General features: G+C 38.9%; 4 protein-coding genes across 4 annotated transcripts in view; 2 read left to right on the top strand and 2 right to left on the bottom strand.

Annotated features, from left to right (window-relative positions):
• Positions 1–18,092, top strand: part of mrc2 (mannose receptor C type 2) — a 25,305-nt gene extending 7,213 nt beyond the window's left edge. The window contains exons 5-29 of the mRNA XM_023349265.1: positions 527–640; positions 835–978; positions 1,066–1,257; positions 1,861–2,015; positions 2,095–2,199; positions 4,019–4,134; positions 4,217–4,365; positions 7,904–8,121; positions 8,235–8,377; positions 9,189–9,285; positions 9,381–9,510; positions 10,363–10,395; positions 10,486–10,652; positions 11,229–11,391; positions 11,478–11,620; positions 11,713–11,818; positions 11,904–12,070; positions 12,149–12,266; positions 12,350–12,588; positions 12,684–12,846; positions 14,645–14,794; positions 14,997–15,110; positions 15,468–15,647; positions 16,594–16,617; positions 16,701–18,092. Coding sequence (XP_023205033.1) covers positions 527–640; positions 835–978; positions 1,066–1,257; positions 1,861–2,015; positions 2,095–2,199; positions 4,019–4,134; positions 4,217–4,365; positions 7,904–8,121; positions 8,235–8,377; positions 9,189–9,285; positions 9,381–9,510; positions 10,363–10,395; positions 10,486–10,652; positions 11,229–11,391; positions 11,478–11,620; positions 11,713–11,818; positions 11,904–12,070; positions 12,149–12,266; positions 12,350–12,588; positions 12,684–12,846; positions 14,645–14,794; positions 14,997–15,110; positions 15,468–15,647; positions 16,594–16,617; positions 16,701–16,921 — 3,551 coding nt within the window. The 3' untranslated portion in view covers positions 16,922–18,092. The remainder of the gene's footprint in view (positions 1–526; positions 641–834; positions 979–1,065; positions 1,258–1,860; positions 2,016–2,094; positions 2,200–4,018; positions 4,135–4,216; positions 4,366–7,903; positions 8,122–8,234; positions 8,378–9,188; positions 9,286–9,380; positions 9,511–10,362; positions 10,396–10,485; positions 10,653–11,228; positions 11,392–11,477; positions 11,621–11,712; positions 11,819–11,903; positions 12,071–12,148; positions 12,267–12,349; positions 12,589–12,683; positions 12,847–14,644; positions 14,795–14,996; positions 15,111–15,467; positions 15,648–16,593; positions 16,618–16,700) is intronic.
• A 42,522-nt stretch (positions 18,093–60,614) lies between these two features.
• LOC102221022 (rho-related GTP-binding protein RhoN-like) lies at positions 60,615–90,929 on the bottom strand. The gene is made up of 5 exons (XM_005796677.2): positions 90,266–90,929; positions 89,749–89,836; positions 67,746–67,855; positions 64,282–64,416; positions 60,615–61,711 (listed from the first exon to the last, which is right to left on the bottom strand). The coding sequence occupies exons 1-5, from the start codon at positions 90,668–90,670 to the stop codon at positions 61,442–61,444; spliced, it is 1,008 nt and encodes a 335-aa protein (XP_005796734.2). The 5' UTR covers positions 90,671–90,929; the 3' UTR covers positions 60,615–61,441.
• Positions 90,930–96,781: 5,852 nt separating this feature from the next.
• Positions 96,782–135,207, top strand: LOC102221286 (synaptic vesicle membrane protein VAT-1 homolog). The gene is made up of 6 exons (XM_005796678.2): positions 96,782–97,474; positions 104,111–104,318; positions 118,282–118,452; positions 119,530–119,619; positions 122,447–122,688; positions 130,701–135,207. The coding sequence occupies exons 1-6, from the start codon at positions 97,064–97,066 to the stop codon at positions 130,986–130,988; spliced, it is 1,410 nt and encodes a 469-aa protein (XP_005796735.1). The 5' UTR covers positions 96,782–97,063; the 3' UTR covers positions 130,989–135,207.
• Positions 134,007–143,974, bottom strand: LOC111611658. Its single transcript, XM_023349226.1, has 6 exons — positions 143,640–143,974; positions 142,563–142,746; positions 141,159–141,262; positions 138,455–141,070; positions 137,158–137,366; positions 134,007–137,080 (listed from the first exon to the last, which is right to left on the bottom strand). Exons 2-6 carry the CDS (start codon positions 142,744–142,746, stop codon positions 137,011–137,013), a joined length of 3,183 nt encoding a protein of 1,060 aa, XP_023204994.1. The 5' UTR covers positions 143,640–143,974; the 3' UTR covers positions 134,007–137,010.
• Between the last annotated feature and the right edge of the window lie 205 nt (positions 143,975–144,179).

The raw sequence follows: 144,179 nt of genomic DNA, 5'->3' as shown, positions 1-144,179 counted from the left end.
AAAGCTATGTACTATATGTATCCAATGCAGTTTGATTATGAACTGGAAACAATAGAGCTTGGATTTCTCATGATCAAGATCAGATTCCTTGATGAAATCCATATTTCCGTGAGATAAAAATGTTTTTAATGTCTTCGAATAATTAACTGAGTTTTCTGTAAAGATTGATGACTAAGATAAATTGTGTATGTGTGATTGAACTGAGATGCTTTTTTTAAATTTTTGTGTGTGTGTAAAGTGCCACTTATATAAATAATCTCATCTACAAATATTCTAAATGATTTTGCACATTCTTTCAAATTGTACATTTTTTAAATCTGTTTTTATTGGATTATTTGGTGATTTTTTTTTGTTTTTTTGCATCTCACCTGATTGATGAACTGGTGACCTCTCCCGTGTATATGTAGAATCTAACATAATTTTTCTTTATTTATTGTATTTTTGATTTGCTATGCAAATTACAGAGGCGTTATTTTGTTTTATAGAACCTTGTGTTATTTCAGAAACACATTTCCTTTGCTTGTAGGTATTCTGAACGCTTACAGCTCTTCTTTATGGATCGGCCTCAATGACTTGGACGTCAGTGGCGGCTGGCAGTGGTCCGACTCCTCACCAGTCAAATATCTTAACTGGGATAAAGGTCAGACTAGGAAAGCTACCCCAACCTCTTTGTTTTTGTAAATTTCCCACAAAGGGCTGCATGCAGTCTCGTTTTAGAAACAGCTGAGCTCTCTACTCAAAGATCCATTTATGAGTTTTACAGAGCGCCCACAGTGAGTTGGTAATTTTTTTTGTTTTTCTTAAAAAAAAAAAAAAAATTTTACTGAACTACAGAGCATCCGACTCACGCCGAGGACGACAACTGTGCCGTGGTCCAATCTGAGTCATCGGGACGCTGGCAGAACCGGGACTGTTCTGATGCTCTGCCGTACGCCTGCAAGAAGAGGCCCAACGCCACTCTGGACCCCTTCACCACAGGTCCATAAATTTTGCTTTCATCAGTTAAATAAACCAGATTCCATTTGGCTAAAGCCTTTACAGTAAATTGATGGTTTTATTCTACAGATTCATGGACAGATAATCATAAATATGAGTGTGATGTGGGCTGGCAGTCCTTCCAGGCCGGTTGCTACAAGCTCTTATCAGAGAAGAGTGACTGGAATGTGGCTCAGAAAGCATGCCAGAAGATGGATGCCAACTTGGTCAGCATCCACACTCTGCCAGAGATGGAGTTCATCATTCGCAACATAAAAAAAGGTGATTTGCTGTAATAGCACGGCACTCTTCTTTCTCTTCCTGCAGTATCCCAAACCTGTGTGTTGTAGCAGCTCCTGGAGTTAAGGATTGTAATGGATACTCTGACTGGTACATTCTAGGAAACTATGCCATAATGATTGAAAAAGTTTGCTTTAAAAAAGAAAATGATTTAAATACTGGGCATTCTTCACAAAGTCATCTTTTTTCATCCTGTTGGCTTTTTATTAGGGCTGGATTTAAAAGAAAATAATTAATCGATTTGAATTGATTTTCCTTTGAACAGCCCAATATAGACAAATAGAAACCATTAATTGATTCTTTTCCTCAAAATTCTACATGACTTCTTGAATATCGCAAGATCTTTTCAAACATCGCAAAAGCATTGAGCGCACCGCATTTAAATTACTGCATTTTTGTTTTGTCATGTAATTGCATTAGGTTCAATTCTTAATGTAAATGCTCATATGTTTACTAATCCATCAAGCTGACAGAATCGAAAAATTAGTCAAATTGAATCTTGAATCTAGTCCCTGTGAATCAAATCGAATCGATTTCATAAATCTGAATCGATGCTCAATATTACTTTATTTTGTCTGTCTTCAGACCTCGACCAGGTGTGGATAGGGCTCCATGACAGAGAAATGCAAATGGACTTCCAGTGGACCGACCACACACCCGTTATCTTCACCTTCTGGCATCCGTATGAACCCAACAACTTCCGCAACACCCAGGAAGACTGCGTCTCCATGTGGGGCCCTGTGAGTAGCCTCAGATAATTGCCCCCTGCTGGGTGTGAGTGTCATCCGTTCTGATACATGAAGCGGCCGTTGTGTACAGGACGCCCGTTGGGATGACGTCCCCTGTAATACGTCTCTGCCCTTCATCTGCAAGAAGCTGGGAACAAAAAGCGACGGGAAGCCCCAAAACCAAGAGTGCAAACAGGTGTTAAACGTTTACTTTCATTGCATTTGCTGCTAGAAATTACTTTTAAATCACATTATATCTTTACACTTTTGTTTGTTTATGTTTGTTTTGTTGCCCATTTTGAGGTAAAATTAATATTCTATGTCAGATAGATTAAAACCCACCTAAAGAACATGATGTTTGTTTAACATTCAGTTTAAAATCCACAAAAAACTAAAATCAATTCAAACTGGACCAGTTTTGCTAAACTCATCTCAAGACTGTAAAGTCTTTTTGTGACTTTATAGCCAATAATTATTGCCTCCTTTGAGCCTATCGAAGCTTATAGTGTTTAGAAATGTAAACACATGGTCATTGTGGTAAAAGGAAATCCATGTGTGTGTCCTCGGTGTGTTTTTAGTAGCCTGCTTTTACCTCAGATAGCTTTAAAGTATTAATGCTTTAAACAAAAGTAAGTCTAGAGATCAATGATGGTGTTTTAACTCTCTCCCTGAGGAGCAGTCTGGCAGATCAATTTCTCCTGCTTCTGGAGATAGTGTTGTTTTTCTTTCTCAGCATAACTTATGTGCTTTATGTGTAAATAAATAAAGGGAGGGTATAACACATAGTTAAAGCCTAGGGGGAAAAGTTTAGGACTACCAGATACCAAAACAATATAAAAATCTGAATTTTGTGTTTGCACCGCTTGCATATTTTGTCTAAATTATTTAATCAGTCATAGTTTAGGTCCTGATTTTGCTAAGAGATACCATCAATGAACTTTTCTACATTCTCTCATTTTACAACCATAAACTTAAATTCTTATTACTGGAATTTTATTCAACAGGCCAAAAATTAAAGTAATGTATGGTAGTAAAGTACATAGTTATCTAAATGGTTTTCAAACAAAACTTTGTGGAGTTGATTTTGATTACTTTCAAAGACGAGTTAGCTTATAAAACAATAAATATACAGTAAGAGGAAAGACTTGACTTAAAACTGAGTTGGAGGTTCACCTTTCAGCAGGAAAAATCTAACAATACAGTCAGTTATTCTAGAGATGTTTAGATTTTTTTTTTAAATTATGTGTTAGAAGAGCTTAAAGTCCAAACCTTAGTTAAATTGAGAACTGTGGTGAGACTTGAAAATTGATGTTCACAGTACTCTTCATCCAATCGAACGAGCAAAAAGCAAAGTTGGCAGAGAAATGCACCCAAGTGGCTTGCAGCTATCCTTGGAGCAAAATGTGAAATTTATAAAGCTTTCACCAAATCCAAACCCATGTTTCTCTTTCCAGACTTTTTATTTGAGAGACCAATCCTTTCATTGCACTACATTGTGTTGGTGAAGTACATAAAATCCCAATAAAATGCATTCGTGGCATTCGATAAAGTGTAAAACTGTTCAAGGGCTTTTCACTTTTGATCAAAACAACTTGCCGTAGTAAAACAGGGAGGAGAGGTTTTAGTTTCAGCAGATCTGCCCTCCGATGGAGCTGTTAGCTCAGACTTCAATACAGCTTGAGTGTTTTCCTTACTTGTTTGTGCAACAACAAAAAAAAGAGTTTATTCTCACAAAGTTGAAAGTTATAATTTTCATGCGGAATCTCCCCTCACTTTGCCTGCTGGCAGAGCTCTCAGTCTGGACGAGTCTTTGGCTTTAATGCATGACCTGGCAGGAAACATTTAAGACAGAAAATGTTATCTCTGTGTCTATCTTCTTTAACATTTCATTCTGCAGTTACTCACTTCACTATAACTAATTAGAGTCTCTGTTTTTTTTTATCAATATCTGACATATATTGCTTCCTGGATATAAAAGAAACACATTTTTTTTCTCTCTTTGGCTGTCTTCTCAGGGATGGAAGTGGCACAGTCCAGCTTGTTACTGGGTGGGAGAAGATTTGTCCACATTCGATGAGGCCAGAAAGTTCTGTGAGGCGCAGGAAGCTGCTCTTGTTACTATTGCAAACAGGTAGATATGGAGCACACACAGAGTTAGATGCACAGGAAAGCTTCTTTGCACGGATTGAAATGCTTCGTGCTTTATCGTAAAGATTCGAGCAGGCATTCGCCAGCAGCCTGGTGTTTGGTCGCTCTGGAGATTCGTTTTGGATCGGGCTCAATGACCAGGCTACTCACGGGTCATTCCGCTGGCTGAGTGGAGACGAAGTGACCTACACCCACTGGAATCGAGACCAGCCGAGTAAGTCACACAAGTCAGCTTTAATAACATCTCTATATGAGTTTTGTGTGGTTATGTAGCCTGATGTTTGAGAAAGTTCTGAAGGGCTGCAAAATTACATGTTTCACTTCCGAAATAGTTGTTCTCACACAAATTGCATAGCTGTCACTGCTCTGCCTGAAAAAAATCTCAATTTTAATGATAGATGTTGCTTCCTTCACTTAATGTGACACATGTTTACAACCTGCAGAAACAATTAGCCCTAACGCTGAGAACCAACCCCCATCAGTAAGTCCTATTCAGCTCTGCAGGCAGATGAGACTTTCTTTGGATGGACACATTATGTGGGTCAATCAGATGCAAAAATAGGCAACGATCACATCATTATGAGAAAAAAGGACGAGGATCAGATGCTTCAAAGACATAGAGTGTAGTTGTACAAGCCAGTTACACAGACAACAGGAAAAAAATGATGTAAATTCATTTTACATCATTTTACAGAAACATTTAAAATGATTTTAAATGTTTCTGTGTTTAGTTGTTAACTTAAAGGTTTAATTAAAACTGTAAGAGTACTGTTTGTATGTTGGTAACAAAACCCTCCAACACACAAACCACTCAGTAATGTTGAAACAGAAAACTGAGTGAAACTGAATGAAAAGCCACTTAGGAGCTGTAAGATTAGTCTTTTCAGGGAGATGAGCCAAAATAACCAAATCTTTAAAAAACAAAACACAAAAGTTGCTTCTTCATCAACAAGCCAATCAGGGAGGACTGGAGCACTAAGGGGGAGGGATTAATGGTGACATGGGTCAAAAATAAAAATGTAAGCCTCATGGATAATCCAAGCATGTCCTTGGATTCGCAGAAAACACCAACTTAATGTGAGCTTTTGGCTTAAAAGATTTGGCATGACACAAATGTTGTATTTTGTAAAGGTTTAAAAAGCATGCACAGAAGAATCTGATGCACAAAGTGCTGCAAATGAAATGTCATCACAATTTCACTGTGCACAATATTACAATTGCTTCATACAATAATTGTCTTATGAAAAATAACTAATTTGATCAATAGTTTATAATTTACTCATATTTGTGGCTGCAACAATACCCAAAGCAGAACGACATTTAATCTGTGTGCTTAGGCATTTGTTTTATCATTTCATCATTACAACATTCCCCAGAATTATTGTTTGTTTGTTTTCTTGTTACATCCTTTTATACCTATACACTTAAAATTTATATAAAAAGGTTTATAATCTAGTAACTATATACATTTTTCATTATTTAGCAGGAAATAATGTCCAAAAGTGAATTTACTACTTCCTGGTCTTTTTTACTTGCATTTTTGTTTATATTTTTCCCTTTTGTTTCAGTTGTTTCCATATTTTCTTTCTCTTTTCACTTTTCTAATTTCCCTGAATGTTTTTCATTGATTAGTTTTCTTTCTTGGGGGGATAATGAAAGATCAATCTAATCAACTTTCTGAGATTTTCAGTTCATCAAAACTCAAGGTTCCACTTTGACTCTTAGCCAATTTTGGATTTATTTAGCAAAATAAGAATTGTAACTCCACACAGGTCCGCCCCAAGCCTCCATGGGGCCCTAAGCGAAATGTGGTTTAGGGGCCCTCTAGTTCTGCTAACAATGTGGACTGGCTGCTCATCAGTCCGATCATTAGATCATTCACACACCTGCTATAAACTTATTGCATCTCTGGCAGTGCTGTTTACAGTATATATAGGATACATTTATTGACCAACTGATTTATCAACCAGTTGATTTCTGGGCGCCGATTTTCTTAATTTTGGGGGAACGTGATTGGTCGATACTTACATGTAAAGCTGATTTTATCCCCTGATTTTATCTTCGTCAGCAAAGGTTTAAAAATAGGCCTCTGTCCTCGGTAATGAGGGATCGGCCAGAAAACTGCAATCGGTGCAGCCCTACACATATTCATGACATTCTTTGATTAAATAAATTTCTTTTAAGCGTTACTCCAATAGCTAAAAATTTAAATTATTCCAGGTGAGTCTTTCTCCCCTGAGAATGTGGACCGGTACTGGTACTGGACTGATTCTGAGCCTTCAAATGATTTTAACAGAAGTTTCAGATAACTTAGAAGTTAATGTAAAAATAATATTTGTTTTAGCCACAAAATGATTATGCTCAGCAGCAAACAACAAATCCCCAACTAGAGCATAGAGCAGCTCATCCATGTAGCAGCTATGTAGACGTAAAAACATTTTGCTAGACAATGTCAAACATTGAGAAGTTTTAATTATCGTTATCAAACATTATCAAACACGGCGGTTTGAAGCCAAAATACCTCAGAAATATACAGAGTCAACTATGAGAATCAACTCATTTAAAGTTTAAACTCAGTTTCACACAAACACAAAGACCCTAGCATAAATGTTTGGCTGTTGAACTGGACCGTTCAAACTAATTTTCTATTAGCAGCTATACAAATCTTTTACATTACATTAGATTATCAAGGCTCATTAAAACAAACCTTTATCTTGGCTTTTTTTCTATTCTTCCTCTTTCTTTTCTCCCTCCCTGAAGGATAAGTTCTTTTTAGAGACATTGTTTTGCTAACTTAACTTCTGACCGGAGCTTTGGATATTTTGGATATCCAATTAATTTATAAATTAAATTATAAATTTAATTTAAATTTATAATTTAAATTATCATGAGCACAGCAGCTCATGATACGGGCGAAGCATGCGGTACCTACTGCAGCCACCAAGAGCAATTTAATTGTTTTCTTTTAATCAATAAAATAATAATTTCTACATACATTATCAAATATATATGTTGGATTGTAAAACAATTTTTTATTGTAAAAACAAATCAGTTCATAGTGAAATTGTGTGTTTTTGATATTATAATGATACAGAAATTATTACAAAAAATATATATATCAGCTCCACTGAGGGGCCCCTTAGTGGTCCTGGGGCCCTAAGTGGCTGCTTAGTCTGCTTATGCCTTGGACCCGCCCTGCCTCCACACATGGAGTTATGGTACATCTTAATATACCCTTAACAGAGGAGAACTAACTGTTCTGTAATGAAAGTTTGATTCATAGAAGACATAATTTCAAAACAAAACCTTGAGATGTGTTTATAAAACAGGCATGGTTGAACTGATCGATTCAAAAATATATGGACTCAGTGACTTTCTCTTAGATTAAAGCCCTGGTACTTTCGTTGATAAAAGGGGAGTTTTTGAAAACCTCTTTAAACAAATCCTAAATCTTTCCATTAAGTTTTTACAGCTTTCTTGGTAACCTATGTTTATACGGACAGCAAAGTCCTCGCATTAATTTACGTCAGCAGATATCGTTACACATGTCAGAGAGAGCAGGTTGATTGTATTAAATGCCTGCCAACCAGGAATGAACACAATTTTTTTTCTTTTCATATGAAAAATGAGATCAGCAGAGCACGCACAGACTGTGCTGATGTGCTTTGTGCATTTTGAGAAAAGATCAAACACTTCTCCACTTGTAAAAAATCTGATTTTTCACTAGTATCCCTTCCACCCATCTGATTTAGCAAATGTCCGCGGCGGCTGTGTTGTGATGGCAACCGGCTCCGCGACGGGTCTGTGGGAGGTGAAGGAGTGCGCCTCGGCGAAGGCGAAGTTCATCTGCCGCCACAACCAGGACACGTCTCTGAGCCCCGAGCCCCCCGCTCCGCAGCCCACCCCCAGCCTCAGCGGAGCCTGTCCCAAGGACTGGAAGAGCAACAGCAACCTGCGCTACTGCTACAAGGTTCATCCTGCACACTTTCACAGCCGCAGCATGAAGAATTAACACCTCACTGTTAGTTGGGGAAACAGTTTTTGTCACATATATGAGTGGACTGACATCAGGTTTGTGTGCAGGTCTTTCACTCCTCCCAGTTGGAGCAGAAGCTGAAGTGGCTGGATGCTCACCTGTTCTGCCGGAAACACGGAGCCAACCTGCTGAGCATCAGCAGCCCTGAGGAGGAGCAGTTCATCCTTCAGGTCCTCCATGAGAAATTTGGGTGTGTATCGACTGTGACATACAAATAAATGTTGGAACTGGCAAAAAACAAAACGGTTGCAGCATTATATGCCACATTAAAAGAGAAAAAACGTTTTACATTTTCAACATTTCATCAGAAATCCTGGAAATTGTTATTTTTGATCCATAACTTTTTTTTTACATTAGAATATGCTATTACTTATTGTATACTTTTGATATTTGTTCATTTAGGATTAGACATGTTAATCACATGATATAATCAGAATAAAAATCCAACCTGAAAATAAATTTAAAAGTTTCAGAAGGTGTAATAAACTTAGAAAACTTTGCTTTGAGTGTGGATTTAAAAACAATAAATAATTTTAATTTAGCATCTGTTCTATTACAGAACCCTCAGTAAACATTTGAACACATGGTAATGTTTATTAAGCCTTAAAATCATTTTATCTTTTGGCAAAACTATTGGCACTACTATTATTGACACCCAAACCAATTTCTAGAAAATACTAGATTTGTTTTATGAAAATGGGAAAGAAAAGAGAACATGTCAGAAAAGTTGATCAGATCTGTTTTGATGACCTAAATAATATCATCTACAGTCAGAATAATTAAAAAGTTAGAAACAACTGTAGCTGTGACAAAATAAGGCCCACAAAAAAAAAGAACCACAGATGGGTCTTTCAGCACATAGTGATGTAAATATATATGAATAAAATATGGATTTATTTTATGGTTTTTGTTTTTACAATTTTATCTTGTGAGGACCACTGTATGTACGGTAATCTACACACCTACTTTTAGTATAATTTTGATCATGTTAACGCCCACAGAGAGTCAGAAGAGCATGAGCAGCACTGGTTTTGGATCGGTCTGAACCGCAGGAATCCCATGGATAATGGCAGCTGGAAGTGGAGCGATGGACTTCCTGTGGGTGAAAACGTTCTCCAAAGATCCATCATTTCCAAAAGAAGTGGACACAAATGATTAAAGGACATGTTGTTTATTCTCAACTCATATCTCAGTTAACATACCGGAACTTTGGGCGCTACTACTACAACATCCGGCAGTGTGCTGCGGCAGACTTGGGCACTATGACCTGGCTGGCCATGCACTGTGACTCCGAGTTGGACTGGATCTGCAAGATTCCCAGAGGTATGAAACCATTACACCTTTTTTAATTAAAACCTTCCACTTTTTGCTCATTTATAAGTTCATCATTTTAGATTCAAGTTTCCAAAATGGGTATTTTGGTGCACAGGTACATGCTCTCATGGAGTTAAGGTAAAAATTTGGACCTGTTCATTATTAAATCCCCCAAAAGTTTGGTTTCATCTGAAGGAAAACTCTCATCACATTTCACCATAGGCATGGTGTTCTTTTGTCTAATCTATTTTTTGTTGGCCAAATTTGGCTTCTTCAGACCGTAAAACATCTGCTCTCAAGGATCTAGGAGATTTAAGCCAAGCCCTTGGATGTTTTCTTTGAAAAAAAAGCTTCTGTCATTTAGTGAAGATCTTTAGTCCAGAGCCGTAGAGAACAGAAGATTAGTACAGAATCGGTAATAAATATAAATACTTTTAGAGTTTCTATAAACCTTTCAAGTTACAAGTACAAAGCTGAAGCTGTGGATTTTTTCCTACTCTTTTTCTGACTGCTACCTTTGTACAATTAGAAGATCTTGATCTTTTTTAACGTCTTTGCAAACAGCATAGGCAGCTGGACTTCTGATCGAATGTCATTAGTGGCAGGTGTGAACGTGAATGCTGAATGCTGCTACTGGACTGAAAAGGTTTTAAAGTGTTAGTTTGATGTTGTATGCAGGTTATTGCAGGGTTTTTTTGTTTTCATGCAAGTTGTACAGAATATGTATCTTACATTAAATGTGGAACATTTTCTTAAATATTTACTTCTCTCTTTGTTGTAACTTTTTATTTCTAGTGTATAACACAAATCTGCTCTTTATTTTTGGTCTAATTTATTTTCCTTGTCCTTTCTCTTTTTCAGGAAGTGTTGAGCTGGAACCAGAAGTGACAGAAGGTCTGTTCAACTTATCCTTTTGGTTAAAATGTTTATTTTCACACACTGAAATTAGATCACATCTGCCTGCTCTTTTCTATTATCTGTTAGGAAATACTTCTCCAGAGTGGATCGCCTTCCAGGAGGCTGGGTATAGGTTTTTCGACCATCGCACTACTTGGGATCAGGCCCAGAGGATCTGCTCCTGGTTCGACTCCTCGCTCGCTTCAGTTCACTCAGCTGAGGAGCAGGCTTTCCTGGCCAACACTTTAAGCAAGGTTCTGCAGGTTTTTTAATATTTCTAATTATTTCAAAGAGGCTATTAATTAGGTGTAACAATAAGAAATTGATAAATTAATTGCATGATATATTAAAATGAGCACAATCATTTCCATTCTGATAAATATTTTTCAAAGTGCAATTTTGTTAACAGAGACATCGTAATCCATTTTATTTATGGTTTCAATTGTTAGTGGTTTTTAGTTCCTTTTTTGTTTATTGCTGTTCAGAGGTGTTTTATTTTGGAAATGTAAAGTGTGGAGTGCTCTGTTAAAAATTAAAGTTTGTTCATCTTTGAGGGGACAAACTTGCAATATTATGCCATTATCAGTGTATTACTTGAAAATAACAACAATATTATTGTTTATCGCAATAATTTCTGATACAATTTATCTTCCAATTTTATGACGTAATCATTATATTAGTTCCAAATGGTCTCAAAACGACAATATTATCATTTATCACAATAATTTCTAATTTCCAATTTGTCCACACTGCGAAAAAGATACGTGCAAATTCATAATTGCATCCCACCTTAGCTATTTTTGAGCATTTGTCTTCTACCTCACCCACAGAAAAAGTCTGAGCCGAGCTGGTGGGTTGGACTTCACACCTACGAAAATGATGGACGTTTCCGCTGGTCCGACCACTCTGTGCTCAATTACGTTTCCTGGGCGCTGGGCAAGCCGCAACCAGTCAGCCGTGACCGCAAGTGTATTTACATGTCAACCAGCAAAGGTAATATCAGCCAGAAATAGATCTGATCAGACTAAACCAGCAGATGTACAAACAGGTGAGCTTGTGTTTCTGCCACATGTAAATAGGAGACTGGGCGGATCAGAAGTGTCACTCCGACTTGCCTTACATCTGTAAGCAGGTGAATGAGACCGGCACTATTCCTCCGACGCCATCGTCCCCTCATCCACCTTCTGGCTGTCCTACTGGGTGGTCCCCCTATCAGCATAAGGTGCATCAATACTACCTCGATTTCAAGATAATTTATGTATTACATCAAATTAGACGAGCAATTTTATTGAAATGAAATCTATGGTGTCTTAGTGTTTCAAAGTTTTTGAGTCAACTCGGGTCACATGGTCAGCAGCCAAGCTCAAATGTGAAAGCCAGCGAGGTGCCCTGGCTCTAGTATCCAATCATTTAGATCAAGGTAACTACAAGTTGTGTGATTCTGGTGTAAAGGCACAATCAGCAATGCAAAGCGGACATGATACAGCTGATTCTCTCCTCACCAGCTTTTATCACCACCTTGTTAAAGAACGTCAGCACTGACCTCTGGGTGGGTCTGACCTCAGACTCCAAAGGTCACTTCCGGTGGACCAAAACTGGCCTGCTCAGCTACACCAACTGGGCGCCAGGAGAGCCAGTCGACAACAGCGGCCCCCATCACAACAAGACGCCGGTATTCCCAATTGTCTCTATTCAGGTTGTGCCTTTGTCTGCGTTTTGTTGCTGTTCTGACGTCTCACCGCTGCCTCAGGGAAACTGTGTCGTGATCATTCACGGCAACCCAGAGAGGAAAACTGGGATGTGGGCTTCCCGAGCCTGTGAGATGACGCCGTTGGAGAACAATGGATTCATCTGCCAAAAGCAGCCAGGTGCGACGATCAGCAACAACCAGAAAAGAAGTGCGCTGTGGATGAGTTAGCAAACATTTCCTAATCGTCATGTCTGACTTCAGATCGAAACTTGCCTCCGGCTCCGGCCCTCATTCCCTCCTCCCTGTCGGAGCCTGTGGAGCTGGGAGGAGTGACGTATCGGGTTGTGCAGAAGCGCCTTGACTGGACTGGCGCTCTCTACCTCTGTGAATCTTTGAACGGGACACTAGCAGTCGTGAAGGATCCATTCCAGCAGGCCTACCTGACGCTGCTCATCAACAGCCTGCACCAGTCAGCCTGGATTTCTCTCTATAACTATGGCGTAAGCCCACAAACTCACTGACCTCTCATTCTACTTCTTTGACTTTGTTTTTCTTGCAGTCTAACAAACCCGCTTGCTTTATCATGTCTGCTCAGGGACGAAGCTTTACGTGGTTAGGCAATGAAGAAGTGAAATACTCCAACTGGAAAGATGGAGAGCCAAATCAGATGGCTGGATGTGGACACATGACCACCACAGGACAGTGGACCATGACTCCCTGTGATGCTAAATTGGATGCTGCTATATGTCAAATTAATGGTTTGTATCTCAGCCAATACTAAACAAGCCAGTGACTTTTTTGTCACACTGTCAACTGTATAAAATGGTTATATATTGCTCTAATGGTAGACTGAGTTCTGATTATTAGTACACATATGCTGCAGTTAAATAGTTCTTTTTTGCACTTCAGTCAATGTGAGACATTAGACAATGCTTTCTAAATACATTTTGATAAACTTTGATTAATTTATTTGATTAATTTATATCTTAACTCATTGATTATTAACTGAAAGAGCTTAAAAGAACTCTGGTACACATATAACGTTAAAGTTTAAATTAAAAAAAAAGCAAAATGCTAAAACTGTACAAACTGTACTGCAAGAAAAATATTAAACTAAACTGTTGATTATCAGGACTTAAAAAGATTATAAAACGTTTAGTGTCCTTTTAAGCAAAGTGTGAATACATAGTTATGGGTGTAAAGCAGTTTTGTATAGTAACGAAGTAAAAATACTTCACTACTTTACTTAAGTATATTTTGGAGTACTTCATACTTTCCTGGAGTATGAAAATTTTTGCTGACTTTCACTTTTACTTCACTATATTTCCGAACTTAATTGCGTACTTTTACTCCGATACATTTTCAATGTGTGGTTTAGTTACTCGTTACAAAAAAGCGAGAGAGAGAAACGAAGTGTTTTGATCCCACCTACTGATTAGCAAGTAGCAAGCAGGCTACCGAACAAAGTCCGTAGCCTACTTGCCTGGGCTTGTTCATCACCACCAATAGGATACACCTGTTTCGCTTCTCCCATTAAACACAAAGCAAGTCTCGCAATCAGCAAGGGCCACATGGAGCTGGAGACGGAGACCACAACGACTGCAACTACGTCGGACACGGCTCCAGGGGAACCACCAGCTGGTGATAGGGTGACCAGACGTCCTCTTTTTCCCGGACATGTCCTACTTTTCAGACCTAAAAAGATGTCCGGGGGGAATTTAAAAATTGTCCGGGATTTTGGTCAATTGCCTCAAAACACATTACATAGCTTACAGTGCATTATAGGGCACGGCGCTGCGTGTCACGTAATCCCTGAGCCGCGTCAGTGGGCAGCATCCCCCCCCACCGCTCCAAAGTTTTCTGGTTTTTTTTTTTTTTCCATAATGACCAGTTGTGTGCACCACCTATTGACTGATTCACTGATTTGTGAAGTAGAGTAATCGTAACAGATCTTTTTCTTCATGTTGGCCGCATTTTCTGTACTATTTATTTTTCTCATTTTCAGCACTGACCTTACTTGAAGGGAAAACTTAAGGCTTACAAAAACTTTGTATTTTCTGTCCTGGAGGGTATACTAAGAAGCTGGTTCAGTTGTAAAGCAGGTTAAGTTAACCTTGTGCTATAGGTAAAGCACCTAATTTTCTTAACTAAACGATGCCTGCAGGTATATCTATTAGCAGGTTTAATTTTGCCTGCACTTGGTTGGGTACATTATTTTAAGTGTATTTGACAAGTTTACCAAAATATAAAAAATGTCATTCAACCTGCATTTGCTTTGTTTTACTTTTTACTTGTACTTTTCATTACATTACTTGAGTACATCCATTTTTACAGTACTTTCCATACTTAAGTACAAGAAGTTTCAGATACTTTAAGACTTTTACTCAAGTAACATTTCAGTCAGTGACTTGGACTTTTACCAAAGTCATATTTTGGAGAGGTACTTGTACTTTTACTTGACTCTGAGATTTCAGTACTTTATACAACACTGGTGTAAAGTATTTGGACACTGTGCTGTTTGTTCACTTCAGTTTGGGTTTTTTTTCATCCTTACAGATGAGCCTGTGAGCCATCAGTGGATTTACCCTGGACTTTGTCCCCACTCTGTGGGAGAGTGGGCCTGGGTTCCCTTCAGGAACCACTGCTACGCTTTCAACCTGCAGCTTCTTAAACTGCAGCAGGATGCGCTCACATCCTGCAAAAAAAGTGAGAAAACTTTACAGCAGCAGCTCTGAACCGTTCCCACTTTCCCACACAGCCCATATGCATAACCTACCACCTCGGACTCTCTCCATAGTGAACCTAATTAACATGACATCAATATCCTCATAGATTTACTGAGCATGTGGCCCAGTTGTTCGATTTAGTTTTGATCCATCTGTGTTTGTGTTATTCTCTTTTCCATCAGTGGGAGCAGAGCTTCTGTCCATCCTGGATGAGGCAGAGAACAGCTTCATATGGGAGCACATCCAGAGTTATGCAGAACAGGCAAAGGGAGCTTGGCTGGGCATCAGCATGAAAGGTCCAGCAGCACTGCCTTCACAGTTTAAAAATACAGGCTTATTCATTCCACTTTAATTATTTTTAGATCAGTTTCTTTATTGAATATGATTACATTTTAAGTTAATATTTCATTAAGAAACTCTAATGAGCAGCTCTTATCATAAAGCAAGGTGACCCATCCTGTAAAGCGTAATTTATTTGAAACGTGTTGTTAGCAATCAGCACAAATTGGGCAAAAGAGCATGAAATATACTTAGTTTGGTTAATGAGGAGATTAAATCCAATAAAACTGCACAGCTGAGGCAGAACGCAGCACGACAGGTGTTCTTTTTTTCCCCCCAAGTTTCTCTTATCACCCTTCGTGCTCTTGTCACAGAGAGACGCCTTGTGTGGAACGAAGACACCGAGATGTCGTTCACCAACTGGGAAGCGCATAAGGTGGCGTTCTCGATGCTTTCCATCAATTCCTGCTTCTTGATCCAGAGCAACAGCGGCCGGTGGATGCCCGACTCCTGCAGAAATCGCACACACGGGGTGATCTGCAAACGGCCTCGCAGTACGTACACACAACGAACACAAGACAGTCCCAGTTCATGCAATGAATTGCAAATGTACTCGTAACCTTTGAACTTTTTCACATTTCTTTCAATTTAGAACCACAAAAGTTTTATTCCATTCCAATTTCACGACTGGGTGAACTATTGTATTGTACAAGTTATGCTTAAAGTATACATACCAGCACATTTGAAAGAGACTTATTAAAAGAGTTAGCATTTATAATTTAAGAGGATCTGCGATAAAAAAAAAATCTAAAGTCAGAACTAAACAAATAGAACTTTGTGTTTCTGTTTAGGGAACAAATCTGTCTAAAGAAACCAGAGAAGACCAACTTTCACTTTTTAAAAAAATCATAAAATGTAATATTTTATCAACATAAAATGAAATCTATTGATTCAGTATAGTGCTGTATCTTTATAATATGAGTATATTTTTCTTTGCTTTTATTATTTTTTGTGTTTAATGATGTATCTATATGGATGGTTGATAATTAGTTGCTTATGGGTAGATTTGTATAATTTATATATTAATTACTTTTCATGTAAAACTTTTGTTTATGTCAGCATAGAACATGTTCATTTTAAACGCTAAATGAATGAAATAAACAGAAAACACTAAATAGCATGAAATGTTTTGAAGGCTATGTATCACTTCCTTCCATTTGATATTTATGTTCTACCTTAGAATAGAATAGAAACAGCCTTTACTGTACTTCTAAGAGGAAATTCAGATGTAGCAAGAGCAACAGATATGTAGGTTCACACAAAAGGTTGTAAAATTATTAAAAACAGTTAATAAAAAACAAGATTAACAATAATAATAACATACTGTACAAGGCTATAATAGATCCTTCTATTGGTCATTTAAAATTAAGATAAAATACATGGACTGAAACTCCTTCAGAAACAGTTTTCTTGTTAATTTTGTACTTTTTCCATTTGTAGGTGCAGACTCATCCTTCACAACATGTAAATAGTTTTTTATTTATTCATTTATTTGATTCCTTTGATTGTACTCTGCACAGTACTAAAAATTGCTTAATTTTTCCCAGTGGATGTCGACCACCTGCCGACTCTGATCGTCGTCATAGTGGCAGCTTTGGTGCTGCTTCTGCTGATAGCCACTGTGATCTACCTGTACCGGCGGCGAACCGCAGGGTCTCGGGGTTCCTTCGAGGGGGCGCGCTACAGCCGCACCAACTCAGGCCTCGACGAGCAAGCTGAGAAGAACATCCTGGTGTCCGACATGGAGCTGAACGAGCAGCCGGAGTAACTCTGGACCGACCCTGGACTGGACCCCACCCAGCACCGGAGAGACTCAGATTCTTTTCTTACCTTTTTTAAACCAAAACAAATGTTTTTAATGCCGAAAAGCTGTGTGGAGCACAGCAGATGTTTCCATTTTTAAACTGAATATCAAAAAAAAAAAAAGAAAGCTACAAATCAGATACATCCATCTGCTTTTTCTAAAATGCGTAGGCAGGTCACAATTGATCTACTGTGAACAGTTTTATTGCAGCTAAGCGCAAAACCAGTCAGATGAAATAACTTCTTGCCTCTTTCCAAAGTCAATTTTACCACACAGAGTTTTACAGTCTTGCTCGTACTTGGACGGAAAAGACTAAAATCCACTTTGTTTCCATTGTCGACCACATTCCTCTGTAAGATTTCTTTTGTGTTGTCATGTCAGTATTAACCCAGACTTGAATGCATTTTTTTTATTTGTTTCATTGGATTTGTCGTTATGTGTGCAGCTGTAGAGAAGCGTAAGCCGGGATGCGTGTGTGTGGTTTTCATGAGCCTGCCTCTCTCCCTCTTCTCTGACCTGACACGTCAGCAAAGGCTGTCAGGCGCAGGAGGAAGAAAGAAGTGCAGATGTGAACACATTAAAAGTGTTAAAAAAAAAAAGGGCTGCTGACCTCAAACCGTCTGAGGATGAACACTATAATTGTGCACATAAGTAGGACTTCGCATTGAAAGCTGGTCTTTAAATGGACTACATTGTCTTTTTTTAGCGCAGCACACAACCAGGGGGGTTGTTTTGATACATGATAAGAATTTGGAGCCACCAAGCCTGAAATTCATTTTGTGGCATGCAGTTTCTGCTCTGTGACTCTTGACTGTTGTTTGCCTTGGCTCTTTGTGCCTCCATCTGGAGCTGATTCGGCAGGGGGGAGTTTTGAGCACAGTCATTGTGTTATAAAAAGAGGTTTGTCATTTCAAAGTGGCCTAATCCTTCGTGTTTCATCACGTTTCCGTTTGTTGCATCAGTTCGGTTTTTGCTTTGAAGATGCACATTTTTTGTTACCTGGAAGCAGCTTTACTTGTCTGCAACAATTGCCAACACTTGAACTCTTTGACCGCCTGCAAAAGAAAACATCTTCAATCTTGTACATACGTATTTCAGTGCCAAAGAGTTTTTAAAAGCCAAATTCAGAAACCTACCATCTATAGTGTGTTTTTGACATCTTGTTAAGATTTCAAAAATGTAACCTCCTTCTCCTGCTCTTGTCTCTGAATGCATTTCTCTCCCTCTCTCTGCTTGCAGGAATGCTTTGGAGCCATTTCAGTCTGAGGCTTTTGGTGTTTCACTAAGCTGCTGTGAAAAAAAGGGAGAAAAAAAACCAAGATTGAGGGGGAAGGGAGGAGGTGTGAGTGTGTGTGTGTGTGTGTGTGTGTGTGTGTGTGTGTGTGTGTGTGTGTGTGTGTGTGTGTGTGTGTGTGTGTGTGTGTGTGTGTGTGTGTGTGTGTGTGTGTGTGTGTGTGTGTGTGTGTATGTGAGTGAGATGTGCGTACCCGGTCTCCAGCTGTGGAATGTTGAGTCGGCAAGAAGAGCTCAGTGGCACGTCTGGAACCAATCAGAGAAGGAGAGCTTAGGGACACGAAGGGTCAGAATGGGGAGGGAATAACAAAAATGGGGGGAAGCAGGATGGGGGAGTAAAGGGAGTAAATGGAGGAGTGCAAGGAGGAGTCAGGGATGTAGGTAGAGGAAAGGAGGAGTTTAACGGAGGCAGCATGTCCTCTGCTGGTGGATTCGTGTACAGGTCGCAGCAGCTGATCAAACCGGGAGGATTTAATAATGATACAATAGTGCGCTTGCTTTGTTCCCCATTGTTTGTGAAACAGGCCGGATCTCCCTATGGATAAACTCAAAGGACCTGTTGGAATTTTTAAGAATTTTTGTGACATTTTTATAAGAAATTAATAAAGTTTACGTCCTCTGACTCCGAGTTCACGTCGCCTTTTATTTACTCATGAATAAAATGCATTCAGAAAAGGATTTAATAGTTTAAGGCGCATTGGTAAGTCTACAATTAAGTGAATATTCAATTAACAAAATATGTGTTGTAGTGTCGATCTGTTTCCACAAGAGGGACCACCTCACCCAGTCAATTTCAACTCACTGGTTATGGTTTTCCATCACAGTCTGAAGTAGTCTTACATATCATTGCCTTCCTTAAATAATGATTATCTTTTGGCAAAAGAGAGGTGGTGATTTTTCTTTTTTTTGACAAAATTTCTTTTGGCAAAAACAAAAAAACATAGGCCATTATTTTAGGAACCTGACAATATTTTCCTTGTCAACATTTTATACATGTCTAGACTCAAGTTTTTATTGGTTTTAATCTAACTATGAGTCACTGTTGAAGTATAACCACTATGAGTTACAAATGTTTTCACAGTGACTTATCCGTAAGTATGAAATATCCAAAAGTAAATAAACAAAAGAAAAAAGGGTTAGGAGTTGGGATAGGGATAGGGGTGGTAGGGCTAGGGTTATAGGGACATATGGATGGATGTTTATTTTGCTTCACATGGGACAGGGAATAAAATCTTGAAATGCAAATAATTTTCAACCCTACTGAGCCAGGAAACTGCATAAATTCTGTACTTTTCCATATTTTTCAAACGACTTTGGGACTTTGAGACACATATCAAACTGTCTACAACTTGAACTGTTTGAATTTAAAAGGTATGAGGTATACATAGTTTATGTACAATTGGATGACATCACAGATGAATCTTATGTTACTTAGCTGTTATTGAGGAGGTTTTAAGAAATAAAGCTTAAAATTTGATGCTGCCTTTAACAGCAGCATCAAATTTTAAATTCCATCTTTTTGCACATTTGAGGTTGTATCTAATTTATCTGAGGAGCTTGTTTCCCAGCCTTTGCAGAGCTTAATAACGCTTAATAATAAGAGCTTAATAATAAAGTTCAATTATTGAAACCAGACGTGCTGGAAGAGGGAAACATCTAAAACAAGCAGAAACAAATCTAATCCACGACAAAAGAAACAGAGTACTCACAACTTTAATGACAATTAGAAACATAATGAGAAGACATATAAAATAGCAACGTAGGCTTAAAATTGTTTGGCTCATTCTGCAAAAGAATAGTGTGGAGCCCTGTTTCTTACTTGAGCAGGACTGCAAAACGCAGAATTCCATAAATACGAATGGTTCATGATTTAATAAAACAAAAGGTTTGTTCATTTAGCATGTTGTATTCATTAAAGTAAAAAAAAAATGCATTAAAAATATATTTAATCTTAAATTGAATCTTGTTTCTATTTACTTTACGCACTAAATGGGAAAACTCTAAAATATAAAAAATTAAATAATAATAAAAAAATACCCATATTAAGCTTGTGGATAAAGGGGAAAAAATTACTTAATACACTGTAAAATTTAAATTATTTTAAAATTTGAATGATATATTAGTTTGTCCCTTCTTATATAAAAAGGTCAAAAAGTTGTGAATAGTATTCTATACCAATACACCTGGAAAACATGTGGCTAAAAAACAGAAAATGGGTATGGAAATGGATGTTGTTGAAAAATAATGAATTAAATCTATCCATTTTATTAGCTGTTTCTCTTTGAAACTCACTGTTTTTTGTAGAATGATCAGTCCACCTTATTTTCTTCACTGTATTTATGTAAATAAATAAAGGGAACTAAAACATGCATCTCCTCTTAATAAAGAGGAGATGCGTCACACATATGGTTCTCCAAATGGATCATTCGAGCTAATAAAACCTTGATGACAGGCATAAAAACAACTGAATTTAGTATTTCATGCAGAAGGTGGATTCCCTTTTTGAATATATTTTAACGCCCTAGAAGAATAGAATAACCCTAAATCGTCCTCCTATGAAATGATGACCGCATCCATCTTTTCTATACAGTTTATCAGGTAACAAAGGCCATTTTAGATTAAACTCTATATGTTGACTCAATGACAATTACTGGCTCTCCCGAGCTAGATTTGACCCTGAGAGGTCACAGTCTGGTGACCTCCGAGGTTAATGGATTCTCCAGAGAGGCCATCTGCCGCTTGCTCCGATTGGTCACTGCATAGGTACGAAGACTTTGGTGCAAATCACAAGGGAGAGTCATTACTTTTCTATGATTTCTGATAAATTATTTTAGTTTTAGCTAATTTGTCCCATTTGATTGCATCTAATTCCTGCTTCCCTCGATTATTGACTTGCTTTAGAGTTTCTGGTTTTGTTCTGTTCATAATTACCTAAACCAGAAACTGATATTTGCAGCATCAGACAAAGCAGAGTGTCAAGCAGCTTCATGTTGGAACGGGTCAGCTCACTGGGAGGCAGGGGAATGGTTTCAGTGTAGCACCTGGTGTGATGGGAGCTCAGTGCCTCCTCTTGCAGGAGACTTGCACCTCTGCAGCATCACATCAGAGCCAGTAAATTGCTTGTTATTCAAATCCACTTGGCTCCGTGTAATCCATCTCACTTAGGATGGATGTCACAACTCACCCTCAACCCCCCGCCTGGGTGCACCACAGCCTCCCGTTTTAAAGAGCACAAGGCCTTCAGGGTTTTTGCTGAGGTTTCTAAGTTTCACAAGAATGGCACTCATCATTTTTAAACATGTCTGCTTATGTTTTCTTCCAGCTTAAGTATGTTTTTCTTCAGGCATGGGTTTGTTCCAGATAAAACTCAAGCTGCGTCTTCAACGGGAATTAAATCAAACGACATCTTGCATTTTTCTTTGACCGCATTGCACAATAATGTGTGAGCACTTTGTTGATCTTGGCCTGCCAGGTGCTTCATATACTGCAGATTACATGTGCAGCTCATCAGAGAAACAGAATTAGATAATGTTTCCCTGGCAACAGCTGAATTGAAGTATAAAGTTGTCGTCTCTCATTTCGAAATGACTTGACTGTTCTACCATATATGTTTAAGGTAGCTCATATCCAGTTTGTGAGCACTTTTTTCATGTTTAATTCCTTAAACAGAGAACAGTTGTTTCTTTTTTTTTTTTTTTTTTGAGCTTAAAGACGGATCATGCTGTTGGAGGTCTGGGAGCAATTTCTCTGCTTCATTTCTCCTCACCCCCTCTGAGCCACTTCATAATTAATTAACCAACAACAGAGAAAAGAAAGGAGAGTGAAACTCTTCACTCATGCTTAATCAATATCCTCTTAATTTACAAGCTTGATGTTCAGATCGTACTCTTATGTCACTCACAAGCTGCTGTTTATCCCCCCCTTCCTCTGCCTCCCTCCTGAACTTTTCTGCTTGTATTGTTGGTGCTGAAGGTTGTGGGAGGGGAAGAATGAGGAAAAGCGGCATTAACAAGTGAAATTAAAATCCCATTCACTCTCCTCGGTCGTCCTCCATTTGGAAACCAGCCAAAGGAGAAGCAGCTGTTGGTGAGGCAGTGGAAGGGAGACACACACAGACTGAGAAAATGAGAAGAGAAAGGCAGGAATGAACATAATTGTGCTCCCATCAATGTGAAATCCACCAGGAGAAAAGAAGGTGCCAGTATATAAGAAAATATGTTTGTTTTTTTCTCCAAGGTGCTGTAAGCTTTTTAAAATCAACCATGCCTTAGTTTAAAGTATGGCAGCCTATATAATATTTGATTTTACTCAGCAAGATAATGGCCAAATCAAACAGTAGCTGTTCTGTGCTCCATTGATTTTTCTAACTTTTTTTCACACTGCATTATTTGTCCTCTTTGGCCGCTTTTGGGATCATCAGAAGCACTTGAGTTCCACTGACTATTTTTGCAAAAATAATTGGAGAAAGGTCCAAAAGATGTTGAATAAGTTGAGTCTCAAACATCTTTTCACAAGCAAAAGAGGCAGAGAGAGAGAAAAAAGAGTTCAGACGATGACTCTTTTCGGAAGGTTAGTTTCACCAACAGAACTAATTTGCTGCCGTAGATGTATCCAGTCATGCAGATAATTTGGGCTTATTATGGGTCTTCAAAGGGTTTTGGAATAATTGCAGCATATAAAAATCTGTGCTGCCACTCAAAATCTGGTGATAGCTGAGAAAACACTTTTACATGTAATTATTTCTGATTAATTACATGTGCTGATGACACACAGTTGAGAGAAAATGCAGCAGAGGAACACCCTCAAGGTAAGTCCGATGGAATTGTTTGTTTTTGTCTTGATGTATTAAAAACTCAGTTGTCTCTAAGATTAAGCCAACACTGCTGCCTGCAGACATGTGTGCTTAATTTAGTTAACACCCCCATCACACCTTTGTGTATCTATCTTAGCTTCAGTGATGTTAAACGACACAAGGCCACTGGAGAGAAACCTTTTGTGACAGGCTTTTAACCCTAATATGCACAACTTAATTACCAAGAAAGCAGTAATGTCACAGCTTTTGCACACTGAAAAGTTTCTCTGTATGATCACCACAGCTCTCCCACATAATGTATACTTCACATTTACTCTACATTATTAGTATTACTTAACCACATGCTATTCTCTGCTGTCTGCATTGATAAAGTTTCACAATACCCTGCAGGCCAGATGCTTAAATCTGAAAGTGAAACTAAGCTACTTTGTAATTAATTCAGTTAAGAATTATCTTTATCAGCACTCATTTAGCAGTGAAATTGAATTTCCAGACAGTTAGTTGATATGGACTCATAAAATATAGAAATAAAACAGCATGGGGATTATAGAGTCAATGTATCATACCCATTCTGACACAGTGGGACACTGGGAATACCACACATTTGATTCTAATATAAATGCACTACTCAAAATGGGAGAACATGAAGCGCATACTTCATCAAGACGTGGCAGGATTTGTTGTTTTATGTAATTATCTTCATTTCATCAACGTATATAGATTTGCTAGATAGGAAACAGTGTGACAGCAGCTGTAAATAGAAAGTACTCAAGAATCAATGCTTCTATGTTTTTTTGTGTTTGCTTGGTCTTCCAATTTCCAACAAGTCGCAAAAGATAGAAAATTTTACTAAACCAGATTCTGGAGTTTCTGGAGTTGCTCAAGTTGACTGATTGCTGAATTATTAATTGCTAAATGTAACCGACTGGGTTTCCTTAGATTTTTACCAGTGGGTATTGTAAACTGAACTTGATTGTATATTGTGAATACGACCAAACTTGAATGCATATCTAATCATTAATTTAGAATTTGTATTCATAATTGAGTTGTTTTATATGACTTGGACCCATCATTTATTTTATTGGAAACAATTCAATTTTATTATGACGGTGTTTTTGTTCTTTAGTATTTCTCTGTATTTACAGCAGCATTCAAACTCAATGAACATTCATGCACTAAAATAGAAAAGTAGAATAGATTTACACTAAAATGCATTTATGCAAATTGTAGTAAAAGCTACCCTTACTGGAAAATGGAAGGCATACAGTAAGATTTTGTAGTTGTTTTCTGCAGAGCCCATTCTTTCAAGAATTGAGTCCAGAGCTGCAGAGCGTAGGAACAAAACGTTATTTACTCTATTTCTGATGTTTCATTTAGCCCAGCTGATGAGTCATCACTGCAGAGTAGTACTCCATAATAGGCATACAGAGTGATTAGCTCAAACCAGAAGCAAGTCAGACCATAAACTGTATATCACTCTCTGTGAATCAATTCTACGTTTATCTACGTTTATCTTAAGTCTAAAAGTTGAATAGGTTTCTCAAATGGTGCCAAACCTGTAAGCAACAACGGCACACACCAACAAAACACACCCAAAACATACTTTGAAGCAAACCAAGGAGTTCCGAAAAAGTAGAATATTCTGCAATATCAGAGTCTCCAGATAAACTGAAATCTAACAGTCGTGTTTTAAAGTACATACAAAACGAAAGTTCCTTAAAATATTCACAGCAAAGTCGGTGCAGCTTCAGAGATGTGATCCGAGCAGCTAAGAGGGAAGCAGTCAGAATGCACTTGAGCTGCACCTGCTTTATTTTGCAGATCTCTATACTGTGAAGTGCTCTAGGCTGTAACTATGTCTGTTGTGGCCTCATGCAGCATGGCATCTCTTCTTCCACTTGTCCCTGCCAGTGAGTCAATATGATAATCTCTGTAGCCAGTGTGTTGTCTGAGAAACCCTTCGTAGCTGCACCATGGAGAAGTCAGACATTGATTTTAAATTAAACTGATTTTATGGCCACAAATAAAAGCCCTGTGTGTCATTCCCCCTTAGAGAGGGGATTAAGCTCTTCAATCTTTGTCCAAATCAAAGGCTGAAGCTCACAATAAGAGCCAACAGAAGAGCAAAGGGAAAAAAAAGAATAAAACACAAAGCTTTGCTCTCACTCTGCAGCCCCTTTTCCTCCATCCTCTCATCTTCTCTGAGAGTTTGTGGCCTTGTGTTGCGGTTTTGGTTCGCATGTGTGCTCTGCTCTGATGGACAGTTGTTTCTAAAAAGCTTGCAAGGCCTTGAGGAAAGATGCTGCTGCACAGACAGGTTGGTGGGGGAGTGAGAGGGAGGCTCAGGGCTGTGAGGTGCGGTTATCTCCTCCGTCCAGATGAGAACATGTTTTTGCCTGTGGGATGCTGCTCCTTCTCAGGCCAAGGACAGCGGCCATGTGCTGGGAGGGATTATGGGGACATTGTTTCCAGTCCATGTCCTTGGGGAAGGGAAAGGATAGTTGTTTTGTTTGTTGGCCATTTTTCAGGTATGTAATCAGCATCCTTAATTGCCCTAATTAGGTCTCACATTGTTTGCTCAGAATTCATCAGCAACCCCCATTTATGTGCTCATGATATAACAATATGTGAGCTGAGATTCAGTAGAGAAACATCATTGTGAATATCACTAACTGTGGAGAAGGTTCCTCTTGCCATCATATTAGTAATGCATCAGCTGCTTACTATGTGATCAAAATTGGCCAAATTTGAGCTTAATTGGGCAAGTTCATTTGGTTATCAATCACTCAATTTCTTTCATTCAGGCAATACTGTAGAACAAATAGTCAACTTCTGCAAGTGCATTGTCTCCATTTAACTTATTTATAGTTTAGAGGGGCCGTATAAAGTGTTTTCCAGCCACTTAGTGCCATTTTATAACAGTATGTTACCTTAAGTTGACATAAACATGCTGCATATATGAAATATGACTTGAAAAAACATTTTTTATAACTTAACATCTTGAAATTTGTCCTCTACCTTACTAATTTAGCGCTATGACTTACAAGATCCACTAGGGGCACTTGCGTGCTCGTTTCCCACACTGAATACAGGCGAGTGAGTGGAAGAACAGCGATTTCCTCTCCTGTGATCATTTCTCTATTTCCCTTCATTAAGGTAATTAATGGGATAAAAATAATTTAGAGAATGCCGCGTGAACGTGTGCTAGCCCTGTATATATGTATGTGTTTGTATTTGGTTTTCATCATTTAGTGGTTCAGCTAACTAGTTTAGCACTAGTGCTAACGGCAGGAGGCCGTCATTATGGCGTCTGGTAGTTTGATCTGTTTAAATAAGAGTAATGCATCGCCTGCTTATGATTTCTGAGTATTGTGAATACAAGTTTTGTATTTTCTTCATCATTTAGATTGGACATATTTGTATTTCATGCTTAGAAATTTAGTTTTGACTGTACTGTAAAAACATTTAAATAGTTCAGATTAAAATGCTTACAACTGTTAAATGCATTTAATGTAAAACACTTGTTTTGATTTTGTATAAAAATATAGTTTAAATAATTTATTCTTAAAGAGCAATACAAAAATGGTGTGAAGAGATGCCTGTGTTCTTTTTATTTGTGACTAAGCTGCTGTAGTTAGCACTTTGCCATGAGTTTAGTTAACACTGTACTATAAATTCTGATATTTTTTGTATTGTTTTCTGAAATGCATCCAATACAAGGGAGTGAGTGGAAGAGCATTTTGTCTCCTGTGATCGTTTCTCTCACTATTTCTCTTCTTCTAAGGGGTAACAGATGTAAAATCCTTCAATTGTGATAAGTTCTGCACTGCTAACAGCTGAGACCAACATTATCACCCTTGACCAGGTAAGGGATTAGCCACACAGTCTTTCCATTTATTTCCACCCAGAACTAATAATAAGGATGCACAAATAAGGAAGAGGTAGAGACAAAAGGTGAGTAATTTATGGAAAGCTACATCAGCTTTTCTACTCATGGCTTTGGTGCCTAATCTGTTATTAACCCCTCAAAACACTGGGTGCACACACATGGATACACTCACGCACACCCACCATCAAAGGCTGAGTAAGGTGAACCAGGTACTGGAAGTAATAATACTCCAGTGGGAAATAAAGATAGGGCCAAGGGTCCTGAAGAAGTGAGATGAGGCTACCGTGAAGACAGGCAGCGGAGCAACAACTCAACCCCAGTTGTGTTTACTTTCTCTAGTTTCCAGGGTGATGGAAGGAGGCTCGGCACTCCTGTAGAGAGAAAACCACTTAGAAGAGAGATTTTTGGGCTTTGAGAATATGTTAGGAAGGATAATGGTCCACTGCTGGGAGTCTGGGAGTGTGTAGCAGATTCTCCAGTAAGGGGTTAGATATTGTTGTGGTATTGGGTGTTTTTTTAAAAAAAAAAAATTAATTTATTTATGGCAAAAATCAAGGCATTTCTGGAGAGTGAATTCTCTGATGGTACACATTATATTAAGAAAGCATGATGCCCCATTTAAAACAAAATTTTAAGAGTGCATTACTGTATAAAGAAAATTTAAAATAATGAGTGGTGCACCCATGATTGTCTTTCTGTGCAGGAGAAAGTGTGTTTTCACCCACTGGTTTGCTTGGGAGTGATTTGCAGTCAGGATATGCAGAGATGAGCTCCATTGTTGGCATAAATTGCTTGGCCCATGCATGCTGCCTCTCCGCTGGGCAACCCCCCCTCCATACCGATCGATCTAATCCGTAGCTATAATGAGTTTCTCTGTCTGAGTGTGAGGACTGGGCTGGGCTATGAAGTGGAGAGGAGAATGAGCAGGAGAAGATGAGGAAATCAGTGATGCCAGTCATGTTGCTGGTAATGGAAGGTGGACTTAGCTCACCGAGAGGTAGCCAAGGTATTTACAGAGGTACAAAGCTTTGATCTGACAATACACTCCCTTCATCAGGTGAGGCATATAAAAATCAAAAACTGCCTCACAACAACCTAAAACCAACAGTATATTGAAAACAAGGTCAGGGAATTAAAGGCAGATTTAAAAAGATCAGAGTCCACCACTCTAAGGTCCAAAAGTAAAAGAGTCCCAGTGTCTTTGGGTCTATAAAAATATAGTTCATATGGGAGCCCATGAGCAGACCCAGTTTTTTCTATAGGGATGTATGGATCCAGACGTTGTTTGCAGTTGTGCACACAAATGATTAGTTTGAGATAGTTTCACCAAAGAATGGATCGAAATTTCACAGATTAAAAGACTTGCTGCTGTAATTTCTGCAAATGTCAACTACATTCTGTTCTATATGAAGAATTAGCTACCTATACTACCCTAAGAACAATTTTTGGCCACTTTACAAAATAGTGTTTTACATGAAAAGGAATTATTACATTTTCTTAAATGGCACATCCACGCTTTATAGAAAATGACTTAAAAAAATAACAGTTTTCAATCTGAAGACCAAAAAACACCTTCACTAAAGCATTTCTTGCATTAATATTGTAAAAACAGAACAGTACTGTTATTTATTCATTTAATTGTCACATTGACATTTTAATACACTGGTTAATTCATGATCATTTTTGTCCAAAGTTATTAAAAGCCACATTAGCAGATGTAAGAGCCAAGTTGCAGATTCCTGCTGTGTCTTGTTTAATTCTTAAAATACATTAAATGACCATTGGTAATATTTAAAATAAAATGTACACTTAACATTTTTTTACACTGTTGATGATACATTATTTATACACAAATATTTATTACCTGAGGCCTAAGCAACTGATGATTTAGTCATGCCTCAGGCTGGCATTATTTTCAATGACACACTGGACCCTTCAATACTGAGCAGATTCCAAACCACGCCTTTAAAGCATGCAGAAAAAAATTACATCAGATAATTTTTTTTAACCAAAAGCCTAGTTTTGGTCACCTGCTTCGTGCGTCTGAAAGGCTAAATAAAGACATGGGTCTGCAACCTCTCAATAGGAAAAATGAATGCTTAGCCCTTTACCATATCAAGAACAGCCTTAAAAGCATCTTTTCTGCCCAGCTGGAAACAGAAATGGAGAGCGCAGAAACAATAAAAAGCAGCAGTGCTTTGCTCTTACAGAGGAAATGAATAACAAAGCAAAGAAGCTGAGACAGAACAGGGAGGACTGCCTGTAGTTCACAGACTGCCCATCATCTCCAAAAGACACAGCTCTCTGCACATCAAGGTGGAAAACATGGAGATTTCTCGCAACATAACATCTTACTGTGAATGTATTATTTATCTGAATCCTTAGTGATTAACTCATACTGCCATTCATGCTCATTGTTGAAATCTATGACTGTCCAGGAACTCACAGAAAATCAAAGCAGCGGCGAGTCATTTGGACTTAAATTGGTGATTTTTAACAATGTTAGGTCTTTTCCACCAGCTAGCGAAACAACAGAGCTGTGAACAAGAAAGGTTGTATCATTATTATTTTTTTCCCCAATTAAAAAAAAAATCTGTAGAATGACAGAAGTTGTAGTCCCACCTATGTTTGCATGTAAATATTTGCAAATATAAATAGTCTACTTTTAAAAACATATATTAGTTTTGTCCACAGTGAATGATTTTACCTTTGTTGACTGTCTCTTAGTGATTTCAGAGGAGACGTGTTATTCATCTGACCATCATGTGCCTCCAAGGCAACGGCCTGGCACAGCAGAGGAGTGCATGTGAAAGGCCTCTTTGCTGAGGCTCTATCATCATTTGTATTCAACAACGTCAGTCTGATTTAAAATTTGGGCTGTAGTAGCATTGAATGACAATGTCAAGGGATGGAGAAGAGCCGCAAATTTACATAGAAATGGCCCTTGATATGTGTAAAGAATCAAAGCAATTTGGGATCGCACGGACATGTTGCCTGGTTTGGAGTGTGTTCTGCAGCATACATTTGAGGTGTTGATTTAGGTGTAAATCTGAGGCTTATATCTGCAAGTCGCTACAAATTTCAATCCAGTTTACTTTTTTTCTGTGACTTTCTATTACCATTTGCCCTTTGACGTCATTCTTTGCTTTATTATATTTGTTCTTAAGGAGAAAATGATCAATCCTCCTCCACAAAGCTGAGGAATCAGTCAAAACTGAGAAAAGTGACATCGGAGTTATTTTTGTTAGCTAAATCATGCTGTGACATTGGACTTCACGTTCTGTGCAGTGGTGCACAGAGCGTTAAGATAAACACCCACCTTTTTTAATAAACCATATTCACCTTTATTACTTTGTAAGCCTCTTTAAGCTTCAGAACTTCTGAGGCTCTTGATCTCTTTGCTGTGTATAAATTGAACCAGTAATGTCATTTCATCTGCTATTTTGTGTTATCTGAGGCTACTTTAAAAGAAATCCCTTCCACCTCGGTCTGTCAGAATAAAACAGAGGAAAGAAGCTGCAGCCGGGATAGATTTAGATCCCTCAACTATCGTTTCTTAGGAAAAGATCATTTCTAAAGCAAAAAACTAAATTTAAAGTTCATTGTGAACATTTGAAACATTTTCCAAAACGGACTTGCGACTAAAATATATACATTTCCTATGCAGTCGTAGTGAAACTATATTCTGTGCAAAATAGGGAAGACTTATTGATAAAAATGGAGTTGTATGACAAAAACTAAAAATGTATTTCTATTTCATCATTTTATTGCTGAACAGTTACTTTGTTTGCATGATAAAAATTCAAAAGCTCAGTCTCAACCAACATTGCTGCTTTTTCGCTTTGAATTGCTCAAAGAAAGGCTGTCAGAACATCCACTCATTAAACTGTGGCTGTGTTGACATTGGCTGTCTTCATTATAATGGCAGACATGTGGCAGAAAATCTATAGAGCTGTTGTACGTAGACCTGATAAATGTTATATATGTGCTACCAAAGTACAAAGCTTATTTCTTAATTCCTAAAATTCACATTTTCTGCCTGTTTCTCAACTTCAAAGGGAATTAAAGAGGTATTAAAACCTTCAGAGAGTACAGAAGAGGTACTTTTTACCACTTGCATGAAAAGGAAATGAAGATTCTTCCAGGGGGAAAAAGTTTTAAAATATGGAGGTGAAAATGAATCAAATTGATCAAGGAGTCCTTTTCACAGATCAGCATAAAATATTCACTCCCACTGCCGTGAATCTGAAACTACAGAAGAGCCTTGCTAAAAAAAGAGCCAGCATGGCTCACATGGTGCAGTCTGACTGTGCAATTTTGGATATATGCTTCACTATAAAAAATATAGGTTGATTCCTTTTGTTTTCATTTACATGAAGACTCCGTTGTGAATATATTTTACTTCCAGTTGGTTGATAACTCTATTAGTTTCTTCTCTTTGAATAAACACAGATACAGCTCCCTTCATAATTATTGGTAAAAGGTTAAATTGATTTTGCAGCTACACAATAGAAATTATATAGTTCTGTAATAATGAGATTTTTTCAACAGTCTCTATTGCTGTATGTGGTACCAAATGGAGAATTGATCCTTTTTATTACTGCTTTGACTGAAAAGAATAAGAAGAATTTTTTTTAAATTGCACAACCTCCAACCGAATCGTGGAGTACCACTAGGTGTCATACTAGAGCAGCACAAGTTTGCTCCTGCACCACAAGAGCCGCCATCATGATGTACATATATTTAGGCCTAATAGTTCAGATTGTATCCCTTTCTCTTCTTTTCTTTAGGCTTTTTGATTAGAGAGCGTAATGTGTTTGGTGAAAGAATCAAAAATCCATTAGCTTCACTGGAGTGTTGCAAAAGTGTCTCAAAGCAAAGAGCAAAAAAGAAGGAAATATGGGGAAAGGCAAAGATAGATGCTGTGCTTTCTAATGAAAAATGAAAAGAAATGTAACTACACTGAAGTAAATAGAATATTTTCCATTTAAAGGTTCTATATCTAAATGCATCCTTTGTTGACGGGCATCAGTCAAGCTGCTTCCTACTGCATTTATTTGTCCATTAGTCCAAAACATTACATTTTATAGTTATATTTGTCTATTTATCTTAAAAAGGACTCAGTATTGTCCGTGATTAAATATTATCACCCAAGGGAGTAAGGAAATGGAAAATAATCATAAATATTCTGTTGAGAGGAATGTGGAGAGAGTATTTAAATGATTGTCGCAGGGTGGACAAGGCGCCGGATAAGACTCTGGTTAAAAAAGATTGTCTAAGCTGGTGTGTAGCTCTCGGCAAGAGATTATATTATAAATACGAAACTGTGGTGGAGCTTGTCTCGCAGCAATGCATCAGATCAAGGATTTTTTTTTCAGCTAGTACACCATTAAGATAGTTGGGGGATTAAAATTCTTTTAAAGTAGGATTTGAGTCTGTTCAAAGTTTTTGTTCCTCTCCAGTTGGACAAGCAGGTTAATCTGCTGAAGCAGAGTAGACATCAGACTGTAGATTTCCTGGAAAGCAAGTCTGTCATTGCCGAAAATGCTATGAGAAGTACTGTACTTCTGTGAAGTTTCCTGCAAGACAGTTCAGTTTGTCTGTGAAAAAATAAAGGCTGTCAGCTTCCCCAGGCAAGTAAATCAAGAAGACAGAGTCCTTGCTTTGGCCTGAGGCTTGATGTCTGGCCAAGCTGACCCAGGGCTTGTTTATCTTCCCATCTCCTCGCCTTGCTCTCTAACATCCCTTTAGATTTAAAGCCTTTATGAATTTTAATGTCCACTTCTGATCTTAAACCACTAGACCAGACTAGATAGTGGTAGAAAAATGCTGACATGCTTTCCTAGCAGCTTGATGGTGTCCCACCAACACAAAAGGCATGCTAGCAAGGAAATGTTTTCTAAAAGCAAAGAGTGTGCTGAATTATTGAATGAACATTGAAAGTGAGCAGTGAAAAATGAAGGGGTCGGATTTCAAAGAAAATTTAGATCACATGTGCTGCAGGTTTGTTGGCTACGTAAGATAGATACTTAATCTTTCTAGATATATTAGGAAGTTCTCATGTCGGAGGTATGCAATCATTTCCATATGTTGTACAAAATCTGGTTTAGGGGCAGCATGAATAAGTGCTGTATGTGATACAAGGCATTATGTCACAAGTGGATTTTGTTACCTCTACTAGACTACAGGCTTTTACTTTGAGACACCAGTGAAATGGCAGCAATGCAATCCTAAGACTTGGATTTAGGGCATTGTGCTACTTTTTTCGGTCCCAGTTTGACCTAAGAAAAGATTATTTCAGTGTCGTCGGCACAAAATAAAGATCATTCCCAGTGTGAGCTGGTCTCCAATTTCACTGCCTATTGCCTCTGCCTTCTGTTTGTTGCGGTGTATTCTGACAACATCTTATGATAGAGAAAAACCAACCTCAACAAATCTGGTGATCTTTTGCCGTCTTCAAGCTTTGTTCTTCAGTGCATTTAAGTATTATTGCCGACTTCCAAGTGGTTGGTATAAGTCAGCTTCTCAATGTCTCAGAATGAGGTTTTTGACAGTTGCATCCATTGGCAAGATTTCAAGACACAGCTTTAGAGAAGAAAGCAACTTCTTGACTATAACTGTACCATTCTACTGATGATCTGTTGGTTCTTTCAAGCATTGACCTCCATGTAACAGAAAAAATGCTCTCTGATTTGGGAGTGGGTCTCTGTCTCAAGAATATCAATACTTTACATCCTGTTGATGAGCAGTGGGGCAAGAAATCGAAAAACGTCTTATGTTGTAATGCTATGATGAGGATGTTTCATTGGTATATGGAAGAGAGCCCTAATCAATGGTCAAGAGATTTGAGTTATGGCAGAAAGAATGACATTCATTTCTTACAAGGATGTCTGGGTTCGTCCTTCAAACTTGAGAAGCTCACTTCATTCAAGGGAGCCTTCAGAAATTATTCTAGCATTTGAATAGGAGGCTTCACAGTGACCTCCCTTTTGTCTAGACATTTTACACCAAGAGGAGACCCCACAGTGATCAGAAGCAGAGTAGCTGCAAGTTCTTGCTGGCAAATGGGATGTCAAGTTACTTCTGCAAATTGAGATGACAAATGGATGGATTTCATTTGGAAGAGATCTGTCCATGTTTGCTTTTATCAGTGACGGAGTTGGACAGTCTAATAGAGGGATCTCTCTTGGATAAATTCTGCAAGCCGAGCTTGGGTGATCAAAGAAAAATGGGTGGAAAAATGTTATATATAGTTTTCTAACAAGCAGCAGATGTTGTGATAGGTCAGTAAATATCAAATAAAGGAAGTTTGCTACCTTTTTCACTTTGGAGCTTAAAGTTCCTAATAAACTCTGATGCCTCAGGTGGTATTAAGACACTGTGCAGGAATAGGCCCAGCTGCTGGTTCTGTAGTTTTTTTATTTTCCTCACTCCTTCTCCTTTTCACTTCATCTTGCACTCTCTCTAGAGTTGCAAGATGTAACATCTCCAGTCACTTGTTAGACCAACTTGTTATATGTATTCTTATTAATTGTCAGTTCTCATCTACTTACTCATCACTCTCCCCTTAGTTTAAAGCAAAGGGGCTCCCTCAGCCAGACACTGCAGAAGTTTTCTTTATGCCAAAAATGAGCTTTTTCTTTTTACTCAAGATTTCTCTTGATTGTATAATGTAAGGTGGTTGGCATCAGACAGAGAAATTAAATGGAACTGAAATCTATGCGAGCAAAGACGTAGACTTCTTTGCGTGAGTGTGTCTAGGTTTGTATCAGTATGGGATGTAAATATGCAGGCTATCCCTAAAAAAACGCATTAAGATACATATAACATGCTTCTCACGGTCATCCCTTTTTGCCTCACTTAATCCTTTTATAAGCACACAGGAATAAGTATTTACCTATATTCCCATGTCAAAGATAGTCGGAAATGGGTTGCAAATTTGTTGTCTAACATCAAGAAGCATCGAAGCTGCAGTTGGACGTCAAAGTCTGCACCTCCCTGCCTCCTGACTGCAGCCTTTTTGACTTTGAAGACTGCATTTTCTCCCCTTGCGCATCTGTTTGTAGGCACAGTTTAATCCCATATAAACAGCCACGGGCCAGACTACAAGCCCCGAATATTGAGTTGTTGTTTTTTTGGTTTTTTTTTCTTGCAGATATTCTCTGCACCATCTTCCACGTGGCTCTGTTTGTCTTTGTGTATGTATAGTTGAGCAAGTTTCCACCATAAGAAAGAAATGGCTACATTTTTTTGTCTGAAAGCATCCAATTTTAGAGCGTGTGTGTGTTTGTGCGTGTGTGTATCGTCGTGCGGCTGAGTGGTTCATGAACGATTCCCTTGACAGCTCGGGAAATAATGAGATCCCTGGGGCTGAACGCAAGCTGCCTGTAAAATAACAGATGTGACTGGACTCGCTCAGCCTCTCCCGCTGCTGGAAGGCGGATGACTGACAGGGGAGGAGGGCTCCGGCGTGGGGAGGGACAGGCATGAGCAACTGGGAGGAGGAGGGACGTAGTCACCTGGGCTGACATTTGATCCTGCAGGTTGGTGATCTCCAAACATCCGTCTGACAGCTGAGAAACCCCAAATGTCAACAGCATATCACAATGAATATGTAATAGCGATGAAGATGAGACCTTATACTTTTACCTTTCTAAAGTGAACCGCATAATCTGACATTTAAAGGACATTTTTTGGCTTTTAGATAAGAATTTGTCTATAATTAAATCAAATGACCAGTCATTAATGTGACTTAAATGCAGAACACTTGTAAAATGTGTAAATGGCAGAAACAAATCTGAAAGGAGGATCCTTTCATATCAGTTGACATTTCAAAACGCCACATCACCACTCTGAACGATAATTCAGGATGTAGTCTCTCACTTGTCTTTCTTCTTAAAGTCCTGCAGAGATCCAAGCAGAGAAATGGCAGAAGCCCTCTGTCAAATGTTACCGCAAAGAGCCAGAGAAATCACAATAGAGGTCCTGTGTGAGTGAAAAAAAACGAATGAGAGTCCAAAAAAACACACTCAGTCACACAAAAAAATCCTTCTGCTCCCTGGGCAGATAGCCACAGACCCACTGCATTCCCTCTCTTGCTCAGTAGACTTTTGTTGTGCTTCCTGCAACAGGAACCTGTCGCAGAAACCTGGCAGTGTGCAGGCTGGTGCAAAAATTGCCAAAGGTGTGACTAAGGCCAACTAAGTGCTACTCATTAGGGTCATAAGAGTAGCATTCATTTTAGAAATTTGTCGTCAGAGCAGAAACTACTCCAAATTCAATGCCTATGTGTCTGTAGATGTGCTATCAATGTAAAATGTGTCTCATTATTGAATAAAGGTGACTTAATCCAACTCTGACCCTGATTTCTGTTTACATTTACTACATATTAACCCGGCCATTAGCCTAAAGTGTCATAATTATGATCTGTTTTGCCCTTTATGCAGTAATGTACAGTAGTTAATGCCTGCTCTGTAGCTCCTCTGTTCCTTTATGAGACAACATGTCATTAGCTAGATAATCAAGCTTGTTTCCATTATCTCTGCTCATTTTAATGAGGTTTTACAACCATGGAGCAGTCTCCGGAGATGAGCCATTGCAGAATAAGGCCCAATTCTCTCCAGCATTTCCTAATGCTCATCTCATTTGCCTACATGTAGACATATTTATTTTGTAAATCTGTTTTCTTTAGAGGCAAAAAAGAGCTTTTTTTAAACAATTCATGTTTCAATAATAGCAACCCTTGGCCCGCATCATTTCCATTTCTGCTCCATTGCCACCCAATCAGCACACACAGGACGGATATTTTCCAGAGGAAATGCGCAGAATCTCCCCATCAGAAAAGGCTTTGATGCATGACCTGTCTGACTCGGCTGATAAATGATTTATCAAAGAGCGCAAACCGCCAAGCGAGGTGAGGACTATGGAGGGATGCATCAACAGGAGCACTGAATACAAGAGGACAACATCTGAGATCCAGATGGAGCCAGAACAGGTGTGATCATCGCTGGGAATTACACTACGCTTGTGATACTCTGCCTGCACAGAGCGTGTAATATTTCACCTTTAATTTCAAGCACACACATCTCGGCACAAGAAAGTGGCTCGCAACTTGAAATCAAGGTGAGCGGCAGATGAAGACAGACAAAAACATGTTTATCCTGTAGCTATAGCGTAAAAAACAAAAGGGGGTTCAAGAACAGCAAACAAACTGAGCCACATAAATATAAAATAATGTTTTTTAAGCTATTTTTAACCTAAAGAAGTAAGTTCTGACCTAGTATGCCAACCTTGGGTTCTAGGTTGTTCTTGAACATCCAAATCAGTTTCAATTCATCTGAAGGTGATGCCTGGCATCTGAGGGGTTAAAATCTGGGCGGTTTCTTGTTACAATAAGACAAAGGCACAAAACATTAATAAAAACCTGCTTTTAGAAAACCAAAACCCTTCTGTGTGGCCTTCCTAAATGCTTCAAACTCGCCATTAGTGAAAATCTGTGTAGTCTAATCAAAAGTCAAGTCTGTGCCAAAAAAAACAATGTGAATGAATTCAACCAACACTGCCAAGAAGAGAGGTCAAACATCCACCCAGAATCTTATTGCAATGAGTTGTACGTTTTGTTGCAACTTGCAAATGAGCACCAAAAACTAGTGCTTTATATCTGCAAAACTGCTAAAATATGTCAAAACTCTTAAATCAGTGTTTGACTCATTGCAACTGCATGGAAACTCCTGACTGGTATGTCGCACTGTATAGCCTTTGGTGTACATTGTGCAAAAGGTAAGTGGTAAAGCTAAGAGATGAGGGCAGGGGAACAAATATATTGCAACTTAAAGGTTGCAGTAGTGACATTTAAAGAACATAGTAGTTGCTTTGCCATTAATTTGTCTCTGTAACTGCAACTATCTCTTTTCCTTTTCACCATACAAATCCCCCTTTACTGACGTTTTTCTTTATTTCTCACCACTCCTTTCATTTCAAATTTTATTCTGCATTTGTTGTTGTTATCCACTGTTTATTGGATTAATGGTGTTCAGATGTACAAGATGAGAATAACGTCCCTGTTCTCATGATCTCCACTTCCACAAGCTGTCTTTGTTACTCTGTTTTGACATACATCACTGGGAGGAGCAAATGAGGAGAGTGAGGAAGGAATTGAAAAATGAAATCTTTAAGTGTCGTCGATGCTCTAAATGCAAATTACAGCAGCCAGACGCTGGATGTCATATTAACATTTAGCTCTGACAATATGTTCCTTTGACTTAAAATATAGCAGCTGTTTTCTCTGCCTCCTCATCTCAGATGCCTATTATAATTGGCATTAATTCAGTGTTAGAAAGCTGTGAAAACATAATTTTCAGTTCAAGAGCTCCAATCAGAGCTTAGGCAAAGTGGAGAGCTTTACACTGTCTGTCGAATTGGTTTTGCCTGACTGAAATTGCTGCAAATCGTCTGCTGAGAGGGACAGGTTAATAGGAGAAGAAGAGAGTGTCATACATGCAGATGAATAAAGAAAGAACAGCAGGCAGTTGTTGAAAAGGTAAAAGAAAAGACCAGAGAACCAGACGAGTTATTGACTGACTTTTGGAGCTTATAATGCCACTGTTTTCCAATATAAGGCAGTTAATAGGAAAACAGTGTGGTTAGATGGTCAGACATATGTCAAAATTGCCTCTTTGGAGAAAATTAAGAAACCCCAGACAGAGCAGTTTCCTGTCTGAGCCATTCTTCCTTTCTTTGTCGTGTGTTTCTTCATTCTTGAGGTATTTTATCATTTTGTAGGCAGCAGCTCCCAGAAGCATTTTGAGCCTTTGTTCCTTTTGTTCCCAGCATTGTCTAATTAATTTTAAATGTGTGTGTTTGTGTCTTGTCTGTCATCTGCTTTTTGTGCTGCCGAGGTTGGATGTTTTTGTGGGATTTTTTTTTTTTTTCTTCTTTTTGTTGTTGGGGCTCCTCCCTCAACACAAGTCTGTCTCTCAGGAATCCTTGCTGCTAACTGGGCAATGCTGGCAAGTCTTTGTGTTTATGAGACAGCGGGCATGTGTTTGGCCCCACCTGGCAGAGGCAGTGAGAAAGCGGGAGAGTTGTTGGGCTGGGGGGCCTTGAAGGAGTGTGAATGAGAGGCCTGTTGTGACACTGTGGGGAGCGGGTGGGCATATTGGAGAGCAGCAGGTGCTCAGCCAATCTGGGAGGTGGCCCATGCCCCCCAAAATGGGAACCTCAAAGGGGGGGAGGCCCTCTGATTGGCTGATGATCAAAACTGACAAGGGTAGGGACTACGCTGTCCTGCCAAGGGTCCGGTCTGAGTGCACCTGGCCTGGAGTCACATGACCGGAGGTCCCTCAGACGGTCCCTGTGTGAGGTGTTTGTGTGGGGCTGCTTTGAAGTCCTCCATTCTGGCTGGCTTGTGTTGTGACCACATGGGTTGTTTAACTCCAGCTCGCCATCTCAGGAGAGGCAGAGGGAGGGGTTTTAACAGTCTGCCCCCCATCGCGCAGGAGGCGGCCATTAGATGGAAGCTTCTTTGTTTTTGAGCCAATTTCAGTTCAATTCCAAATCCTTCTCTTGTCATTTAGTGCTTTTCCCCTTTCACCATTATGATACAAATTAAACACCCACAATAAGTAATGAACTTGGAGCGAAATAAGCTATTTTACATGTCATTTCTTTGGTTTTTCAAGCACTAAAATAGTTTGATAGTGTATATCTGATATTGCTACCAGTTCAAAGATTATGTTTAGAAACAGGCTGATATTTTTTTGTATCATTCAGTGAATGGTTCACAATTGCACAGGGAACGTACATCACTTTGTCTACAAGAGAGTAGAACAAAGCCTTGTGGTAATATATTTTATCTTTTGATGATGATGAATTTGTCATTTTTCTTTTGCAGTCAACATCTGTTTCTTACAAGACTAAAATATCAACTTGATACTAACAACTAACTAACTAATTATGCTCTAGAATTAATCTGTAATGTAATTTTACTTTAAACTTGATGTTTTCTGAGTGAAAAATGTGAGTAGCTGATCTTGATTATCATTTGGCGCAAAACGAAACAAAAACATTGAATTTTTAGGGGAAACTTTGGATGCTTTGATAAAATGCTGAGGGATTTTTCTCCATGGAGAAAGAGCAGACTTAGGTTCTCTTGTGTTTGCTGAAGATCTTGCAAAATTTTGGTGGAGAGTCCATCATCTGTTGGAATAACAGCATCAGGAACTTTATTTTAAAACATGAACAACCTGAACAGGAAGCATGACCTGTCCTGAAGACTCCTCTGGATCCGCCATACATATTGCAAAGACATACATTCCTGAAAATAGAAAATATAATAGATAATCCTAAGAACCCCCTTTCAGGTAATACAACCATCTGGAGTCTTCAGTCAGAGGCTGCTTTGGGTCTGCTGCAACACAGACTTCTTTAAGAGATTCTTTTTTTCTTGCAACTTTAACTGTAAAAAAAAAATAAAAAATCTAAAGAAACTTTGAACAGGAAAATTAAAATCAATGACTATAATTTCCCTTTAGGTTTAAAATGTAGATATTTCACTAAAGGTATAAATAGGCAAAATGAAAGAGCCATGGTCCAAGGAAGCATGGACATGTAGCCAGTCTGATATTTCACTAAGGGGCTGAATAAAAGCTGTGGTACCATTATGTGTTGGCCACAGATTGTGAGACATTATGTTATAAAACTGTTGAGCAAGGTTGTGAAAATGGGTCTTTTAAATTCTCCTTAACATGTGTGTTTATTGAAGACTTTGTAGACTTATTTTGCTAATGCAGAGTTAAGTCGTGCTGATGCAATTTGCCACTAAAAGCTAATGCCATCAAAAGGGCATGTCTCCTCCTGTACAGTTCTCCATGACCTTTCTTCCTGAACCTTAATGATCCCTGACCCTGTTGGATCCAGATCCAGGGAGATCCAATTACCAAGGGGAAACTGCAACCTCCCACCTCCGCCTGCCTCTGATTCTCATCTACACCTCGCAAAGAAAAACTGCAGCTATTACCAGTAAGTCATTACTTTCAGCCTGAATAATGAAAGTCTGTAGTGGAAAATGAAGAGAGATAAGTGCAGAGGAGGGAACAGAAGACTAAATAGCGCAGTCTATTGTTGCGAGATTGTTAATTTTTCTCTGTCAGGACAAAAAGGAAATCAATAAGAGATATTGATGTTGAGCTCAAGGCTCACTTGTATTGTTGCTGCTTGGTCATGTTTCTTGCTCTCACTGATTTGTGAAAGTGTGCTGTGTTCATGATGTGCTTTTGGCCATAAGTCTGCATTTTCTGACAGAGAAGTCACCACTTTCAAATGCATCAGATCTTCTTAAGCACTAATAGGTGCTGTAAATGGGGCAGAGGAAATATATTTTCATTTAAATTTGTCACTCAAAACTCAAATTTTAGCTTGAATTTTTAGAACCAAGTCTTCAATTTTACCCTTTAACAGCAGTTTATAGTAAATCGATATGTGTCATTACAGCCATTCTATATTACAGTGCCTTGTGTGTTACTGGTAGTGAACTGCTGCCAAAGGCATAAACTGAAATGAACATGATGGAACTGAATTTAATTGAGATTAACTGAACTGAGGCTGCACAGATACTAAGTTTGTAGTGCTATTGCCTTGCACTAAGAATGTTGCCGGGTCACATGCATTGTCTCTTGGTACAGTACAAAACTGCTGATTTTGTCTGTGTGTTTCCCTATGATTGACTGGAAATGGTTTAATCTGTCTGTATGACAACTGGATATAAGCACTAACCACCCTTACTTAATTTAATAAGAGAGTTATTTAGTATGAACTAAACTGAATCGAACTGAATTGAATTAGGCTGAACTAAGCAGAATTAACCTGAATGAAATGGAAATAAAGATGTTTGCAGAAATGCAGACTGTATATTTTCTTGAGAAAAGTTCATGGCAAAAATGATTTATTGTCACAAAGTTGAGCTTAATTCCTTTTCAAATTAAACCACAGAACCGAAAGGAGACAAAATACACAAACTCTTTCAACAAGTGATTGTTTTTAACAAAGAGAGACCATAAAAAAACTCCTTAAACAAACTTTTAACATAAAAGTAAAAACCAGTGACTATAATTTCTCTTTGGGTTTAAAGAAAACTTAATTTCAATATGTTACTTTTAGCAGAATTAATAGAAATAAAACTTATTTTAATGATCTAAACAGACAAAACTGAAAACTACTGGAGTTTCATAATCAAAGAGATTTTGTCAGTAAAGATAAAAATGTTAAGTTACCTTGAAAAAAATTCAGTTGCCACTGTCCATGGTCAAAGACCTTGTGTGAGCTTGTTGTTGTTCAATCTGTCTCAAAAACAACATAAGGAGAAACAAATTGGGAGAAAGCAGGATTTTATTTTAGAATCTAGTTGCTATTGGAAATAAAACCTAAATTAAACTAATGCACATCTATTTCTGTTCACTCACAAGCGGAACATTTCTTCATCAGAAAGCTCAGGTAAAAGCATTGCAACTGTCCTCCAGCGGATGTGTGGGAGTTGGTTTTCTTTACCTGCATATAGCACTTTGGAAATCAAATGTTTTTTCCTCTTACTTTAAAGTACCAACTATGAAAGATTCATGGATTTAAGTGTTTGTATAAGAGCATGACCTGACCTGTCTGTTCTATAGCACATTCTCTCCTGCAATGAATCTCAGCTTTTCATTTTTCTGCCATCTTTCTCTTCCATTCAAAGTGTCGCTCAGGTCGTTTTTCTTCCCAGTTTTAACTCAAAATAACAATGCTGGTGCCGCCATTGTTGTTGCTACATGCACACCCACATGCTATCATGCAGTTTTCCTTTTCATACAGGTCATTTTTTGCACAAGTGCTGGTACAGGCAGCGCTGCACACGCAAGTCTCAAAATGTTTCATGCAAACACAATTAGGCCGACAAATCTGAAATGGAATCAACAGTCTAATTTCCCCCGGCTGAGCCACTCTGGCCACATCTCCTGTGATAACTGGCTGTTTGGAGATGAGTCTTTGTCATTGCTGCATCTGAAGAACCAATCATTGTGCAAAAGATAACGACTGAATTAGAGCAAAACAGGAGATGACAAAAGAAGAAGGATGATAGACTTGACAGAGGAAAACAAAATGGAGTGTTTTAATACAAGTGCAGGATGTTTGCATCCCAAAATCTTCCTAATTCTGTTCAAATGGCCAACGCACTGTTTAAATTTCCCAATTCCTTGACAAAGAATTTCTAAGCCAGACTAAAAAGGCTCTAATTTTTATCTCTGTTCCCATTTGACTCAGACTGTGACACTAATATTATAGAAAAAGTAATAATTGATTTAAAAAAAACAAGTGAATCTGCTCTCAGAACATTAAACTCCCTGCTATCTGGTTGAATTCAGGTATAACACAAATATCCACTCAGTTTATAAGATTTCCAAGCTCACTTGGGCCATACATTTCAACTCGAGCACAAAAAGATATTACAATTGATTTCCCCTGTCTTTGCAGCTACATTCTGCCAGATGTGGCTGGAATCTATATTTCATGAAAAGAAATTAGTTCAATCTTGTTCGAAGTGATAACGGCACTAATTATTTTCCCTACTTGTGCACATAAAGCTGTAACAGTAAATATGTTTAAACATGCAAGAAAGTGATATGCAGTCAAATATCTTGTGGAAAATGGAAAGCAGCCAAGCAGCTGGGGAAATAAGCCGTAGTTAAATAAGTCATGAGTTGTTTTTTTCATTAAATCGGCTAAATATCCACATTTTTAAAAGACTGTCAGAGCTTTAGTGTTGCTGCAAGAAATCCCCTCATGTGACACATTTCCCCTGTTGATGAGGAAGACTGGTGGGCACACAACGCGATCCTCTGCCTGCTGAGGTAGTCAGAACAAACCTGGGACATGGGCCGGAACCCGAAGTTTGTAATTGTTGGGGTGTAACATCAAATGATCTGCAAACAGTCTGAAAATGTCATTATTAAAGCATGTTATAGAAAACTAGTCATCCATTAGTTATTGTTTTCTACTTTTGACCTCTATCTTTCTTCCGTAGGACACAGAGCACGATATTTAGTCATGGTGAGAAACAATGATTCAGTAGATTTCTTTTTTAAATAGACATAGGCAAAAACTTCTCTTATTGATGAAGAATCCATTAAAATGTGATCAGCTTGTGATGCTGAATGGCGTACTTGTTAAGAGCGACGTGTGGAAGCTGCAGTCCCTGGGTTTGATTCCCTGTCTCGAGTCTTTTGCTGCATTTTTTTTTTGCCTTCTCTCTCTTCCTTATGTACTAATAAAAACCACTCGAACCTAAAAAAATCTTTTTAGAATATGATTAGCTAAGCTACATTAATTTAAAACTTCTTCACTTTCACAGAAACTCATGGGTTCTTTTAATGGAATGCAGAACATCTTTATATGAACAGAAAAATTAAAAGCAGTGGGACAATCATTTGTCTTTTTAAAGCTTTAGTAATCTCTGGATGATTACTTTTTCCATTTGTTGTTGTTTTATGAGCTGCCTTTATATTACAAGCTCTAAGTGACTCGGCAGGCTGCGAAGTTTGTTTTCTTTGTATGATCCCTCTTCTTTTTACTTCAGGTTTACTGTTTCACTATTTTCCTCTGTATTTTGCTGTGGCAAAATCCTGCTGGATGCTCATTTGTCAGGCAGCAAAATCTTTTTTTTGTCCTTTTACTAATTTTTATTACATTTTTGTTCTCCCCTAATTTACAACCCGGTCAAAGTGAAACAACTTTAGGTGTGTTTTTACTGCAGGAAACCTTTTCCAGGAACAAGGGTGTTTTATATTTTTTATGGCCATTGCTTTACGCTTCTTCCAGAATCAAATCAAACAATTTGGATAGACCCTAATCTAATGGATGGTTGTTAAAAAATGTTCTCAGTTTGACCTCCTCTAAAGTTTATATTTTCATTAAACTTTAAATCCTAGAGAAATAATTGGTACTTTGGTTGACATACAACATTGAAAGCCAGTCATTCATAGTAAACTTTAGTCTTTCACAGCAATTACATTTAAATGCAACAATAAATTCAGAAAACCTTAGTTGAAATAATGGTTACAAAAATTAGAGAGAGGGTCTGCAGAGGGCAAAGAATTTATGCTTTTCTGGATCAACCCAGAGTGTTGCAAAATTCAACAGTTTATATTCCAAGATACAAATGAAAACAATTACAACTCTCAAGACTTCTGCTTTATTTAACAAGTTGAATTGTTAAATAATGGCTGCAACTGCTGCTACATACTGTATGTCTCAGTGATCCAAGATCTCTGGATCCTTAAAAAAACCTGCGCTGAAATAAAAGTGATTTCAGTTTCAGATGTGATTGCATTGATATAATCACAAATTGCAGCTGTTGAACCCAGTAAATCTGATTAGAAGAACTAATTTCCTCCTCCACTCCCTCTCAGCACATTCAGGACACAGGATTAGCACAGTATGGTTGAAATCCATTTTAGTTGCACAATTCCACAGTTTAACATGACTTTATTTAGCCTTTAAAATATTACTGCTACGGGAAAAAAATCTGAGATTAATCATGTGTTTCTCCTTCTATAATCCCGTCACACTAATAGACAAAAGTGTCTCTAAAAATGGAGCATTGCTCAGAGAGCATACCATTGTTCTTTTTCTTTGTATGATAACATGCAAAATTTCTCCTGCACAGCATTAACTGAATTACCGACAGCAAGTCAGAGCCGGCTTTTGTGCTTTTATGCTGCTGCCATTTCAACTACAGAGCATAACACCACACTCTGTAACAGCAGTCCACATAACAAGGTGCCAGTCTGTTCTGGCCTTTGAGTCTGAAAGCGGCTGCTGCCGGCTTGGTGATATGCCACGATTGCTTAGTTGGGTCAGGACAGCATCCAAAAAACACCCTTCAAGCTCACTGAGCAACACAGGTCCATGTTCACAAGCACCGCGGACGGTTTGCTATGATGCATACAGCTTGAAACTAGATGTGTACACTGTTTAAAAAGACAAATAAACAATAATATTTTAACTGCCTGACATTAAATCACACTAAATGTTTTACACTAAAGGCTTAGATCACTAGCAATACTGAAATAATTTGTAGTTGCAAAAAAATAAGAGGTTGTTTTGGGAGATGGTTTGATTACGCGCTTCAAAATCAAACGTGTACATTTAGTATTCGAAGATCGCTATTTCTTTAAATGATTTGTGCAAGTCCAGATAATTTCATGACTTTATAGGTTTTTGATAGGTTAATGCAAACTATCTGAGTTACCAACAAGCGTATTTATTTATACATTTTAAGAGAACACGTGAAGCATAATGGAAAATTCTAAAGAAATCTTATTCTTGAAAATATATTGTTGGGCACAATTTTTAGATGCCTGAATTTTTTATCAATTTAAACAATTAAATGCGATCATAAACATCATGGGAATTTCTACTGTACTATTCATGAGGAAGCTGAACTTTCTTTGGTTTAAAATGTACAAATCAACACCAGAACAAAGTTGTGCTTGTGAAGATGCTGGCTAAGTTGGTGAGAGAGGGTAATTATGGTTGGTGAAATGAGTCCTGTACAGACATGGACTGAAAAACCATTCTGCGAAGAAGAGCCTCAACATCAATAGCCAGAAAACAGTTTGCAAACGCGAGAAGAAAAACCCTGATTTTTGGACACATGTCAGCATGTTTCAGGAGAGACCAGAGAACTTCACTAAGAGATCCCATCACGAGGAAAGAAAATTATATGGAAATAACTCAAGGAAAATTTCAAGAGAAAAGAGGAAATTTACACTTTGACACATCTGAATCTTCCGGATGCAAACTGGCTGTAATCACAGAGTAGATTAGTTACAAAGTGGCTTAAGGAAAGAAAAATCGAAATAGTCAATGCAAAGCCCTGATTTCACACCCACAGGAAAAATATGAGTAGACCTAGAAACTGTGTGAGGACGGCTAAACTTTGAAGAAAGCTACAAAAAAAAAAGTCTAATTTTTGCCATTTAGCTGATAGATGTTAAGATTGAGCTTAACTTCCTGATCCCCATGCACAAATCAAACAGGAAACAATGCTTAGAAAAGCTTAAAGGTTTATTTAACATGTTCTGATCAAGCTTGGAGTTAGAGTAGAGAGAAGAGAAGAGAAGAGAAGAGAAGAGAAGAGAAGAGAAGAGAAGAGAAGAGAAGAGAAGAGAAGAGAAGAGAAGAGAAGAGAAGAGAAAGGTCAAAGAGAGGTGAATATTTGCCTTGCTGGTTTAGGAGTTGCAGTTTGCACAAACAACTTTTGGCAACTGAATGTACGTGGCAGGTTGTTTTGCTTCTCCAACTGTTTGGGTGTAGAAGAAAGAGGAAGAGCGTGAACAGCAAACAAGAAAGTAGAGACTGTGTAGGGGAGGCAGTAACGACTTAAGAGATCAGCCGCCTCAGGAGGAAAGTCTTACAACGGACTTGAGTCTAGAAGCGCTGAGAATGTCAAACAGCTTCCTATATTCCCTGCAGCCGAATGAGGAGGTTGCAGTCAGGTGTGAACGGTGCAGCCTGCCTGGCCGCACCCACAGGTGAACAGCAGCAGCTAAACACAGACAGAATTCTGATGATTGCATTTTTTTATATATAGCATGATAAAATATCTGGTTTCGACTGCAGAATCATTATGTGCAGCAACACATAAGGGAGGTCTTAGAGTTTTGATGCCAGTCTTACTGAAATAAATCAAATTCTAGAAGTTTGTGCACTTTTTCTTATAGACAGAGTCCTGAGTCACAGGTTGGAAAACATCTGTGACCTTTAATAATGCAGAGGCAGACCACACAGGATGCAAAGAGAGGAGGAGGACAGAGGGCTAAACACTCTCCGGGCTGTGTGTCATGTTGGATTGTGTGCTGAAGGCTTCACAGCCCTGATTAGAAGTAACTCAGTTGGGGTTTTTTTCCCCCGTACCAACAGACTACCTATGCTCCTATTTCCTCTTCGTGTTGTTTTTGTCCATCCAGCTCTAACAACGTGCTGCACTTTCGCTTTGTTTTGCTGCTGTGTTTGCGTATGTGGAGTGACTCACCAATGTCAGGTAACTGACAACATATCTTGGACCTGAGAGAGTTCATTATCATTCTGAGGCACGTTCATCCTCATCAAAGGTGCCGTGACGTCAGTGTCTCTGTGGAAACTCACACAGCCATTAAGGGTCAGATTCACTTCGAGGCACAGTGGTATTACTATTCATACCGTCAGGTTGTCAGAAAACACTCTTTCGACAATTGTTGCTTGCTTCCTGCTCTCATAATTCATAATCGGTGTTGTGCTGTGCACCGATGAAAACTAGTCTGAGAGTCTGGAACGTGTATGAGTTGAAAGCGTACGAGTTGAAAAACCCAACAGGAGTAAGGAGTGACAAAACAACTCGTTAGTGTGCGTTTAATTTACCTCAACTAGAGTTCCAGTCCATTGCAAAAATCTGCAGTCTCTTTAGAGCAAAACATGAACTTTATAGCTCCGGAAATGGGTTTTGATACTCTTTAATCACCCTTACTAAGCGACTGACACACTTTCTATCCTAAGAGACGACAAATGATGGCCCTGTCTCCCCGTTGACATTAAGAATCTGTGATGCAGGTCGCTCATTCTTGCAAGGTGCACTGACATTATAATTTTCTAAAGTGCCTGTTCGACTACACATTGAATGAGCCGCTACATTTTCAATGTCACGCAGAGAGACTCATTATACGAAGCTTTTTGATTACTTTATTGTTCTAAAAGGCTTAATTATCTGGTAGTTACTTATAGAAAATAATCTTTTTTGCTCAGTCTAAAAAATGAATGTTTCCTCAAATGTAAAAGGTATGGAGTCAAAATGACTCGTAAACCAAATTCGACATTCGTAAAACAAAAAATATCAATGAAAGGTAATGATTCTAACACAAGTAATGTAACCTGACTAACGCAATGATTTAATTCACTGAAAAAAAATCTATTCAGACCAACCCACACTTAAGCGTAAAACTAAATGCCACTAAACCTAATAACTAATAATAATCAGCATTTACAGAAACTGGTATATTGTTCACTTCACTCTGAATTATTGTTGGAAAACTTATTTTCTGAAAGCTTTTCATTAACACTCAGAGTGTTTCAAGAGTTAAGATCGCCTTATAACATTGCAATAAGATTTAGGTCCACACTTTGACTAGGTCACCACAAACAGCTTTATTCATTCCTTGCAGCCTAATGAGCCTTTTATAGAATAGAATAGAATTCAACTTTATTGTCATTGCACTGTCACAAGTACAAGCAACGAGATGTAGCTCAAATAATAGCATAAAATCAAATTATTGAGGTTGATCAGGATGCAAAGAGAGGAGGTTCTTCAACTGCACACCCAAGGTATGCTTCGGTCTGGATTAAAGTCAGACTTTCTGGTAAGATCTGACATATAGTTTATCAATTATCAAAAGTCATCTAGGTTTTGAAAAAGCAAAGTAGCACCAAACCATCACACTACCACCACCAAAAACACCTCGTAATGCTGCCATTATGAGGTGAGTTTTTTTTTTCCTGAAATATTTTGTTACCTTTATACCAAGAATGTAACTGTAACGTTACACTTTTGTTTTTGGTTTGGAGTTCATTAATGGTTTTTGGCAAATGTTTGCTGTTTCTGCAGTAGTTTTTCCATGTAACTCCCATGGACGCAAATTTTGATTTGTTTTTTCCTTATTAGTGAGTCAAGACTGACCTTAGCCGAGGCAGGTGATCTCTGCAGTGCTTTACATTTTGTCCTAGTTTTTTTTTTTTTTTTTTTGTGACATTCTGGATGAGTTGTTTGAGAAGGCTGGTCACTCCAGGGAAAGTTATTCACCTTTCCATGTTTTCTACATTTGTGGATAATCGCTCTCACTGTAATTCCTGGAGTTTCAAAGCCAAAGAAATAACCAGATATCAGAGGTTTTGTTCCTTAGCAGTTCTTTAATTTCTTTAGATTGGGACATGATGCGTTGTTTTAAGATATTTTAGCCAACTTTTTGTTGTCAGACAGGTTCTACTTAAGGTATTTCACAATTTTACAGCTCAGACAGAAATAGCCCCTGGGTGTGGCCAGTAAAAAATGTAGATAATTTATTGTTTGAAAAAGTGCATTAGAATTTGTTTTATGGTCTGACAAAAAAAACAAAAATCTGTATTGCATCAAAGACTTTTTCACAGCCTTGTATATTGTTAGGAAATTATTGTTCTTTATTCTGTTTTATATGTTTTTTGAGGTTCAAGGTTGAATGTGTTCATTTATTTTAATAAAGGCACCAAATTAACCTTGAGGATAAAGTACCAAAAATTGAAACGGCGCCAACGCCATCACCACTGACCAGCGTGTGATATGATCTACTTAACTTTAAGATAACTTGAATTATCTCCCTGGTGTTACTGCTGGTCATATATTAAGCACTGATGCAGTCTTTTAATTGATAAATGCAACTAATGTGTTTGCTCAGCGCTGTATGTACATGAATGCCTGATTGATTCCTCATATCACAGCCAGCCACAGCAGAAGACAGGAGCAGCATTATTCTGGGCACTCAGTGTCAGAAACAAACACAGAAAGACGTGAGGAGACTAAATTAGTGCAGCAAAAAGACAAAGCATATAGGGGTTGGGTGGCTTTACCTGCTAGCATTCGCTTTAGGGTAACACTAGAAATGAAAAAACATGATGCACCTTTACAGATGAACTTTATGGAAATAAGTCTACAGTGACACTGCTTGAGAACAAGCTGACCGCTTTTCCTCTCAAAAATAAGCTGTTATTTGTCAAAATTATTGGTGCTATATTTTCTCCCTCTATTTTTTCTTTTTCTTTTAAAGTGCACAAGGTCCACTGCTTCCTTTCCTTTTCCTTCCTTGTGTGCATTTACTGGATTAACCCACTGAAATATTGTCATTACAAAAAGCTCAATGTACACTTTATTTTTCAATCCCAGAAACGTAAGTGCAGTGTCGAGAATCACAAAATACCTGACCTTGAACGCATTTATGTCTACATAAGTGCATATGTAAACACTCCACTAATTAGAACAGTTGAAAAATTGCCTTCAGGTTGACATTAAAGATGTTTAATTCCACAGATTGTGCTCTTGATATTTTCAAAATGAATTTCTTTTTGTTTTTAAAGTTGTGAATGTGAATACATGTCGAATAATGTTCTATAAAAGTAGCATTTTCTGCAAAGGTAGAACTCAGAAAATTCAATTAACATTTTCTATTTAGTGCACAAATTAGGCCTTGAAAGAACGCACTGGTGAAGAGGGACAGAGAAGAAAAGACAACTGACCTTTGAACCAGGATGTTGAGCCCTGCCACATTGACAATAATAGTTTAATGAAATTTGGTGGAGTTTTTTGTTTATGGTTTAAGAGTAAGAGTGGTTACCCTGTTGGGTGTAGAGAAAAATATATTAGTTTAGTTGGTGGTTAGTTTCCTGGACCATTGTATATTCATTTTGTGTTTGTCACCCTGCTGTAGTTGCCTCGGTTTTTGTTCCAAATCAACTAATTTGTTGAGTCATTTTAGTAATCACGACCCCACCAGTGTTTTTTTACCCATTTGTTTTGTCAGTTTCTTTACAGATTCACGCATTATGCCTTTTTTTTTTTTTTGTCATTCTGGTTTTCTCTATCTGTACTTGTAAATTTGCTAATTTTTTCATAAATGATTTTAATCATTAAACTATTGTGCTTTCTTTTTGAATGCTGCCCAGCAGTATTTCTTTGTTTTGACGCATTTCAACACCACACCTCTAAAGGCGCCAACACGCGTGTTTGCAGCAGCCAATTAACTTTGATGGCCTAATTTTATACCAAAGATCAGCTGACTCAAAATCACAAACTTCTAAATTACAAAACTGAGGTTTTTGCTTTCTTAGGAGCTCAAAGCAAAGGGTAAGGTCACAGCTTTTCAAGGGATCTTACCCTTTTGGGGCGGATGAATAAGCAATGCTCTTCTGTCTCTTGGGGGATGACAGTGACATGTCCTCATCAATGCGCTAAACCCCCAGCCACTCACCTCAAGCTGCTCGATGGCCAAATAACAAACGGCTAAAAGGCCATCTCCCAAATATGTGAACGTGTAGATAAACAACACCATGCAAGTATTATAAAATCAAGGAAACAAATTTTTGGGCAATCATTTTTTTTATTTAAAAGTATTCTGACACAAGAGGTACAGTAAAAAATACATCTCTGCTCCTGTTTTACACTCGTTAATTGCCACGCTCAGATACAGAAGTTGCATTAGCCGACTCAGTTTCTATGGTGACGATAGACCGTATAAAGGTGACCTCTAGCTTTGAAACATTGAAATGTTAAATCCAAGAAATCTGCTGATGATCCAAAAATACCGAGCATCTGTTTCCTGGGTGAGAACAGATCTAAACAGCAACATCTCGCTGTGCTCTCTGTGTAATTATCTGCTGACAGGTGGTGTGTGAGGCAGCTTGATTAGGCAGACTTAAAATATTTCTTCTGGTCTTAAGAAATCGGCTTCATGCAGCCAAGAAGTTTTTGCCAGTAAAATGCTGCTGGTGAACAGTTGTATATTTATCAACCGCAGACATTTAAATAGTAAGCATTCTTACATTTTATTTGCTTTTAAGCTGATTTATTTAATTTCCATTTAAGTCCTAACGTTATATTATTTGACTTTAATAACATTTACTGATACGTAGCATCGAAATTTAATATTGTAATTTTACAGATACAATTTGAAAAGAGTAGAAATTGTGACATGGAGTAAATGTATATAATGTGGGACATATTTAGATTATACAGATTTAATAAGTTTAATCTTCTTTTCAATAGGATATTAACGTTTAGTTTTTTTCTGTTTCATTTTTATGAGATTTTTTTGTGAATTTTTTTTTTCTGACATTTTTCTTGCTCAAAATAAATAAAGATTTTATTTCAACTCAGTTTCCTGCTTTATATGGGGACAATGTGATTTATGTACCTGTCTCTCCATAAGGTCTCTTTGCTGTCAACTTCCTGCAAGGACAAAAAAACTTCCAATCAAGTCAAAACTATGAAGAGAGAAAGAAAACCAACAAAAACAAAACCTTTCCATTTGGACTTGAGAACTGAAACCTTTTCCAAGTCACACACGTCTTCTCACCAACCCTAATCTCAAACTTCAACCCAAACCACAGATTGTATCGTATTTTTTTGATATTGGACGTGATGGAACAACACAAAGCAATGCATAATTTTTAACAGGGAGGGAGGAATGGTACAAATAAAAATGTGAAGTGTGTACTGCTCATGTATTTGGTCCATTTTACTGTTTCATCTGTGACTAAAGTCCATTTAAATCTGAAAGCATACATTTTCTAAATAGATTCCACTTGTGCATAATTTAAACTCAACTGCTCTAACAAAATAAATCCAGCTGGTGTGTGAAGGCCTCAGAGGTTTGTTAGAGAGCATTAGTTAAGAAACAACATCATGAGGACAAAGGAACACGGTAGACAAGTCAGGGATGAAGCTGTGGAGAAAGAAGTTTAAAGAAGGATTAGTTTTTTAAACAATTCCCCAAACTGGAATTTACTGAGCTCCTGAGAGCCACCTATTCTTTCACAAATCTGTCTAGCAGCAGTCTGCATGCCTTTGGTGTTTGCTCTTACATATCTCTGGCCAGGGAAAGCGCTAGAAGGTCTGAATTATGTCTTTTAATCTACTCTTGTATTTTATTCTTGTATTTTTAGTTTGAAATTTCTCTACAGCACTACAGTCCATTCTGTGTCTTTATATAAAAAATAGTTTGACTTGGGTTTCAATGTTATGAACAGATAACAGAATGCTTTTTGCAATAGTTTGGCAATAAATATATCTATAATACTTATTCCTTCTTAAGCATATTGCCTGCGAGTCATTTCTTTAAAGTTAGTAAAGTACAATTTTACTTTTCATCACAAATGATTAACTCCACCATTCTCTATAGTGAGAAGTGCTCCTACTAGTTCAGCAGATGTTGAAATATTTCACAAGAAAGGTGTTTTTTTGGTGATACTCTTCTGCCACACCTCATGGATGTTTGGGATTTTTTTATTTTCAGACAAACACAGCGCTGGAACAATCCCCTCTCTCTTGCTCACGTAGGGCTTCGCAATTTCATACCAAAGTGGAAATCAATTACAATTTATCAAGTCAAAAGATTTTTGTTCATTTCAAGAAGGAGTTTGTTTGATTTGCCCGGCAACAGCCTTAAAAGTTTTTGTTCTGAGTCGTGGCAGGAAGTCTGCCCTTGGTCTTCAAAATCTAAACAGGTGGAAACTGATCTCAGTATTTTTTTGAGTTCAGATCTACTTTCGCACAGTTCGGTCACACACACGTAAACATTCAGACGTTTTAAACCAAGTAATTCGAAATAAAGTTAGCTCATGTTAATCAGACTCTTCCTGTTTCACAGTTCATAGTAAACAATTTGAAATTGTGCTGTAATTCTATGTAAAGACATGCTGAGAAGTTGAGCTAGTATAGACATGTGGGAAAATATAGATAAACACAGGCTTGTATATTTTAATAAGCATGACTTTAGGGCAGAAAGCATTAAAGATTAGGTTAATTAATCCCCCTGGTCCAGGTTTTTATTGCCTAAACACCTTAGAGACGAGTCCAGACCCATCTCTACCTTTTGAGATTTAACTTCAGGCAAATATGGAAATATAAAGTTGGAACATTTTAAAAGGCGTCAGAGGAGACACAGTTAGACTAATATACTCTACAAGGTTCTTGGTTATGCAGTAGTGATGGTTTATTCCAGTGAATGAGGAATGCCAAAACCCTCTGCTGACTTCCTGGTAAAATGCATTTGAGTTCTGCTGGGTCACATACTGCTGCTCATTACAAATCCTCTCATGACTGTATGCAATTTGTGGCCGTGCTCTGCAGCCTTTTTGTCAGCAGGCAGGAAGCGTCGACTCCCTCCTCCCCTTCATTGCTCTCCTTTTTTTCTTTTTTTCTTTTTAACACCATGGGGACGTGACCCTGTCTGCAAATTGTCATAATTAGCCAGGAACATCTAGAATGATGGGTTTAATGTGCGAAAGACGTCAACTCTGCTCACTCAGGCACAAGTTGACTGAACTCTTTTTGCTTGGGACATCAGAGGAGAGCAAACCAAAGAATGCAGAACCAGAGGAGAGAATCCACAAAGGTACTTCTGATTCCCGTGCGGTCCCAGCGTTAAAAGGGCAAGCGGCTGATTAGATTGCTGAAACGGAGGCGAGACATCCTGCAGTAATAATCCTGGGTGTGAGTGGGAGTAGATTGTCAAGATAATGTCTGATGCCCATCTGATTCGTCTAACAAAGCAGCTGCTGATTTGTATTTATCCCGACAGGACGCATCTAAATCAACTTCTGGATGACCTCTTTCATAGACAAAGCAGCGGAGATGACGTTTCCTCTGTGAAGAACACAGGCAGTGTTGGACTAATCTTCTCAAGTGTCAATTTAAACTGTGGGGACACAGCAGGACTCGCACCTTTCCGCAGCTTTTTTCTAGCCCTGGCCAGCACCGTCTTACAGCTCACTGATCTCTTTATCCATGTAGAATTGATGAACCTCCGCTTTTCTAACGTGATAAAGTCTTGTACCTCGGAGGCCTAAAATGTGTAACCATAGCAGCAGCAGCAGCAAGTTTTTGGGGTCTTCAAAAAACTGGAAAAAGGTTTCTAACAACAGCATTTTATTATTTGAAAACGACAGAAAAGACTTCATTTGCGGTCCTTGGTGGGTCACAAACGTAAAATAAAGGAACATATAAAAACTAGAAAAACAAAATTTCTGAAGAAATTTAGCCGGGGCCTGCCAAGGCGCACCCGTCGGGCTTGGGCCCGGCGTCGTCACGCCACAAATCGGCGTCGACGCCAAAGAACGCCGCAACGTAACCAGTGGCACGCGGAGAACCACAAGAACGTTAAGCGAGGCGGACGTGCACCATTCAGTACGATTTAAAATGTTGTCAAGGCTTTTATTTTGGAAGTTTTGTTAAACTTCATTTCAAAGGGCCAAACTAATCCCATGCGTAATAGTCCTTGGGTTAAAATAGTTATATAATGCTCAAAACACAAGTAGCTGATGTAAAAATATTCAAGGCTTTTATTTTGAAATTTTCAGTATGCTCCATTTTAAAGTTCCGAACTAATCCCATGTGTAACAGTGCTTTGGATGAAAAAGTCATATACGGCCAAAAAAAGCAATTACGTCATGTAAAATATTCAAGGCTTTTATTTTGAAATTTTCAGTATGCTTAATTTTAAAGTTCCAAACTAATCCCATGTGTAACAGTGCTTTGGATGAAAAAGTCACATAAAGCCACAAACAGCAATTACGTCATGTAAAAATATTCAAGGCTTTTATTTTAAAATTTTCAGTATGCTTCATTTCAAAGGGCCAAACTAATCCCATGTGTAACAGTGCTTTGGATGAAAAAGTCAAATAAAGCCAAAAAGAGCAATTACATAATGTAAAAATATTCAAGGCTTTTATTTTGAAATTTTCAGTATGTTTCATTTTAAAGTTCCGAACTAATCCCATGTGTAACAGTGCTTTGGATGAAAAAGTCATACAAAGCCAAAAACAGCAATTACATGATGTAAAAATATTCAAGGCTTTTATTTTGAAATTATTATTATGCTCCATTTTAAAGTTCCAAACTAATACCATGTGTAACAGTGCTTTGGATGAAAAAGTCAAATAAAGCCAAAAAGAGCAATTACATGATGTAAAAATATTCAAGGCTTTTATTTTGAAATTTTCAGTATGCTTCATTTTAAAGTTCCAAACTAATCCCATGTGTAACAGTGCTTTGGATGAAAAAGTCATATAAAGCCAAAAAGAGCAATTACATGATGTAAAAATATTCAAGGCTTTTATTTTGAAATTTTCAGTATGCTTCATTTTAAAGTTCTGAACTAATACCATGTGTAACAGTGCTTTGGATGAAAAAGTCAAATAAAGCCAAAAAGAGCAATTATGTCATGTAAAAATATTCAAGGCTTTTATTTTGAAATTTTTGTTAAGCTTCATTTTAAAGTTCCAAACTAATACCATGTGTAACAGTGCTTTGGATGAAAAAGTCAAATAAAGCCAAAAAAGAGCAATTACGTCATGTAAAAATATTCAGGGCTTTTATTGTGAAATTTTCAATATGCTTAATTTTAAAGTGTAAAACTAATCCCATGTGTAACAGTTACTGAGTTAAATCAGTTATATACAGCCCAAAGCAGCAATTAGTTGTAAAGGCCAGTTCAGTCCTGATCTGTTTCAACTGAGTATTCCACTATAGATAGAACTACAGCGATGCGTATTCGGTCCTAACCAGCAGCCAATAGCCTCTTGAGTTCCGTTGCTATGGCAAATAATGGTCTCAGCAGGTGTGAGCTCTGAGCTCTGAGCTCTCAAACACACAAGTGTGTTTGAGCAAACACACTTTACTGAAAAAAAGCATTGGAAACAAATCCTTCTTGTTCGGGAACCGTAATACATATTCGAAAAGCGTTTTAAGCGTATGACAGTTCAATGTGTCTTCTGCGATAGTCCCGAGATTCATATCTGTACCTCACTCAGAGCATTTACAGTGATGAGAGAAAGAAATGTTGTGCCCAGATATGAACCGAGATGGGCTGTCACTCTAATTTGAAGAAAAATGAGAAACTTTGGGTCGCTTAGAGGCAAATTGTGGACAAACCGTAACTGGTATCGACGAGCCGTCTTCACTTTCGAAGAGATCACAGACGTATCTACAAAATGAAATTTGAATGGCATTTCTAGGTGAATTTGTGACGACACAGAAAATCCTCAAAAATAGGGTATTTCTAGGATTTTTCCCATTGACTTATAATGGGGTTTTTTTCGTAGTTTTTTGCGAATTATGTCGCCACGTTAAGCCCAAATCCCACCAGAAGTAATAGCTGGAATGGCGTGAATTTTCTGCAGGTTTTGATACCTCATTTGTAGGTGTGCACCAAGCGGTATGAGCCGCATTAACGGTTACGGAAGAAAAATAAAGAATAAAGAAACACTTTCTCCGACAATAGCAATAGGTTCCTGCCATTGCTTTGCATGGCAGGCCCCAACTACACTAAGTCTAGGAATAATGCCAGATATAAGTAGTGAAGAACCCATACTTTAAAGATTTATTCTCTGAGATGAAATGCTTTTCCATTCTGTGGGCAGACAGTTCAAAGATGCTGTGGATATTTATAACTGTGCTGGAAAAAAAAATTCTAAAATTTGATATTTCAAAATGTTGCAGCATTATGTTAAAACACACCATCCCTGCTCCTTTAGCTTGTCTCTTCAGAAGAAACTCAGAAACGAGGATTACAGATGTTGAAGCGTTTTAATAGGAAAACCAGGAGTTTAAATTATTTCATTCAGTTCTTAAATATAAAATGTTAATTTTTTACTGGAACTTGACATCCAAATGAATGAGGAATTTGTTTTGCTATGATAAACATCTATGTGGTAACAAATGTTGTTTATTTTAATTAGCGCTAATGGTGAGATTATGTATGTGCATCATGTATTCATGCTGATAAAGAACCAGCTGGATGCTTTTATTTTAGTTGAGAGGACGACTCAGAAACATCATTTTAAATTGTGATTTTTATTTATTTTTTGCTCACCAGGCGGTTTTCTGGTTCTCTTTACCAAAGCGAGTGGAATCTTTCATTTGCGACAAACACCAGAGATATTATCAGCGATAATATCTCTGCGTGATGTTATGAGGATGCTGTAGCAGATTATGTCATCAAATTCACTGGAAATTTACTTTGAGAAAATTTGCATTTTTATTTGTCGCAGACGTATTTTTTAAAGTGGTAAACCTCTCCGTATTTTTACAACTGAAAATGGTCTTTTCTCCAACAAACAGTAGTGATGCTACTGACCTGACTGAGCAAGTAATCAAGGAGGCCTAATCAGATGAAAATGTTGAAGCAGGTGTCTGTGGGAAGTGAGCATCTGCTGCGACCTGCTGTTTCCTCTTTCTCGCGTTAGTGGAAATGTGTTTCTCTCAAAAAGCAGATATTCACCTAGCAGGAAGGAGGGGAGCGGCGCGCTGCTGCTTGATGGTTCTGCAATGCCAGTTTAATTATGTAAGCGCACATAATGATCATGTTGTGGTCACATCACTCCTGTTAAATGGCCTGGAGATTATATCAGCTCATATGTTGAAATACAGAGTGGGAATGATGTAACGGCAGAGGAGAAAGATATGATAGAGGTTTATCGAAACTGACATCTTTCCCCAATGTTTTTGCACTCAGATTCCAAATATATAACAAGATTTTTTTCTTATTTGACGCCTTACAAATGTAAGATTGACTAATTCGACATTTTAGAGAGAGAGAAACTAAGTTTCAGCTTTGGATTCAGCCGAAAGGTAAAGCTGTTGTCAGGTAAAGATAATAAATCTCTGACAAAGGATGGATTCTGTCGTTTTAATCGGAGCTGCTGTCTAGTTGTGCTGCAGATACAGAGCTGTTCAGTTTAACTCTTGCCGTGCTGAAACAAGAAAAAACAAGAAAAGAGAGATTTTCAAATCTTAATAGAGGGAATTTTCTAGATTAGATTGGGCATAATGAGACATTTGGTTATAGATGTAGCGTTTGCACCATTGCAAAATTATTTGCTTTTTTGTCACACTTGACGGCTTCAGGTCATCAAATATATTTTCCTATTACATAATGATAAGCTAATCAAATATAGGATGTAGAATTCAAATGATGATTTCATTCACTAAGAGGGAAGAAAACTGGGCAAAGGAAATGGCTCTGTGTCATTTAACTGACCTCTTTGTTAAATCATCATTTCATTGTGGTTAGCCAGATTTTTTGGGCAATTTCATTAACCCACAACTCAACAGACCACTTTAGTTGAACCTGTCTAACAAACTGAAATAGGCTAGATTACTACTGGTGGTCAAAAGGTTCACAAATATGATGCTGATATGATCAAAATGCATATTGTTGATCCCCAAAACTTTTAGAAAATATTCTTTGGATCAAAAAGACAAAAGTGGATTTTTTTTTTTTTTTTTTTTTTTGGATGTATTTCAGGAAAAGAACATCCACAGACAAACAAGGTGGTGGCAGTATTATTGTCTGGGGCTGCTTCAGGAATTTGATCATTTGGAGTATTTAATAGAAACACGATTTCCTATAAAGGTCTAGTTAAAGTCTAGAAATAAGCATGATTGAAATTCAGTGGCATAACCTTAAAATGGATAGCTTATGTTAAAAAACTCAAATAAGGCTGAAATAAAACAATTTTGAAAAGCAGACAGTGCCAAAACTCATCCGGTGTTGTCATAGTGTTAGAAGTTGTCACCAAGGATGGCACAACAAATTAGGTTTAGGAGGCAACAACGTTCTAGATAGATTTCTGTAATTATTGAAATCATAATTTCAGACCTGTTTTTTCAGTTTGCTCAGATATTCAAGATGTACTTTATTAAACTTTTAAGTTAAACGTTTAAATTTGTCAGAAGAAAAGCAAAAACAGAATAAATCAATCTGTAGCAAGTTCATTGCCATTGAAATAATTAAAGCAATAAAATACAGTCTAAACAGAAATTACACTTTCCCAGAGTGCAAGCACAACAAAATAGCCCCAGTTTTTAAGCATTTTATTTTCCCACAAATCTTTAAAATTGTGTTAACAGCATTAATTCCAGAATCAAACTGGCACAAATGGGAGAAAGAGAAAAATAGTGTTAAATTGGGGAAAAAAATTAAATAAAATACAATATTTTGTTCCTAAGATGCACTTTTGGTGGTAGTGCTCACACACACACACACACACACACACACCATTAACAACATTTCAGTCTCCTTCAACCACCTTCTCTTAATAGACCGTCATCATTCAGATACACACCAGAGTCCACTTTCAGCATAAATGATGGATTTGCTTGTTTTCCTCCCAAATTTAGCAACAGGAGAAGCAACTTCAGGCAGCCAAGCAACACCTTCCGTGAAAAACAACAAGTTTCATTCGCTGATATCTTGAATGAACACGGCTCCCCTCACATGGCCACTTCCCGCTCGCCGCCGCGCCATCCTTCTCAGGAAATTAATTTCACTTTAATTCCCTCAGACTATACCGCACTTCCACTATCGCGGCCTCTGCATTTCCAGAGGGTTAGTCCAATTTGCCATGGTTTCAAAACAACACAAAGAAGTAAACAGCTTCTAAAGTATGCACACGCACACACACTCCTACACACAGCAAAAAAAGGGAAATAAAATCCAAAACATTTGTTTTCACGGAGCGGTGTTTTTCTCTTCTCCCTCACGTAGAGTGCAACAACAAAAAAAGAAAAGAAAATGCGCAACAAAACAAAAATCCCTCTCAAATAATAAATAGACTTTCTCTTTCATATATTTCTGTTTTGTGTATTTACATATATACTGCATATCACTGAGGCTGGGGCTCTCTACATTAGTGAACAGCTCTTGGCCCGGTCCTTTTGAATGGCCGGGGCGGGGTCCGTTTGCTCAGTCCGACCCGTCAGAGGCGGCAGGGGCAGATGCGAGACCCTCTTCAGGCCTCTGCGGGAACTGCTGCGTTTTAACTGAGGCTTATGCGGCTGCCGCACCGACGCTAAGGTGGTGATGTGGAACACGTCGCGGACGCTGTTCTCCGAAACCTTGGAGGTGCACTCCACATAGGCCACCGCCCCCATCTGTCGGGCTATTGCGCTTCCCTGGAACAAAGAAAGAGAGGAGATGAAGTTAAGACAGTTTAACTTACCAGCCACAGAAACAACTTAAAAACATTTTGATGGAAGTGTAGCAGGCTCCACTCTCGTTACAGAGCTTGCCTTGACACTCATAAACATCTAAATTCTTTGGTAGGATAAAATACAGAGCAGCTTCGCTCCAAGCATTTGAAATACTACTCCTAATCTTGACAGGAAACAGGCAGAACTGACTTCCCATTGACGTCACATGCATAAACACAACAGAAATATGTCGAAGGTGCAACAAACAGATAAGTTACATTTTGCTACTTGATTCTCATGGGAACCAACACTGCAAACAAATACAATCTGACATCTTCATGTTTGTTGTAATCTTTAAAAGTTTGTTTTGATCAGACTTACACTCAGCCCAGTACTTGGTTGTTTCAGATTAGTGTTTTATGCTTTATAAGTCACTAAATCTGATCCATAAAAATTCATATAAATGCTCATGGATAAATGAGTGTTGTGTCTATAGTATAGACTCTATACATAACAGACAACTTGGCAAAGAACCAAATTTAAATCACACATTCAGGCACTTTGTTGCCAACAATCTGACGCAAAGGCATTTCTTAGTCTTGTTTCTTTATTTATATCTAAAAATACTAAAGAATAAACATTTTGACATAGAAAAAGTAGGATTAGGACCAAATAGTAATCTGCACTAAATACTAGGCAATAATTGGTACTGAAGGAGGGTGAATCTCTTGGGTCCTGTGTAACTTAAAGACTGTCATATTTCCTTGAACAGGGTTCACTCCAATATTTCAAAGCACAAATTCCTAAAACTCTAGTTTATTAGCCCAAAATTAATCTATAAAATCCCAAAGCTTTTTATAACTCTGTGGCATATTTCCAAAAATATCAGATTTTAAACATGAAACTTGTAAACATGAATAAGATGGATGGAAAAATCCACTCATCCATCTGAATTTCCATTTGATTCTTCCTTGCTGGTTGATGCTAAGATTGAAGTAAACAGGTGTAAACCCAGGCAACACTGAGTCAAGTTTACTTCAAGATTATAGAAAATAGTCTGGCGGCTCCATAGCAAAGAAATTACATTTAGTTTTAAATGTGTGGACAGTTCAGATTGCTAAATGTAACTTTTACAAAAAGAGTTACGTTGCAGAATGCAACAATTAGTGAATAAATAAAGGCCTTTTGTCACAAGATGAACACAGATGCTGGTTTCTCAGGAAGAGGAAGCACCTGATGTTGTCAGTGAAGCCGTTCAGAGAGACTAAACTCAAACAGAACTCATCTAGATCTGAAGATTACCCCTGAGTAATGTAACAATATACAGAGATAATTAAGACTGCAAATTGTTTGCTTAAGATCGAGTGAAGCAAATTTAATTTTAAAATCCCCAGGCCCCACTCAGCGATGCACTTCAGACTCGGCTGATCTCTCTTGTTTCACGAGCGGCTTTTAATTCGCATGCAGAGGTTGTAGGACGCAGGACGCAGCTTAAACCACATGCTCTCCAAACGGCGTTTACATCCTCAGCTGACGTGGTTTGATTTCTATCGCGGCGCGCTCCGAGGTTCATGTAATGAGCAGCGAAGCCTTCATCAGGCGGGAAAACGGTTTTAGACTCAGCTGTGGCAGGTTGGAGGAGGCCCAGCTGATCGAATCTCCATCAGATTAGAGTGGAAATACCTGGAGTTCACCCAGTGGTCACTCTCGCTGGCGACTCTTCAGCTCTGCTCTAAATCAATTTGAGATCAACAGCAGGATAACAGCACAAGCTATTGGATTAGAGCACCAAAATGTTTGTGTGCGCAGCTCTGGTCTCTGCTGGCAGACTCAGTTTTTTGGGGGGTATCTTCAAACACAGCTGCCCTGAAACAAAATTGAAACTAAAACAAGTGTTTTATGTGGTCTGCATACGATCTGCTCTACTGTTTATCTGGATTTTGTTTGTTTAATCTTTTTATGTGGCTGAGCTTTTGAGAAAAACCTTGACTTGTACATCGAACACAGAAGGACAGTAACAAAAGCACAATGAGAGCTGATTAAAAAATTCCCAGATTTACAGTTTATCATCAGCCTCCTGCCCTCTTTTCCCCCGCGTCCTTGGCTTAGAGGCCAAGGCTGAATGCGATAAAAGGACTTGCCCGTTTATCAATGTCCGTTTTCTATTCATTCTGCATTTCAAAAAAACCCCTACATCTGCATGGTTACTGTAAACGTAAACTCCACTCGCCACTGGTTCTTCTGCGGCCTTTAAAAAAACAAAGAAAAGCAGCCTTGAATTACATATCAGCACATTCTGGTCAGTGTGCCAACCACAGAAAGCATCCTCAGGGGATTTTACACTGCACTTTTTGTGCTCCTGTAGTATTTGATTGTTAAGAATGCAAAACCAAATGAATATCCCTGGTGGTTTCCCTTCTGCTTTAGTTGATGTTTCAAGAAGTGTTTCTTCCGAGGATTCTCTCTGGAAGCCATCTTAGAGGAAACACTATCTGTGTATTTATCCCAACCCCCCTTTTCATCTCAGATATCCATCTCCAGCTTATCTTTACCTGCTCATGAGTGACAGGGATTAGTCGCTGCTTGGAGAGTTCCCTCAGGGTGTTGACGTCTGTCCTCATGTCGAGCTTACAGCCCACCAGCACCACTTTGGCGTTGGGACAAAACTCTTGCGTCTCTCCTTGCCACTGCAGAGACAAAAGGAAAAAATAATATCTATATTCACCATCACACACAAACACAAAAAAGCTGAGGTGAGGTACATTTTAAACTTCTGGCTCCCAGATGGAGTTTAATGCTGCATTTATGCAGTTTTTTGTCATGCAGAGGAAATGGAGAGTAATGAAAATTGTTTAGTTGTGTAAAACTTTGCATATAACCCTGAAAGTTATGTTTCTATGAACAACCAAGTGAATGATTTTATGTTCTTTGGGATTTAAACAAAACTACTTTTTCATTGTTATGTTGCATAATTTTTGGCATTTCATGTTATTGCCGATTTCAATTTGATATATAAAAAGTCTTTTCAACGATGCTTCCTTTTAATTTGTTCCAACAATCCCCAAACATGCACAGATGAAAATGAAAATATATCTGAAAGGGCTTAAATGGTCTGCTAATGAAATATTCATTAGCAGTAGTAGTTTATTATTTAGAGAATAATAGTCAATGTAAAATGAGAAATTCAGAAGTGCAAGAGGTCTTGATTAAATTGAGAGAACATTTTGGACCTTTTAATGTTTGCATGAACCAGAAAGTTCTTTTTTAAAATGCTGCTACTCTAAAATATCAGAAATCTGCTTTGGAAGCAGCTCCACTGTGACTGGCAAGCAGCTCCAACCCAGAGTGAAACAAAGTGTCTGACAAATGCAGTAGACTTGAATGCTGTTTGCAACAGATAAGATTGTGAATTCTGGAAATAACCCACAGAACTCCACTTTCACAAATCTGGGCCATTAATGCAAAGAACTGATGATTCTGGAGTGGTGACATACATCTGCAGATTTTTGGAAATCTCTGAGCATCTACACCCTCTAGGGAAAACATGCAAACATAATATCTGTTACTAATTCTGACTGTGTACCAACTGGTATTACAATAATTTATTTTAAAATGGTAAACCCATGTATTACAAAGACAGCACGATGTGACTTTGCTTCTGTTCCTGAAATAAATCTACTGACAACTGACTATAAAACAAGAAGAAAACTTATTCTTAAAGGGAAATCAGTATGGAAATAGATTTTTGTTGGTCAGATCTTTATAAAAGCCAGAGACTGAATATTTTTATCAAATTGAAAATCAGGGAATGCTTAACTTACTTAAAAGCTCAGTCATATATTTAAATATTCAGGATCACACACATTTGCATTCACTTTTGACCAATACCTTAAAGAGTTTATCAGGCTATGATTAGGGCAAGTATTTATTGTTACAAAGCTTTGAAAATCATCACCCTAAAAAAAAGAAATAAATGCCACACAATGCCTGGCTCAGGGTTACTGTCAGTTCCTCTGTCTCTCAGGCATGTATTGAAGGAAAGCTGCCAAATAGCTGATGAAGGGTAGGGTTTGTTGGCTGTTTGTTCTCAGAGGCAGAACCTTCAGAACAAAGTGTTTAAAATATCAGCCAGAAAAAAAATGCAACTACAGAAAGGAAACATCTAGCAATTGTTTGTTTAGAGTTTGAATATTTTATTTCCTTTTGATGGTTGTCCAAGTAGCTTGGTGCAATGCTGCCAGCTGAATTCAAAATGCTGGAGCTGAACATTATAAAGAAATATGCTATATATAACAAAGTAATGGACATTACTTTACTATTAAAGTATTCTTAGTAAATTATTACTAAAAAATAAGTTAGCCTTTCATTGTTTATTTTATTGCTAATCTAAATGGAGACTCTTCCCTCTGAGCTGATTCACTTCTTGCTGTTGGAGAGGTCTCCGGTCTGCTTGGCATTCACATGTCGTTTGCTAAGCGGTTCCACTTTGCAGAAATGGAAACACTGAAAATTTACTCAGAAACAACAACTTCTCTGATGATGATGAGAAAAATGTTTTGCTGTTTTCCTTTTATCAGCCGCCATATTTACCAAGAGGCTGTACTGATGTTTGTCATATCCGCAAGTAAAAATGATTTGTTGAAAGTTTCCTTCTGCCTCTGAAGCAATGTTCAATGTTTCACTGCACGAGCTGAACCATGTGTTATCTTGCGTAGCTCAGATTTCCACTCTACCTAGAAAACATTACACATTCCTCGTGCATTCTCCGTCAACAGATCTATTTCAGGTTCCCCTCAGAAAAAGGTCTAGGTGTCTCTCTTCTAAACTCACTTCAAGATTAAATGTCACTCTGAGACACGGCTCAACCAACACTGTCTCTCTTCCCTGCAACCCAAATACAAGAAGGCTCAGAGTTATACCGCCTGCCGCGTGCAAAATGTCACGGTGTCCGCTCATTCTTCACGCTTAGCACCACCTTTAACCTTCCAAACGGGTCCCTATTCTGTTGATATGGCCCAGTCAAAAGCTTTGATTGTTTAACCCTCTCTCCTCCCCCAGCTGTCATCTAGCGACCTCTAAGGCCTCCTCGCTTCTGCAGGTCAAGAGTCTAATTTGGGATGCGGATTGTCCAACAGGTTTTCCATGCGCCCCCTGAGTTTCAGGGATTACTGGGGCGACAACAAGGGGCTAGGGGTCATGGCAGCCCCTCCTACGAAGTAATTCCTGGGAAAAAAGTTAAAACGAGAAGCAGGCGATGCTCCACGTTGTTGAAAGAGGCCACCGAGATATGCCATCAAGGGTGAGACCTGCAAAACCTTCAAGGGAATTTTACCAGCTCCCCACAGACCTCTAAACACGTCAACAGGGGAGCTGTGGGAAAGTCTTTAGTCTGCAAAGTGTGTAATTTAAAGGCGAACACCCTCACATGGATTCAAGATGCAAAGCTAGTAAAAAGAAAAAGCCTGGTTCACATGATAGACATGCAAGCACAGAAAACTCATCAAGTTGGTAATTTAAACACCTCAGATATTTCACTGGCTGTAAAAAGTTCACAAACCACAAGGGGGAACTTCACCCCCTCTGTCACTCGCACTGCAATGAATTTTGACATTTAGCCCTCACATCCGGACAGCTGTTTAACTAAACTTAAATTTGAAATTCTAAAAGCTCAGTTTGTCGTAGAACTCTCTGAGGCAACCCATTGGATATGGTTGACTATTTTGCATTTTAGATATATTTCTCGAAGCCACCCAGCTGCAAAGCCTCCCTTCTCATTCTTCACGCTGACCTTTTATTTCTTAAGGCGATGCAGGTCAAGTATCCATGGACATTTTGATGAAAGAAAAGAATGGGAGGCTGTAGTCTCTCATTTGATCAACCGTTGGAGCATGAAAAGCTGCTGGCACAGAAATCTGTCATTATGAGATGCTGATCGGTGGATTTTCTGGTTGCTTTTCCTCCATAAGCACATATTAAGTGCTGATGTAAAGCGTTTGAGAATAGAAATAAAACTGACCTTTTTAATGACACTGTCCAATGTTTCTGGTCGGCTGATGTCAAAGCAGATGAGAACAGCGTCAGAATCAGGGTACGCCAGCGGTCTGACGTTGTCGTAATAAGAGGAACCTGTGGACACACATCAACACATAGTATGAGGTCATGGAGTATTTGGAAAAAAATCTTGTAAGGATTTATTTTGAACCAGATTTAACCTTGCAAGGTTGTTGTTTTTTTTATTTCAGTGACGTGGCTCATCTTATCAATGAGAAATTTCCTGAGAGGTGACTGAAAGGTCATTAGTACATAAAAAACACATTAAAGCATTCACAGTACCATGCACTCGGTCATGCTGCAGCTCGAATACACTCTACAGATGCAAATGAGTCCTGATCTTCACAGTAATGCGTGCATATTTTTGTGTAGTTTCCTCTTGGGTTTTTCCAAACAGCTGTGACCTCTCCTTATCACATGAGAGGGGCAGCTCAGAGAATTATACACACAAAACTGAATTTTAGAAGGCTGACTGGAGACTTAACCCATACTCATCTCAGAATGACTTTTGAGAGGTTTAAGTAAACGCTCACCAGTCACTAAAAACCGTTGTTTATGCTTTCAAATTGCACATTTTCTAATAAATTTGTGTAATCCACTTCTGCATTTTCCTACTCTTGAGTTTTATTATTGCGCCTTGATCAAGTTTAAAGACACATGAACAGCCACAGACTTCTCGGTTATGCGACCCAGCTCTCATTAGAAGACTTGTAAAAATATCTGGGCAATCGTAGGAATGTGGCTGCGGCTATGAAGGAAACCCTCCACGCTCTTCCCCCCATTAGGACTTGACAAGGGCTTGATGTCCACGACTGCACTTCAGGGCACAAAGAAGCAGTTGTTTGTTACGAATGTTCCCATTTTACACCCCTTGGAATGCAGGGAAATTAGTAAATCAAATCAAATATTTGCCCTCGTCAGGAAGGTGAAAAGTTTGACTACTAGATTTATTCCCCTAATGTTATTTAGGCTGAAAGATTAGCACAACGCAGGAAATCACTTGTTCAACAGCTTCATGCCTTTGTCTCGTGAGGCATTGCTGGGTCCTTTTTGTCAGCGATGGAATGACACAGTGACAAAAGCTGCACACGACCTGCATCCCCTCATTATTTATGCAGCTGTCCAGCAGTGACAGCTGGACAGCACAACAGAGGATCTGTTGCAAAATCACTTAATGAATAAATAACAGTCGCAGTTTAATTCTGAATTCATTTCTCGCCTTAATGCACTTTGTCATTTTGGGCTAAATGTACTGAATACCAAAAAGCATTAGTTTACTGCACACTTCAGTAGCAATAATAACTTAGAATGTTTTTTCTTCATTTTGTGGATTAAAGTGTGTTACTCTGTGTTAAAAAGGTTGTGCTGTGAAAAAGTTGTTTTTTTGTTGTTTTTTTTAGTGTCACACTTAAATGGTCCAGATTATTAAACAATTTAAAATTCAACAACAACAAAAAAAAAAGCTGTGTGACAAAACTGTTTCCAAATGAGGATTTTATTTACTGCAGAAAAAAGTGATTAAAATGCCAACCTGGCCTAGTGAAAAGCTGAATTAAATCACAAAATAACTATGTTTAACCACATAGCTGAATTCCTGATTACAGCCGGGACTATTTTAATTGTGAGTTAGGGATGAAAACAATTAATCCACTTACGATTAATTGTCTATTAATTATTAATTAGATTTAAAAAAAAATGTCCAAATTTAATAAAGTCTGCTTAGACCTTCTTTTAGTGTTGTACTTTGGCCGCCATCCAGCAGAGGGCGCCGATGGTAATTCTTAACCACAGCCGTTGAAACAAGATGGCGGAACCATATCAGAACAGGAAAGACATGCGGTCAAAAGTGGGAGTCCGCTGTGGGACGAGATTTCTCGTTCAAAAATTACTGATGTGCTACAAAGGTGAGGATCTGACGACAGCGTTACGCAGAAAGTTATAATGTGATGAAAAAATACTTAATGCCAATAAGCACAGTTGATTTTGAGGGCTGTTGTGAGTTCATGCATTTCACGGAGTCAAGTTTTATTACTCCGAGAGCAACTACAAACGATACTTCTGTGTATATATATGTCTGCTAATTAATGTGGATTAAGTGTTATTCACATTTTATCCTTTTTATCTTTTATTTTTCTATTCAGCAATCTAATAGGTTTGTGCTTTTTGTTTTATATGTCCAACATAAAACCACATTTTTCTGGTTGTTCAGCCAGTATTTAGTACAACTGACACAAAAATGATGTTGAAATTTAATAATGTCTGTTTTTTATACAGCGTAGCCTATGAAGAAATATTTTGCTCTATAAGTTAGTTGGCACCCTTGATACGAGAGTAATTAATCGTAAATCGATCAGTTAACTTTAGATTAACTCATTAATCAGTAACTTGCATCCCTATAGTTAAATGCTTGATTTTACTTTTTAAAACTGTTTTTACAACTCATTTTGATTTGTTGTTGCTTTTTAAAAGACTGTAAAGTGAAAACCCCTACATAAAACATTTTAAAAAATGTTCATGTTCTCACAGAGATGCCTTTAAAAACTACCCAGATACTGTTTTTACAGTGAGTTAGACCAAATATTACAGGACAGAATCAGGAAATCCACTCTCGACCTCATTACCTCAAGATTGCCTCTTTTCTGTACTGCTGAGACTGCAGACTAACAGCCCAAAGAAACCAATCGCATGAAAGTCAAACAGTCAGCAAACCTCACATTGTATGACAGCAGGCCCTGATTGGTGCTGGTCACACTTGAAGTGCTGTAGCTGTGCAAGTTTGTCTTTAATACGTATCACGCACTTGCAGACCTCTATTAAGGTTAGAGTTAGGGAAGAAAAGAAAGTGAGTACCTGGGGTGGAATGAGGTAAAAAAAAAAAAGATTTGAAGACTCTGACAACGGCGAGGGAAGCAGATATCGCGGTAAAGCAGAATCCAGAGAAAGTTGAGGAAATGTCAAATGAAGCAAAGATGAGACAACTGTACTCGTTTGAAATGAGCATGTAATAAGAACCTGAATTGAGCCCATTGGGGCGAATTTGCTGAAAATGATTGGCAGGTAATTCACCCGACAAGTCTTGTCAAGCCAAAACAATGCAGAGCTCGTTTCTGTCCTGAGTGACAGCAAGGCTACGTCAGCACTTTATTAAAAAAACACAGAAGTGCACTGAGGGACAGGATGAGCAAATTGCAGTGTTTGAAGCAAGTTGAAGAGGTGCAAATAAAGTACAGCAATCACTGTAACAATCAAGGGGACAAACAGCAGAGGAAAGCAGCAAAAAGAGACCCTGACCAAGCAAAAAGGAGAACAGCACTGCAGAGGAAAGGATGAGCAGCTGCATGGACAGAAAATGAAAGCTTTGGTCTCAGTAAGACAGATTACATAAAAAAAAGTCTTGGTGAAGCTGGTTTGAGCCCATTCAATGTGAGGTGGAACAAAAGGTCAATTGAATTTAAGACAGGGGCAGGTTGAGATGGATGTGGCAGGAGCAGGGCGAGGTGGAAGGAGCAAACTCCCTGGCAGGGGCTATTAAAAACCATCATGCCTGGCAAGGAGTGAACACCCTGCCAAGTGAAAGCATAAAACATCCCTCAAAAAAAAAAAGTCTGCGTTCGCTTGATTTAACGCATGCAATCTTCTCTCCCTTTCAGAAAGAGTCAAGCTGTAGATGTATTTGCAGAGAGGAGGTGACAGAAGAGGGAGAAAACATCACCCATCAGTTGGGCTTCATCCAAACGGTGAGAATAAAGTGTAGGATGCTGAGGTAGACTGGAACTTAATATAGTACCTTAATAAGGCCTGAGGGCTTGCGGTAAGAGTTCATTTGCTCTTTTTGTCTCTTGAGAAATGGACTCCCTCCATAAGGACAGTCTGTCTTAAATTTGACATCTGTCTAACTGCTCGTTGAACAGCTCCCTAGGGATATTCTGGCTATACATGAACAGACAATAAAACAAACAAAACAGTAAAACTGAAGTGAGGCATTTGATTGGGGAGGCAGAGTGTGTGTCGCTACTTTACGAATCCTCACCCGTCTCACTGGATTACTCTGTAACCTCAAAGCATAATTTATATCCTTCCAACACTTCGTAACAAAGAAGGAAACCATTAAACCTGCGTTGAGCTCATGCTCCTGAAATTCTCATTAAGCCATCAGGAACCTCTGAAAACCCTTGCCAAATGTCTGAAAAATGCTCGTGCTAACGACAACAGTAAGCCACTTGATCTTTGTTCTACTACCGCCATAGTATCCCTCTCAAAATCCACCTTCAAAGTTAAGGGGAGGCATTTCAAGTTGTGCCGGTAGAGTGTCGTAGCAACCTGCAGGGAGGCAAATGGTTTCATTGTGAGGCAATAAAAGGAAGTTAGGAGGAGGAGAGTGGAGCAGCGGCAGGGCTCTGGTGGCACTCCGCTGCCTTGGTGATTAGAGGACGCTCTGAAAGAGGAAGTGACTTCAGTCGTTGCTCCTCTCTTTCACAAGTTCTGAACCACTGTGGCTTTTTTCTGTAAAAGTTTTCCCTCAAACTGAGGTAAACAGTTTGAGGCTAAACTTGCTGTGGCACCTTTGGGAGATGAGGTGGATTTACTTTGACCTGGTGCAAGCCCTTTCCAATACAAACCAGCATGTGTTTCATTATGTGAAAGATGGGCTGCACAAAATGTTATTTTACAATGTCACCACCTCCAGAAACCTATATTGTTTAGTTTAAAAGCCCCTGACCTTATTACCAGCACAAAAAATGGTCAGTTCACACTTCAGAATGAAGGGGAACCCGCCTGGGTAGATGTGCATAAACGTTTTCTTGCGTGCAGTTGGGAAGCAAATCTGTCCTTTAATTCATGCAAACTGTTCATCACAAAGTAGCAATTGGAGCTTAAATCAAAAATACTTCCTCTCTAAAAAAGGAAATGACTGTAGCTGCACTTTAAAATTAGAAATGAAATTTCCAAGCAGGCCTATTAGTGTAAGATTTACAGATATTGTATTATAATTGGACTGAGTTGCATTTGCATTACAATCTGTACTGTAACAGGATTCCAATCAGCCAATTGCAATAGAATTAGACTAATTTGGAACATCATTAACAATGAACTGAATTTATTTGCATTACATGTGATAAAAATGCATATTAACTTGACAGAATTTTATTTGCACTGAATTTGAATTGTTTGATAAGTCATCTGAATTGCACCTCCAACACAACTGGATCATGTTTGCAGTTTAGTTGGACTGAGCTGCAGCTGCATTGTGATGTGATTGTGTTTTAATTACTCGGAACTGGATTTAACTGTAATTACTTGAGCTGAAAACGGCTTCAGTTGCAGAAGGCTGTGAAATATGATTTCATTAAAGGAAGAGTTAAACGCTGGTTGTTTCAAAGCTGCAGAGTTCATAAAATGAACATGTCGAAAGTTTATTCAGTCTGTTAAAGAGCAAGAGACATACAGTTCTGACTAACACACACTGTTGCAGTTTTACACTAGGAGCTTGAGGCTGTCAGAAAATAAACTCAGCTCAGAGAAGTAAGTCCTTATTAGACTTGTAATGAAGCTACCTCAGCTGGCCTCGGCCGAGAACCAAAGTTTCTATGCTTTATTGCTCTTCCAGTTTCACACACACACACACTACATTTCTGCTCACACACAAGCGCAAAAAGGCTGAGCTGTTGATTATGGCTGTCTCAACATTTCAAAAGCATTAGCAGGCAGACTAGGCAGGGGAAGCGACATGAGGTTAAATGTCCATTAACCTTCCATGTCTGCAGCCTTTGCATGAAAGATATTGATCAAAGCAGCAGTTTTCCTTTGTAGACTGTGCAGCCTTTGAAGGGCATCAAGCACCTTTTATGGTTCTACGCTGATTTAATGCTCGTGACTGTTGTCCTGTTGCAGGTTTATGGAGTAGAACTCACAGCGTTGAGGTAGGAGACAGAGCATCATGGCCGTCTGCAACCCAGACGCCTCAGTGGAATAGAGATGGAAGAGTGTCTGCTCTCAGTTTCCCTCAACTCCAGCATCTCCTTCATTATCACACACACATACTCATCCCACTAGAGTAGCAGCTACGCATTTCATCCGTTGCTGTCTGATCTCTGCGTCTGTCTCAGGCTGGTTCATGCTGAGCTTTGCTTTCAAAGATCACTGAGCGTCTTTGTCACACACACGTCTTCTGATGATCTAAATGCACCCTCATTCTCTAGCTTTGCTTGACTTATTCCCCTGCGAACTGCTTGAAACTGAAAAGATGTGTGGCAGCCTGAACAGTGACAACCTTTATTCCTCAGAGATACGCGTCGTCTTTGTTACTGCACTGCAAACACTCACAGGCAATTGACTGGAAAAAGCAGGTGACTGTAAATAATTGTTTGTGTTGTGCAGGATGTGTATGAAGAAAAGAGTTTTATCTGCTTTATATTCTTGTTGTTCTGTAAGTTTTACAATTTCAGATAACAGTCGATTGAATTAAATCTTGTTTTTGGAGCGGACATGGTTCAGTCACACACTGTTTTGGTTTTGTCCGTTTGGCTCAAGCATGTAAAGTAAGAAGAGAGCTCGGAGAAACTGCGGCCGTTTCTGTGAAGAAAGGAGGGATGTTATACAATCCAGTGCAAATCAGATCAGATCAGATCAGAGGAGACAGAGCTTCAAAGGAGCACACATAAAAGTGAAGTAAAATTGAATCAAAGATAAACACGGTTAGGCAGTCACATAACTGACTGAGGAATCATTTGACTTTTGTACCCTGTACAATCTTTTGAAAACAGACGGTAATCTAATTATCACTTAACTAATTACATATAACTTTATAAAAGTTAAGTTCGAATATTTTAACTGACCCGCAGCAACGTACGTTCCACAATTCAGTGTAATGTAATAGTTGCTATAATCAAATCAGGGTGGAATTAAAAACTAGATATTAATTAAGAACTAAACCCGTAAGATGATTTGATTCCTGCTCTTCCTCCTTCTGCCTTCAGTATGACATTTACCAGCAGCCATGTGAAGATGATTGGATAAGGTTTGCTTGCAATAAGCAGTAATAAGAGAGGTGGCTTATTTAATCACCTTCCTCTTTTAGAGTGTGGCAGATCATTCATTAGCATTCATATAAAGTAAAGTCAACCCCCCTGGGAAAGCAGAGTTAAAAACCATAAAATAAATAAAGAATGCTATCGGCATTTCAGCTGGAACGAGACATATAAGCAATGTGTGTAAAAATCTTTCTTGCCTATAGTTTAGTATGGTGGAGGATCAGTGATGCTGTGGGACTGTTTCTCTTTCAAAGGCATTGGACAAATCAACACAGAAATTGTTTACAAGACATAAAATCAACCCAAAATAATGTAGAAAAGTTTATCCAAACCGACAACTGAATAGTAGAGCTAGCTAACTTTGTTACCTAAGTACCACCAAACAACGAAAGGAAATAAGAGGAAATGTAAACTAAATATTACCCTGGGTTTAAATGTTGGGTTAAAAAAGGGGCTTCACCAAATTCTAATACTTAATGGTGCTGGAGCTAGAGTTAATTTTTAATTAATCTTTATAACATTTTAATCCAATTGTTAACAGTAGAAAGTGGGTATGAACATTAAACATTCAATCTTCTTTGTACAATTTTTGCACTTCAGCATTGACCAGGAAGTGATGATGTAAATCAGCCCAAGTCAGTCAGAGTGTTGGTTTGACATTCTGTTGTTTTTAAATACTGTTTGTTTTATCTCAAGAGGTAATGGTATGCACATTTTCTAAAGAGTCCACCTCTGTCCCATCAGTCACAGTCTTGGCAGTCAGCAAGATGTTTTTTTGGCAAATGTGAAATGTATGTTTATGTTCTTTTTGGTCATCAGTGTACTTCACCACACAAATGTGTGGTGCAGAGGCATTTTCTCCCATCCTGAGCCTTACCGTAAAGGATTAGTTGGCTTTTTCTGAAATGACCGACTGTGTCGACTGTGAAGTTATGATCGACATTAGCTGAGCTTGTTGGAAAGTAAATAAACTGACATCAGCTAAACTAGATGTACACCATCTGAAATGATACTAGCAGTCTACAGCTTCATGGACTCATCATCCGTTGATGATCCAATCAAATCAATTGATAACACAAATTGATACAGCAAGCTCCTTTTTTTACCTTCCAACACTTGGAGAATGGCATGTAATCCAAAATTTGCTTCCTAACTGCAGGCTAGGATGTAAAGTTTCTACACTTAATTTTGCCAAGCAATTCCTCTCTTGCTGTTGCGTGATATGTATAAAAAAAAACAACACCGTCGAAGTGAGCACAACACACAGTTAATGTCCCATCTATGCGTTTTTTAAAGAAGCTTAGTTACTCATTTTGTTTTATGCTTTGTATTACTTTCCTGAACAAACTTTAAGAACTTTAAACTTTAAGAACCTCCTGTTCTGTCCCAAGGATATTATAAATGAAAATCCAATTTCATTCACATCCATCTTTCTATTCTCATCAAAATCAAAAGCAGGGATGCTTCACTGGCAGCTGACATATATCCAACAATCAATTCTGCTCTTCTCTTTTGCAGCTTAGCACCTGGACATTATTTTTGCAAAGGCATCCTTTTTTTTTAAGTTCATCCATAACTGAAAGACCCATAAAACAGCGAAAAGCTTTGAAGTCTCTCTTAAAAATTACTTTACACTTTAGAAAATACTTCAAATGTGTGGTGCAAAATGGCAGATAAGGGAGTACATGGCTTTCTTGAAATCGTTTCCCGTTTTTCTGCAAATCATCTACTTGCCATCCGTGACACCGACTACTAAACACTGAGACAAGCTGCAAGAAGTTTTATTTTGAAGCACGAGTTCTACTTTATTTGGGAGCTCACCAAGTCAACTGTCATCACTTCAAAGTACGCCTGGCTTTGCAGAAAGAGCACTCCACATCCGCAGAATTTTAACTTAATCTGTACATTCCTGAAAAAGGCAATCACAGCCTTTTCATCCACTCCTACTCCTCTATCAATCTCATATTCATCTTTCAAAACTTGTATCTCAACTTGAAGATTTTCATTAAACTTGTAATAACACTGTGACAGCTTCTCCTCTGTCCACAGCTGTCTGTCTGATATGAAAGAAGGAAAATGAATATCCAGTCAGCTCCTGCTCAGACATATGAGAGAATTGGGGGAAGAAAAAAAAAAACATTTTACATCAGCTCAACTTCCTCTGGTGTATAACCATCCAAACACATCCCTATCATAGTGCTATCTATACCCCAGCTCACTTTGCAATCTCCAAAGAAGGCCACCAGGGAGCCAGGGAAGCACTTTAAGTGCAAAAAACCAGGAGCAGCAGTGAGAAAGTGAGCGCTTTGGACCTTGTTTATAAATAAAGTCATTCATAAATGATAGGATCTTTGAAGTATATGAGCCAGGTGCAAGTCGGTGGCTGAAGGATGGAGGTATCCTGTATCTCCTCGCGCTTGGATGGGTGGCAGACAGACGCTAAAGGGGTACTGCTCATGTGGAAGCTGTGAGGCCAGGGGGACTCGGGGCCAAACCATTCAGAGCTGATCAAAGCTGGAGCTGAAACAGATGCTGTGGTACTGAGAGGAGGGAACGGATCGCAAGAAAAACACACAGAGCTGCGGTTTTTGTATTGGGTTTCCGTGACTGCATGAATCACTGAGGCATTATGACATCCTCTTCATCACGATATGTTGCTTCAGCTTATTTGGTTTAGTTGTCATCTCAACATTTCTCAATGTTTCAGTTAAGTTGAAGTCTGGACTTTAACTGGGTCACTGTAACACCTATGGCTGCAACTAATGATTATTTTAGTAATTGATTAACTTATTGATTATTCTGATGATTAGTCAGACAAAATAAATGGCATATTCTGCAGATTTTTCACTACAAGATGGTAAATTATTTTTTTAATTAAGAAATTAAACATTTTATTGCCTAAAATACAATAACATAGCATTAGTGAAGTTGACCTGGATGAATATAAAATGCCAATTGAGGAGTATTGATAGACAATTGTGTTTTTATCTTATATGAAATGTATATTTAGCTTGTACAGTTTTGCCTTAATTGCTGCTCTGAATATGTTTTTTTAACAAACGGCTTTTTTTTATTTGTACACTTTAGTTAATAATTAAACGATTACTAAATTAGTTGATGATTATTTCAATATTCTATTAGATTAATTGTTTCAGCCCTTCACCCTTTGTTTTTACAGTCATTCTGATGCTACTGTGTTTGGAAACATCATCTTGTCAGCTACCAAGAAAACATCCAGAGAAGTTCCTGGTGAGATACAAATCATCACTCCTCCACCACCGTGCACATTTGGTTTGTCCTGTTTTGCTGTTTGGTCTAGTGCTGTAAAAACATCTGTCCAAAGGATATTGTTTTCAAACTGGGGCTTTCTCCTAATAATCTTTCCAAATAACCGGTCCTTGTTCAGACATTTTCTAGTTGTTCTAAATTGCTCTTTAAAATTTAACGTGCAACTTGAGGCCTGAAGATTCTCAGATTGGGTTCTTACCTTGGGGTAATTTTCCACACATGAAAAAAACAGAAGTCAGTTAAATGTTTTCCACTCTTACCAGATTTATAATCTGTAGCAAATGTTTCTCTAAGTTCATTGCTGGTGTCCTTTCCCACTTGGCATCTTGTAAACACAGACACCCATGGCCTTCACAAAACGAGTGCATTAAACTCCAAGTAGGATGGTTTTATTTTGCTACGTGCCGCTGAAAGTTCACCATCTAACAACAGGCTACACATGTTTAACATGTGACACGACTTGCTGTTGGGCATCTGTTTCTCTATGAACCAGAGCAGGTTAGGTCTCCAGGGGGCAACCAACAAATTTTACTCGCAACACAAAGCCTCTGACAGTCGGCTGTTGGATGGAAGTGGGAAAACCACAGATGTACTCTTGTTCTCCACCCCGTTATCCCTTCTAGTTTTCAATCTAGTGCGCACTGACTGCATGTACATCCTGCTCTGAGGGCAACCCACTCACCCTCTGTACTTATTATATTGAAGTCATAACTCCCCCACCTTTTCTTGCCTACTGCTCAGGGCAGCAGATGTACTTTGGACCTTATTGTGCCTCCTGCTCCCCCCCCAAAGCCCTTAAACAACCCCTGTTACGCCTTGGGTCAGCTCTGCAACAATAGGAAGGGTCAAAAGCTCAGAGCTATAGGAATTTCCACACACTAACTCACTCAATCATGCATATGATTAAGTACATGTGGTCGCACACATCCGTCATCTATTGTTTGTATTCCATAGTGCAAAATGGCATTTGTTATCTGAAGGTATGTGAGAAACAACTAAACTGACTTTACATTAAACAGTTTAAGTAATTTTTTTCTCTGGTCGCTAACAAAGAAAACCCGATTTTGTCATGACTGTAACATTTTAGTTGAAGCAGCAGATAATTTTGATAATTATCAAAACTGATGTTAGTTAGCTAACATCAGTTGGGCCTAACTTTACATCTTGATATAAGAAATACAATAAAAAAAAACATTTACAGATGTGGAAAAAGTAGTTTTTTTTAATTAAAAACTTTCAAGGGGGCTAAAGCCAAATCTTTAAAGATGTGGAAAAGATATACTATTTTACACGCACATGTGTAGAAAATTTGTTCTCAGATGTGTATTGAAGTTCTAATTACATTGAATAATAATGTTAATAAATTAATCACTCAACTTGTCAAAAGGAAACTGTGGAGTGTGTACTTTCTCTCATGTATTTCCCAGTATTCACTGTTTCTTTTAAAATATGCTGATTTTACATGGCAATTAAAATGCAAAATCTTGCAACATTTGAAATCCAATAAAATTTAGACTCACATTTATTATCATTCAAACAGCTTCTACTTTAATGCATAAAATAAAATAAAAATCTTAAATCAAAACTTTCTTGATTGTAGACCTAAATGACACCCTGAAAACAAACACTGAAAGCATCAATACCTCTAAAAAATACAAGAGCTTATCCCTTAATAGCTATGATGGAAGGATATTATTAATTAATAATTAATTCTGTATTCCGGTACATGACTATGATCTAAGAAGGAACAGCTAAAAATGAAAATGGAGTCACATCTATCTCAGGAAAATCTTTGTGATCAGTCAGCTTCACCAGAAACGGTGGATAGAAAAGACTGCCTACCTTGAGTTTTCATTGCAGTTTCAATTCATGAAAGCAGTAAACAGTTGAGTCAACACAAAAGCTTACTAAATATATAAGATTAGGACTAAATCCTCCATGTTCTGGAGAAGTGTAAATAACACCAAATTCACCTAAACTTTGTACAAAATAAGCAAAAAGCACTTCATGACAAACAGAACAATCAATCAGATATCTATCAATTTCTACAACATCTCCTTTCACATCAGAGTATTTTAAATCTAACCAATGCATCAAAAATAAAAATTTGTCTCTTAACCATTAAAACTATAGAATAACTGAGATGTTCTGCATATTCACTCCTCACCCTGTTATCTTTTGCATATAATCATTTCAGTAAAACACAATTAAAAACACTAGCGCAGTAGATGATCTGACTGGAAAAGGACAGATGAGTGTACTTTTGTTTCATTCTCATATTTCCCACTTTGCACTTTTGTTTTCCTTTGCCTATAAAGTTATAAAAAGTCTTGATTTTGTCCTTCTACACTTTGTAAGTCATTGTTACAGCCAAGCTGCTCTGTGGTAATAGCACTCCACGATGAAGCTTAAGAAAGTGCTTGTAATTTGAGATAGAGCGAGCCATCAGAACTTGAAGTGTTCCTTTTCTTTTACAATGTACCAAAAGAGTTCCTTTTAATTCTGTCCAATCAATGTTCACTCCCGACCCACTTATCGCTGTGACTTCTATAAAGGAACATTAAGTCAAAGCTGAAAGCAGTCTATCAGCCATGTGCAGTGCTTTTCAGCTGTGCTTTTTAAGCAGATTATACACTTTTCCCTGGTGCTAAGCAATGAGGACGACTGCAACTAGAGGTTCTGAGGTGGTGGAAGAAAGATTCAACCTGTAGCTGTAACCATAGAGACATTTGCAGCATCTGACTTAAATAGGAGTTCAGAATGAGTGAGGAGTTGCCTCCTCTAGGGTTTACCACATGTGCTTCTTTCATTTTGTATGGGCAGGTGGGCAACTTAGTCCTTTGTGTGCATTTAAAGTTCTTGGGCTCTTGCAACTAGCTGTGCTACGTTATGAGCAGAGGTAGTGTGTGTTTTTTTGTGCCTCAATGTGTCGCTGAGAGCAGCCTATTCTTGGCTGTAATTACACATCTGCCCACCACCCGCTGCTGTACAATCGCTAACTGCGAGTGACCTAAGCCCGATGCTGTGGCCGCTATCCTCGCTAATGGGCTATCAGAGATGAAGAACACAGACAGGGGAGAAGAAAGAGCGGAGGATGAATCGAGAAAAAATATATTCTTGACAGTTCACCTTCAAATGAGTAGCTTTAACTCCTCTGGTGCCGTCTTTCATGATTTAGTTCACTTTATCACATTCATCTTAAAAAGCCTCAGAGTTATAGGAAGCAATTACTGTACTTTTTTTTTTTTTGCCTCCAAAATAGTTTGAATGGGCTTTTAACTGGTTTTCTTTTGGAAAAACTCCAGTATGCTTTACTGCAAACAATCTTACCCTGTGGTATTTTTTTAATTGGATCATAGTGAAGGGAGTCGAGCTATCCGGACAAACAATAATAGTTGTGTTACCAGTAATAAACTATAATCTCATGCAAATAAAATGCTGATTTAACTAATAAAGTACCTTTAGTCTTTTACTTTTTACACATGGTCCTCTTAATATTTTAGGATTTGGTCACCTTGGCTGAAAACTAAATTGGCTCTTTGTTCTGGCCCAGCATAGAGCTGGTATTGCTGTAGGAATGGTCTTTTTGGAAGCAGATTTTGGGCTCAAGTGGTGGAAATAAAAACAAATCCTAAAAATGGATCGGCAGCAAACTAATCATTTGGTTTCTGGAAGAAAAGTGAAAAGTTCAGTCAAAAATTCCAAGCTAAAATGTACTCCCCGTAGCCAGGACTGTTGTCCATCTCTTTTGTGTGCACAAAAATAAATGTAGCAACGTCACTGTTCAGTTATTTTGAATATGGTGACTGATCTCTGTTATGCCAAAAATGTTGCAAATTTCCAGTTTCTTAAAGAAAACATGTTTTGTTTATGCGGTTTTGGGATTACAATATAAGGCTTGGCACAACGAACAACAAGCTTATTTTAAATTTGATGACAGAAAGATTAAATCTAAGAGCCAAATAGTCATTAAACATTTTATTAGGCACACCTAATAAAATGTTAACGGTATTGATTTTGACTCCATTTTTGCCTTTTCCATGACTTGGGTTCAACAAAATGTTAGAAATGTCCCTCAAGAACTTTGAACCATACTGACATGTTAGCATCACACAACTGCTGCAGATTCACCTGAATCTGATCTGAGTTCAGCAGTAAAAATCAAAACTCATCAGACCAGTCAATGATTTTCAATCTGCTATTGTTACATTTTGAATCTTAGCCTCAGTTTGTTGTTTTTAGTTGATTGGGGTGGCATCTATTGTGATCCTCTGCTGGTGTAGCCCCCAAAGTTCAACATGTTCACAGGTAGTTTTCTGCATAATATAACAAGTGGACCATATAGTTGTGGAAATTGGAATTACAAAAATAAATTTGCGTATTCAGATGTGATTATAATTGCCTCTTTTATTTTATGGAAAGACCGTGGTTCCAAAATTGTTATTTTGACCTTTTTTTTTTTTTGCACATTTGTAATGGAAACGGAGCTACTGTTGGCTTTCCATCATCTGGAACCAGTCTCCACATTATCCTCTGACAGAATTAAGACATAGCTGGATAATTTCCATCTTCTGTAAACATAAAATCCTCATACCAACCCATCTGGCACCAACCAAATTCTTGGGCTCAGTTTAAACTCCCACAAATCATCACCAAATATCTGAGCAGCAACTATGTGATTGACTGAATTTCAAATGTGCTCACAGTTAAACAGCTGTACGTAATAAAGTGACCAGTAAATTGAAGAATGCATTTTATATATATAATTTTATTTTTGAGCTTATACATTTTAAGAGGATAGAACGGTAGTCCCTCTGTCAAAAAAAATCTTTGCAAGATTTAAAATATGTGGCTTTAAAAGTAGCCGCAATATGTAATAAATTTTACACATTCGCAAGCATCCAACAGAGGACACGCAAATCCAGCAACATTTTTCTAAATTGGCTCCGGCTGCTCTTACATTAACATTTCTGATGGGAACAGAAACATTTATCTCTTTTGTAGAGTTGTTTCTTCCCCCAGTGTGCATTTTCATTATTTATAAAATCTGCAGCCATATTTGTGTCTCAGTGAAGGAGCCTTTGTGCTGCCAGGCTCAGTCTTCAATGTCAACACTAATGTGCTGATACTTCAAGTGCTCACAATTTTTTTTGTCTGTCAGTTTTTAAATAGAAAAAAGAAGGACAGATCCTTTCTGTTCTGAGATTTATAAAATCCACAGAAGTATGGTTAAAAAAAAGAAAGAAGGAAAAAATGCATGCCCTTAGACAATTCACCCATTTCCTCAGGCTTCTTGAGACCAATTGCTCTGTCTGGGCCAGAGAAAAGAAATTATCACTACAGCAGGTCATTTCAGCCCTTGGATGAAGGGAAATATTAATTTTTTTAAAAGCTTTGTATATCTCAATGCTGATATCTAGCTAATTCTAAGTACTTTTTAACAAGCCACAGGAACTTGTTTTTATTAAATAACTCATTAATATTGTTTTTTTTAAGTATTACTTCCATTGGCAGATTATTTCACTTAAAACATGGGAAAATGTTTTGTTGTAAATGCCATTGGAAGTAGTACTGTTTTTTTAAAATCAGTATTAAGTAATTATTGACTTAAAACAAGCTGAAAAGTTGCTTCTCATTTAGTTTTGTTTTATTTCAACTGTACTAATGTATTTGCACTATAAACTAGACCAAAAGTACTTGGTTAGATATGATGTTTTTGCAGTCTTTTAAAACCAATCACCTGTGTAGCAAAACCTACACAGTTATAAAATTTGTAAGTTAATGGAGGAAAAAAAACATGGTGATGTTAGTTTCCCCTCAATCTTGTGCTTTAGTTTGCTGGTGAATGTGTCTCGCAGACACTTTTCTTCAGTAGACCGGAGTGTCTGACTTTTCTCCCTTGCATTCATCATCAAAACAGGTTTTGTTTAGGCAGTTGTTGCCCCAGGCAGGTTCGGCAAAGAGTAGCAACAACTTTTAAGGCCAACGCTTGGTGCTTACGTTTTGGCTTTTGAACCAGAGTTGAAAGGGTTTCACCATCCATCCCTCCAGGATGCTAAAGAAAGAAAACTAAAGGTGTGTTTACTGTCTCTGTTTATATGTTGCTGGTTCAAACACCCTAACCAAACTGGTTTGGAGAAGAATATGTGAAAATATTGGTCCTTGCTCATCAACCACAAATCTGTCATGACAGTAGTGATTCAAAGAGGCCGATCTGAGCGGCTGTATAAACTAAGGGAAGATAATGTAGGCTACAGTGTTCAGTATTGTGGTTACTTAGATCATATCGGATCTTGGAGCACTTCCCGAGCATCCCACTGCTCCAGCGAGCCGCATGCTTGAGGGGAGAGGAGACTGTGTTGATTTTATTTCTGCACTGTGGGTTTAGTTCACTCATTGTCCATTAAAGATTAATCAAGTGGAAAGTGTTGAGGATCGCAAAGCCCACTGACCTCAGTGTGTTTTTATAAGCCGCTGGATGCACTGATGGTCCACTGGACTGAGAATGTGGAGCTTTAGGAGCATAAAGTCACCAGGAATGTTGGAAAGTCGACACGAGACGAAGAAGACGCTTTCAGACCAGGCTGATTACAAGAGAGTGTGGGCGCTGGGAATGGCATAGCACATTGTAACTGTATTGTTATTACCTCATAACTCAAATATAATTGCAAGGAAATTTCGTAATGGGAAAATTAAAAATGACTTCAAAAGAGTAGGACCCATTACATAGAATTCACAAAGAAATACTGCGGTATTAATGGAAATATCTCAAACTAAAACAGCAGGTATGTTACACTCCAAGACATATATGGCTGAAAAATTAGGATAATTTCCCACTTTGTGAGGAAAGAAACCAACAAGAAAAGTGTGATGGACACGCGGTGTGGATGAAGACGTCTTTAAAGTTTAATATGAAAAGTACCACTAAAGATGTTTTCAAAAGAAGAAAGAGAAGCAAGATTCTTGTGGATTGCTTCTTCAGAGCACAGCCCCGCATGACTAAACAGAGCGCAAGAGTTTCAAGTGAGAATCATGTTAAGCATAAATGAGGCAGCTGGAAGTGAACAGAGAGATGCACGAGTTATACTGCATACAGCAGAAACATAAGCAGAGCCTGGCCTGCCGAGGCTTTAGAGACAACACGCCGACCTCTTTGAGGGGTTTCAAACCCACGACAGGACTACAGAGACCATTTCCCAGGATCTCTTAGCATATTGGGAACAAAATAAGTGCAATAATACCTCAGGCACAGTAAAACCCCAGACATGCCGGCTACCAGTGGGGCCCCGGAGCGTTTGACAGAAAACACTAATGGGTCTCAGACAGGTTATCACCAAGCTGCATTGACATTTTGACTGGTTGACAGCTTGAGCTACTTAAAGAGTTAATCAAAAACACAAAGATAAGTGCTTTGTGAAACAGACTTTCCTGTTCGTCTCTCTGTGACAGCTCAGCAATGTTTTGCAGCATGAGTCTGTAATACCTACTTCATCTCTTTAACTCTCCAGATGGTCAAAAGCTGCAGGACAGACAAAAAAAAAGTACCTTAAAACTTTCAATTCTTCCAAAAACCCAGATTCTTTGACATGCACAAACATCAACCTCACTCCGATGCAAAGCTCACCACTCCTGCTTTGACCTCGAGGAAGTGTTAGATTTAATGAAACCAAACTAATCAATGGCTAACTTCCATGCAGCAGCAATGAATACCAGTAATTCTACATAACCACACCAGAGCAATGTGAGCCGGGTGCAGCGCAATAGCCTGGCCTCAAGCAGTGATCAATAATGTTTTGTGGACAAAGCCAGAATGCAGAAGCCTGACTTTGGAGGCAATTAAAGAGGAGACAATTCTTCATGTGAGGGCTGAGGAGAAGAAATCAGATCTAAGTGTGGATTTGATGTAGCAGGTGGAAAATTGAAGCAAACCTCAAGTGGGCTGTAGCTGCACCCCTAGAAAAAAAGTAAGTAGAAAATCATCAGAGTTCAAGCTTTCGTAAAGCTTTGACCTCCCCAAATTAATTGTAGCCATTTACATTCTCTATATAATTAACAGCATTCAAAATATTTCTTTCTAACCATTCTCCTACAAGCACTCATTAATTATTTATGCTAGCAGCACACACAACTTCTCACCATGTTTCAGACAGCAGTCACTGTAAAACACAGTTTTACTCATTTAAAACAAAGTCTTTTAAACTGTATTTAGCATGTTCTGGTGCCAGTTAGCACAGTTTGCAATGGTTAGCTCCAGTCTCCATTTTTCAAGAGTGTGTAGCTTCCATAATAACTAATAAATTTCTGAAAAGCTCTAATCCAACATGCTTTAACGTAGCCAGTAATATTGAGGTAAGAAGCACCCAAAACTGCTAAAATGCAAAACAGTGAAGAAATGATATTTAGCTCTTTTTAATGCTATTCATCATGGTTTTGATCCCTCCACAGAAGTAAATCTTCATTGGTAAATGACTGTAGTCAAGCAGCAAAGCACTTATAACTTCTGTGCTGGTTTGACTGGATGCCAGTGTTTGAACTTACTAATTGACCGAGTGCATAGGCGAGTGAGGTTTTCTAGGAATTAGCTAGAGCTTCCTGGCAGAGGAGGAATTAATGTTATTTGCTGAATGTAAACCTGCACAAACAAAGATCAGAAGTGGGCTACTTCATGGGACACTTTTATTCAGTATCCACGTTCTCCACCATCTAGATCAGGAGTGTCAAGCTCATTTTCATTTTGGGCCATATCAAAAATCTGATTGTTCTTAAGAGCCGTTGTTTAAGAACATTCGTGTGTTAAAATTTCAATTTAAGAAAAATTTGTTAAAAATCAGAAAAAAAGTGAGGAAATCTGTAGATTTTGTGTGAACTTTGAGTGAGTTTTGCTAATTTGTTGAAAAACTGGAGGGACTTGATGTAATTTTGAGTCTAGAGGGCCACATAAAAAGCTACGGTGGGTCAGATTTGGCCCCCGGGCCTTGAGCTTGACACCTGTAGCCTAGATTATGGAGTACAACATATCTTGCCATACATCTGGTGATGACACACTACTTTTTATCTCTATCGCCACATCACTGCAGTAAATCAAAGGTTTGCCACATTAAAGATTTTTCTATTAAAACCTCAAAATGAGGGCTAATTTTATTTTAAATAAGTTAGATTATTTCAATGGTGTCTCAAAAAAAATTTAACAGAAAGTTACTTTTACAAAATTCCAGCAGAGTTCAGACTAACACCAGGAAAACCAAGCGTATCTTAACAGTCCTTAAATCACTGGACTTGCTCAAAGAGAGAACCATGATGGATGTAATAGGCCTCTCAGGTCATCTGACTCCCAGGAACAGACTAAACAAGAGGAAACAGATACTGAAAATAGCTCACGATAAGCATTGTTCCCTCAGTTGTAACGTTCACACTGAAGAGTGTTGTTAACGCAGCCTAATAGTATTTTTTGGTTTCGTATTTTTGAGGTCCAACTGTATAGTCAAGTTTTATACAAAAAAGAAGACAGTGAGATTCAAACTGCAATGTTTACCTGTTTTCCAAGTGAGTCCTGTATTTTACAACTGATCAACAACAAAAATAAAACATGTTTTGCTATAAATGTTGGTGTAATTAACCCGTAACTGAACTGGTAGTGATTGTGTCTTAAGAGAAGAAAATTATCTAAACAACAAGGAGGTGAAAGGTAAGAAGAGGAAGGACTGATAAAAAAATTTTATTGGTGTCTAAATGGGGAATGATAGAAGACGGACCACTTTCTACTTGAAAGCTTTTTTCATCTAAGTGTGAGCCAATTATTCCTTCTTGTTGAGAGAAAATATGAACATCTGTGTTTGCCATGAATCAGTGAATAATCCCGCACTGCGCGAGGACCTCTGAGAGCACACACACACACACAAAGAAGCACAAAGGCAAACACACACACACACATTTGCCCTCTGGGCTAGGTGACGTCATGTTTGTAGTCAATTAGGCATCTCCTGACTGAAGATTAAGGCCTGAAATCACCAGAGGTGGTTTGCGGGGGTTTCAAGGATGGACAGAAGCACAATATTCCCACTGCATCATTAACTTCTTACAGCTGAGAGATAAGCAACTCTAAACTGTGGCCCCCGGGTCCCAGAGGACTTCAACCCCCTGAGTGACAAGCTCAAGCTGATTTACTCTCTGGGTCGAGGCTCGGTTCAAGGAAAAACAACATTCCTTCATGACTCATCATGTGACATAAAAATACTCCCATCATTTCTGCCCTGGAATTTGGCTTCAGTTCAGGTTTGGGAATGTTTATGTTAAAAGTAAAAAAAAAAATTTTTAAAAAGACTCCCCGTGGGAGGATCCAGTAAAAGTGCTCACCCATGTCACCAGCCTGGTGGACAGGAGCTGATTTGTGCCGAGACTTCTTTGACATGCAAAGTCTCAGGGTAGCTCAGAGCAGCAAATCCACATTGACAAGAGCAAAATAGAGCCTCACCAGTGCATCTTGCTGGGCTGCATGACAGGGAAATCTACTTCCTCAGCAAGAACCGGTTACTTCAACCTTAACTATTCAGCTGCTTAGGGTTTCCACCGTACTTTCCCACTGATGTCATTGGCAGTTGTTATTTTTATAACGGGTCATCTGTTTTAAAACAAGATCAGGTGACTAAAACCATCAGCTGAAACTGTTATGAATGAATCTGAACATTGAACTACATCTGTATTCAGAGTAGAACCACCATACTTTTTATGGTTTGTTTTCAGAATTGCTGACTGTATGATGTTTTTATTATATAAAGCTCTGATGCTGAAATGTGCGATATAAATAAACTTGTTAGCATTTTCTGAAGAAGGAAGCTGCGCTCAGAGTTCTGTTCAGATATTTTTGTGTCATTTCCTTCAGTGGTTCTTGGTGCAGCGCCACCACAGGCAAGGAGGTGAACAGGCTGCTCAAAGGGTTCGGTTGGTTTGGTTCACCACACCAGCTGAAAATGTAACAAATGTGTTTTCTGTCCTCAAAAGACTGAACCAAGTCTACCAAACTACCAGGTGTGAAAACTCCCTAAAAATTAAAGATACATTTGTGAAAAAAATAGAAAGCCAAGTATGATTTTCTTCCCAGAGGCTCAAAGGGTATGGATACTTTTGCAAGATACTGTGAAACTGCAAACGACACACCACATAGTTGACCCGACCGTCTGGCAAAACTGCATTCATCTAAATAGGATGAAAACATTTAAACAGTTAGAGCAATTACTGGTCCCTTCAGGCGCATCCTGTCTGAATTATCCATGCCTTCACCCTCTTTTCTTGTCTCCTCCCCCAGAGTCGCCTGACCCTCAGCCGGAGCATGGGAAGAGTCAGCCACAGACAGCGGCCTGCCCAGGAAGGAATGCAAACACAAGGCGCACAGAAGCATGGCTGGCACCGGAGTCTCCTCGAAAAGAAAACAATCATAAAAACCAAATGCCTCCAAGCAGAGACAAGAAGAAAAAAAAAAAAGAAACATAAAGTTGGCAGGTCAAAGCAATTTGTCAGAGAGATGATGGGGGTGAAAGTTGGAGAGGGGGAGATGGAGGCAGACCTCTCACGATCTTAGCCTGGGACAGACAGGCAGCATGGCAAGGTTTGATATCAGCAGCAGGCGCACACAGAGATATGAAGCTGTCTTACCTGACGTGTCCCACATATTCAGCTCAATCCGGTGCTTGTCGATCTCAAAACTGGCAGTGTAGTTTTCAAAAACGGTTGGCACATAGTTCTGAAAACAGAAGATCTCTTTCAGTGATGGAGAGCAATGATAAGCCTCTTTTAAAAAATTTTGATACTTTTCAACTTCCCAATTCACACTAATACAATCCAATCACAGATTCCATTCAGCTTTTATAATTCAAGAGTCAAATCCAGTCAAACACTACAACCTGTAAAAAGTTCTCCATGAATCGATTATTTTAAGGATCAAAGAGATGCGTGGTGTAAGGACACAGGCAGTTTGTTCTGTGATTTTCTAACAACCCCCCTCCTCAGCCCCCGTGTATGTATCTGCACTTCTTTGTCTCTTTCTGTTGGGCAGGTGGATGTAACCTGCTGAATCAGACCTAATGTTTCTCTCTGCTTTTTCTACATCCCCATGTCAATTAGTGCAGAAAAAAAATCTAAAGTTAAAGTTGAGAGTTTTCTCTAAACCCACCTCTGGGTAGCAGTCCTTGGCAAAGACGTGGAGGAGCGCCGTTTTCCCGCACTGGGTATCCCCGACCACCACGATCTTGCAGCGGCTGCTGCCTATGCTGTCCATGGTTAGTCCGTCAGAGCTGGATTCTTGACACTGCGAGCGCCTGCATCCAGCCTCCGATAAAACGCGCACGGGAGTCGCACAGTGAGAATGAAAATGAGCAAATTCATGCGCAGGACCGGTGCGCCTTGTAATCCAAAGTCTGTGGTCTTCTGCGCGCAGTACTTTGGTTTCTACTGATGGTCTGGGCGGGTAGGTGCCGAAACCAGGAGCAAGACGCGCACAGCCTCCACTGGAAACTCTGGTACTTAATGACTGACCACGCCTTCCTAATATTGGCGTCTGACACACATAATGTTGCATTTTGGGGTCGAAGGATAAATTAAAGAAGCTCTGACTTTTTTTTTTTAAATAGTCCGGGTTATCATAAATGTCTTTGATAGAGTTGCAAAAAATACAGCTGATTGCTCCCCTCTGACGATGTGCGCTACAATCACTCTCCGTATTTAAAAAATAATGATTTTTTTTAGTTTTGTGGCCAGGAAATATACTTTATATATAAGAATCCACGTAACCTGAGGGATATTTTTGTTGCTGAGTGCCATTATTATTATTATCTCCCTCAACTATTTTTACTTTTTCAGCTGAGATCAAATCCAAACTGATAAACGACTTTTACTATATATATATATATATATATATATATATATATATATATATATATATATATATATATATATATATATATATACTAAATATAGGCTATGGCTAAAAAGTCAATTCATTTACAGGCAGCACGACATTTTAATTGCAATATTACTGTAGCAAACAAAAAAATCAATTAATATTGGTAGTTAAAGTTAATGGCTACGTTAAAGAAACCCTTGATGCGTTTTTCTGAATGAATGACGAAGCACCTCTTCGCCGATGCTCAGTCATTCTTTCGGCACTACAGACCGACAGCGCCCCCTTGTGGAGACTAACTGAAACAAATCATTAATTTCAAAATCTGTAGTATGAAATTAATTTTGGTCATCTTTTTCCTGCAAGAAAAGAGAAACTATTTTACTCATGAGTAATAAATAGGTTTCTAATACCTTGAGTTTGATTTATAAAAAATTATCTGAATCTTTTGTTGAATTACACGGTGACTTAAAGCCTAAAAAGTTTTAACTTTTTGGACCCAGAAACAAAAATAAAATTATGTTTAAGCTGAATCAGGTTGTTCGTCTTCTGAACAAAATATGTGATACAATAACCCATATAGAATTCACTACTAAGAGCTCAAAATTAGGACTCAGTAGTGAATAACCAATCTTATTAATCACTTCAAAAATGTGTTTACGAATGTCACATTTATCCAAAGCGCTGCAAAACTCAACTACTGGAAGAAAGACTGACATAAATTGGCGTAAACAGGTCGATTACAAACAATCTTAGCATGATTCACGACCATATCTTCAAAATGACCACTAGAAAGCACTGAACTGCCACCAAGTATAGAGAATGACCACTACAAAACCAAAGGAAGCATCCTAAACATGGCATGTCACATCTTAAAATAGTTAATAATAAAATCATATAATACAAAAACATAACCAAATTAAAGAAATTACAAATAGAAGAAAAACAATCCATGATGAATAAAAACATATTTTATGCAATTTGATCTCAAAATGAGGGAAATAAATACACAGCAAAACAGGAGATGCAAAGAAATCACACTACAATAAAAACACAGCAAATGAAAGCGAAAAATGAGAAGAAATTGAATAGTGATCATATTTTTTTAGTTTGTGGAAAAACATTATAGCTATTTTGTCAATAATATCCTACTTTATTGAATGAGTTAATAAAATTTGCAAGTGCAGTGTTAAAACATTCCCCTTTCAAGGGCTACAAAGGCCATTTCCCTAAGGTCGGCCCTAATCCTTAGAAAGGTGAAGAGTGATTGGGAACACAACAAAATGAGAGACGACCTGAATGTGTCATGCTTGAAAACGATACAAGTGTTAAAGTACTGCCATTACAAATGACAGAAGAGCTTGAAGAGGAACAAGCTCTTCCTCTCATTCCTCTACAAGAGAAAAATTATTTAGAGTTTAATTACTGACATGTACAAACATTTAATAATAAAATGAAGCACTAAAAAAATAAATAAATAGTTGTATTACTTTGAATCTGGTAAAATTGCTCTAGGCAAAACATGACTTCCAATACCATAGTTTTTCTTTACTTATATGACAGAATCCATATCCTCAATATTCTACAATAAATCCTACTGGAGCAGCTTCTCTTACCGACCATAAGGGCTGTGCATGTTTGCTGTCTTTATAAAGCGTTATTTGTAAGTGGTAGTAAAAACACTCTCTACCTTAATTGCCTTGAATGTTGGCAGCAATAAAACAGAAGGTGGCAGTATTCATTCATTACAGCACAGACTGGTACTGAGCTACGAAAATGTTAAAGCACAGGATCTTCTTTCAATTAAAACGTGTTTAAGTGCTGGAGTCAAAGGTCATCGTAGGACAGTCACAAGCTTTGATAAATAAATATAACCCCAGCATGCTGTTGCATTCTGCACATGCTGCAAAAATCAAGTGCCTTATTTTCTAAGGTGTGGGATGGAAAAGGGTGTTAAAAGATCCCTGATATAACAGAAACAGAAACGCTCTACATAAAACAAAACAATGACTTTTATTCGATCAATAATATGTGAATGCATCTATTTTAAAAAGGTTTGCGTTGTCCATGATGCTGTAAGGTGAAGATTAAATAGTATTTGTACTTTTACTTGTTTAATCATTTAAATACAATTCAACTTAGGTAAACAACATTTTACATAACTGACTCCTTTACAGAGCAGAGCAGCTGACTCAAAGATCTAGTTCATGTAAAAGTAATAGTACATCACATAAAAGGTCTATCCGCCTCTGAATAACAGTGGTTGTTTTAGAAGTTAAAAAAAAAGAAAATATAAAGATAGTAATGCCTGCACTTTCTCTCTGACCAATAAGAGAAAGTTGAAAAATAAGATGTAATTTTTATGGTGAAAAAAAAACAAAAGCTAAATTGTGTGGTTGCACAAGTGCCCCATTCAACTGGTAATCTGTTGAAACACCTTTTGGTTTTATCACAGTTCTCAGTCTTTTTGGGTAGCAGAATATCAACATGACATATCTTGATGTGGGAATATTTACCTCCTCTTCTGTGAAAAAAAAAAAATCTCTAACCAAGTCAGATTCTGACGCAGAACTATCTTTAGACTTTCAGAGAAGTTCAGGTCTGGGCTCTGGCCACCGGTATAAAAACTTTCATCTTTTTCTAATGAAGCCACTCTTTTATTGATTTAGATCAAGTTACTGTCGAGGTAAAAGATGAAGTCAAATAAAGTCAAGTTTATTTGTACAGCACATTTCAGCGACAAAGAGATCAAAGTGCTTTATGTGATAAAACATAATAGAGTAATCAATAATGAAACTAATAACAAACAAACATTTTGTCAAATCCCATCACCAAAAACAAAAGTAATAATCATCATCAAAAATCCCTCAAATATAGTAATCAATTTTCCAGTTGTGAATCAAAAGTAACTCTTGGTTTTAAGCCTTGATTTTAAGGAAATCAGTGTTTCAGTATGTGTGTATTTTTAAGAATGTGGATGGTAAACAAACACTGAAAAATAAATATTTTTTTCTGCTATCTTTTAAACTAAAGATTATTAAGTTAAAGGGAAGTCTATTTTTGCTTTTTGGATTAGAAATAGGGTCATAAAAATAATAACAAAAAAACAAAATGGCAGAACAAAAATAACAGTTTTCAAAAAAAAAAATGAAATAAATATTGTAAAAAAAAAAAAAAGCGCTGTCATTTATTGCACTATGAAATGGAGTCACTGGATTGGACTGATTGAGGCTTGAAGGCTTTTATCTTTTTTTACATATGAAATTAAATTCAGATTTATTCAGATTTTGCTTTACAGTTTCAAGATAAAAGAAGGTGAACAGGTTTAACTTGTCATTGAAACATGATGATGAGTTGACTGATGAGCAGATAAAAGACTTAAGTCACACAAAGGTATTAATTTTAAATATGTAGCAACAAGTCATGCAGGCAGCCATGTAGGGGGTTTGAATCTTATTTATTTATCTTCATAGATCTCTTTTAAATCTCTGTGTTTGCTCAACTTAATGGAACTGCAATGTGATTTCAGTGTTTACAGTTCAAACAGCACATCCTCAGAGACTCCCTGCAGACTCCGTCTATTTGCGTGGAACAGAACACAGAAGTTTTATCCAGGCTGATTATCCAGGCTGAGCAGCATCACGCTTTCTGCAGCCTACTTCAACAAGAAGCTTTCAGATGACAACAGGTGTGCACATATCTGTTCCCTCATCATGCGCTGGAACATGCTCTGCAAAATGGCAAAGAAAAACTTGAAAAATTGGACTCTGGCTCCTTGGCAGAAAAATAGAAAGATAAAAAGGCTTCACTCAAGTCTTGCGCAGTATTTACAGAGCAGTTAGACAGAGAAAACATTTTGGTTTGTAACATTTTGCCTGTGTCAAAGCAGCAGATCTATATTGCCTGCATTATACATCATTAAGCCCCTGTGGTGTATTGATTGGGACACTGCTGACTTAGTGCTGAGTGGCACTTTAGAGCCACAAGGTGTCTCTGCACTCCTCCTGTGGTCAATCTCCCTGATGGACACTGGGCAAGACTTTTATGCGGTTCGTTGAAATCTACTCTATTTTATTTTGGGGGCGATTATGAATTGCAGCGATAATTAGTTTCGTCAAAGACTTTCTTCTTTCTAACTGTAAAACCTGCAGGAAAACCCAAATGTACACAATTTGATTCAGTGAATGTCTCTTGTGATCGCTCATTGGTCATCCCACCTGCCAGCTCTGGATTTCCCTTTGCTCCTGGCCAAGCAATACAGAGCAGACAATATTATTTTACCAAGAAACTGGCCTGACCTCAACACCAACTCATATTTTTCTGAGCTGCCTGTGCAGGGAAGTAGCAACAATGAGCCATACGCAGGCGCAAAGTTCCTGCAAGTCCTACTGTAGAATAGGCAGCATAAACAGACGTTTCCTCCCATTCCTGGTGTTTCAAAAACCTCTCTGCTAAACACGTCGCAGTAAACAGAATGCAAGTGTCAATAAATTAAAATCCCTTAACTGTGTCAGTGGAGCTCGTGATTTATCTGGCAATCAGACCAAAAGGGGAAAGAAATGTCAGTAAAAGCTGAAAAAGAAACGACTTTTGTCTTTTCTATCTTTATTACTAAAAAAAAAAACCTCTAACACTAACAAATATGCACTGATAGAAACCAAAGCTGGGTAGCTAGACTGCAAGATTAAGATAAATGTATTAAATGAACAGGAAGTATAAGAATCAAGCTGATTAGCTGGCATTGGTAGCCACAATGCTTTCGTACATTTTATTGCTGCCAAACTGTCTTGAAATCTCAAGTGTGGCTCAAACATTTTGCTGAATCAATGCAAAATAAAAGGAAGAGCTTTGAAGAAATACTTTAAAACATGCAAATAAAGAAGAAAAGGCAAGGAAAATCTCAAATCGATGGTCTCAACAAACATCACCAGGAATACAGAGCTTTAATTCTTAATCTCTTGAATTTTTGTCCATGTTTTATCGCATTATAATCACAGACATCAGTGTATTTTATTCCAGTGTTATGAAAGACTAACAAAAAGTAGTGCACAACTGAAGTGAAAGGAACATGATAAATAGGTTTAAAAAAAGATTTTACCAATTAAAATCTGAAAAATGTAGCATAGCAGCTACTGGCAAGGAGAAAGGTGAAAAAGTCATGAGGATTCCCATTAAAAGTGGGAGAAGATGCTCTGGTCAGAGAGTGTAGCGGAAAACCAATACTGCCCACAGCATGGTGGTGGCAGCATAATGCTGTGGGAATTTGTGTCTTCAGCAGGACCAGGGCACTCTGGAAAAAAATCTGTTAGAAATGCCTTCACAGAATAGCATTTGTGAAAGCATTTAAAGATTCATTTTTTTATCCAGTTCACACTGATTCTAAATGTTTGTCTATTATAAAGTTTGTTGTTTCAATGTGAAGAGATATGAAATTGTTCAAGGATTAAGAGTACATTTTCAAGGCACTGTATGTAGATATGGGAGACTCAGTTTTCAGAGGGTGGATTTTCTATTTCATGAGCCTTATAAGAAAATAGCCAAATAATTAGAAGTATTTGTAATCTACAGTTGAACTGTTTTAATAGAATAGCCTGGCCAGCAGTTTTAAAGCAGGTTTTAGCTTTATTAAGCTTGGCTTTGCTTCCTTATGACTATTTGTCCAGCTGATCTCTCTGCTTAATGCTATATGGACTTAATTTATTGCTCCATCCGAACAGCCAAACCCAGACAGCCACATAAGCCAATCCCTGAATTTTTCCGTGTTTTCCAGTCTGCCTCCGTCTCGCCCCACTCACACTCTCAGTCAGAGCGCGGCGTTGACAGCCACTGATCAACCCACTTTGTCGGGGTTTGTGTCTCCATGCAAGACTGCTGAAAAGAGAAACTCTGACTTTTTCTTTTTATTCTTGCAAAGCAAATCGTGCACTGCCTGCCGGGAGAAACCGTCAACGGCTGCAGAATTCACCAAAAAAAAAAAAAAAAAAAAAAAAAAAGAAGTAAAAACAAGCAAACAAAAAAAAACCTTTTAAAGTTATTTTTTTTCTAGAATCCCCCCACCGTCTCTGCACAACAATGTCTGGAGAGGACGCACCTGCTCAGCAGCAAAACGCCGTGGACCAGAAGCAGGAGACCAAGCCCGCCGAGGAGCCCAAAGCCGAGCCGCCCAAGACGGAGTCCGCGGAGGCAGCGGCCACCCCGGCGGCGACCACCGAGAAGGCCCCCGAGGAGGAGACGTTCACCTACCGCGCTCTGGTGCTCACCGGCTACGGAGGCTATGATAAAGTCAAGCTGCAGGTGAAGAAGGGCAAGCCGGCGCTCAAAGCCGGCGAGGTGCTGGTCCGGGTCAAGGTCTGCGGGCTCAACTTCGCCGACCTGATGGCCAGACAGGGTCTCTACGACCGGCTGCCGTCCCCGCCGGTCACCCCGGGAATGGAGTGCTCCGGGGTGGTGGAGGCTGTGGGGGAAGAAGTGACGGACAGAAAAGTAAGCGCACATCCCTCCAGCATTCTTTGCATTCAGATGAATATTTGTTTCTGTGTTTATTTTAATATGAAAGTGATGAATATTGTTTAATATCAGCTCGGTTTGGGGCGCTTTGTGGATATATGGGCGTGTCAGGCTTCACTCGCTGCTCGGAAACGGCAGCGCAGCCTCATTGTGTCAGTGGCACAATATAATGAACTTCAAGCTTCAAGGCTCAAATAGATTTTGTTTTAAACAAATGTAACAATAATTACGATCAGTTTGTGCATTTTGATTGCGCTATATTGGCTGTTAATATGCAACTTATTCAGTTAGTTCTCATGTGTGAATGATTGAGGAGCATAAAAGTAGAGTTTATTGGTTTATTTGTCGGATCTGGAATCCTTTAATGTCTGTAAAAAGTGTTTTGATGACACAAGTTGTAATGCCGCCAGAAGCAGGCGTCGCCCCTTCTGTCTCACCATTTTTTTTAAAACTGCAACTTAAGCCAACTTCCATTATAAGCTGCAAAGATGCAATCTGTTGTTTCTGTCTGTCCACGCTGCGTGTGTTGTAAGCGTAAAGCTAAATAAGACCATTTAAATCCACGAGATGCCTTCGATCCTCGCTGCACCCACGCTGCTGTGCGCCTTGATGTGCGCCACGGTGCGGAGCGCTGCGTTAAGCTGGCAAGCGGCGATGCAGGAAATTGGAGTTTCTTGCTTTCAAAGTTAAAGCTCTCCTCTCTCCGTTGCGAATTGGATCTGTTTTTGATCACACACACTTAGAATGAACAGCGCAACGTAATAATAATAAAAAAGAATCATAAACGGAGGGGGGAGGGGTGTGGAGCTAACACTGTGACGTGCCACCATCTGCGTAAGTGGCAACTGTGAATTCAAAGACGTTGATTTTGGCGGAGACAGCAATTTATTTTGGAGAGTCATCGGAAGGAGCTCACAGTGGTTGGTGTGGTTTGACACCGGTGGAGGAGATCGGAGTCAACGACGCCTTTTGTTACCGGGAGCGACGGTGGCGCACAAACGCGCTGAGTGGAAAAGGGCGAGGCGCGGCAGGAACAGACACCGTCAGGTGTGAGCAGTGGGGCCGTCTTTGTCCTCATAGCTGCACGCCTGCAGGCTCGAATATATGTGCAGCAATAATTATAGCATAATTAAATTTCAAATCTTACTATAAGGAAAGTAATAAAACGCGCAAATTGTTTGGGGGGTTTAGTGTCTTTTGCATTTCGTGATGAGTCACAGGCCAGTGGTCGCTCGTGGCTCTTTCCTGGCTGCATGGCATCACCTCGGCAAAGTCTCTGAAAGGCAATTTCACCTAACACACAGCGTGATGATTCACATTGTTTGAGCATCATATTCCGGATAACACCCTGATTAGCACGTGTGTGATGCAAGCGCGAGCAGACCGACTTCACCTGGCTGGGCGTGGCGCGTGCGTCTGAGCGCAGGATGCACGCGGTGCACGGTGAAAGTTCAGCCCAGATTAATTTATTGCTGCTGTCCTCATTGTCAGTGATGTTGATTGGATTTAAAGGTCACAAACGACACAATCGCGCGCACATATGCAGCTTGTCATCACACTCCCATGTCCACTGGCAGCCTTGTTTTTTTTTTTTTTTTTTTTTTTAGCTAATTGAATTAAGAGCCAATCCCTCTAATCACTGGAGATCTCTGAGATCCGTTTTTTTTTTGTTTTTTTTTTTACTTCTAACTCAGAGGGAATTTGCTGACCACGATGTTGCAGCTTTTATTTAGGGAGGTTCACTCTCTGCTGCTCTATCCATCTCACACACACACACACACACACACACACACACGCACACACACACACACACACACACACACACACACACACGCACACACACACACACACACAGACACATAATGGGTGTGTCTGAGTGTTTCCTCCTAAGAAAGCTCCAAACACATGATACTTTTTAAACAGATTAAGTAACATATGCAGCAAATCAAATGGGATTTTATTTCATCTTTTTGGCATTTCTCGCTCTCTAATTTGTTTGCCTCTCAGAACCATAAAATATGTTTTTATATGAACTTATGATATTAATATTGCAAACATTTAGATTTCTCTATTGAAAATAAACTTTCGTATAGAAATGTAATCTATGTTGGATGGCTTAAATGTGTCCTGGCAGACTTTATCCTGGCTCACTTATTCAGGTGATGATTGATTCCACTTCTTTTGTCTTGCAGATTTTATATTTTGCTGTAATTCTATAACTTTTACATAATAAGCACTCATTCAGATCCTCGGTAGTGTTGAGTGAGCCTGCAGTGAGCTCACCCGACATGACCTAAGAGGGATTGTTGGGAGAGTAATGGAGAGTAAGCGAGGACACAGAGAGGAAACATCACAAATCACACCAAAGCTCCCCTGATGCCAAGTAGGAGCACTTTTTTTCCCCTCTTCCTCCAGGCTTGTTTAAAAAACATGGAGGCTCTCTCCATTGGTGAGTTTTGGAGGGATCTGATCCATATGTTCTCAATTACCTCCCTCCGGTCCACATTGTCAGTCTGGTATTTCCTCCATCGCCCCCCTTCATTCCCCCTTCCCTATCTATCTGGTCTCAAGTCATCTTGAGAAACCCCCTTTACCCACTGGTCATATCTGAATACCTCTAATGACAAGCAGGACGTCTTGTTGCTGACTTTTAAAGAACAATACAAGGCAAACAGTAAAATCTTATTGATTTTCTAAGGTGAAACTTTCACTTTGTTTGTCCAGTTGCAAAATGAGATGAGGTGATACATTCATTTGAATAGCAAAAGAGAAACGTCAAAGTTACTAGCTTACATACGGCTTCAGTCTTCAGTAAACACATCTTGCTCCAATTGTGTTTTCATGAGGCACATGCTACTGAAATGCTAAGCTAACGCTAACATGTTTGCTCTCTGTTTTGATGTAGTCATTGACAGATCAACTTGTAAAATAATATCTCGGTGTGGTTCAAGTTAATCTTGTGTTAAAATTGAACAAAAAAGTTCTTCTTATACATCATAAAATTGCTTTGAACATCATAATTATTAGTGACTAGAGTTTCAGCTGCTTTCTGCACAGCTCTGCCTGTACAAAAAGCTAAAAAAGCAGGTCACATGATGGACAGGTAGCCATAGCAGCCCTTTTTCATTGGGAATGTCTCAGCAATGGATTAAATGCACTCATTTGGTAGATCCAGATTTGTTTTATTCACAAAATAATACATGAATATGAAAGTAGGCGAGAATTGAAAAAACAAACTGACTGCACATGTTGCAGCCTAATGGCTTGCTGGGGTTCGGGCTCATACAAAATGTTAAGTTCATTAACTCTGCATGAAACCTTGCAGTGGTGATATTGTTGAAAACTGCAATGACATCATTTGCGATAAATTGTCTGTTTGATCCTGCACAATTGTCCATTTGGCATATATGAAAAACTGGCGTCATCCATTACAGTGAGAATCTGTTCATCCATCGTCTTTAACCATAGTGTCATGAGCCAGACTCAACCAATTCATTTTTTTTCACAATATTTCTGTCAAAAGTTTGAAAATGTACAAATAAGCCAGTATAAAATGTATCTTGTTAGTAAAGTACATTTAATCTGTGCAGCTTCATACAAAAAATCAACAAAACTAAAGTAGTAAGGGGCAGCAAATATTTGAATTGATCCTAAATGAGACTCGTATTGTTTCATTTTTGGGTATGGAGTTCATCCTAACATCATGTAAGGGGTATTAAGGCAGTGTATCACTTAAAGTTCAGTTACCCCACAGGCTTTAATCACAGATGAGTGAGCTTCATAAGTGTTGCATTTAACCTTTTTTTTTCTGACTCAGAAACGCGGCTCAAAAAAATCTGTTCACCCTCATACATTTTTTGCTGAGCTTGTCAAAGCAAAGAAAAGTCAGCTGACTCGGGGGGGCCCGCATACCCCAAAATTGAATCACCATCTGATTAAGTCTATTCATATAAAGTTAACTGGAAGTGTCTTTGTTCGGTGACCTCCCCCCTCGCTCCTGACCCCAACTGAGACTTCTCAGAAAGAAGGCTGAGAGGAAATGCAAGAAGTGACTGCTTGTTTCTGTGTCACACTGTGAAGATGTTGAAACAGAAGTGTCACAAGGCCTTTTTGCTTTCCTTTGAATGTTCCTACTAATGTGTCTGTATGACTGACAGTAACTCACATGCTTTGCATGGGCATGAAAGAATAGTGGCAGATCCTTTTGACTGAGTGAGTCATGTTTTTTTTTTTGCTGTAAAAGCCTGAACTCCCCCGCATATCGATTTTTGTACCGCACTGCACCCCAATTATCCAGTGAGCTTGATGAGTTTGAAGACTCCAACGCCTTGACAAAAAGATGGAGATGTAGACAGAATAAAGGAACCAAGCGACAGCAGCAAAATTAAATTATATATAGTTTAGAAAGTAAACCAAATGACAGTGAGTCGAGGGCTCGGAAAGAAAGAGATGGGAATCTCTCTAATTGGAGAGGATTGACAGCGAGACGCATGGCTCCCTCCAGACCATTAGAGAGGTCCGGGTGGAGAGAGAGTTTGTTCCCAGGAGGAGAGAGCTTGTCTTATGCTCAGCCATGAGGAAGAATCTGGCAGGGAGGCTGATGAGTGGAGAGAAGCCAGGGGAGAAGATGGGCCCCATTGTCCTGTTACGCTGATGAGGAAGAAGGGATGGATGGGGGACACTCCTCACAAGGGGGGGAAGAAGAAGATAAAAGAAGACAACAAGACGAGGAGCTGGGGATGAAAGCAGGAGCGCCACACAAGACAGACAGGATGAGACGGAGGGGAACTGGAGAAGGGGAAGGAAGACGTTCTAAAGTTGTAAGAGGAAAATGACTCAGGAAGTGAAAGAGAAAGAAGGGAAGAGAAAAAGTGAGGAGAATGGAAACGGGGTGGGAGGGAAGGCTATGTTGGTAGGACTGGATAAGAGGGGGGAGGAAGAAAACAGGAAGAGAGTTATAATGCGGCTGTCGTCTCTGTTTCCTGTGTCCCTCGAGTGAGCTCTCCTGATTGGCTGGTTTTGGGGCTGGGGGGGAAGTTTATATCATGGCTCATTCTTCTGGAAAGAGACAGTTGTGTATTTGAGAATCCTGCTCTGATAAGGAAAGGTGGGGTGCCGAGGATATGGGAATGCACAGGTTGCTACACGTTGCCCTTAAAATTTAAAGGAACCAAAACTGTTGGTGAAAATTACATTAAGGGCTGTAACTAACAATTAACTCAGTATTTCATTATTCTATTGATTTATTCTGGTGATTAAACGGTTAAAAAAAAATTACATTCTGCAGATTTTTCATTGAACCACTTAAGCCTTTGTTCTACAGTAAGACAAATACATTAAAAGATGCAAACAAATTATTTAATTCATTTTTTTTTAAATTAGAGAATAGAAGTGTCATAGCGTTTCTTTTGGAGAAAGGAAAAAGACATGTTTATAGACAAAAGTGTTTTAATCTTCAATGCAAAATGTATATAATCTTTGTACAGTTTTGGCTTAATTACTGCCCAAATATGTTGGTTTCTTTCATCATATGACCTTTTTTCAGTCTGTAGTAATTGATTATTAAACTGGTTGATAATATTTCAACAATCAAATCATCATGATTAATTTTTTTTCCCTAATCGCATTTATTTATATTTTTAAAAATTGTGTTGTTTTGGGTATGTTCTTCTGTTACTTTTTTCTTGATGTCTTTTGAGCCATTAAAACCATCCATGTTCTCAGCCATACAAATTTTATAGTATTTTTTTTTTACTTATGGTTGCGCCTTTGCATGCCTAGTGTTTCTTTTTCAGCAAATGACCTTGTCTGAGCAAACAATATTTCCCATTCTTACCATCCCTGCACGCAATTTGCATCTTTCACAAATGTGTCATAGAAACAGTTCAGGTTCACATAGCAGGACACCAATGACTTCAAGATTTTGTTCCTTATTTTTCCACAGCCTTAAAATACCATCTTTGTCAATTGTCATATAATATTAGTGTGGAATATGCATAGTTTAAACTATCTTTGCACTTCAGCATAAGCCCCCATCATTTTCCTTGTTGCCACTCTTGGGGGTAAAACCAATCAGTGCCGAAGGATTTGAATGCTACTTTCCTGGCTGCTTTGCAAACGCCAGCCAACGTATTTCAGCTTCCAAGCTAAATTTTCTTTCGAATATTACATGCTTTATGCTCTAGATAAGTTTCACAGAAAAATGAGCAAAATCTAAACCACAATCATCCAGGGATCCACTGGGATCCACACATAAGCAGAAGCAAATGACAAATAGATTTTTTTAAAATCAAATGTACTAAAAATTTATCTAAACAAAGAGTTGGACATAAATAGCCTTAAAATAAAATTGCTCCAAATCACCGCAAGGTGTTTCTATTTACGCTTAAGCTAGCAGTAGCATTGCTGCACAGCCAACTCATGCAAGAAATTAGAAAAGTAACAGCTGAAACTCCAGAAAACCACTGCTTTAAAAGTTATGGGATCGTTTTATCCATTTACCAGGATGTGAGTCACAGGAATTACGAGCCAAGACAATAAATGTTTCCTTGGCACCATTTGTTTTCTGATTTTCAGTGAGTCCGTCTCATCATTCACTGTCTTGTTTTTTAGGTTGGTGACAAGGTGATGGTGCTGAACCGCTTTGGGCTGTGGCAGGAGGTGGCTGTGGTTCCAGCCAGCCACACCTTCCTCATCCCAGACGGGATGAGTTTTGAGGAGGCAGCTGCCCTCCCAGTCAACTACATCACCGCCTACCTGATGCTGTTTGACTTTGGCAACCTGCGGCCCAACCAGAGCGTCCTGGTCCATGCTGCTGCAGGTACAGCACCGCCTCAGACATGTTTTCCGTCAGTTGCTAACAGAGTCATGTAAGGATTAACTAAAAATGTATGAATTCAATGAAATGGAAATTTAAACACTGAAAGGTAAATGGGTTTTTTTGCTTTTTTTTCACTTTGTTGAGCATATGCATTTAAACATGCTCAACCATTTGTTTTCATTATAATTTACAAAATGTCTCTGTAATCATTTTACAGGTTGGTGTAAAAATATAAAAAAATAACACGAAAACTACACTGAGATATAAAATCAGTGCTAAAATACAAAGTGCACAATCTTAAAAGCTCGTTTCCCATTTTGGAACCCGTAAATTGCCTAAAATAGTCCATATTGGAATATTAAGTCATACCATGAAAAACAGGTTTTAAATAAAAAAAATACTAAACTCTCATAGTTGCATTAAGCTTAACCCTTTTAGGTCTGGATTTTAGGTCGCATAATGTGTCTGTTTTTGCAATAATCTTAAAGCTGTTGGAAAAGGTTCCACTGTTCACTAGTGTGAGATGTAGTTCAGTGTTTTCCTCCCAGCATGACTGCACTAATGCAAGCACACCTGTCACCTGTGCTTTCAGGTCAAAGTTCAGAATGGTTGAGTTGATGGAAGACACATGGGGACTGAGGGAGAGAAGGCACCTGTTTGGGGGCGCGATGATCCTGAAAGCTTTTAGTTTTTTTTGTGGTTACATCGTCAGGCCAGCTGGAATGAGGAGGTCATTAGTTAAAGGATATTGTTCCTGTTTTCTAAATGATCACTTTGCCTCTCATTCCCACTTTTTATGTGCAGGAGGATCTAGGAATGGAGCGTTTAGATTTGGGACAGCATGTGTGGGTGTAAATGGCTCAGAGCACATAATGAAATTTGGCCTTTTTCTCGATGGGGAACAAAAAAATGATAAAGAGCTTTGGGAGCCTGCCAGTGCAGGTGCGTATGTCCCTTTACGTTGACAGGAATTCATTTGTAAGTGTAGCATTCTGCAATTTACAGCAACAGCTAACAACGTTGTAGCTGTGGGACCGGCGGTTTTACGAATCCCAAATGTTTGCGTTTATCATATCATATCCAGTTGATGTCATTCACCCCTGTGAGAACACATGCTGCAGCGTTCTGTGTAGAATATGCTCCCTATAGGAGGAACACTCTGGAAATGTGGTTGAACACTCTTCTCCCTGCTGGCTTAGGCAGAGGATCACCTCTTGTTTCTCAGGGAAGACTGCCAGTCTTTGCTCTCCAGCTGTCTGGACAGACACTAGCATTGTAAAAACACATGCCTAGATTGTTTGCACATCCATATTCCAAGGTTTCTTCATACCTTGTGTGGGAAAGAACCCCACCCTCCCAGCTCTCGTCTAAACATCAGCTTCCAGCTTCTTAAGGTTCACATGGAGCTGGATGCTGAGCGTCTGTGTGTGGAGAAGATGTTCCACCCAGGATTCTGTCAAAATGGTTCCTGATGTTCACTGATTAGACAGATCAAAGGCATCTGCTGTGACAGGGCCAGAGATTGAAGGAGGCTGGGAGGCAGTAGGCCTGTCTGCACTGAGCTTTCATGTGATGATATAAAAGAAATGGCAGGCAGGCTTCGCTATATTTCTGAACCAGGTCTTTCAAACCAAAAGAAGTCACACTTCTTGACATATTTCAATTTAACTGGATTCCCAATATGACAGTTATTTTCATGAATCATATAAAGAAACTGTTATCTCTATATTATTTCTATGTTGCAGCCAGAAAAGATTAGGCAGATGGGAGGGTAAAAAAGTACAGAATCAGTAGTTGAGTGTTAAATCTCTTATTGCAAATTACCAAAACTAATCTAAAACGATTAAAATTTACTCGCCTAAGTCTAAATTCCAATAAACCAAAGTTTGACATCTGTTTTCATGTGAAAGTTTTAAAAAGTATGCCATTGGTTTCAAAGAAAAAAACTCTACACTGAAGAAAGAGAACAAGTGATCCTACTTCATTAATCGGTCACAAGGAATTAAATTTAAAGTTAGTTTAGTATGTTTCAAGTTAAACAAACGTTAATAAAGTAAGTTTGGTAAACTTCATTCAATTCCTAAAAACATTTTTTTAAAGATGGAACCCCATACGCTTTTTTTCGGTATACTTGGAAACTCTTGTGGCAGCAACCACACATATAGTAATACTGGGAGTACAAGCAGTATCAAAATATAATATATGGTTTGTATTTTACTCCTAAAACCTAATTTATGTTTTGTAAGGCATCATCAGAAAATCAGTAGTTGGGATTTTGACACTGCATTTCAACAGTATAGTCCTGCAGCAGATTGTGAGGGGAGCTGAGAACATCTTTGGAGTCTCTACTCTCTTTTCAGAATCTGAATTTGGTTCTGAATGTTGTCAGACACTCTTCACACCCTCTCTGTGGACATTTTGAACTGTTGCCATCAGGCTAAAAGCAGAACCATTAGATGTCTACCCAGCTTTCATCCAGAATCTGTTAAAAATCTGAGCTGTTTTCCTTATTTCACCTGATTCATCAGGTTCATCTCCATGTGTTTTATCCAGCTAAACATTTTTAACTCTAGGATAGATCCCAGAAAACTGCTGTCTTATTTTGTGCTAGTCTCTAATTTATAAAATGATAAATACATATATAAGTTTCAGTATGAGTCATCGTTTAATGTGGGTCTGTAGTGAAATAAATTAGTTTTTGCCTGAAAAAGAATAATTAAATTTTTCGGACTAACGCAACCTCTCAGTAATTTGCAGTCTTGTTTATATTTCGGCCTGATGGGGCTTTCCTCACCCACTCATTTAAAGCTTCTGGTGCTATAACCTTTCCTAATAATGGTGCTCTTCTTCCCCACACATACTTTGAAGTTACATAAGAATATTTATTTGACATTTATCTGACTTAAATATCACATGATGATGATGTGGAACACCACCGCTATTTCCCTAATTCCACACATTCCTGTTTTTTTATTATTATTATTTTATTTTCTCTTTTACAACCATCCCAAGAAGAAGTTTGCTTTTTTCTCTTTATGCATTCATGTTTTGTAATTTTGAGAAACAATAATTACAGATAATCAGGGCATAAAAAGCTCCAACCTGGCCACAAATTCAGCACACACCTTGTCTAACAGAGCGCGGCGCTACCTGCTGCCTCACTGGGGTTAATGGTTTCATCACATCCTGACGCTGTTTCAAGACTTCCTGAGTTGTACATCCAGCTAAAGAGAAGCAGATTTATGCGTCTGTCGTTCCCGAACACATCTTGCTCTCCGGCTGAATAAAGATAAAATGTTGAGCTCACGGATGAGATCAGCTTGTGAACGATTTGCACAGATGAGGAGTAACAGTAGTGCCGAAGAGAGGCAGGCAGTGATTTGTTTTTTTTCCACCCGCAGTCACAGGGTGCGGTGGTAATCATCATGATTTAATGCAGTGTGATCTTTCATTGAAGGCCTTGATCAACAGCTTCTTATCGCTGCAGCCACGTACTCCCAACTCGCTGCTTTCTAGTAAGCGCTCGAGGCGGGATGGGGGTAGAGGGGCTGGGTGTTCATCCTGTCTGTGTTTCATGACTGACCTGATTGTTCTAGAAACAAATTAATCTACTGATGTGATCGCTTTGGGGAAATAATCCGGTCTCTTTCAATCCCCAAAGTCCCTCAAGCTTTCAGTTAAGAAGATAATTTATTATAAACAGAGTAGAAAAATGTAAGCTGTATCTCAAAACATATGTTTTGACAATTAGTGTAGATTTAGTTTCCACACATTGTGTCTGTGTTTTCTGTGGCCTTAAGAATTTTCAAACAGCTGAAAGGCTTCTTTCAGCCAGCTGACCAACTGTGCACAACAGCTGGAGAAAATGAATGTCGCTCGCTTCCTGTCTCCCATTAAAATTACTTTGAGTTGTGAGAATGTTCTCACTTAAAGTTTTTGTGGTTTTAAACTTATAACTAAAACAAAAATAGCCAAACTTGCCTTAGTCTGAACCAGGGATGAGTAGGTAAAAAACAGAAAAATAAACTTCAAAATTGTGTCTTCTTTACAGTTTATAGGTGCACTGTATTTGTTTATGAACTGTTCATGAAAATTAGATAAATGTTCTGGTCAGATCCATTAAAACATAAATGAATGTAATGTTCATTTGTATTGCATTAACATCTTACTTTATCAAATAAATGGGCCAAAATTTGTAAATGTGCAATAGAACAACAACTTTTCCATCGTGCTAGGTCGGTTTGAATCATGTCTGTATGTCATAAATACAATTTTTACTTCACAAAGCCGTTAGTTTTTACTCAGCTTTTCTTTTCTCTTTAATTTGTCCAACAATCTGAGACCATTAAAGGTGACAGAACATCAATACTGTTTCTTGACATTGCAATTTGCTTCCTTTAAAAGATGGAACTTAGAATTTTCCTCCAATTACCACGAAAGACGATAGAAGTACTTCCAGTGGTAATTGTACTACAGTTTGAGAATCATGAAATTTGTGGTTTGCGTTTCCATTGATAAGTATTATTTGCATCTCCACCCTGTTGAACTCTGTAGTGGAAACCTTTACAAGAAGGATGATGCGTCACCCTTCTGTTGCTTTTAGCCTCTCCATTGTTCTATGTTTGCAGGTAATGTCACCTTAACATAAATTGCATCCCTTCCTGAAAAGCATAGTGACCTTTCCTGATCAGGTGACCAGTTGGGAATGTCTGACTGGTGTTCTGTATGTCTGTGGTGAATAATCCTCAGCTGCCTCTCTCGTGGCTCCGTTCCTATCTTTTCTCTCCAAACAATAGCTTCTTGTATTTCCTCCCATCGTGCCTCTCCTCTCCACCGCACCGCACATCTGCATCCTCCACTGTCCGCCTCCACACCCCTCCAGCCCTTCGTAACCTCGTCTCCCTCCTCGTGACCCTCGACCATATCCATGCCGCGGTCCTCGTCATCTGGGAACGTGTGCACGTTTTCCCTTTTGTTTTCCCCCGGGGGGTTTTGGGCGGAGGGGGAAGCTGGACGACATTTGGATGTATCTCGTGGGTCTACCACTGTACGCGGCCAACTGTTTTTCCTCTGACCTCTCCCTGAACTAGTCCTGATGTTTATTAGGCCCGGCCCGCCAACCAAGCCACCACACCCACACTACACATTCCTGCATGCATATGGGGACCCGCTGCTTACAAAGATGACGTCCGGTTCTGCTTAATTTATGAGCTCTGGAGTAAATGCATCCCAACATGAAGTGCCGTTGTGCTGCAGATGGGGAATGCATAATTTGATTAGGAGTGTACATCCTCTTAATATTTTGGTTTCCGAAATTGCCAAAGTTATGTAAGGTGCTTTGGGTCGCTAACTAATGCTATCAGTAAAAGCCACCAACATATCCGTACACTTGACATTCATGGGTTCCACTAATCAGCTGCTTCTGGTTGAAATCTTAAGGTTTTGGATGGAGTTACTGGGTTATGCTGAGGATTAGCTTCCAGGTTTTAAAGCGAGAGGCTTTCAGCTACTGCATGTGGTCTGAACTAAAGGACTTCAGTCCTTGCTAATATTAATTTGCAGAGCTAATGTAAAGTAATTTTTATTCTTGCCATTTTTGTAGTTTTGAATCTTTGAAGTTGTAAACTCTTTACAAGGACACAGTCTTAATTTTTGGCTCATTTGCTCGAAAAACCTGAAGTCTTAGCTCTGAGTATGCGTCTCGTGTGATAAAGAAAAGCAACAATCGATACAATTAAAGTAGATGTAACTAGAGCTTAAAAGTAAAATTGCCATTTTTTTTATACAGATTTAAATTCTCAATTTTAATAAATTTTTTAGCCTCACTTTTATCCTTACAAAAAGAAAAAATATCATAAAAAAAGGTTTTTATTTAAATCATTCCTGTGAGTTGACCTGAATTCAAAGTTGTAATAAAAAGAAGCTCTAAAACATCCTTGTCAATAAAAGATGGTAGTGTTAGGTGGGCTAACATCATTCTGAAGTATGGAAATCAAAGTAGTGCAGTTGTGGAAAAAATGTTTTATTTATTGATCAAATCAATTTATTGCTCAACCCTAGATGTAAGTAATCTAGAATTTTCAGTTTTTCTGGAGGATAAAGATCATATGATCTAGAATCCCATTTCTTTCACTCACGCTCAATGACTCACCATAGCAACAGTAGGCAGGTAAACACCAGCTACATGCTTATTGGAGTTTTCTATACGATATTGGGACTTTAGCTGGAACCATTAGCTCTTTGACCTTGAGAGTAAAAATGAACTTTTTTAGAAACCAAGGGTGAGTTTGTATCAAATGCCTTTTCTTTGATAAGTATGGTAGTGGATCTGTGATGCTGCGGGCCTGTTTCTCTTTCAGCTGAACTTTGTTAGATTAGAGTGAATGACAACATGAACTCTTTAAAGTACCTGGACATTAACATTTCAAAACTGCAGACAGAAAATGTGTAATTGATGTGTCTTTGAACAAGAGTAAAAGTGTAAAAATGAAAAATGAATAAATTAGGGCTAAATAAATCTAACAAATGGACTCAATGGGCAGGGGGTGCTGTGGTGGCGCAGGGGGTTAGCACGCCCCACATTAGACCCGCGGATGTCATGGGTTCGACTCCCGGTCCTGACGACCTTTGCCGCATGTCCAGACGCAGCTCCTGTCGTGTGTGTGTTAATCTGTGTATAAAAATTCTTGCTGTAACTGCGAAATAATTTCCCTGCTGGGATGAATAAAGTAATTTTTCTTCTTCTTCTTCAAAGGTTGGATTTCGCTTAAATTTTTCAGTGGGAGATTATCCTTCTGATACAAAATATTTTTATGCTTCTTTAGAGGTACCATATCTTCAGCACTGTACATGCTGTGAATTTGCTTTAAATGCATCCATCATACAGCCATATACATCAAATTAAGGTAAAGTGGGTATGACAGGTGGCTGGATGTCTTGGCTCTGCTAAATGAGAATTGCAGCCTGGTGTGGATATTCATGGCTGTTGTCAACCCTGCAGGCAGTGCCTCCGGCGTATCTGTCTTCCGTGCGTGGCTGACTGCAGATGTGTTGGAAAAATGACAAGTCAAAGATGTTTTTAGGGTTGAATGATTCAAAGTTCTGTTTTGTTTCCTGTTGGGAACTAAATTTTCCTCCCTGGAGTCTTTGATGTGTTATTATTTTCATTTATTATTCAGTCTCATGTTGCTTGAGCATCAGCTCATTTGTACTTACTAGTTTCCTCTTAACCTGTGACAAAAGTGTCTGAGAATTATTTCCTTACCCCAGTTTAACGAATGTTAATCCACTCTGACCACTGAGCAGGAGTCTGGGCTGTGTGGTTGAACCGTCTCCGCGTTCCCTGGGCCTGCCATCGCCGGCGGCAGATCAGCTGCGCTGATAGTGGAAGGAAACCAGGGCAACCTCCAACCCAGCCCTCCAATCACATTTCTCCTTTGCGCTTTCAGTGCCGCAGTTTTTGACAATTGACCCCGTCTACCCCCGCCCTACCCGCCACCACATAATCACAGGTGGATGCGAAGCCTTTGTTAGGACACCTGTTTGTGTGCAGCAGCTTTTGCAGCAGGGTTGAAGACGGGGGAGGAGTTTGTGCATGTTTATTTCTGCATGCAAGTCTGTAATATTAGTTTTCTGTAGCTCATGGTTTTATTTGTCATATGATATGAGAATGCTGAAGGAGGAAATTACAAGGCTTCACTCACCCAGTCACTAAAAATGAACTTCCTCTATGAAAATCACCTTCAGAGAGAGAGAGCACACTGAACTGCATTTCAAGCCCACACTCCCGCACGCATCCAAGAAAAACAACAGGGTTACATAATGCGGTGTAATACCTCAAAAGTACACGTTCACAAACACCCAACTGTAGCTCCTCTCTTTATGCTAGCACTAGTATCTGAACAGTGTTAAATCTTTTCCATCTGCAGTAAAACGGTCATTTATTTGTTTGTCCGTGTTCTAATGTTCCCACTGGGAGTTTGGCTAAAAAGAGATGCTCTGCTCCATGTTTTTATTTCATTCTTTCTGCAAGCCACCACCACAACCTAATGATAGGTTAGAAAAGATACAAGTCTGGGAGGAAATGTGCAAATATGTTGAATAAATATGCTAAAAAGAAAAAAAATGGAGTGCTGTGATGAGGAGCCAGCCATCTTCTGGTGCTGACAGTAACAATATGACAACACCTGACATCACAGCCGGCCTTCATACACATTGCCACGACTGTGATCATCACATTTCTTCAGGAAATAAGTACAAGAATATCATTTTTCTTGTTTGATTGACAGATTTTAGCACATTCTGTCCATTCCACCCTCCCTCTTTCCGATGAACCACTGGGTGTGGAGCAATAATAGTGGCCTCAGTCTCAATCTGGATTCCTTCTGTGTTTTTTGAGGAAAAAGCCAATTCGCTCCTAACAGCCATGTTGTGGAGCACAATTTGTGCCAAAATGCAAGAACGTAAGGATTGTGGGGGAAGACAAAACCCCTCTGTGCTCCGTTTAGGTGGAGGATGTTTGGGTCATTCTTGTTTTCGAGTGTAAACACTTAAATTGAATCTTGAGGAAAACAACTGCAAATAGCAGCAAGTATTGGTTTAGGTTGCTTTTTCTTCTTCGTTGCTAGTTTTAAGCCATAATCTCCGAAGAGAAATGGTTCGACTCCAAGTACATGCTGGGAATAATGTAAATCGGGGAAAAACAAGTAAATGCAGAAACTGAAGGCTAATATTTTAATCCTTGCATATTTGTGAAGATTAGCAGATACCAGCAGCTAACTGGGAAGGAAGCTTATCTTGCCTTTGCGATGTGTGTATGTATGGATGTGCGTGACTGATTGGAGGTGAGGGGACTGAGAGGTTCTTGGCACAGTTCTGCAGTCTTATGATTGGACACATGGGAGTTTGTTCCCATGGGATTCAGAAACGGGTACAATCTGACTAAAAACAGTCACAAAATAATGTACAGTTTCTCATACAGCTTATTCACATCACATTACAACAACGGGCTTTAATGTGTGTGTGTGGGATTTTATGGACAAAACGTTGTGCTTATTTTGGAAGTGGAAGGATAATGACATGTTTTAACCCTCCTGTTACGTTGTGGGTCAAATTGACCCGTTTTAAAGTTTAAATTTTTTTTTTAAATAGTTGGAAGTATTTTTTTTACATGAAACTTTTTCTATTTGTCTTAATAGGTGCACTCTACATATAAATTGAAAACGTATTTATTTTACACATTTGTAACCCCTCCTGCATCTACTTTTTACATAGATACTGTTCGGGTCAATTGGGCAGTCAAGTTGAAGGGTAAAAACTATCAAAAAATGTCCAATTCTATATGTTTCCTTGCAGCTATGAATCATATTTCACCACACACACAAACACACCCCAACACACACAAGCCCACTTTCTCTCTATTGTCTTTACTTCTCTAGGAAACTGCGAAAAAGCAGGTGTTCATGCAACTTTTGACGGGAACATTTTCTGTTCCCGTGGGCAAACTCCACCCACACACACTGAGTGGACACTCAGCAGAAGTGGAGGAAAACATAAATACTCTCTGCATGACTAATTTATCTTGATTTTAATCAGCAGGTCAATTTGACCCTGAACAGTATGTGTGTCTCAAGTTCAATTATAAAGATCACCCACTGAAAAAAAAACATCAAAATGTAATATAAAAAAAATTATATTTTTATAATAAAATATAAATTTTATTATATTTATGTAATATAATATAATAAAATAGTTGTTGATATAGTTGATAGTTGTGTGGTCATCCACACAACTTGGGTCACATGATCAGAGGGAAACATGGCCTGTGGGTTTAACTAGAAGATTTGATCTCCGTCAAGAACAATTTCAAGGAAATTATTGTTTTTTTTTGTTTGTAGGTTTTTTTCAGTCTACTCCACAAATTTCTCTTTCATGAAAGAGTGGCAAAAAGGAGCCATTTGTAAATCAATGTGGTTTGCTTAGAGTTTGCCACAAACTGTGTTGTTGATGAGATTAAGAATTAACTTTTTTACCTCTAGTCAAAATGCCATATATGGAGAAAAACTAGCTCTGCGTCTCACCTTAAACGCAGCGTCCATAAAAGTGAAATGTGGCAGTGGTCGCATCATACTGTGTGCTGGCTTTTCTTCAGCAGTATTTTGGTCATTTTTGCTGGGAAGATGGAAGAACATGGAGCTAAAAACAGAGTAATGCTGGGAAAAATAACTATTGGTGTGAAAAGATCTGAGGCTGAAGCAGAGGTTCGCTTTCCAGGATGAAATTCAGCCAGAGATACACCAGTAAATCCCCACTGTCCTCCATGTTTGTTTGTGTCTCTGCTCCACCAAATCATGTTCAAAAGATTTCATTACTTCCTGTTAATCACCCATTTTTAAGTTTGGAGGATATGTTTAGGATTTAGAACCGCTGGTCTCTATCAGATCATATACTTGTGTTGTAAACGGTCCAGTCAAAGTCCAGACCTAAATCCTTTAAACTTCTCTTCACTGATACTTTCCCTCAAATTTCACTGAGAAGAATTGATTGTCAAAAACTTTAGTTTCTCAATGTAGGAAAATATTGTATAAAATATTGACCCCTTGGTGTTGAATCAAACATATGCTTTACTTTTCACATTTTCATTCATGATCAAATTTCTATATAATTACCTTCGACTTTACAATAATGTGCAACTTTGTATTTGTCACAGAGTAATCCAATGAAATGCATATGATTCTTTTGAAAGGCACTGCAGCAAATTCTCCTTTTTTGTACAAAAGAACGTGATTTCTGTATTTATTTTTGATACATTTCTCTGCAAAGCTGCAGTGAACGGAAATCACAAAGCTTATGACAGTTACTATAGTTAAATATTTCAATGTGAGCATATTAGATTCTGTTGGACGCCTTATACCTGTCCATGAGAGATGTTACTGACAGCTTTCTCTGTCTTCTCTTTTAAATTACACAAAGTTCTCCTCATATTTGTATATTTGTGTTTTATAATCATTAGAAATACTGTGCCTTTTCAGGCGACTTCTCAAGACAAATGCTCAGCTGTAGCTGTCAAAAACGAACTGCTGACAATCTCGCGATTGTTGCGCTTGCATGCCCGAAGGAAGAGCAGTCAATAAGACAAAATGGTTCCCTTTGCTCTGTCATTGCTGGCAATTTGGCTGAGGTTACCTTGGCAACACAAACTCGGTTTTCTCACTGAGAGCGAGGAGAGACGGTTGCTGTTACAACACGGCCACGACAGCGCTCGCATCCAAGAGCAACAGCCTTGAGTTTTGTTTTCTCTTCAGCTATATTAACACCATCAACAGGCGTGATTATAGTAATGCAGCCGGCTTGTTCATCTCACGGGAACCCGTTGACCCGCACTACCAGAGAACGGCTTTATCTTGAACGTATATCCAAATAATATCAGTAAATCTCAGTACTTTTATTCCTTCTGAAGAGACTGCTGTTTGCTTTTGGGTTTTTATGCAGCCATGCTGCCACAGAGAAAAGCTGCCTGGGTTTGGTTGAAGAAGTTGTGCTATCAGACAGGTTCACTGGCTCAGAAACATTTATGTTCAGATGAAGGGACAAGAGGTGCACCAGCATCATCCAGTGCACAACATTCTCTCCTGAAAGCTGACATGCATGCCTAAAATAAGCACAATATTCTTCACTCAGAATACACACACTCAAAGTGAAAATCTTCATTTTCTTGGTGTGCATATTTCTCGCCACGTTTAATTTTCTCAACCGTCCATCTAATCCCAGTTAAAGTAAATGTTATTGAATGCAGCTGTTGCTCTGTGCTTCTTTATTCTCTCTGGTATCAGATAAGATGTGCTCTTTCCTGGTCAGGCATGAGTGACCTTTATGGATGCCTTGCAGCCCCGGCCCCTCCAGTCAGCTTTCATTTCAAACAAGCCACTTGCTTATCGGTAACCTATTACTTCTCGCAACGGTTCCTTCTGCAAACACCGGCTACGGCATTCAAACACAGCAAAGAAAAATGCAAAGAGTCCAAACCTCTACTTGTATTTAAAGTCTTGGACAGTGTGGAAGATTTTTGTTTCCCCTTACAGCTACTTTTGTGTTTTTCTGGTACTTTAGTTTGTCTTGAGAATGCAAACTGCAAAATTGGATTTACCACAGGGTGACAGACGCTACTTTCTCCAGAGTTGTATATATTTGTCTTTTGTGTGGGTGTTTACTTTCCCCAGGCCAGCTGGGTTAATGTAATTGTGTTTAATATGCCTCATACATACCCCTGAGCGAAAACACATCCACTCTGTTATTGACTTGGTTGTTTGTCACAATAAATAATGCAAATCAAATTTACCTGGCCCCGAAAATATGCGTTGAATGGAAATTCTTGTTGAGCTCCATTTTGTGGAGGATTTTGCTCAAAATAGTTTAAGAGACACAAAGGTTCGTATCTTAATCAGGTTTGTCTTGGTCTTCTAAATTGTTGTAAAAATTATTTCTTTTGAAGCATGATTTTTTATTGATTCAATAATTGCACTCATATAGAAGATGAGACCTCTTTTTCTTAGGAATCATTGTTAATGAAACAATCAAAATTGAAAGTGAATAGCTTACTTAAGCTTACAATAGATACAATCTTACTAATTACAATCAATTAATATCTCATCTCTTCTGATTAACTAAAACCAAAGAAAATAAGATGGTTAAACTCCTATTCTACAGTTCGTCCATTTCCAGCTTTCAGGTACTTTATGTATTGAGGAAGAATAAATCAAGACAAAAAGAAAGCGGATTTAAAACCTAAAATCAGAAAGACAAAATAATGTTTTGGAGCTACTGTCTTAATCTGCCAGGTTTCAGTTTAAAACTGCCAGCAACAGTAGAGTGAAAGCTGCTTTACTTTTGGCCGGAGCTGTGTGTTGTTCATCTCTCTTTCCAGAAGCATCTTGGTTTCCTTATATGCACTTTTTCTCAGCCATGAATAAAATCTCTTTGGAAACAAACAGCTGTGTTACCAGTTCAAGGTTGAACAAAACAGCCGTATGTGTTTCTTCATCCTTGGATTTTGGCCTCCACACTTTCTAACTGGAACTAGATAACATATTTTGCAAAAGTTAAGATTTAAAGACTTGTCTGAGATGTGTAGAACTCGCATATATGAGGGGGGGAAAAAAACATTTATCGCAATCAGATTTTGTAACAGTTGATCAGGTCTAGTTAATGGGTCCAGTCCGGGTGACCTGTGACAAACACTTTCTTTCTGGTTTGGTCTAGTACCATCTTTGAGGATGCAACTCCTCCTTGGAGCTCCTCCAGACTAGCTTGCAGCAATTAGCAAACACTTGGTAGAAGTAGCTCGCATAATGAGCTCATTATGCGAGCTACTTCTCAGTCCAACACTGGTAAAACATTGTTAAAGGGTTAATAGAGGGGTGACGTTGTGATGACTTCCTGATGGAGGAGTGTCAGAAACTTTAAAGAGACAGAGGCCCAATTTCAAGGAGTTAAATTATGAAATCATAGTTTGATATATATACCATTTTTATCTACTTAAGATAACATAGTTACTTGATTGTACTATAAAACACCGCTATGTGCTGGGAAAATGAATAATGCTGTTGTCTTCACACACAACAGCCTCTTTAGGGAGAGGATACACAAGGGACTGATCACCCAATTAGAAAGGAGTTTTGGTGTAGCTACTGTGACCAGTCGACTGGGGGAGAAAACATGGTATTACCAAAATTGGACTTTCTTTAATGCATCTGAGAGACAACTTGTGCAGCTCTGTGGTGTGGTGGTTTTCATAAATATAAATGTTAATAACAAGAACAGAAAGAGGAAACCATTTTGAATAAGCCTCTCTGACGACTAAACTCTAAAATCCAGCAGGGCAAGGAGAGTCTGTGGAGACGAAAGGACAAAACCAACAGATGCATTTCCCTGTATTAAGCGATGATTTATTTTCCCCTCTTTTCAGGTGGCGTTGGCATTGCAGCCACTCAGCTGTGCAAGACTGTGAAAGATGTGACCGTGTTCGGCACCGCGTCAGCAAGCAAACATGAGGCCATCAGTCAGGGTGGGGTCACGCATGCCATCGACTATCGCACCAAGGACTATGTGGAGGAAGTTCGCAAGATCAGTCCAAAAGGTGAGCGAGAGCTCAGCATCCGCCAAGATTGAATGTTCTAAATTTGGATTTTTTTTGGAGGACACAGGAGAATGCAATTGAAAAAAACAAAACCTCTGTTGCTAGCATTACGCATTTTGATATTGGATATTTCAAGATTTTTGCTTCATACACTAGATTTGGTGAGATGACACATTGCTGTGCCATTTTCTTTCTCAGTTTCTCACAGTTGGCTGTCAGAGTGGCAGCAAATAGGGAGTCAGTTTCCCACCTAACAAAATTTTTGTCTCCAAACACTGACGCTGTCCGCTCCAAACATAGCGAGAAAAGTTATATGTAGCTGGAACTGCTTCTAGAAAAGTAACCAAAATCCTGGCTCCTTTATTAGCTAAATGAAACAAAGTCCGGGTCATGCTGCTCCTGTTTCAAATATAATTTAGTTTCCCAGAAAGCTCATCTCATTGGCACCTCTCCAACCTGTCTCTGTTGATTTTTGAGTGAAGCAGACATCGGAGACAGATAGGTTGAAAGCAGGAGCTGACACTTTACACAGAATGTATCTAATTAGAAGCCTGAATCAATGTGCTCACCACCAATCCTTCCATCTTTGACTCTCTGTCAATTCATGTGTGCTCCAGTCAAGGCAGAGTCATGCTGCGAGCTCCTGCAATCAATAGGACCGGGGTTTAGCAGAGCAAGGAGGGGTAGCCCAATTTAAGGAGTTCCCTGTGGCACAAAGGAACATCATTAAGGCAGAACCTACATGGCTGGACATTAATAAGCCACAGAGAAACCTCCATTGTCTGGTTTTACCATCTGTGCAGATTGTTATGCTGAAATGATAGCAACAGGGAGACATCTCATCTCTCTTGTCAGACAAGAGACATGAATGGAAAAAGCAATCGTAAAGGAAGGTTCTGTTACGTTCCTCCTGTCCTCCTTTATGGGTTTGAGTAAACATGGAGCAGCTTGGCTACACTCGCTACTCCTATTGAACTTTGACATGCAGAGGGGGAGCCTGCCAGAGGAGATTTGGCGGACTGCTCTTGCTAAATTCACACCATAGATAACTTCCACCGTTTTCCTCCTGTGCCTCAGGGCTGGACATCATCCTCGACCCACTCGGAGGATCAGACACCCACAAGGCCTACAATCTGCTGAAGCCTATGGGAAAGCTCATCACCTATGGTAAGTTGGCAATAATAAATCCAGTAGCAAGATAATCAGTGTTGCAAAAATACAACATAGCTTGACGTAAAGTGTTGCTCTTCATGTTTTGCTGGTGCCAAATCTCAAACATGGATTGATTCAGTTATTAACCAGACTTTTCTGTATAATCAATCAAACTTACTGTTTAATTTGCTATGCAAATAGTTATTTTTTAAATCAAATTAACCTCTGCCTTCCCCGTTTCTGTGCAAACATGCTTTTGATGACATCACAACCAATCAGCACACAGATCTGACCATTTATATTTTCCTTGTCATTTTTTTCCTCTTTGCTTCAAAGTTTTTAATCAGATAACCCATTCAAATGTGTTAACTTGTATTTGGAATCGCTGCAGCACAATGTTTTAGCCTCGTATCAGAACTCTGCATGGATTTCTGAAAAAATTGGCAACAATCAAATATGTGACAGACGGAGGGCCGGGTTTCATTCTCAAAAATCACTAATTACTTTTTTTCCCCCAATATATACAGTTTCGTAAAAAGGTTTGCAGATTTATTCTGTTGGGAGGGGGAAGGCTGAAAATTTAAATGCCTCCTAAATCTAACAACTATTTCTACCACCCTTGGTCTAATTGAGCCCATTCTTTTAAAATGTACCCATATTGGACAGATTTCAAGCTCGGCTGGCCTGCAGAAGGTCATAACACAGTGTGTCCAAACAGTTTTAACGTCGGACTTTTATTTGACAACTCCAGAGGCCTTCAGTTCTTTCTGGTTTTTAGGTTTGTTTGTTTTGGCCATTCAGGTGCGTTGGGTGTCCCGCCGCGTCATCCAACTGTTTTCACGCTTAAGGGCACAAACCAATTTGTACCACTTAATGTCCAGAAGATAATTGTTGCAGCTTGTTGTTGTTTCAAAGGTGACTCAAGACAGCATCATTTGTTTTTGGTTCTTGTAGATAAACCCACGGCTTCTAAAACAATAAGGTTGCAACTTGAATGCTAAAATCTGTCAAAAGTCACTCATTCACCAGAGTTTTTCTTGTGCCTCTTGTGATGTCATCACAAAAAACACATCCATTTTATTTTTATTTTGTTAAAAATCTTTGAATTTTGAAACATGCAGCAGTAGAAATCCATACTGCATTACCTTTTATTTTGTTTTTATTCTCAGTGTACATGTGTTAATAAAAAATATGCATCACTAGGGAGTATCTTTAAATCTACCAAGGTTAATTTTTCCCGGTTTTGAGCTAATCTGTTTTTTAAATTTCGGATTCAATAAAAATCCGATACCTAAAATGAAAGTTGGTTGTAACCTGCAGACTTTCTCTTGTCTTTGAGGAGAAGTGTCTGCAAACAGGGCATTCCTTCTTGGAACACATCAGCTACATATTCACATTATCAAACCGAATTCTTTACATTCTTATCCCTTTGGACTATAGCTAGAATTCATCCTGAAGAATCCACACTATTACATTTTTTGACTTTTATGTAGCAACTGCATAAAGAACAATTAGTTGCTGCTTTTTTCAAAAAATTAAAAAAAAAAACATTCTCCCGGGATCTTTCAGGCTGGCTGTGAATAAATAGAATAGTTGTGGGTTTCACACTTGCCGCAGAGTAAAAGCTGCTTTCTAGTGGGCGGATTGGCCTCTCTGTGGAGGCCCATGTCCTCAGTGAGCTGTGTGTCATCCGTGGGAAGCCCTTTTACGCTCCCTCTGTTACAATGCAAATCCGAATGCATGCATGGAGTGGGCGGAGTCGGCATCCATGGAGAACAGGGCCTCGCCTTTTTTTGCGTGTTGCTCAGAAAGCCCCTACCCAGCATGGTGCCCTCCAACCTCAACCATTCAGCCTCTCCGGTCCCTCTGCGCCGGGCTGCTTCTCCTCCAGCTTATCAGAAGTAGGCACGGTGGAACAATGGGGTGTTCTATCTGCATGAAACCTGGAATGTGTGTGAATACGGCGGGCCGGGTCCCTTGGTTCTCTCAGAGCACGCTTTGTCCATGCCACCCTCACCCCCACCCTTTTCCTCCAATCCAAGGAACGCAAAGATTGAGAGTAGAGAGACCGTTAAGTGAACCCGTAAGGAGGGGGACTGGAGGAGGATGTGATGGCAGTGGCTGCTAAAGAGGGTTTTGAGGGTGGGAGAATAGGCAAGAGACGGAGGTGAAACAAAGAACAGCTCTCATTGCTTAAGTGAGATGTGACATTTCAACATCACCCCTTTTGATTTTTTTAAAGAGGCACTATTATGTCGAATCGACTTTTTTAAGCTTTACTTGATGTTATGATGTTATTCTCTCATCAAAGATATGTCAAAAATAGGATTTCTTATGTTTGAGATGTTTAATTTCCCATGGCAACTATTCAACTGTGCCAAACGCTTGGTGGGACCAAGCCCCACCATCAAGGACAAAGCTCCTCCTTGGGGCTGCAAGGAGGAGCTCCACTCAGCTCCTTCAGACTAGTCGGCCACAGTTAGCAAACACCTGGTAGAACTACGCAACTTCTGAGCTCATTGTATGAACTACTTCTTAGTGTAAATCTGGTAAAAAAAAAAAAAAAGGCAAACAGCTGAAGGATGTTGTGATGACTTTCTGAAGGAGAAGTGTCAGAGCAAGAGTTTCTTAAAGAAATATATCCCCAATTTCAAGGAGTTAAATTAAGAAGTATATAACAACATAGTTACTTGGTTGTGCTATAAAATTATTCTAAAACGCAAAAACGCATAATACTGCCCCATTGAACATAATATTACTACCAAATACTAAAACACAATATATAAAGTTAATGGAGTCAAGTTTTACATTGTGTCCGTTCTTCGATCTTTGTCCCCTTCAGGTGCGGCCAACATGTTGGCGGGTCAGAGGAAGAACCTGATCGCCGTGGCTAAGAACTGGTACCACCAGTTCTCCATCCACACGCTCAGCCTTATTCAAGGCAACAAGTCGGTGTGTGGATTTCACCTGGGCTACCTGGACGGGGAGATGGAGCTCATCACCCAGGCCATGAACACCATCCTGGATCTGTACAAGCAGGGCAAAGTCAAACCACGCATCGACTCCACCTGGCATCTTGAGCAGGTTGTTGATTTTTGCTATTTGCATCTCTATTTTTCACACCACTAATACATTGACTCAGAGTTAATGTTTATAATGGGCATTCCAAAGACAAATTTTAAAAAAAAACTAGAATATTTTCTGGAATTACACTATAATGTTTTTCACAAAAACATAAAAATATTCAAGAATTTTAAATGTGTGAAAATTAGCCGTCAGAACGGTAAAGTGCTGTAAGAAAGAGTTTTGAGGAAATAGAAAAATCAGCTACGAAGTTAAATTCAAATCAGTTCAATACAATTTATTTATACAGTGTTATTTTGCAACAAAAAAAGTAAATTAAATCATACAGGCTGAGTTCCTGCTTTCTAATTTGATCCTATTTATCAAACAATGCAGTCTGGGTCAGTTTAATGTTTAAATTGGTTAAAAAAAAGTTTTCCATCCAAGGGAGCCCATCAGATTGCCCCGAGTCGCTTTTAGATAGCCAAAGGAGAAAGTGTTGAGCTCAAATTGATCGATTTCAGGTTATTTTCTCATTCAGTTGGTTCTACATTCACATTAGAGAATTCAGCTTGTTTTCACAGTGAAAACAAGCCTGAAACATCTGCAACCTGCTGGCATCTGACGATTGAGCAGAAGGATGAAAGCTCTCAGTGATTTGTTGATTCTACAGATCTGACAGTGAACAGGGGAGTGTGGCTTGTGAAATTGATTTATTGTGAGTAATCTCAGTTTTTTCAAGATTTAGCAAGGAGAGCAGGGTGGATTTTCATGCAAGGTCAAGTTGCTTCAGATAATTTTCATACACTTAATAAATAAAATTATGATTTGACAACCTTTTGTATTCACTCAGGTTTTCTTTGGCCAATAATAAAAGTAGGGAGAAATCTCTAAAGGGCCAGCTACTGTTTTTTTTTTTTGCTTTTTTTTTTACAGCGCTGTATATCAAGGTTTTAAGATGTTATGGTTTTACAACTACAAACATTTTTTGCCATACCATTTCTACTGTTTAAAGTTATTTTAATCTCTAAAATAGTGCAAAAAATATCATTTTTATGTTTCAGTACCTCTGGATTTGGAACTGTATGAGTGAGGTCTTCTATTTTTGACAAATAAGAAAAAAAATTTTGCAAACAGGTTTGTCTTCAATATTTGCAGATTAAATAATTATGAAAACCACAATATGTCTAAACTAAGAAAACCTTCTTTTTTTTTAGTTTTTCAAGATAATTTTAATGCTAATTTAGCTGTCAGTTGACGTTTAGCTCACATTAACCTACACAGATTTAGTGTTGTAAGAAGCTTCCTACTTGCTATTTTGAAGAAAACTTGATTAAGCCGAGCTAAAACTATAATTTAGGTCTTTTCTTAATTTTTACAACATTATTTTTGGATCCGTAGCCATTATTTTTTATTTGTCTAATTTGTGCTCAGAAGTGCATTTCCGTAAAGAAATCTGGATCTGGATGTTAATCTGATTGAATCCATCCCTCCTCTTCTTGCTCTGATTGATCTAATGTGACTTGACTTCAGTCACTTCTGAATTACATTCATTTTTACATTGTGGAAGCGCTCTAAAGACACATTAATGCCAGGTAGATTTTGCGTCTTTGTGTGCTTGTTGGTAGGATCTGCAGCAGCAGCTGGGCGTGGCCCTGAGGCTCACACTCAGAGACAGAAAGTTGTCCACAAGACACTCAGTGTCTCGTGCAGCATAAGTCACTGGGGCCGACAGGCTCTGATTGTTGCAGACAAATTAACAGTGCTAATAGATATGAATAGAGAAGGAGAATGGATAAAAAAAGGGAGCGTCATAAGGACATCTTCTGTTGTCAAAACCGGAGCTGGTCAGTATTTTGGTTGGCCAGAGAGAAACACCCGCTGTCTTTCTCCGCCATCTGACGCTCTTTCTCTGCCTCTCCATCTGTCTGCTCTTTATATCTGATTCTTCTTTTTTTTGCCATGCTTAGGTTATTGACTCCCTCTCTGTCTCTCTCACTATCTGGCTTTATTCTCTGCTTTCTCCCTGTTCACTGTGTATCTTTTTTTCCCCTCTTTCTCTCCTGTTGCTATGGTGACATCCTTTAGTCAGCGTATGCGTCTATCTAAGGGAGGGGCTCTGATGTGTGGAAGAAAAAAAAAGACATGATGTGGAGATAGAGAGAAGAGATAAAGGTGGATGTCATGTCTTTTGGTGTAAAGTTTACAGGTTTATGTCTGCTGACACCAATACTCTGGCGCGAGGTGTCACAAAGACAAAAAGCTGCCGGGGAGGGAGCAGCGGATGAATTGTCTTAACCCGGGTGTAAATGCCACACCCTGACCTCATTCATCACAACCCTTCCCCCTTGTCTGTACTTGATTTACGAGAGAAATCTGTAAACCACAAAACGTTTAGACATTAGCATGACAGTCTCCTCCTACAGATCCATAAGCTGCAATGCTCTGAAAAAGTATTTTCATATTTCTTCCATTTTTGACTTTCTTTTTGTCAATTTTCAAATTCCGATTTCATTAATTAATAGATGTTCAGTGTGGAAAAAAGTTACTGCCATTCCATGTTCAATCATAAATTAAAAGATTAACCACTTTTATTTTGGTTTGACCTGTCTGACTTGAATAATCAACATGAAGTAGGCTATAAAAGTTAAAAGGGCAAAACATCATGATCCAATCTTAATACATTAGACCGATAACAAACTCACTGACCTGGAAAGAGTTATAAAGCCATTTCTAAGAGGTTCCATTAACTATCAGAAAGGAATCCAAAACGACATTAAAAGCACTGTAGACCTCAGTTAAAGTTATCATAACTTTAACTGAGGTCTACAGTAACACAACACAGCAACACAAAGAAACTAAAATGGTATTCATCGTACAGATCCAAGGTAAAAGGGGAAAAAAGACCTATGTCATCTACTTGCTCCAAAATCCACAAGGTTTTTTGAAAATATTCAGTTGATTCATTTGCAAAAGTGGAACTTTTTGGAAAGTGAGAGTCATCAAATCTTGTTAGGTTTGTAATATGTGGCTTAAAATTAACACAGCTCGCAAAAAGAACATCAAACAAACAGCTAGACATGGTGGTGGCTGTATCATGAACTGGCGCTGCTTTGCTGGTGCTGCTGTAGTTGTTGGAGCCATTAATTTTGCTCTTCAGCAGGAATCTCTCAAGGAGAATGTCTTGCCTTAAGATCAAATGCTTTGCAGCCAGCTTTTGGAGTGGCCTAGTCAAAGTCTGGACTTGACTCCAGTTGAGACATTTTGTCGTGACCTTACACAGGCTATTCATGGTCAAAAATCTCCAGTCTGGGCAAAAATTCCTCCAGAGTGATGTAAAAAAAGAGACTCTGTTAGTAATCGATTGATAGCAGAATTTGCAAACAGTTATTAGGCTTAAGGTGCAATTACTTTTTCAAATAGAGTTGTCCTGGGCATCTATTTTTCTAAAGTTGCATTTTGCTTTCATACAGTTTTAATTTGTCTGATGCAAAATTTTGTTTGACTCCAAACTTTGCAACTTGGGGGGGGAAATGCTAAATCTGTAAGGAGGCAACAAGAGTTTTATTGCTCCGATCTTTTGCACAGATAATCATTTTTGCTAAATATCTTAGAGCTGAAAAACACCTATTTTAATAAATAAAGTTATTTTATATTGCTTAGCCTAGTTATTAAAGATGATCATTTTTCATTCATTTAAATTATATTAAAAATGTCTGAAAGTTTCTAATGTAACTTCCATAAACGTGCATAAACTGAGATTATGAAAGGGTTTGATTCACTAAAGATGTTAACCAGAATACACCTGCTAATAAAGAGCAATGACTTTTCATATCTTGTAAATAATGTTGGTGCAGGGATTTATTTTAGTTTGCAACAATTCAATGCCTTCATTTGAGTCCAATCAACATTGAACTGTTTACTAAAAGGCAGTCGTTAATCTTTATTCTGACAGGCTCTGTAACATAACTGCTTCATCTTTGCATTAATCAATCAATCACAAATTTTATTTGTATAGCACATTTCAGCAGCAAGGCATTTCAAAGTGCTTCACATCATACGAAACACAGAAACACAATGCAACATAGAATCAACAATCAAAACACAACATTAAGTCAGGTTCCATCAATAAATTTGTAATTGATTACGTTTCAAATACAATCCTAAACAGGTGGGTTTTTAAGAAGGAATTCGTCTTATGGTGGTTTTTGTTCGGATGATTTCTGTATGAATGTCAAATCAGTACACAATTACAGCTATTTGTTTCCAAAGGCTTGCACCAGTTGACGAGTCCCAGCGACAAGCAGGGCAGTACACCAAGTAATTTCTGGTAACTGTGTTGCAGTATGAAATCCTGGGGCCTTTCCCCCCCATGCACTGTGATAAAAGTTCCTCCAGCAATAAATGATGTGCAGCAGTTGTTCATAGATGGGACAAGTATTTGGAAAACAACTCAAGTTGTTGTAAAAATGTCCTCGTATTTACTTTATAGTCTGCTGTGTAGTGATTCAGCCATTTCAAGCTGTTCTAATATTTCTAAACCTGGATCTTTCATTTAGAATGTAACCTAGCAGAAACGTCCCACGTGTGACAGAACAGTGCCTTGCTAAAGGGCCTTTTTAACTACTTCACTTTATCACCTTGCTACTACAAGCTTTATTATATTTTATGGAAGATAATGAAACAGTCTGGCATACATTTCTATCCAGCAACCCTCAATCAAAACTTAATGGAGCCACTTCTTACTGGAATTACCTCTACAAGTCTTTTGCTGGATATCTCTACCAGATTTTGACATGAAGAGAATTCATTTATTTCCCACTTAGATTTGAAAAACAGCTAAAGCTCAGTCAGATTAGAAGAAAAGCATCTGTGAACATCAACTTTCAAGTCTTGCCTCCAGCTCTCAGTTGGATTCCGATCTGGACTTTAGCTTGGCTAGGTTGTTCTTAAACATGAATATGGTTTGATGGAAACCATTAGATTATAGTTTTGTTTGTATATTTAGAATTGTCCTGCAGGAAAGTGAACAATTCAAGTGTTTTTTTTAAGTTTCCAACAGGTTTTCTTCTGAATTTAGCTATATGCATCCTCCCATTAACTAGTTTGCTTCTCTGTACCTGCAGATGGAAAGTGGTTCCACAGCATTATGTTCTTTCCACTGTGTTTTACCATTGAGTTGGTGAGTTCAGGCAAGTTGTTATGGTTAATTCTCCACCACAAAAGCTGGAATTACTGTTTCTACATTCAAAATCAAATCTAATTTTATTTGAATAGCACCTTTCAGCAACAATGCATTTCAAAGTGCTTTACATCATAAAACACAAAGTCATGGAACACACAGTCAACAACTGAAACGTCACATTTTGCCATCGTTACACGTCAGATTGTTGATTTAATGTTTCATTGATTATGTTTCATTCAACTTCGCTTTTTTAAATTGTCTAGTTTGTCTAATTTAAATTGGACATCTCAGATGTTTAGGGTTAGGGTTTGAGAGTTTGAGAATTTGAGAGTTTATCTGAAGAATTTTCAGTGAAACTCCATGTAATATTTTAACGTCTGAAACTATAAACAACTCAGAGAAGTTTGACAGTACAACATAATAATCATTAGAGTGAAATGAAAAAAACATCCGTGTACTTCTGTCCTCTACTTGGTGTTTTATGTACAGGTGGTGTACCTGAGATTTGGAGAACTGTTTGGATTTCCTAGAGAGTTGATTGAAAGAACATCAGCCACTTTCGCTCTCATAGAAAATGATTTCTATAATTCCTGAACTTATCCCTCGTCTTCGTCTGAAGGATACCAGTTGCGCCGAACCCCTCCCTTCGCTTCCAGACTCCCACACTCGCTCTCCTGCCCCCCTCCGTTCCCATGTGTCGAAGTCGTCAGAGCCACGTTTCAGCCAGGCTTTACGTTGCTAGGAGATGGCCCTGTTGCCTTGGCATTGGTCGTTAGGTGGTCTGCCTGCCTTGCACAAATAGGGTGGGGGATCGGAGGGAAGAGGAAGAGGGGGTGTGATGAAGACAGGAACAGACAGTGGACAGAGCTCAGTAGTCAAAAGAGGAGGAGGGTGGGGCAGATCTTGGCTGGGATCCTCCACTCATCATTATGATGGAGAGCCACTCGGTCAATTTATCACTGCGTGGGGGTTTGAGGGCAGTTGTTAGAGGAGACTATTTACTCTGGGGGAAGACATTTTGCAGGAATATTTGGCAATATCTTCTGCAACACGCACCAACATGTATATCTGCTCTCGTCAGGATGAATGGGCGAGTTTTAAACGATATGTACACATCTTTAAGCCTTAAAATAGAACTAGCAAGACCATCTGCACAGCATTTGTGCTGCTGGTAGTCTGATAGCCATAATGTGCACTTCCCTGAGGATCATTGTGTCTAGATTAGACTTAGACATGCATTATTTTACCTTTTCAGCCTGATTTGATTCGTATTTTAAATTCCAATTTTTAAAACTGAGCAAGCACTTAGATGTATTTTTAAAATAAGAACTTTTTCTGTAGTATGTAAGAAGAGCTGCAGATAGTTTTTATGTTATGTAGATTAGACATCCGATATTTTATTTCCAAGTTTTGTCTAAATTAGTTCATTTAGCAGTCAAAATTATAAGCAGAGCTCCAACATAGACAAACATATGTTGACAAAGTCTTTTTAATTTGTCCTCAGCTTCTCATTACTGGGGGTTTGTTGCTTCTACAACAAAGAATGTGTGTAAAACTTAAATGCGGATGATAAAATATGAACTCACCGACGGCAAAAAGATTTAAGACTATTTCAGTGTAAGTTTATTTGTTGATTCATTTGTTGTGGTCTTCTGTGCTGCCTTGAAATGCTCAATTTGAACTTTGACAGTTCAAATATGTCTCGTTAAAAAGAGGACGTTAGATTTGAAAAGAGAGTCTCAGTGGCTTTATGGAAGTTCTTGCTTTTAATTTTTGCTTTTGCCAACAGTGAACAAAACTCAAAGGCATTGATGCACCAATCAGAATTATTCTTGTTTTATTTAAGGCTTTGATTCACCAATACCAATATCCGTTAATTTGTATTTCTCTTTAAGAACTTTCATAAAAGAAATACAAGTGCAACTTTCAACTGGGAGCTGAGTCAACATCACACCACATGCATGGGAGTTGAGTGGTTGTAAAACAGGGTTTGACCGACATTTTGAAACAAAGACAAAAAACACGGCAGAGGTGAAATTTTAAGTGGTTTCTGAATCTTATGTTGGTGATTAGTCTTTTTAGCTGCCCTAGCTGTAAACAGGAGTCTTTGCCTTTATTCCCCAATGAGAATGTAGCTCGTTATTTCATAAAAATGTGCAGCCACTCAATTTTGAAAACAATTGCATTAAAGTTGGACATTTAAACTCCTTAGAGAAGCTGTTTTTAAACCAAAACACCCACCGCACACTTTGTAATCATAAGTTGCATAACTTTAGATTGAAATAACAGCTAGTGCTGAAAATAAGTTTGTAAGTTTTAACTTCATGAGTTTAAATAACAAAAATTCTATTTTTTCCTAATAAATACATGTGACCCGAGCGATTAAACCACTTGGTAAAAAGTAGAAAAGGGAGTTTAATGTCTTAAATAAAAAAAACTGCAATGCTTCAAAAACTATTAAATAAACTGAGGTGGCAATGAAATGTTTGATTTTGTTTGATCTCTAGATTCTTTTTTTCTTTTGTTTTATTTTTTTTTGTCATTTTCCTGCCATATTTTGCTTGTTGCAACAGTCAATAACAGTTTAATTTCCTTTCAAACATTTATAAAATCTCATATTCTTCATATTTGAACACAAGTCTGAGTGGGATTTGTAGGCAGCTGTATTAAATAAGCAGATTAGAGATAACAGGCTTGCACAGCAGCAGATAATGCATTGGATTTGTTTAGTTTGAGAGCGACCTGGCTTCTTCTTCTCATTGAGGATTTCAGAAATGTCTTTGTGCTCTTTGCTTTATTTGTCCTGTATCCCAGGACTTTCTCTGATTGTCCAAGTCTCTTCCTCCAGGTTGGCGATGCCATGAGAAAGATGCAGGAGAGGAACAACATCGGTAAAATGATCCTCACCACCGAGCCCATGCCAGAGGAGGAGAAGAAGGAAGAGGCCAAGAAGGAGGACAAGAAAGAGGACAAGAAGAAGGAGGAGAAGAAGAAGGATGACAAGAAGAAGGACGATGGAAAAAAGGAGGAGAAGAAGGATGACAAGAAGAAAGAGGAGCCTAAGAAAGAGGAGAAGAAGGAAGAGCCCAAGAAGGAGGAGGAGAAGAATGAAGAGGCCAAGAAGGAGGAGAAGTGAGAGGGAAAGATGGATAGTCAAGCAGACCAGCAGCAGGGAGTTTGTGTCCTGGGAGCAGGGGAGGTGGCAGGGATGAGCTTGGTGGTGGAGCTGCAGGGGGATGGGGGTGGAGTGGTAGCAAAGATGGGAAGGAGTTGGGATAAATTGGAAATTATCACACCAGTTTCAGTCTTTTACCTCCCTTCTGCCTCACCTACTGGGTGATTTACGCAGGCATGGCTGCTCCCACCTCCCGTTTCCTCTTCTGTTCCTCATATTTACCTCTTTAAAAAAAATTTTTTAAATCTGATCCTTCAGACCCCCTATATGCTCTAATCTCATCTCCCACCCTCTGCCCCTCACAGTATTAATCGATTTTTGCTATTGGGAATCAAAGCATCAGGAGAGCCGTGGAGGATGGTGGGTTTGGTCCGAGCCTGGAGGCAAATTACCATCTCCCTGACAACCTTAATCTCCTTTCACACTCCGGCCCCACCCTTGACCCTCCGTGCCCCCTCTGCATCTCGACTCCCACCGTGTTAAATTGTTCTGCTCTGACTTCCACCTGCCGCCTCCTCTTCTTCCCCCCCCCTCACTGTGCTGAGTCCCCCCCATCCCTCACCAACACACACATCTCCCACAGCATCACCACCACCACCCCAACTCACCCACGAGCCGGACCCACAGACAGGCACCGAAGGCAGGCAGATAAACCGAGAACCACACCCACCCACCGGCACTTGTTTTCTGTGTCCAGCTTAGTTATGTCACTACTGATGAGTCAGAGATGCTTCTGATTGGCTGATGCTCCTCATAGAGCTCCCCTGGAGATATTTTCATTGTAGTTTTTTCGCTCATCATGTTTAAGTATGTAGAAAAAAAACATCTTAGAGCTTCAGAGCAATGGAAATGCTTTCCCATCAAATTCCATTCGAGTTCATGTCCTTGCTTTTCCTCTCATAATGAGCCTCTCTGTGCTCTGTTGAATAGCCTGGCTGATATTATTTTCCAGCTTCCTTCTCCTTAGTTACAGATTTTTCTACCCGACCAACTGTTGGCAAGAAGTTCAGGGTGCCAATTAAGAGAGAAATTGTTTCTGTGCAAACACACAGACATGCACGCTCCAAATGCGATGAAAGAGCCGCTGTCGCACCAAGACAGCGAGTCGCTTGAAGTGAGCAAGTGAAGAGGGTTTTTTTTCTTTTGTTTTCCTTTGCTCTGGACTTTCTTTCCTCCCTGAACCTCAGAGAGGAATTTCATTGCATTCCTCGCTTCCTTTCGATCACACTGACCCAGGAGAGGCGAATTCAGCCGGCGCTGTTGTCCGCTCTTCGCCTCCCCACCTCCTCCCTCTTCCTCCTCTTTCTGTTTCCCTCTTTGTGGTCGGCATAGCAACAGGCGTCAGGCTCGTCAGAGATGGCACTGTGGTCTCTCTCTCTTCTTTTTTTCTTCCCTCTCTCTCTGTGTCTCCTTCATGCTCTTCTGACTCTGCGTTTGCCAGCAGTTGGTGCTGTCAGCCGGTATTTCAACAGGTTGAAGATGTTTTAGTAATATGAATCTAAACAGCAGGCGAGGCTGTTTTTTAAGCATTTAATAAGACTCGGCTAGCCTTATTTCAACCCTGTCTAAAGTCTAACATGTTACTTTAACAGTTGGGTTCGTAACTGTGGCTATTAACGGCTAACAATACATCTACATTAAAAACTCCAATGCTAAAAATAACTGAAATTTTAACAACTACACCGGTGTGAAGAAGTATTTTCTTCTGTTTTTCCTTTCTTTTAACCACATTGAACAGTTTGTCAAGCAAATCAAAGATAATTAGAGTGAATAACAACATCTAGTTTTCAATCGATGATTTGGGAACAAAGCTATCCAAATCAGTCTGGCCTTGTGTGAAGAAGCAATTGTCTGCTAAATTTAATAACCCTATGTCTAATAACTGGTTATGCCACCCTTGGCAACAAGTACCGGCGTCTTGCTTTTGCAATAACTGGAAATGAAGTTGTTTTTTTTTTTTACTTTGTACCATTGGTCTTTGCAGAACTATTTTAATTCTTTTTATTTGTCCACTCTCCCTTGGATGTCATTTTTGCCTAATCGCTTACTTGATTGGAGCATTCTGTGTGGGTTTAACCACAATCCATCTAGCGAGAAATCTAATATTCCTCAAAATACTGGAGGGTATAAACATAAATAAAAAGAGCACATTTCCTGACTTTTTTGGATACCTTTTATTCTTAATAATTCAGTATTTAAAAATTGCGTTATGTATTTAATGAGGCTATCCTATACTGACATTATGATGTGTTTAATGATGTGAAACATCTAAGTGTAACAAAAAGGAAAAAACAGAAGAGAAACACTTTTACATGACACTGTCTGCCAAAAGGGTGGAGATAATAAATCATGTGATAAAATGCAGTTTTTCTTTCTACCTGTAACTAGTAGCTGTGCTACACAGTGCTAATGCTTGTGTAACGTGACTGTTCAGTTTCTAATGCCAACAGTGTGTGTCAGTGGCCCTTTACTTGCTAGTGTAGCACACTGCTGCCCCGCTTATGGACATTGAAAATTTCATCTCGGTGTCATCATCCTGAAACATGACGCCTTCCTGACTACCTGCCTGCCTCTGGGTCCGGCTTCAGTGTTCAGACTCAGATGGTGACTAGTGACTTTGTAAAAAACAAACAAAAAAAATGTTTCCAAAAAAGAAAAAAAAAAGTTTTTGTGTTGGCATGAGTGGCCTCCCTCATGTGCTGTGTGTGGTGTGCCATTGTGTGTGAAGACGTGTGTGTCCTCAGGTCGTTTGTCAGGTTTTAAAATCACTCTCCCTCCCTGCCACATTCCCACCTCACACTACTCTGCTACAGAACGACGTAGCTTCACATTGACCCTCCTCCATCTCTCCCTCTTGTCTGATAAGAGGCCTGTGTTATGAGGACAGTTGGTATTAGTATTTTGCACTCTGCTCGCTGATCTTAATGCACTTGCAAGCATGGCGGTGGCACTCCAGTCTCAGCCTGGCTTTGAGTTGTCTTCTTTCTTTTTTTTTTGTTGCTCCAGATTTGCAGCCCGTTTCTTATCCCTTCAGAACAGGTGGCACAAACGCATTCACTTGTTTAAAGGTTCCACTCATGTGCTCCAACTTTTCAAATGCATTCATTCTTTCTTGGCTGTGGGAAACAAAACGCGGAGCTGGGTGAGATGGACTGGAGTGCGACCGCCATACTGGTGTGGGGAGTGATTGTGCTCTGTCAGCCTCTGGTTAGTGTTCTGTTCTAATCTGCTGGGCTCCCTTTGTGAACCTGTGGACGGTGCTTCTGTTCCGAGTGCCATGTGAGAAACAATTGCTTCAGTTAAAAAAAAAAAAAAAGAAAGAAAGATGTTTTACTTACTATGTTATTTTGATTTACCTTTATTTTCTTTTTTGTTTTTTTTGTTATCCAAGGGTTTAAAGTTCAAAGCTCATACAGTACTCTGTGGGGACCCGCTAACCTGCACTCCTTTTAAATGTGATAAAGTTGGGGTTTTTTCTGTTGGTCCAAACCATGTGTGCCAAATTGTATGTATATTCCTCTGTCAATGCTTTGAATATTAACAGTGCATAAAAATATATTAAAAAAGAATCTGCCTTGGGGTGCATTTCCATCAACCCAGAAGAGGGGGAAAAATGCAGATATGCACCAGTTTTGTATATCAGGGAATAATGGGACTTTTTCTCAAAAAGTTTGTGGGTTTTAATTGGTTGCTCAGACTAAGGTCTGTTTCTGTTTTCTCTCCTTTCAAAAAGGTTACCTCTATAAAAATCAGATTATCCTGCAACTAAAAGGAAGGAGAGATTAGGACTCAAAACTTCACTGGATTTCCCCAAAATCCAAAGCTTCACCGCATTCTTCTGCGCATACGTTTCTGCCAGCATGTTTGCAAATGGTCCGTATAGCAAAGTGAGAAAAACAGATGTTCTCACACAGCTGTGCAGTGATGCAGATACTGTAAAACAGCCCAACAAGGCCCCAGCTTATTGGCTGATCAGCCCCAGACGCAACATTTCCGCTTTACAGCCGCTCTCTCCGTTCGCTGAAGGTTTGTAAGTCATTTCTCTCTTCCTTCGCTGCATCTGCAGAGCTTCTTGGCCCGTGCAGCAGTTTAGCAGCCAGCCAACAGTCCTCCCGGTATAAACCCCTTTCCCTCTGCACTCGCTTTCACAGAGAATAAAACATCATTTTGACATCTGGAATTTGATATTGCACGCATCCATCTGCATGTGGAAAACAGATTAGTTTTTGTTTTTTTCTTCCAGCATTTCCCCATTGGTTCAATGGAGCCAATGCCTTTGAGACGATCTTAATCAGTGAGGCGGTGCTTCATGTCTGGAGTTTGAGCTCAAGTGGATCTTTTGGTTAAAAGCAGGCCCACCCCCTTCCTACTTTGGTCTGCCGTCTGGAAGCCCTTCAACTATGGTGAAGCCGGATTGTATGTCATCTTGAAGTGGTTTCTCAGTCATTCCAGACATTTATGCAAGAGAAACGCAGAGATGTACAGCTTGGGAGAAAATAAAGCATTACAATGTAAAAATAGGCAACGCGTGGTCATTTTCCTAGATGGGATGGCGCCAATTAGCACCCGTAAATTAGGGCCCGAAGACAAGCGTTGAGGTCAGTATTTCAAATCCTCATCTTCTTTCTCTCTTGTTGTGTCGTTAAAGTTCCTCACAGAAACGTTGCTGTCGAGCTCTGACGTGATTTTTTAACATTTTTTATTTTGTTTTATATGGTTTCTCAGGTCATTCCAAACTGCAGTTTTCCTCACCACTAATACACACACAGCGGTGCCACGATGTTCATGACACAAACTCCGACTGCATGATTATCCTTCACAATCTCATCCGATGTGAAAGAAGGATCAGTCAGTGGCTCCTATTCACTCAAACATCTGTCTGCAGCTCTTAAGTTCTACGCAGTCTCTTTTAAGAGTAATGCATTGCAGAGATGCTAAAAAAAAAGCACAACCTGCCAGGGCTTTTCATGTACAGTACAGTATTACAATGCATGTTTAATCAACCAGAAAATAAAGCACATGTGTGTAGCTTCTCATCAGTTTTTCATAGTATTGTGGTGTGAAGGAGGAGCGTGCCAGTCCACCGCAGAGTCCCTGGTCTCACCTTCAGCACAGGCATTGCCAAGGCCAGCTGGTAAAGCCGTGTGACATCTTAACCTATCTCTGGGAATGCTTCGGAAAAACTCACTTCACAACCCTTCTCTCGTAAGCTTTGTCAGCACTGGTCATTTTCTACAGCGGATACCCAACAGGTGACTTCCACATTCCCTTTGCTCTGATGTTTTTTGGGTTAAAAAGAGAAAAGCAGAACAGAAAAACACACTCCTCGTCCCGACTTTGTTTTTTAAACCCTTTGAACTGATGCTGCTTCTGTGCTTGACTCTGGGTTTACCGCGTGGTGCCATGCTGTCCACATGGCCTTTAGAGCTTGTAACGCTTCAGTGTGTAATGTTACCATATGCCTTACATGTTTTCCAGGACTAATAAAAAAAGCATCAAAAAAAGTCAGGAAATGTGCTCTTTTTATTTATATTTATACCCTGCAGAACTTTGCAAATAGCTAGATGTATTGTGGTTAAACCCACACCGAATGCTCCAAAGTGCCTATTTTTACAGTGACGTGCACATCATACCATAGAAATACTCATATAAAAACTGAATTAGTTGAAATGGTAAAAAAAAATAAAGGTTCAGAAATGCTGTGCGAAATGATCCAAACTGTGACGTCGGGACATTAAACATTCAGAGATTCAAGCACGTTCTTAAAAAAAGAAAAACCCATTAGTTTAAAAAAAATCTAAAAATACATACATATTATTTCCATTCTCAATTCTGTTATTTACATTCATAGATAAATAAGGAATGACTGACATTTTACAACATAATACAATAAGACAAATGACTAATACAGTTGAAATTATATTAAAAACGTACACGTATAAGTTTCTTCTCTGTAATTTTTCAATTTGGACCTTGCTGATTTCTACGCAATTCCTTTAGAAGTCAAGATGGTGGACAAACGTGTCAAGTAGGTGGGATCCGGGTACCCTTTCCTGCAAAAGACAAAATAAGAACAAATTAGCTCAGATTTGTCGATACTGACCTGGAGTTTGAAACTGCATTCACTCACTCAGATTTGCCTCCATATAAGCTGGTTTTGTGTGGGATGCAGTCCCAGACGACCTTGGCCTCTGTCCCTTTGTCTGCCACTGTGAAGGTGAGGCCCCCCCTGAAGGCTTTTTCCAGCCGGGGAAGCAGCTTCTTCGCATTTTCATTGTCTGGGAGGTAGGCTTCGAATACCGCCCCCTTAAATGGTTTTCCAGGTGATGGATGGCCCTCCTGATCAAAGATAAATCACATTAGAACCAAAGTGCTAACATATACAATTGATAGCACAGTACTAATGAAATAGCTATAACCCATTTGCAGTCACTGACACTTTGGGTAAACCTGTGAAAAAATCACTTTTATAATAAACTTAATCAATATATAATCAATGTTTCTGTTGATTTGGTTTAAAATTAACCTACTGAAAGACACAATTGGTCCAATTTTTAGTTTTCTGGAAAAAGCCTCGAGACCTTTAAATAAAGGGATAGTATAGTGTATTTTCTAGGCAAGTAGTCCCATTTTATAGCACAATCAAGTAACTACATTGTAATCGGTTGTATTAAAAATGCTTTACATATCAAATATAACTTAGAAGAAATTTGTTTTACAACTTGAAATTTGTTCCCGTCTCTTTAAGAATCTCCTGTTCTTGGACACTGGTAGTTTCGATAAGAATTATCTAACCCCATTAAATGGACTGGATCCATTTTATTAAAGATTTGTAATGTTACACCACAGCACAACAGTACTAGCTTGTATGTTTGCCAGTTAATATGCATTAGCACATAAGAAAGTGCAAGTTGAACTGTTTGCAAATTATTTATGAAACATTTTGATTTGCAGTCAAAAATATGCCACTGCAAAACAGTTTAATCAATCCTGTTGGGTGGGCTGCAAGTCAAGTAAATAGGACAATGGGGGTTGGGAGAGTTTCTTAAGGGTCCAAATGCATAGTTAAAGTTATGTTCAAACGCCAATATAGGAAGAAACTTAAAAAACTTTTTCTTTTTTTTTTTACATAGTTGGGAACCATGGATGAAACTTGTATCCATAACTGCAGAGGTTATGCTCTTAGCTTGTGAAACGTTCTGATGCTAAACTGTCAAAAAATTTAAAGGTCTTTTTTTCTTGTGAAAGAAGTCTATATTCATCTTGGAATTTAAGTCTATTTTACTTTGGAAATGCAGGTTTTGAGTAGCATCCTTGTCTTGGTTGCTTTCTCAGTAACAGTGAAAGCCTTACCAGGCTCTCTAAAAGATAACACAAAAGCTCTTTATCAGATAACAGCGACGTAAGATTCTAAGTAAGCTACTCACCCCTTGGATACCATTAGGAATGCGGTAAGTGATCTTGATAACGCCGTCCTTGTGTTGACCTGGGAAACTCATGCTCAGTTTGGATTTCTTCATTTCACCGCAGATGCCTTGGGATGTCTGCTCTGCCTGACTGCAGACTTTGCAGTATCTCCAGTGCAACATCTCCAGGCACTCTGGGCACAATGTGACTCCACACTTGGTCCTCACCAATGTTGTCTTGTCCTTCCCACAATAACAGGTCTGCTCGTTCAGACCTGACCTGGACTTCTCTGAGGTGCTCTGGGTCTCTGCAGGTGTATGCTCTGTAGCATCTGGTTGGTTAGCCTGTAATGTTATCTCTTTATCACCATTCATAGGATTCTTTCCAACTGTGTTTCCATCCTGTTTTTCCTTGAAGACTTTCTCTTTCTTCTGTGATGATTGGCTATTTGATCCATTTACAAGCCCTTTCTCACCAAAGTCTCTACCATAGGTTGTTTTCCATTGCTGACTCTCGCTGTTCTTTTCAACTATGCCAGCTTGGGGGGATACTAGCAATTGATATGTACTGTCCGGAGCTTGTTTTCTGCTTTGGGTTGCATTCAATAGTAAAAATTGGTCGGAGAAGTCGTGCTGTTCAGGTTCTTTAGAAAATACCTCCCTCAGCGTAGCAGCAACCTGGGAGCAGAGCTCTAATGGACCAACGAGATACAAGTTTTTCTTCATCGTGTGGATAACAACCTTCTTGAAGCGGCTCCGCACTTCAGAGCAACAAGCCTGTAAGGTTTCATCTTTGGTACTAGAAACCCCCAACTCCGACATGCGCAGCTCCTGAACTGAGAAGTCACCACTGACTAAGTCAACAAGCTTCTGTAGACGTTCCCGACATAATGTCACTTTGGACGAATCAGCCCCTCTTAAGATAACAGTCAAATTCTGATTGCCATCAGAGGAGCTCTCTTTCATCTGGAGATCAGACGTGAGGTCCTCCACCCGGGTGCGGTAGGCCTCCTTTATGTATTGCCATATAACCTGGGAAACTGAGATCTCTTCATGATGGACTTCCTGTTTATTCCTCACTGTCTGGCTACTAAAGCTGGAAGACCGCTCGCGGACTCCGACTGAAGGTTTGCTGGAATCGTCTTGGCTCTTCTGGCCCAAGATTTGAGCTTTCTGTTGAGGTGTCCCTGAGAAACTACTGGCTCGCTTTAAAGTGGATCCAGACCCTGAAGGTAGAAGTGCACTGCTTTTTGGAAGGCTGTAAGGAATTGAAGCAAACGGAGCTGCTAAATCTTTTGGTCGGGTATCTATCATATCTGTAGTTAAAGAGGTTTTAATTGGTGAGAATAAAGAGGGAGAAGATGTGTGCGCGGTCTTGAACAATATGTTCCCTCCAGTATTTTGGGCTGCTGCTCTAGAAACTCCTTCACCAGAAATCTGTGTTGTTCCGGACAGCACATCATGCCCCAGAATCGGTTCCTGGTACGCTTGCCTGCTGGGTGATGAATTTGGACGGAAGGAAAAGCTGCCTAAACCGGAAAGTCCTGAGTCTTTAAACCGAGCAGCCAGCTTATACCTTCTTGCTCCATCAATTCTTTGTTCATCTTCCTCAGATATCTGAAGCCGATCTATCCTTTCATTCAACTGTCCTTCAGTAGGAGGTGTAGTCTGGGGTAATCGCTCCTCATCAGCATGAAAAGGTGATGAGCCAGAATTATATGAAGGAAAATTAAGAAGACTGGCAACACCTTCCTTTTTATTTCTAACTTCCTCCTGGCCCATTAGAAGAGAGTATCTGGCATCTGCTACATCCTTGTTGCTACCAATAAAGTAAATATTCTGCTCATCTTCATTCAGAAGAAGTTTTGGATATCTTGCACTTACGTTTTCCAGTGCCCTTTGCAGTCCTCCTCTGGGGCGAACTATAGTTTTAGGGAGCTGGTCTCGACAGATCTTTGCCTCATTTTCCTGGTAAAGTCGACTTATTGCCTGTTTAGCTAGTTTCATGCTCTCTTGTCCCTCTTCCAACGCTGTTGTACCAGCAATCTGCAAAAACAGAGTTGTCAGGCCTTGATTTGTTTCGTTCACTACCTCGACACCAAACTGACTGAGGATTTGCTGGTATTCCTTCTTGCAGTGCTTCTCCAGATACTGGAACATGTCTGCATCCACAATCAAAGAGGACTCCTCTATAAAAGCAGTTGGAGAGTGCTGAGCTGCGCTATCTGTGTGATTGGCAGTTTCCCAGTCATCACCACCAAGAGCACGATTTCTGCTTGAAGTGAAGTTTTCCCCCTTTGTTGAAACATCAGCGTCATCTTCGACTTCTCTGTGTTCCTCTTGCCTGGTTGGTTCTCTGCTCTGATCTTCTGACACTTGAGGCTTCTGTGATGTCTGAAATGACCAAGTCCTGCTGGAGGCATTTGGACCTGATTCTTTGCTCTCTGAGAATCCGGGACCAAGTAGTTCGGCCAAAGCAGCCTGCACTTTACAGTACGAGCCAAACAGTGTGCAACACATCTCAGTAGCAATGGATTTTATCTGGACATCCTGATGACTTTTATGAAGGTTTTTTAGTGCCTTGATTCCCCCAGGAAGTCTGCTGTAGTCAACCGTTGCTGTTAAGCTTAAGACAACCTAAAAACCCCAAAGCAAAACAATTTAAGTTCACCCTTCTTATTGAATTACTTGGCATATTGTACAAAATTTAGGTAATATTTTGTACCTGGTCTGGGTCCAAGCTTTCTGGGCTCTCTGAAGCATTGAGTTCATACTTCTTTCCATCTATTTCCAGAATGTGCCGAGATTGTTGAGCAATTCTCTGTGCCACTAAGAGAGAGGGGTCATTGGAAGGAAATCAATCAGAGTCTGAAAAGCATCCTGACTAAGCGTTTCTGCCATTGGCTGCTCCACTGACTTGCATAGAGGCATTTCAGCTCAGTTTAAATCACTGGTGACAGCCTAAAGGCTGTACTGATGCTATGTAAATGGATGCAACTAAGTTTTGATAGATGGGAAATTATTTATGTTGAGCTGAGAGGCTTGGGTGGAGTTTTACGTGTCAGGAAATAATACAAATGATCTTTATTAGGATCTAGAATTATTTAAATCTAATTTCAAGTGCACAATAACACACAACAGATGCAATACTGTGATTATTTATTAAACAAAGATTAAGTTAAAGTGGAAAAGCTGTGATTGAAGAAGTACATCCCAATGGTTAAATGGATTTCAGAATCCCCTTTAGCAGCAATAGAAATAGTTGTTTTCTGTCTAGCTTTATCAGTCTCTCACATTAATGTGGATAAATTCATTGTGATTAGAGAATAACTGTTTCTGCACAGCTTTCTTGAGGTCTCACTACAGTACTTCAATCATGTAGATAGCTGTACTTGAACTGGGCCATTGAAAAACATTGAATGTGTCCAGTCAATATTTTGTAGATACGCTGCTGGGTTTGGGATTATTTCCTACCTGGCCTCAAACATGACTCAATTCTTTTTGGTATATGGAGGAGTAAAACTGTCTTTTCAAAGGCTAGAATGCTTCCAGGTTCTGTGGCTGCAAAATTAACCCAAATCATCATCCCTCTGCAACTTGTAAGGTATTTGGTTTTCTCCAAACATGGAGCAATGCAGTATGGTCAAGAATCTCCATTCTTGCTAAACTGGTTCAAGGGACTTTGTTGGAGAAGTCTTGTGGTTCAATCTGATCGAGTTTTGTAAACCTAAATTGCATTGCCATATTAATTTTACAGAAAAGAAGCTTTCTGCTGGGGAAATGAAGCGAGGGCTTTACAGTTCTTTTACTAAGTATTGAAAATCTGACTTTAGAGTGTGTTTGGTGGCACAGAGTCACAGTCATCAGATTGTTTGGAAATGGCATCAAAATGCCTCCTACATTGGTGAGCAGCAACAAGTCCTCCTCTTAAGGCCACTGCTGATGTATTTATTGCCTGACCAGTTGAAGGGGCAAAATTCTGTTTTTACTGTATGCCGGTAAAAATACAGATGAATACTTATTCAGTACATTTTGCTAGCAGCATCTTTCCCATTGAAACCAAATGGAAGTAAGCAAGGTGCTGTTGGTTTGTTTTCGTTTATTCAAGAAAACACTTCAACCGACTGACCTGCACTGTCCTCAAAGGTAATGAGAGCAGATAAAGGCGTTGGTTTCACAATCGTGACATGGTCTATTTCCCCTCCTCCATTCCTGGCTCTGAGAAAGTGAATGAGTAACTTGTCTTTCAGCCTGTCATCTTCTAGGTCCGTGGGCAGCCCGCTCACCCTGACAATCCTGCCCGCTTCTGCCATCTGCTGGAAGAAACACGGTCACTGCTGAGTGGGAGAAACTTTCTACAAGGGAATGAGACCAATCAAAAATACGTTGTCCTGGAGAGACGCTGATTGTGAATATCCGGCTGATGGTGAAAAATAAAAATAAACAAAAGTGTGACCCCTCTGTTAATTATAGGGGTTTCTATGTGGGAACCCCACCCTTGTATACAGGAACAAAGATATGTCAGATTATATCACCCTCTCCTGGGGTTACAAGGACATTACATCAATATACAAAGAGAAAATCCATCTTAATCAACGTTATACTGTATGTATAAACCTTCAAATAAAAAATGGCAATCAACTTCACATCGGTGGGTTTTTAATCCTCTTTGCTTCTAAAGAAGAGCTGACGAGATTATAAGCCAATTGTATATTATATATTTTATGAAGCCAAAACGTGTGACGTTTGGTTATTTATTCTTCTCTAGAGCCATTCCCCCTTGACTGACGCTTACTTGAATAGAAATCATTTTAAAAAATGCACAAAGCTATTAACCCCTCGCCCCCATGTCCCCCGCCTTTCTTCTTCTTCCTCACCACCAACCGATTATCAACTAGTTTGCTGCTCTTTGACTAAATTCAACACTACTTTGCTGCACGTACTGAAGCTTTTCGTACATTCCGCCTGCTTAGGCTTGTACTGTTTCTACTTACATTGATTTCAGAGTTTTGCTGTCAAATTTGCTTCCAGAAATCAGCAAGAGGCGAGTAATTACCCCATAACAAGAAAACAGGCCACATTTCAGAGGCGAGTGTCAAGGAAGTAAATAAATCAGGCACAACTCGGCTGAATCAGATCGCAACACAAACGATGAAATTATTCGGCGTAGCGCTGCGGATCTCGCTCGAATGTAAACATTACTGACCTTGCATGTGTTTCACGCTGATGTCTCTTTTCTCAACTTTCGAAGATCGACACTCTTCACGGGAAGAGGAGGAAAAGCGAAACTAAGTATATTTTGTTTGGCTTCTTCCCACTAGGGGGCAACCAAATGTCGATGCTCCGAGTATGCGAGCAAGTTAGAGCTGCTTCATCCAGATGTTTGTTGGTGCTTCAGCTGTTTTATCGTCTCTACTAAAATGAAAAAGAGAAATTTTAAACTAAGTGAAAACGGAGAGTTTGCAGATGATGTGATCAGAAAGTTTCTTATTGTCCTAATTTTGTTGCTACGCGAAAATAAAATCATACCACACTCATGTTGGTAACAATTGCATGATGTGTATTTTGCAAAACAATGACAGTCAGTGGTTCTTTTTATTATTAAACAAAATACCAATCGGTATTCAAAGTAAGACAGAAAAGGACTGAATTCATTTGACCACATTACAGTTTTGCAACTGTGTAAAGAGTGTAAAAGTTTAGAAAACAAAGGTTTGCACACAAATAGCCTAGACATCTTACTATT

Source organism: Xiphophorus maculatus, chromosome 16, assembly GCF_002775205.1.
Source record: "Xiphophorus maculatus strain JP 163 A chromosome 16, X_maculatus-5.0-male, whole genome shotgun sequence".
In the NCBI taxonomy this organism is placed as follows: Eukaryota; Metazoa; Chordata; class Actinopteri; order Cyprinodontiformes; family Poeciliidae; genus Xiphophorus; species Xiphophorus maculatus.
Note: the sequence above shows the minus strand (reverse complement) of the source record. Positions and strands in the feature narration are given on the sequence as shown.

Excerpts from the sequence above, each read along its gene's own strand:
- LOC102221022 (XM_005796677.2), bottom strand. The coding sequence starts at position 90,670 with ATGCAACATTATGTGTGTCAGACGCCAATATTAGGAAGGCGTGGTCAG. Across the intron at positions 64,417-67,745 it reads TGGACAGTGTCATTAAAAAG|TGGCAAGGAGAGACGCAAGA; the intron begins GTCAGTTTTATT and ends TTGTCTCTGCAG. Across the intron at positions 61,712-64,281 it reads TCCCTGTCACTCATGAGCAG|GGAAGCGCAATAGCCCGACA; the intron begins GTAAAGATAAGC and ends TCTTTGTTCCAG.
- LOC102221286 (XM_005796678.2), top strand. The coding sequence starts at position 97,064 with ATGTCTGGAGAGGACGCACCTGCTCAGCAGCAAAACGCCGTGGACCAG. Across the intron at positions 118,453-119,529 it reads TCGCAAGATCAGTCCAAAAG|GGCTGGACATCATCCTCGAC; the intron begins GTGAGCGAGAGC and ends CCTGTGCCTCAG. Across the intron at positions 122,689-130,700 it reads CCACCTGGCATCTTGAGCAG|GTTGGCGATGCCATGAGAAA; the intron begins GTTGTTGATTTT and ends CTCTTCCTCCAG.
- LOC111611658 (XM_023349226.1), bottom strand. The coding sequence starts at position 142,746 with ATGGCAGAAGCGGGCAGGATTGTCAGGGTGAGCGGGCTGCCCACGGAC. Across the intron at positions 141,263-142,562 it reads TACCTTTGAGGACAGTGCAG|TGGCACAGAGAATTGCTCAA; the intron begins GTCAGTCGGTTG and ends CCTCTCTCTTAG. Across the intron at positions 141,071-141,158 it reads AAAGCTTGGACCCAGACCAG|GTTGTCTTAAGCTTAACAGC; the intron begins GTACAAAATATT and ends TGGGGTTTTTAG.